Below are 144,179 nucleotides of genomic sequence, written 5' to 3' on the forward strand. Positions count from 1 at the left end.
CACTAAGGTGAGAATGCTAAAAAACTATGGTGAGAAATTTGGGAAAATTGTGGCAAAATGTCCTCTATAATAGGAGAAAGTCTCAACTCAAAGTAGAGCATAACATGCCAAAAAACACATAAACTAAACTCGCAGGAAAAATCCGGAAGTCTTCTCTGTACGGGGAGCAAAAACTCGAGCCAAAATGCGGATAAAATTGACCATAAACTAACAAGAAGGTAAACTACATAAATCAAGTCAAAACTAACCCAAATAGATTGCCAACATAGTGTCACATGTACCTTCACCTCTCTGTACATAACATATGGTGAAGCCTTATAAAAGGGGATCTCTAGCTACTTGTATCAGCGAAAGTATCTTAACATTTTACCCCAACTCAAAGAAAACCTCACCAACAACCCTCCAAAAGACTCTGGACGCACGACTATAGTCAAAAGCTCAGCAATGACTATCTTTTGACCAAGTCTTAAGAATGGTCAAGACTGCCAAAACACCAAAGAATGCCTCCACAATGATGTACGATAGTAGTGCTTGCAACTCAATGTACATGAGTGAACTACACACAAGTCGGTGCTAGATGAGATGCAAGCAATAAAGTCACAATTCCTATGGGAATATCACTCTCAAAAGAGAACAGAACACAAATCCATGTTTCTAAATTCATAAACCACACATAGAACTCCTGCAAGAACTAAAAATTGCTGCAGAATTTGTCGACAATAAAAGAGCAATCCATGAAACTTGTATTCAACAAAACCTATAAAACTATCTCTGTAACTAGCTAACAAGGTTGTATACATGAAAATTAGAGACCAAATCTCTCAACAAGTAGCCAAATGTGTATACATAGACATAAACATGGAAATCAGATGGCATAACCTATCTAAACCCACAAAAAAGCATTGCATAAACACCGATAAACTATGCCTATAGTATAGTCGTTGAAAAACTACACTTGAGTTGGAAAAAATGTCCTAGCTCATGATCAAACACTCTCCACCCGTATCGCTGATGTAGACTCTCTGCCTCCTGGCGGTGTGCTTGGAAAACCGATCTCTCAAGAGACTTCGAGGGGCACCATAGTACGCTCATTCCCACTACTTTCCCACTCTTTTTTGAAAAAGTGAGTGTGTGTGCACGTGGAGTAGTACACATACCTTCAATCCTTTCTCTTTCTTCATTGCCAAAGGATTTCCCAAGCTACCTTTTGCCTTTTATTGATTTAGGGCTACTTCTAGCAAATATGTCCGGTTTGAAATTTTTCGTAATTTTGTACAGAGCGTCAATTCTACCTTGTCTAGGTTACAATTGTGTTACTTCAAAATGAAAATATGAAAATTTTCCTTGTTTTATGACCCTTCATTTTAATAAGATCTACAACTTTGCAGAAGAAAGTTTCTTCAGATTCCTCTTTGTTTGGTATATAATCTACACAAATTGACTGTATGCAAAAAAACTGTAGATTTTTTCTTTCTCGAACTATATGAGTGTTAAGTGCTTTTGAAAGCACTACAAGCTCTAGAATGTGGGTGTGCAAGATGCAAGTTGAGCTTGTATAGAGACTAAGGAATGAGTTTTTAATGGATTTGAGCAGATAAGAAGCATGTAGAAACAAACTCATTTTTTACTTTTCAAGATCCAAGAATAGTTTTTATTGGTGATATCAAAATTTTGAACATTTACATAGATTCGTTGTAGCTATGATAATAACAAAGCGGCTACGTAGGAGCAATGACATGTAGATACCCATATTGTAGAGCATTGTCTATATTGAGGTTTTGGACATCCGCATGTGATTGCGGTGCACTTTGAGAGCTGATTAATCTTAAATTTTATACAAGTGCTGATTTTGGATGTGCACTTCGAGTTAAAAATGTTTTCTTATTACATGTACATGCTTAGTTTTGTATGCATGTTTGATATGTATGCTTTAATAGAGGCTCTATTATGAGAGGCTGCTTGGTCTACTTGGTATTTGACACACATATGATAGAATTTTAGTAGTGATTTTTTTGGTCAATCCTCTTTTGCATTGATTTGAGTAGCATCAATTTGGAGTGATTGTGGTTGCTTTTGGAGCATTTTTATGGAATAAAAAGAAAATGTGGAATTTTGGGCGACAACAAACCACAATTAGTAGCATGCTAGCATCTAGTGGGAAAGAGAAAAAAAGAAAGAATGTGGGAAAGTCCCGGCAAGTAGTGCCACGAGAATTCCTTCAGTTGAGGGGTACCACAAGCATCCCAATGGTCTTCAATATGAAGTGAAATGGTGCTTTCCAAATCCTATGACCCATTGCTATGTGGTGGATCAAAATATATATCCAGATCCCTAGCCTCTGCCAAGCATATGGCTAGTAAAAACAAATTTAATAGAGGATGAAGTGTCTTAATTTTTTCGGGCCAGGGGGACACTATGGAGACCCAAAAAGATAAAGGGTATACCAAGCACGCCTTCAATGCCCAAAGAACCCATCACAGCTCATGTTGAGGTGTTGGCAACCATGGAGGTTAAATGAGAGCGGCAATCATAGTGGATCAACCATAATTTAATCATAACTTAAACATTTCATTCAATCTGTAATGAAGCCAATAAAACATAATCAAAACAACTCATGGATTGTACAGAATCTCTCTACCTTGTGCCTAAAGGTAGGAGAGTTTATAGGCAAGAGAGGGTAGCTAGGGGTTCCATTGAGATTGGGGGATGGTTCCACCTAAAAGTATAGGGATTCAAGTGAAAATAAATCAAGCTTTATTTGACTACTCCATGAACTATACAATGGGCTTTGATGAGTAAGCATGGATGAGTCTTCCAAATAGCATTGAAATTCAAAAGCTCATGCCAAAGAAGATGAGTGTGAACTTCCATGGCTTAAAAAATATCCATTATCAAATTTAGAAGTATTGTATTTTCTCTATCCTTTAACACAACTTGATAATCATCTCTAGCATATGAACCACTTCTCTACCAAGCCTCCAACAAAGATGGATTGATCAAACAACCAAGAGTGACCAAGATTGTGTGGAGTCATGAAAAATAGATGCACAAATACAAGATGGACAATTAAGCATGCTATAATTGATGCTTTTATGTAAATAAAATTTACATGATTCCTTGAAGTGTCAAAAGTTGCAACCTTCAACAATCTTAAAGACGAACAAGTAGCAAAGCTCCACATATTAGATGTGAGGATGCTACAAAAATTTGCAAGTGGCCCTTAGAAAAGTCATATTTGGTTTTGAAACATGATAGCCCTTTGACTTCATGTCCTCAACATGTTTAACATCAACATGTTTAACAATAGGCATAGCAACAAACCCTGCTACCAGAACCTGTAAATCCTCAGAGCCTGTATCCACATAAGGCGAACATACATTAATGTCCTCCTGCACCACATTCCAAACACCCTTTCACACAAGAACATGTTGCATCATGTAAGCCCACATTGGTGGGTAGTTGTCCCCATCCAATTTATCCTTTGCAACAAATATCTTGCAAACATCTGTGTCGCTATTAACCATGGTGAGTGATTGCACCTAATCTGAAGAATGCATGGAAAGAGGTAAAACAAAGTAGGATCAACATGTGCCATATAGCACAAACCAAAGAAGCTGCAAGGAACGTGTTCCTACAAAAAATTACACTAAAAGAAATTTTGCACAAAAGAGAGAAATTGCCTACACAATACCACTTGCAGTGAAAACAAAGGCCAAAACGAGCCTGAATGAAAACTTTGTAGCAGACCAAGCTCTGCGAGCACTCCCGAAGAAAAATTGTAGATTATTTGTTAATGGCAAAACCTCATTGAAAGTTGCAAATTTCTCCTCTAAAAATGCTAGATTCATGCTCTAAATTTTTCATTATCTACGCAAAATTACCATCAAAAGGTATTACAATGCATTTATACGAGGTATGGTACCTTGCTTCAGAAGGCCAATCTCTATGTTGCTTCGAAAGTATGCACTCATAAGTTATTATGCCATGCATAGGACATTTCCTACCAAGAACTAGGCACCTTTTGTCTTTTATCTTGTAGTCAAGACAAACTCAAGTACAAACCAACCAATTAACTATAGCTGCCTTAAAGCTATGCTTGCCTACTTCAAAATGATTGCATTTTTTTAATCAACTTTCGCAATATATCCTATGGTGAAGACACTCGTGACATACATTAAGAGTTCTAGAATGCGTTTGTAGAGGGAGATTGATGCCATGCTAGACAAGATGTGCTTGCAAACCACACTTGGTAAGGGTGCTTACTCTTAGATAAGGTAGGTATAAGAGGCAAACAAAGGTGGTTGTGACTTCTGTTGACTTGCAAGAGGAGGATTAAATATTTTGATTTGATTTATATAATACTGAAAATCATAGAACCATCACTTGCAAATTCCCAAAAGTACATAATATAAGATACTAGTATTACCAAAACCCCTCTTTATAGGTTTCAATTGCAAAAAAGAATGATAAAAAAGTTCACACTTCTATGTATTTGTGTTATGATTTTGATTCTTTTCCTCTTGCTCTCAACTAGCAATATTCTCATCATGCATGATCACCATGAAGGGGCACAGGCAGAGTGCTCATCTCTAGAAAGGACCAAAGGCTATTGTGTAGTCTTCACAAAAAAACCAACCTTCACAAAGCTCTAGCTACAGTTCCAACCTCCCATAAATCAGCAAAAAATCACTTCAATGTTTCACAACAATAGTTGAGAAAAATCATTTGTGCAAAAGCACCAAGAGGAAAAATTATAGATACTACTGTTTCGACATGCTTCAAAATCTAGGCAAGATATTTTCTCCAACCAGATTTCTTGAATTTCGAAGTAGCATGAGCTTGGGCCATGTTTTCTTGCAGACAGTTGCAACTCACATAACTATTTGCAACCAGCAAAAGCTTCTATTGCATTCTCTCTGTCTATTATGAATACATGTTTAATGTCTTCCTTTATGTTAAAATTTGTGGAAATTCCCAAGACACCTCATATCTAGCCAAAATTCCCAAAATTCCCAAGACACACCTCATATCTAGCCAATATCATGAGTATTGCAACCCCTTTTAGCTCTCTATCTGAGAAGCATACGGTGGGTGGGTGGGTGGGTGGGTGGTGTGAAAGAGAGGATGAAACACAGGAAAAGCACGAATAAGTTTGTGTTAAGAGTCGTCAAGTGATATCGACATAGAAAACAGCATTGCTTGTAGCAAACAAAAGACACATTATAAAGTAATCCCGAGACCCATCACATTTTCCAGGCTCGCTAAAACGCATTTCATGGTGGCACTGATTCTTTATTAATATTATTAGATGAAAGAATTTGATGGTATTGTGGACTCCCCGAGATAAAATGGTTCATTATTTGGAGACGAAAATGCCTCAAACTGTAAGCTCATGGTGAAAATTTATGTCTGAAACACTTAAAAGATTGATCTCAATTGTCAAAAAGGACAATTCCATTCAAAATTGGTAGAAGGGTATTTTGGACATATGAAGGGTGTTTTGTGAATTTCCACAAACTTCAGGGGTATTTTAACATACACTGACTGCTAAAACATTTAACTTTTGACGATAAGCAACTTAATCAACAAGAGACCGCCAACCACTAGTTGACTGACAAAGAATAAGAGGCATGTAAAGAAATTAGTGGGGTTAAAATTCAACTTTTGACACTAAACAAGCTAATGAACAGGAGACCGGAAACCACTAGTTGATTTACAAAGACTATGTGCAAAAGAAAATTTAGTGGCTGAAAGGTGATGCTTGACAACTTTCTTCAATTGGCAGCAGACACCTGGCAAACACTGCAATTTGCGGAGACCCCTTCATGACATCTGAAAACTTTTGATTAACCAGAAGGAGAAAATCATCAGCAGGGATTTTCACGGCAAGAAAGATCGCCCCTCACTCCAACCTCTCTGATTTTGGAACCATTCTACTCTGACTCTCGTGCACCTTGAGTTTGTCATGTAATTGGATTAGATCCTGTTGTAGCCTCAATACCTTTGAGGACAAAAATATAACTGTGTTAGCCAGCATGGATGTGATCAAACCACTCAACCATTAAAAGACGTCAACCTTAAAAGCAGGCACATCTGCTCATGCTAATGGTCTCCCTCCAAACGCAGTGACACAACTTAATATTTCCACGATGTTAAAAGCTGTAACTGTTTCTTCTCTAGCCCACATGAAAAGACTCTGGTTCTTTTGGGTGTTTGTTTAGTGCAAAAATACCATAATTCATGAATGACTTGCTACGTGAGTGGTAAGTGCATTTACACGTGTTTTTTTTTATAAGATTTGATCCGTAGACCTGAATTCACTGAGCAATAATTTCCACTCAGCCTATCAAAGGCTAATCACCCTTATACCTGATGCACCTTCAATCATCAGTCATATCTCCACCCAGTACAGCCCTTGTGAAAATTTAATGAACTATTTATCACAAAAGTTGCTCCTACATCAATCAACGGTCCCAGGAGGGGACTGTTGCAGCAGAAGGCCCTATCATTCTTATGCTCTCTGCCCTCCAGTGTTCTGGTGCAAATTGATACAAAACATCTACCACAAGCAACTAGAGACCAAGAAATTACCTTCACTTCCAACTGCTGCTTTTCCCATAAATAATGTTTACACCTGCCAATATAAACAAAAGAACGCATCCCAGGCCAAATATTCATTGTCGACATCGAGTAAATATTAATCTCTTGAATTATATTTTATTTTTAAATCTCACCTTAGTCTTAACTGTTCAATGTCCTCTATACTATCGACAGCATCTGAGTTGCCATGAAGAGGAGGCCCACCATCTCCTAGACCTAAAATTCCACCCTGTTTACAAACCACAGCAACAAACACCATCTGTAAATACAGCCTATTACAAAAGGAAACCACTTTCTGGTCATCAAGGAGCATCGGACATACAATATTACCTCCATAGCTCGAGTAACAAGTCGCTTGGCGGCTGGATCCATGGCCTCCAAACTAGCTTCAGTTGCTAGCCTTTTGCGAGCAATTTCCTCTCGAGCAGCAATTTGCTGGTTAGCTCTGCCAAGTTTGGCTCCCGCATAAGCATTCAAGCTACTTTCAGAGCAATCACTTTGAAAAGAGCTGGCCAGATAGCTACATCCATCAGACACGGTGTCTGCATGCTTTGACACCATCTCAGTATCAGACTTTGGCTGTGGAGGAGTGGGGGGGCCTGATGTCCCAGGACATCTAGAGGTACTTCTTGAGTTTAACTCTGTCCGACCCTCCTTATACGTAGGTGGAAAGGCAGTCAATCCATCAACTACATTATCAATAGTCCCTAAAGATACTTGAGACTCCAGAGGATTCGGCCGCTGGAAATTACTTGGGTCAAACGAGAAGGGGGTAGCTACGCCAACCAGATGAGCTGGAATGCCAGTTGCAATAGCAGCTTGATGTGAATGGAGAATGGGTTGATTGGCTAAATTTTGAACTGAGGAAAACCCAGGAATTATATTAGATGTGTTGGTAGCATTTGCTGTGGTCTTGTTTACACGCTTCGGAGGCTGATAACCAACGAGATCACAGTGCAGGTTCCTGAAACGAAGTAAATGAATCATATAAAAGAATTATTGGGGAAATGCTGAAGTTTCAAATAATAACATTTATAGTCCTTGAAGTAATGTTTGACAGACCAAACAGAGGCGGTCTTCATTAGAAACAATGTAGGCTATAACCATGGAAATCACTCTAACAGTACTAACGTTTACGAGTTTAAGAGAGAAGAACAAGCAATCAGCGAAAACAATGATAACTAGTGTTCTTTCATAAATTCAGAACATAGTGCATCAAAAGACCTCTAATGAACTTAGGGATGGACTGAAGTGAAGCTTTATAAGAATCATGGCAAAATAACTTTCCAATGTGATCCGTGGATTTGGTTTGTTGCTTTAACAACAGGGTAAGAACCAAGTAGAAAGCAACCCATTACAGACAGAATTTTACTTCTTTTTTAATAATGGGTCCCTTACCAATACTCAATAGTCATTGACTTTAAGCGTCCTTCTAAGCGTTGTAATACAGGAGTCCTTTCAAAATCTTGTTTATCATGAGCAGGCTCCATGAAATTAGCTTCTAGCACCCCTGTCAGAACCATGACTAGAAGAATCAGATGTGTAAAAGATCTCAACAGATTTGAAGGTATTGAGTACAAGGCTAATGCAAAAACTGGGAAAAAAAAATCACCTACTACGCCTTTCCCACGACTGCTGTTCTCATGGAAGACTTTCCAGAAAGGCTGAAGAAAAACATAGAAACAGGTTTCAAACAGTTGTCTAGGCAAATTTAGAGGAGCCTGGAATTAAGAAACATTAAACTTTAATAAGAAATAAAGAGCAATCTTCAAAGTTGAGAAGCTTAACCATTATGAGCCGATTCTTGTGATAGACACTGAAACCATGAACATTGATCATAGGAGCTTCTTTGGCAAACCCTATGGTTGTTATCACTGAAACCTGGACAAATAAAAGGCACTCTTTTTATTTAACTTGCTATCAGTTAATGCTACTTTAAGAGCGACCAACCAGACTAAGAGGCAACACAGAATCCATCACTGAACATACTGAATATTCATGTCATAGCATCATCTTACATCACCAACAACGTTTGCAACTTGGGGCTTATACAAAATATGTTCTGGAAACTTGAGATCTGCTGCAATGCTAAAATGTTGAACAGGCTCTCCTCGTAAAATGATTTGAAACGTATCAGGCATTCGTAAATACAGAACAGATGCATAGGCCTGAAAAAACAAAAAAATCCAGATAACTTACAAGAAAACGTATAAATTGTGCAAGTTTATGTCAAAACACACCGATATTTATCATACTCTTAAGGAGTACCGAAGCCTATTTGAGATATGTTCATTCGTGAACTTTCTTTGTATAGAACCCGACTTGCTTGATCTAGCACCACCTCGCAACTGAATATCCTGCAAATATTCAAGTTTCTGTAAGCACAAAGTATCTCCAAAAAAAAAAGAAATCCTTACATATGCTAAGAATAACTATATGTTATAATTGAACGTTTGCAAACAGTCTGATTGCAGCTTTCCAGTCAGTCTCAAAAAACAGCAAAGAAATCGTAATGCAACAACCGAGACACACCCCTTAACACAATGCCGCGACAGCAAGAACATGGTTTTTGCACCAGAAAAGCGACAATTCCACCCCAAAAAAAACAAATGCAACTTCGCCCCAGGGAATGCGGCCCTGACAAGGAGACTCAAAATGCACAAAGGGCTGTATGCCGGCCTATCTTTCTTCACCCAATTTGCCAAGACTGCTGCAATGACACGATTCGTGAATGAAAAAAAAGACTCCGTGTCACTCGACTGGGAAATATTTCCTTTGCCAAGAACCAGTTTTGCAAAAGTCCTAGAAGCTTCTGAGCCACCAAGTACAGCATATTCAAGGAGTGTGGAGAAGGTGAGGAATGATCAATGGGAGTATTCAGAAAAGAGTCCCTTATCACCTTCTGCTCCAGCCTCTTTACTTGCTTCTCAAGCTTGGCCTTCTTCATCGTTATCTGTGTAAGCTTATCTTGCAAGCTCTCTATAATTACACCTTTTCACTGGATCTCTCGGTGAAAATTATTAATAATGGCTTCACAAGACACCAATGACTGCCCTTGCTTGGTATCAGCATCCATGTCCACTTCCAAAGCTTTGCCTTCTGACTCAAAGGAGCCTAATATAACTAGCCTTTCCGTCAAGGTCGGGAGTTGGGGGGGCAGGCGATCAGCGCCATCCATCCACTCGACATTCCTGAGCAGAATGGACCCATCCAGAGGTTAGATGCGCACCATGTCAGCATGTGGAATTCACTAAGTCTGCATGCAATGAAAAAGCTCCAGCAACTACAGCTTTGTCTGCAAGCTGAAGCTTATCTGCATTAGGGTCGAACTCCACTGGCTCCCCACCAAGGCATGTGGCCTCTAAGAAGAGCACTTGTGCTGAAGGGTTGTGGATTCCGATTCTCCTCTCTCCCTCTCTCTCTCTCTCTCTCTCTCTCTCTCTCTCAAGTGATCATTGAGTATGTACATATTTGTACTGAACCAATCTGGAATATATTGTCTTGTGCCAATCCAAAACACAACATATAATTGACAAATAAAATTACTTTATCGAGCTTGTGAATATGCCGTCCTCTGACCAGCATTGACCAGCATATCAACAATTTAACCATTGCTGATATTACATTCGTTTTGGATAAGGATTGCACTCAGTGGGTGTCTTATAAGTGAATCACTAATCAAACAAGCCACCAACAAGCTAAGGAAGGGAAAACATAGTATCAAGTTGATTGCAAGTTTATACAGTCATACCACATAACATCTTAAGTCGACAAGCATGAACTTCCACTTGCTGCCAGGTATACTCTGAGAATGGTCACATATGACCACCAACCCATCCGCCCTTAACTTCAGACTTGTTAAGAACCTCAATGAGATTTCGCTCAGTCCTGTAATCTCCAATAGCACTTAAATGAAAGACCTTCAAGGAACCAGTAACGTGCATGCTGAGAGATAAAAGCATTTCATCGTGGCTTCCAAGAGCAATTGCCTCAATCTCTGCAGTTACGTGAGAGAAAGATGCTCCAATTCCCCTCCATACCCCACGCAGACTGCTCACAAACGTTTGCCAAAATGGGGTCAGAACACGTTTCCGATTCTGCAAGGCTCTCTCCACTTCCACGGGCATGACGCCAGAACCAACATTCGAGAGTCGTCCTGGGCAGGGGCAGGTGACGACTTCGCCTATGACTTGTTGAATTCACGTGAACGCGAACGCTAGTGCTCACCTCTCCTTCAGCTGGAGAAAGAGAGAGAAATGAAATGAAATGTTATATTAACGTCTTCAAAAAGGCCAGGATGACCTATGAGACCAAACTGATACAAAAGTGGTGAATCTGTTACAATGTCTGGGTACCTTAGTACTAAAGTACTAAGTGTGAAAAGTGTGAAAGTGTGAAAATAAATGTGAAAACTAAATACAAAGTATTAAATAAACTTCTTAGGAGCATTCTGGGTGTCTGGCTAGAATGCTTCTAATCCTTTGTTGTAGTCTCCTCCGGTGAAGTGTGCTTCTGCATCTCGATCGTGGTCGTCTCGATTTCCTAAGCTCAATCGCCCTGTCAATGAGGGTGCCTTTGGTATGAATGTGGGTACTCCTTTGTGCTCGCTGCTGGCCTCTTGCTTCTCCTTCCATTCCTGCTTCTCTCGATCCGAAGAAATCTGTGATCTGCCTCTGAGGCTGTAGTGCTCTTTGTCTTCTCATTAGATTATCCCTGTGCCGATGTAGTTCCAGTAGGTACAGGCCTAAGCATCTTTGATCTTGGTATTGCATGACTCTATCTAGAGGTCCAAAGCCTTCTTTAAATAGGCAATGGAAACGCCCACGTATCTCATAGTATACGGTGCAATGGCATATGTAGTGTAATTCTGTCTCCGGCTCCATTCCGCATAACTTGCAAATTCTGCTCTCAGGTGGGATTCCCCTAAATCTGCCAAATTCAATTTCCAGCTGGTGTGAGGATGTACGAATCTGACCAATAGCACATCTCAAACCATGAGACAGGTGGGTATCCATGTAGCTCGGGCGAATCACAAAACCATCTTCAAATAGCTGTAGGAAGTTTTCTTTGTAGTCGGCCATCTTCGTGCCCAATTCTTGTGTAGGGTCTACCCATGTCCTCTTAGTGTCCAGCTGTATAAGATTCTTGCGGATGATTTTATTAATCTCCGTTCGTGTGATTGCCAGTGATGGAGCCTCAAGAGAGTATTGGAAGGGGGGTAATCTTTCCATACTGAACCCGTGTCTCTGAAACCACGAGGACAGTTGCGCATACCAGTATGATGTATCTCCTTTCATTGCTAATTGTCGAGAGGATTCGAGGGCCAATCTAGTATATCGGCAATTATTTGTATCCCACAAACCATGTATAAAGGACACTGATCTGGTAAGAGCTTCAATTTCTATCAGAGGGGCAGCTAGTTCCGCTCGGGTAATCGCGTGTGGTACTGAGGCCTTGGCTCTAATCATTCGGGAAATCATAGATACCAAAGGTCTCTCCATTGACTTCCAATTATCCTGATCCACAGATGGTCCCCAAATCTGGACCCCATAAAGCATAGCTGAAGCCACCACAGTATCAAAGAGCCAAAGTTTTGTTCGTGGTTCCTGAAACTGCACTTGTGAACACATCCTCTCCAACCCTCCCAAGGCCGCAAAGGCTCTGGACAATCTAGCATCCGCTGCTTTCTTAAGAGTAAACTTCGGTCCTGTAAATACCACACCAAGGTATGTGTATGCATCTGTGTAACTCTATTGTATCCTGGCCATATGCAAATGTAGGTGCCGATCTCCGAACCCACTGCGGTGTGGTATTAAACACCATAACTTTGGTTTTACCCAAATTTACCGACAGTCCGCTGTCCTTCGCAAATTTATGTAATGCATCTAACTGCCTCTGCATTCCATCTGGTGATTCTGCTATCAATACAATATCATCTGCATACAACAACAAAGGGATCCATGACCCTGCAAGTTGAGCACCTCTGTCACCCTCTCTATCAATGTAATCTGATACCTCATCTATATACATACCAAATAAAGTAGGGGACAGTGGGCATCCCTGCTTTACTCCAACGGTGGAATGAACAATATCGGAATCCCCTTCTGGAGTACGTACATAGCCAGTTACTGACCCGTATAAGGCCATGATCCCCCAGATAATCTCTTTGGGGATCCCTAACTCTTGCATTCTGCGCATCAATCTGGCCCTTGGTACTGTATCAAAAGCTTTCCAAAAATCCACAAAGCAACAATACATCCTTTTTCCGCTTGCTCTTCCTTCCTCAATAATGGCTCTGATCGTAAGAATATGATCTAAAGTGGAATAACCCCTCCTGAATCCAGCTTGTCCTGTTGCCCTTATGCCTTCATTCTCTGCCCATCTACTCAATTTCTGTTCCAAAATGGATGCGTACAGTTGGGTCAGTGTGTGACCCACCATAATGGTAAGGTAGTCCCCGGGTATCATAGGATCCCCCGACTTGAAAATAGGTACGATAGTAGATAATTTCCAAGATTCAGGTAATCCTTCACACATGACCCGATTAAACAGACGAGCAAGGACTTCCAAAAGTAGATCCCTTGCATGGATCAGATGTTCTGCTACTAAACCCTCATGATCATATGCTCTTCTTGTCTTCATCTTGTCAATGGCTTTTTTCACCATTTCCGTAGTAAAGAAAGTACTAGTAGCCGGGCATGGCTCTAGCAGATCTGGTAATGGAGGCTGTCCAGATACCATATATAATGATGTTACATATTGACCCCAAATCTCAGGGGAAGTAATTGTCGGAGGCGATGAGTGCTCGTGAAATAAACGCCAGGCCTAATGTGAGTTCTGACTCAAGAAGAGCTGATATAAATCCTTCTCCAGTTTGGCTAAAAATGCCCTTTTCTTGCGACGTACTATATGCCGAAGAGCAATCCGAGACTGCTTATATGTGATGATCCCAAGTGTAAGCTCTTTCTGGACCTGGGTTCTCGTCTCTCTGCATTCCTCGTCGTACCAACTGTTTTGAGGCATGTTCCCAGATCCTCTCTTTTGATCACGCTGAGTATGTGGGTATGCCTCTTGTGCTGCTCCATGTAGTATCTCTGTTAGCTGAGAAGTAATCTCCTCTACAGTATATACTGGCTCGGCTGCCCACATCCTATTATAGATCTTTTCCACATAGACTGAATCAGTCTCTAGCGTGAAAGTATATCTTGTGTGTGTCTTCTTCCTTTGTACTTGAGAGGCATTGTATTGGAAGGAGATTGATAAGGTCAAGAGAGCATGATCCACTGCAATTCCAACCGGTCTGGGTCCCACCTTAAAGTCCTCGATACTAGAAATAAAGCTTGGTGAAGTCATGACATAATCCACTGTACTGGCCCCATGCCTGTGCGGGAAGCATGTGAATCCTCCAGATAAAGGGAAATTCTCTAGACCATTAAGTATGGCCAAACCATGTGTAGTTGCCATCTCCATGAGATGTCTCCCATATTCAGTGTGTTCTTTATCCTGTGAGTTTCTAGTAAGCCCCTCCTGTGATAAATCCACTTCTCTGAGCATTTCCTCAGAAGTATCATAGAATACTGCTTGAGAGTTGGCCGTTCTGGCATTAAAGTCTCCTGAGAGAAGGATGTCTCCATCTCTAGAGAACTCCCATGTCATTATTCAATATGGAGAAAGGGGACTGTCCTTTAGGTGAGGAGTAGACTGATGTACTTGGAGGGAAGTAGCATATAGCGATATATAGAAATCTACCTGTCTCGGCTCTCATTCTCACCCACATATACCTTGCTTGTTCATCTTTCCTGATAATCTGTAGTAGTGGTTTCAGCTCCTCTTTAAACAAGACTGCTACTCCTCCTGAACCCCGGCTACCTCGTAGAGATCTCTTGTCTGGTCGACCCGCTGTTTCCCATAAATACCCCTTCACATGTGGCATAAGCTGTCCCGGTATCTGGTGTGTCTCTGAGTAGAAAACTATGTCTCTGTCCCTAAAGCTGTCTTCAAAGGCACCTACATCTAGCCTATATGATCCATTACAATTCCACGCCGCTATCCGGAGCATCGCCCCATAGGTCTTGCACCGTCATGATGAGCGCTTTTCAAGAACCACTACTTTCCCTCCTCTATAAAAGGCGATTTTCCCCTTTTCTCTTGCTGCCCTAATCTCTGGCATCAACTCTTGCATGTGTGCCACTTGTGCCAATGTAAGGTCATCTCCCAAGAAAATACCGGTTTTCTTAAGAGTTGGCCTCTTCTTTAGAAATTCTTTCCTTATTTCTATATTCGGGAAGCGGAGAATAAGTGCCCTATCCTTTACGTTTCCCTTCTCATCGACTCCTTTCTTGCCCACTCTCCATGCACTTGTGTGAGTAGGCTCTGTGATGCCCATGCGTTGTAGCAGTTCCCTCACCTCTTCATCTACATTCTCTTTGTCCTTGACTCCTGTGACCCGCACATGCAGAGCCCGAGTCTTCCTTTTCTGCTCTTCCTCAATGGTCATATTAATAATGGTGGAAGTAGGTGTGGTCTCAGGCATCTGGGCCTTCCCTTTCTTCGCATCCTCAATCCATTTCTCTGCTTCATCAACCTTTTCTTGTGTTTTAACAAGACGTTCCGCCCATGAAGATGCCGTTTTTGATTTCTGTTCATCTCCTTCCCGTAGAGCTTTCATCCGGTCCTTCATGTCCTCGAGCTCCTTCAGCACCGAAGGTTGGTCGTCTCCCTTCTCCTTAGTTGCGGGTTTGCAAGCCGCAAGTTCTCCTTTTAGCTCCTCGATTATTGCATCTTTTACCTCCATGTGCTTTTCCATATTTGTTCTCCATGCTTCAAAATTTGCTACTGCCTCATCGAGTTTCTTTTGCATAACGCATTCTGTTACATTTACTTCGGCCTTGCTTAGGTTTCGTAATTCCGTTTTCATGGTCTGAATTTCCTCATTCTGTATCCCCCGGATCTCTCTCCTTAGTTCTCTCATCATGTCTCCATACATGGAGTTCCTGCAGCTCTCAGCGCTCGCGTGCATTTCCTTCCTGATGTCATCTCTCATGTAGTTTAGCTCTGATTTGAGCATCACCTGGACCTTCTCCATCATTAGTTCATCATGTATCTTGGACGTTTTCCCCACTTGTAATGATCCTGGTGATAGTACAGTATCTCTAATTCTCCGCTTGAAAGTGGCCGTTGTTCTTTTTTGGGTGGTGTAGCTATCTACACCCGGCCCTTCCTCTTCGGTAGGCAGATCCATCGAACCCGGGCCCCAAATGTGGGGTAAGGTACTAGGGTGGGGGACTGAGAATAGGGCCTGCTCGCTCGACGCGTAGGAGGACCAGCTCGCGTATGGGAGAGAGAGAGAGAGAGACACGTGTGAACCCACTTCCCGGGCAATGAACCAAATTTACCTTAGGCTTAAGAGTTTCTTTAAAACTTGAGCTATTGACTTCCTACGCGTAGATGAAGGGACTTGCTACGCGTAGGATGTCGGGACCTGCTACGCGTAGTACTGCCGACCACCCTGCAGTCCTACGCGTGCTCTGCTGCCTCTGTTGTTCTGCGCGCCACCTCTGGTCTACTCTGCGCCACCTACTGCGCGCGATACGGCTCCAACGCCGTGTCCTGATCCCTTTGCACTCTGCACGAACTGTGTTCGGCCCCCGCTGGTCTGCCGCGCCCCCTACTTGCACCTATGCCCTGCATCAGAACTCCCTTGCCCCCTCTGCTGCTGGTTCCCCGTCAGTGCCATCGCCGAGCCCCCTGCTGTCGCGTAGGAGATGCACGCGTCACGAGAGAGAGAGAGAGAGAGAGAGAGAGAGAGAGAGAGAGAGAGAGAGAGAGAGAGAGAGAGAGAGAGAGAGAGAGAGAGAGAGAGAGAAATGAAATGAAATGTTATATTAACGTCTTCAAAAGGCCAAAGTGACCTATGAGACCAGAAAGTTACAATGTGGTGGATCTGATACAAAGTCAGAGTAACAAAAAATGACAAAATAAAATACTATGGAATCCCAAACTGCTAGGTGTGAGCTAAGCAGCTATGTGGGATGGCTAAATCACAAGAGATCTAGCGTCGATCGTTGGCTGGTCTCATTAATCTCCTCCATGGTCAATAGCTTGACCGGGCGTCGTGCATGTCGGGCCAAAGTGATCCGAATCCTCTGATGCAGCCTCCGTCGATGTTGTGTAGTCCTCAGTCGAGGGCGTCTGGATCTCCCTAGCTCAGTCTCTCGGTCGATCAGTGTGCCTCTGGTGTGAGGCCACGAGCTCTCCTGTGGTAGTAGCTCCTCCACGTCTGCTCTAAAGAAGTCTGTGATCCTTCTCTGAGACTGGCTAGCCTCTCCTCTCATCAAGCTCTCTTTGTGTCTGCGCAGCTCGAGCAAACACAGACCCAAGCATCTCTGATCCTCGTACGTATGACTCTGGAGAGTGGTCCGAAACCCTCTCTGAACAAGCAGCGGAAGCGACCACGTATCTCGTAGTAGACGGGGCAATGGCATGTGTAGTGCAACTCTGTCTCAAGCTTCATGTCACACAGGAGACATGTCCTGGCCTCGGCCGGTACTCCAGTGTATCTCCCAGTCTCGATCCGCAGCTGGTGTGAAGATGTGCGTATCTGGCCAATAGCACATCATATCCCATGAGACAAGTGGGTGTCCATGTATCTGGGCCTCGTCACAAAACCGTCTCTGTAAGCTTGAGAAGATGCTCTCTGTAGAAAGCCATCTTCGTGCCCAACTCCTGTGCTGGCTGTATCCATGTCCTCCTGGTGTCTAGCTAAGTCAGGTCCTGGCGGATGAGCCTGGTGATCTCGGACTATGTAAGAGTCTAGCAGAGTCAGGTCCTGGCGGATGAGCCTAGTGATCTCGGACTGTATAAGAGTCAGAGAGAGAGAGAGAGAGAGAGAGAGAGAGAGAGAGAGAGAGAGAGAGAGAGAGAGAGAATCTGATTGTTCCTTGAGTGGGTTGGAAAATCAAACCTCGTTAAAGGAGGACAAAATCCGCTTGGAAAATTTAAGAAAGGGAAAATTACCAAAATACCACTCTAATTTGTGGAAATTCCAAAAATACACCTTAAATTTCCAAAATTCTCAAAATATGCCCCATATTTTGTCATAAATTCCCAAAGTGCCTTTCAAATTTTCCATAATACCCCTGGTTGTGAGAGTAAATTTCTCCAAAGATAAAAAATATGTAGCTTTTCACAGGAGACTGATTGTTTGTCAATACAAGATACTAAAACTAGAATTTGAGCTTTGTTATGTAGGCTTTGGAGATGAATTGCTTCATTAATTACCTTTTTTGGGAGGTAATTTGTGACAAATTAATTGCTAAGCATTCAAATACGGATCTCAATTGTCAAAAAAGAATAAAGATTACGGAATCGTGAACAAATCGAACCCAAATAGATACAAGAGTATTTTGGAAATTTTTGAAATTTGAGGGGTATTTTAATAAATTTTCCTTTAAGAAAATAGAGTTAAATTGAAAAAATACCCTCAAACTATAGAAACGCCTCATGGGGCCAGAGTTCTGAAATATGGGAAGCGTAAAGTGTGGCTCGACCCTGTTGAGGTTAACGAAATTTATATCACCAATTCACGGCAAGACATCAAGAAGCTAGTCAAAGATGGTTTTGTGATTCAAAAGCCAACTAAGTGTAGCACAAATAGTGTGTCGTGCTCTCTACGGTGGTTGTCAAAATAGACCCTTTGAAAGCTTACGCAAGATTGCACAGTCTTTCAAGGAAAACTCTGTCTTTTGATAAGTACACGACGGCTTTCAAAGAAGCGCTCACCTTCTACAAGATGGATTCCACGCATGCTATGCACATGTATCTGCTGGGATTACATGAGGATTACCATTGGGCTTGATCAAAGATAAAGCCCTGATTGACGTCGAGGATATTGTGACAAAGGACGGGATGTTTCATTTAGTAATGGGGCAAATTATGAGAAGAAAAGAAGTTCAGATCACCAATCTGGCGAGGGCACTTTGAGGAAGCGACCTCAATTCCAACAAAGGTCCAAGTAGCCGTCAAGACCTTCTCAAGAGAAGAAGAAAGCCAGGATTACTGCTATTGTTGATGCAGTGAAGAAGGGGGCTTGCTTTGGGTGTGACCGGATGGGCCACTAAATTAAAGACTATCCCCAAAAGAAGTCCAAGAATGTCACAAACTGCTGACATGTCAAAGCCCTGCAGAAGGGAGTCAACTTGCAAATGTCGGCCGAGGGGCCTAAACCCTAAGAAGAACAAGTAGCAGAAGAAGAAGAAGTCCTACCAACTCATGGGGACCCGTCCGATGGGGCCCCAGTGACAAAGGAATTAAAATAAAACAGGACTCACATACACACTCACGCAAAGCTGATGACGTGGCAGTTGTATGGAAGTTCCAAAAATTACGCTGGCTGATGACGTGGCACGTTGTAAGGATTTTCGTATTGCTTTTGGGACCAGAAGCTTTTGAGTTTTGAAGGCTTTTCACTGTAACTGCTTTTCAGGCCAAGGGCCTTCAAATATGAGGTTAGGGCTCATTCTCTGGCATGCTTCCTGGAGAAGGTGCAGAGTCTAGAGTACCGGCTTGTACTGTGTTGATGCAATATAAAGAAATACCGAAAGGGGCGCCAAGGTTTGGGGCCAATACTCTCTGGGGTGGAATTCCGCCACTCCGTGTCACGTGTCGTCTCCCTCTCTCTCATTTCAATTGTTATTGAAGTGCTAAAAGTCTGTTCAGTCTGTTCTTTTCTATTGGCACGTGGTGCTAGTCTTGTGACAAAGAAACCGCAGGGACACCCTTCGGTTCAGATTCACGAGATCTCAAGTAACTCTAATGTTATTCAAATTGAATCCATCACTTAGCGCATAGTTCATGCACTAATTGTACTTTTAGCACCAAAGTGTTTGATAAGCACGATCTTCTCTGTTTCCTTGGGAAGATCAATGGTCACGACGTGACGTACTCATTGATAATGAAAGCTCACACAATTTTGTGGATGAAAAATTGGTACAGAAGCGACACCTGCATATGCTAAACAGTGGCTATGAGTATCGCATGAGATGGCTCGTGGCAAAGATACGGATGTATGGAATCAGTAGCGACACCTGCTTATGCTAAACAGTGGCTATGAGTATCGCGTGAGATGGCTCGTGGCAAAGATACGGATGATTCCTGACTTGACGCTTGAGCTAGCTAATTACAAAGAGAACCTGGATTTCCACATTATGTGCCTGAACAATGCAGATGTTCTATTCCATGGTTTTATGATAAACAAAACACGTTATATATAGACTATATACATCACTCTCTTGTTTTTGTTAAACAAGACATGCCTCATGTATCTGTTTTGCTTTGTAATCAGATTTTTGTAAAAAAAGGGTTTGCAATACCAATTGTTACTACTTTATAAATGTTTAAGAATACAAAGTCTTCTGATGTTGACTTTTATCAGTGTATACCATTTGTTTGGTTTGATTCATTAGTGCTTGGTACTTCAGTCACTGAATTTCATAAAAATGTTTCGTGTTCTTTTGTTGAACTTCGGGATCGAGAAATCATGACTGATTTCAAGGATGTTTTTCTTGACGATCTACCTCTTGGCTTGCCGCCTTCAAGAGAAATAGATCATGTCATTGAAGTGGTGGTTGGTAGCCAGCCTTCTTCGAAGCGACCCTATCGGTTTAATAAAACCGAGGAGGACGAGATTCAGCAACAGTTGAAAGATTATCTCGACAGAGGTTTTGTTCGGCCACGTAAGTCCTTGTGTGTGTTGCTTTCTCAAAAGAAGGATAACGCTTTGCGCTTTTGCGTGGATTACAAGGGGTTGGATAAGCTCTCTATCAATAATAAGTACCCGCTCCCACGTATGGACGATTTGATAGATAAACTCCATGATGAAGATAGACCTACGATCAGGCTATCATCAGATACGGATCAAACTCGAAGATGTTCCTAAAACAGGCTTCCATACGCGTTATGGTAACTACGAATTGAAAGCTCAATATCCCCACTTCATTGATTAGGACATCAATGGTTCTTAAGGGGGAAAGTATGTTATGTCCCGCTTACAGGAGAGGGGATTTGGCTAAGACACCGTCAGAATGGGCGCCCGATGTCCAGGTGGACAAAGTGTGAACCCGGCCAGTGTTATGTACCGCTTACAAGAGAGGGGATCTGGCTAACACACCGTCGGGATGGGCGTTCGTTGTTCGGGCGGATGTAGTGTGAACCTTGCTAGTGTGACCGGCCACATTTATAGAAAGGAGGCGAAGGCTTCATTTGTACTTATCGACCCCCACCTGCACAGTGCCAGTGGTTAGCCCCTGAGGCTAGGAGCACCTCAAGGAGGTGAGGACGGGTGGTATGGGACGCTCGGTCTTACAAGTGCACACATACGTCCTCGAACACTGGCCCCATGCATGGGGTTGCTGCCAGATGGTGGCTATGGTCGGGTGGTTCGTCCAACGCGTGTCTATAGGCGGTCCGTGTAGCCAGGAGATCCTCTCCGAGTGTTCGTTTCACCTTCCCTCTAGCTAGCATTAGGGGAAGGAGTGACATTTGCCTCAAGATCACGCGTGAATGAGTAGTCATAACTCTCCCCTCTGCAGATCATGTCAAAGCCTCGTATGTCGCAACTCATCTATTTAATAGCAATGGATTTCTCAACTTTACATGAATCATGAAGTTCTCTCTCCTGAAACACTTAATCTTCATGACTAGGTGTCCTTTGAACCCTTGCTCTTTGCTCTAGTTACTCATCCCATGCGTAATTCACCTACTCAATTTGGTAGAAGGGGGAGGTCATTGGGCTTCTCCTACCTCTTATGCATTTGGTGGGTCATGCATTGATTGATAATTCATTTTGGTTTTTTGACAAATCTAACATCAAGAATGCAATGGATGCTTGGTCTTTGTTGCTTGAGCAACACTCCTCGGTACACTTTGTTTATTAATTGTACCGATGGACCTTAGTTGGCATAATAAAGTGGTCTGTTGTACGTCATATGTGTTATCATATTCAGGTGAATTTTTTGACAAGCGACTTCTTGCCTGTACACTGGATTTCACGTGACATTGGGGATACGTTATGTATCAAAGTCTCAAGCCTGGCCCAGACAGGATTGAAGACTGCATACCTCATTACATTTGTGTGGAATTGAGAAGACTGATAGCTAGAGTCAACAACTTCGAAAATGCAATGTCTCATGAAAATAAAGCACATGAACAGCTAGGTGAACTGGGCCTTTCCATTTTGCTCTCTCATAGCACACGACCCTTGCGCTGAGCTTGGAGTTCACGGCAACATCCCAACTTCATGAAGATTAGCAAGCAAAGTACTACTGGATATATGGCTTACAGATGGACCTTTTTGAAGATTTGTGCTTTGACTCTGAACCACAAATTGATTTTTTTTATTGCGCATAACAAGACATGCTAAAGCCTCTCGGTGGGATGCTATGAATGCCATCCACCCAGTATGCATTTCTGCTTCTCCTTTATTGCATCAATTGATAAAATCATGGAACATTGTGCTTTGTCTTGGAAAGAATGTTGTCCAGAAGCCATCTCTCTTTGTGCTAAGTATTGAAGACCTTGCATGTCCTTCTTCAGCCAGTAGAAAAGAGAGGGCTTTTGCATGACTATTTTGTTCATATCCCTTTGGAATTTAGTTGTTGTTGTTTATGCATTATTTATGTAAGTTTCTACTTTCTAGGAATCTATGGGCCCATCTAGATTACAAATTGAAATATTTAAGCCAGATATATAATTAGGAAACACACAGTTCAAACCTTGTCAATACTTTAAACAATCCAACACCTCTATAACAGTTTTTGAAAAGTTTAATTTCCAAAAGGGGCTCAACTCCACTTCTCAAACGCACAAATGTAGCCATGATTTTAGATACATAGGCAGTGTGCACACAAGTGCATGTCTCAGTGTGAAAAATGCTCACCTTCCGGTCTGTGTCAAAATCTAGCTCCAATTCATCATCATCATTCAGCCAAAGATTGTAAACGATAATCTTTGTACCATGTGAACAAACATCAGCAAACTGTGTAAAAAAGGCAATCAAAAACCTGTCAAGGATAGTTTAGCATAGACGCAACAAAGTTCATATAAAATTGCAGACATAAAAGTATGTCTTCTGGCATGGAAGCACACACATGAAAGTGTTGTGTAAGCACATATTCCATAGACGGATGACTGCCATATGTACATGATCCCCTTTCCTTTTGGGAGGGGAGGGGAATATACATTTTCTCATAGTGTCTAAGATTGGATACATAATGTGTGCGTATATTGTACACACGCAAGCACGCACACACACACACACACATGCAAGCGCGTACGAGGCATGCATGTGTGTGTAAGGTAATAAACAATAACATTTCACTAACTTGACTAAGAAGCTCTCCCTCAGTTCTGAATGGGGACCACTCTAGAATCATTTTCAGGTTCTCTAACCAATCTTCGTTTGTGGTTCGCAGAAGGATGTTACGTGTTCCAGAGTTCAAGGGCAGTTGAAAGTCAATCTACACAGTCAACAATTTGAAAATACAAGATTGAGCCTTGAATCTGATATCCTAAAATAGCACATTCACTTTCAACTACCATAAACCTACCATGGGAACTATAATGTCCTCTTTATCCGTCTTGCGCAAGAAGGTGTAGGAAAGCAGCCCAATACTCTCTGTTTCATACCTGGATACCGACATGGAAAGACAATAATATTATGTTGGATTGGTCAACAGCAGCAAAACACTTTGCTTGTCATCAAATTTTTTTTGGAAAATTAAACGAAGCTTTACAAGAAGCAAGAGCTTTGCAAGGTTACCCATTTTGTATGCAGCGACTAAAGACGATCACATCTGCACCCAATCGCATTGTACTGGTCTTAAATCCATTGCCATCTACAACCACGTAGAGTATTCAAAACATAGCAAGGAGACCACAAGCAACAGTTAAAAGCAAAAACCCAAGAAAAAAAATATTGACACTTGAATGCTTACACTGGCCGATTGTGGTTTTCGTGATCTTCCGTGAATATCCTAAGCTCATACATTGCCTCAGACAATCTGGATCCATGCCGCATCCATCATCTTTGCGAGTAAAAAATCAGCAAAATCATTTAGACACAATAAATAATCTCAAAAATTAAAAATATAGATAAGACGATGCATCAAAACATGAAGCAAAACAATCCAGATGCATCCCCACCTTGTACGAGTAGCATAGGAGTTCCGTCAAGAGGACTGTGAATAACATCAACCCTTACAGAAGTTGCACCGTTTTGAACCTATGAAGGTAGAAAGAGAGTTTCAGCAATGCAATAGTTTTCCGTACAAAATGACTGTTGAAAAATATTAAAGGGTAATTATCACAACCGACATGGAACAAAGTCACACCTCATCAATAGCATTGTCGAGTAGCTCCGCAATTGCTGAAATTTAATGAAACAGCCGGCAGAAATCAACACACTATAATGGACACGCACGTATCACCTAGATATGATTCTCTTCCACACACACACACACACCCCCCCCTCCCCCGAGAAAAAAAGGTTGTGCACACAACAAACACAATATCTTTGCCTTGATGCAATAGAAAAACATGACTGAAATTTAATTTGAGAAGTACCACCCAGTGCCCATTTATGGGAGGTTGCGTTTGAGTGAAGAAACTTGGGGTGCACTCGAACATGGTCTATACCACCTGAGAAAAGCAACACAAAAACCTTTAACACCAACAAATGAAAAGAATAAAAGGCTCTTCACCAGGTGAGTCATTATATTCCCAAGCAAGCCAGGAAAGAAATTGTTTTCTTTGTGCACATGCACTCTTGCACATCTGCGTCAAGTTCCAATGATACTGAATACTATAGGTCTCAAATACTATAAGAACACTAAAAACTTGTTGGAGGTCTACTATTTCATATTGACACTAGTGAAGTTTACTCATTAGCATCCAAATCAGACAAGAGGAAACAGAACTCCTTTGCAATGGGTCTGGAAAGATACTGGAAACTGAAAGCATGAGATAAAATGAACACTGTAAATCAAGAGAGGGAAGAACAGATAAAACAAATAAAATACTATTTGCAAGCATGACTTGTTGCTAAACAGGGTAAAAGAATAAGAAATAAGTACGCTGCGACCTGTATTTCTCAACCGACATCCATGGAAGATGATAACTAATCAACAGACCATGTGTGTGACACGATCAAGCCAACAATGTCAAAACACCATGTTGGAATCTGCTTATTTGCTCTTTTCAAGAGTAAACCAAGTGCAAGAACATGTTCAAACTAACACAAATAGTGGGAACTTCAGTAGCTAACCTATAACAGCTAGAAAACTAGCTTCTCTTATTCAAAAGAACCATTTGGGTCAAAGTTACATACTTGCAGGGGCTCTATTATGGGAAACAATCGCATCGTAATCGCCCGCCTTCCAAAAGTTCCTTGAAATTTGCTTTTGTTGAGCATTGGTAGGCAGAGCTGTGCCTGTAAATGGGTTCTGAAAGTGAAACTGGGGAAATGATCGATCATGTGCATCATCCAAAACACAAGCTTCATCCTTGACCACAGGCCTGCTTTCATCTGGAATCCCAAACAGTGCGCATTGCTGAGCATTTAGCACTGCATGCGGAAGTAAAGAAGCCCTCTGAGTCTCAAAACTTGTTTGATAACCATAAATTTCTCTCTGCAGATTTAGACCTCCCTGCCTAGGACTGCCCAAGTGTCCAGCAATATCAGATGTGCCCTCGTTTAAAGGCTCAGCTTGAGGAAAATCTTCGTCATCACTGCTTAGATCTATAACATCTTCACATTTGACCTCCTTGTGCATCATCGCTGCAGTAAACAAATGGAAGCAAAATAAAAAAAACTTCTGTAACATTTGTGTTTTAGGCATATGTCAGGCTCATTGTCACAAAGGCAACAAAAAAGGAATAATTGCATGTCACAGCCATAACATTCCACAAAAGCTCCACAGAACTTGAGGCGAGCCTCCTAACATTGTTGAAAGTCACAGCTCCAAGTTGGAGACCAAGGTCTCAAGCACCCACAATGAATATCTTTTGAACATGCTTGCAATCTGCTTTATATGATAATTAAATGATCACATTAACTGAACCCCATGAAATGAAGATCTCTATATAAGTAGAATCAATGCAGTCTCAACCAGCTTGCTCCCACTTACAAGCATGCTCATGTGCAAAACATGCTTCATAAGGTCAGAAAAGTGTGCACAAAATGAGGAGTCAAAACTCTTGCACATAAACACAATATTGAATAAGGAAAAGAACAATGAAGCAAGACTAACTCAACAACATCGTATTTGTTGTTTTATTGGTGAAAAGTAGATAAAAACAAGACAACCGTTGCTTAGAAATGACTTGAATCAGACATGAAACACGACTTGAAAATTTTGGCTTTTCCAGCACTCCCAAATTATCATAGGGGATTATCTGCAACATGGGTATAGTGGTGGGGATCATCTGTGCCCCTTGGCCATTGACATTTTGGTTCCCTGGTGCCATACTTGCCTACTGATTCGAAAAACCAGCCATACCAAGGCCTGCGGCACCCCAAACTAGCCTTGTTTGCACTGAAACCCTTGCTGTAAGCCGATACTGCCATACATGGGGTTTGACATCATGCCCTCCATACCCCCAAAGACTGATCCTGGCATGTACTGTTGGTTTCCAAGCGCAAAACCAGCCATGTTTTGAAACACAGATTCACCCCTGAAATAACAAGGATGTACCGTGGGTGGTAGAAAAACCTGATGCATAACGTGGAAATTTGTTCCCTATCCATTTAAACCAACATTTGGACTCCGAAAGGTGGCTGGCTGAATTGGTATAGCCTGTGGAATTGGCCTCCTAGCCACCTGTTCGTGGACAGAAAAAAGTTGCCTTGAAGCCCCAGCTAGCTCTGCAACATGCGAGTGCTCCTTGCCCTGCTGGGACACATAAGGGGCCTCGGCTTGAGCCTCAATGGGCTCTCCTCCACGAGAAAGTTGCTTGTCTGCAATGACAATAGTGGTGCTTGCATAAATTCCATAAACCTAGGATTCTGCACCAACCGAGAAAACACATTCACAACACCAACCAACTGTCCTGAACGCATCCTTGTCTAGTTGCCCAGTCATAAACTCTTGGACTTGTGGAGCATTCACATCAACACAAGGCACAGACAGCGGTGGCCGTGAACTCTCGCCAACCTCGAACACTAGAGGTACACCTTGTGTGTACTGCGAAGGAAACCCTTTGCGTCATTTGTCATGCCAGCCATAGTGTAATTCCAAGTTCCTATGCTTTGTATCTTCGCAGAAACCAATTAAGGCTCACTTCTTGAGGAAAAAGTGATCTGTCTCGGCAACGGAACCATGAAACAGGCCCATAGGGCAGTAGACTTTAGATTTCACCCGATCTTTACATTGTTAAACTTTACTTGAACTTTACGACACAAGGGAACTTCACATATAAACCTGTGATTGAAATTCAACACTTCAAAACAAAACACAGCTTGGCAAATAGAGCGCTCCCAAGCAGACAACGACACCCTGTTGGCCCCAAGGACTGGCACCCCTTTCGGTATTTCTTTATTCTTATTACACTTGACAAAAAACTGTAAACTTCTACAAGCTGTCCCACTTTTATCGGGCTGAAATTCCCCTACTCTAACTCGATTTCGGCAGCATAACCACAATAGAAGTCTCCACGACAAAATCCCAAGTAAACAATGACTTTCCAAGTACTTAAAAGCACTTTATACCTGGCGAGAAATTACAGCACTCTCTGTTTTTGGCCTCCAAAATGCACTAAAACACTTGTTCGATGATTCCGTAGCTTCCCCGAAGATCCTCGGACCTATAGGCATCACAACTGGCCAAAACCCTAAACCTGCAATAAATTACAGCAAGCTGTAATTCTCTGTTTTGTGCTCCGATTCAAGTGCTGATCACTTCTCACGGTAACCCTCAAGCTCCCACACCTGTAGCGTCACTTGCCTTTTGAATTACACGAGATTCCTCGCGGGAAATCTCTCTAAATTGTCTTGTACAAGCACCCAAGGCTTGCCCGAGGCTCCCCTGGCATTACCTTGCAGTTTAGGTGTGAAATCCTAAACCTGCAAAAAAAACACAGCACGCTGTAATTCCCTCTTTCGCATCATTTTGTGCGGAGCAAACATGTCTACGCGTGTCTAAGGTGCTCGCTCACGCAATGGGATAGTTCCCTTCTGGATTGGACGAGTTTTCACGCAAGAAAACTCTCCGTTTTTTCATTCCATCGTGATCGAACTGTGCGTATCTAAAGGGGATTAGCAATTAGCTAATCCAGTTTCTGTACACAAGGCTCTTGCCTTGGCAAACTGCATAAAACCCCCATAACTGTACATGGTCATCTAAGAAGCCCAACTAGTGGGGCATTACCATATGTGCAAAGGGGGGACACGAGAGCAAATCCTCACGCTGCATGAGATAAGGGAAAAGACAAGCTTTCCATTAAAGACGCATGACTATAGACGAAGTTGAAGCATTGGAGGAGCCACATAAGACTTTGTGTCGCTTTCGGCACGGCCCAAAGAAGCAAGCGTTGCAAACCTTTATGAAGTTCCAAGTATCGCATGACCCACGCATCAGAGTGGGCCGGCGAAGAGTCCTTTCCAAGATTCAAGACTCTGTTGGCGATCTCGCTCGACGCCATACAGTTCGGTACCAGTACCTCACTTTGAAAAGGAGGGGATGTCACGTGACACATCCAACCCTATGTGTCCGTGGACAAGCTACAACATGACAAGGGTTCAGTTCAATCAAGTCAATCTAGAATAGGAAGTGATCTGGCATTTTTGTAAGTCTGTTCGCAGACCGTGCATGTCCAGACACTTAGAGTAGATGCATATCCTCTGGTTGCACACAGCATGATCATCAGCATTACCATCAGAATCCATTAGAATTCATCAGGAGCATTTTTACAGTGCATAGACCTATTTTCCCTATTTTTGACATTTTTCACTTATTATTTTTAAGTGACTTTTGTTGGAAAATTGGGTAGGGCAAATTCACTAAGATGATATATAAGAAAACCTAGCGCTAGCTTATCTGGCAGAAGAGGAGAAATGCACAGGCAATTCACGTTGCAGCAGGCATCTCCATCTCTATCTCAAGCATGACCCCTTGAAGCTCTGGCGTTTTTCAACCATTAAACCTCAGTGTCTTCAGCAAGAAAACCAATAAAATCTCCTGGTGTTTTTCAGCAAGCAAGACCAGCAGATTCAGACATCTTCGACAGTGATTCCCCCTCAGCAAATACAACAATTTTCAGCAGCCTTAAACCAGCGTTTTCATCCTACGTGATAGCGTTTTTGGACACCAGCAAGCCAGCGTTTTTCAAGAACTGCAGCCAGCGTTTTTCAAAGACAGCAAAGCAGCGTTGCAAGTCAGCAAGACCAACGTTTTAAGGATGGCAAGGACAGTGTTTTACGGCAGCAGATCAGCCCCGTCATCGTCGACAGTCGCAGATTCGCAAAGCATGTCCAAGCATTCAGTTTTCAGCCCTAGTCTCGTCATCGTCGGCACCATCGTCGTCCTCAACATAGCATCACTTCGATTTGCATCAGCATCTTGTACTAGATTGTGCAATCAATAGTAGACCACTCTCGCTGTGACAGACTTGGACACTCCAAGTCAAGAATCAATCGCGACAGCACCAAATAACCACTTCAAAACAATTCACAGATTACATTAGATTTGCACTGGCCCGGCGGAGTTCCGTGCCTAGAGATATTGGCCCCAAAGACTGACGCCCCCCTTTCGGTATTTCTTTTTGTATTAATCAGTTCAAAGTACAAGAGAGTGGCTCGGGTTTCACTCTCAGACTCTGCGTCCAGATGCCCTGAGAAGTGAGGCCCTCACCACTAATTCAAAGGTTACAAGGGATGCTGTCACAAAGTGATGACGTGGCTACGGACAACAGAAACCCTAATTTCTGCCAGAAACCTTGCAAACCCTAATTTTTGCCAAAAACCCTAATTTCCGGAAATCGCAGAGGCTTTTTTTTTTTCTTTTTTTTAAAAATGATGAGCGACCGCGAATCTTGCTTTTTCTCTACGCAATGAGAAAGAGAAAGAGAATGCTTTTGCTTTCAAGTTTGACTCTCTGTGAGAGAGAGAGAGAGCAGTTGCTTTTGATTTGAAGCTTTTGGGGCTCTGCTTTTGGGCATCCCTTGTAACCTTTAAATTAGTGGTGAGGGCCTCACTTCTCAGAGCATCTGGACACAGAGTCTGAGAGTGAATCCCGACCCACTCTCTTGTACTTTGAATTGATTAATACAAAAAGAAATACCGAAAGGGGCGCCAATCTTTGAGGCCAATATCTCTAGGCACGGAACTCCGCCGGGCCAATGCAAATCTATTGTGATCTGTGAATTTTTTGAAGTGGTTATTTGGTGCTGTCGCGATTGATTCTTGACTTGGAGTGTCCAAGTCTATTACAGTGGTATCAGAGCACGGCCGATTTCTCTTCTACGAGAAATCCGATCCCCATTTTTTTTTTCCCACGGCACCTATGGCTTCATGCAAGGATCAGTCGACTCCCTCTGCATCTGGAGATGCGGGCAGGGATCACAACGAAGATTCCGGCAGAGAGTATGGCCCACCTTGGCCTACTCAGGCAGAGCAGCGAGAGATGGAGCGTCGCCAGTTGATCGGCGATGCAACGAAGATGATGCTCAATATTGCGAAGGACCCAAAATTTGCAAAATATATGAGCGAGACTTCTTTTTAAGAAGTGCATGAGCAGTGGCAGAAAACCACTACACCACCCCGAAAATTTGCTTTCAAGAAACCTTCTGATCCCAAACAATATTCAGAGAAGGAACTAGAAGAGGTGGTTGATGCATGCTCAGCTTTTTGACGCACACAAGAAAGCCAAAAAGCATGGCAAAAAGCAAAAGAAAAGCACTGACTTTCCAGGTTATTTGGGTCGTCAATCGACTTTTGACAAGGCAATGAAACAGAAGAAGCCTGTTCGATTTGAAGGAGTACCCAGTTATTCTTCTTCTTCTTCTTCTGACAGTTCTTCTACCTTCTCGGATTCGAGCGAAGAAGACAGAAAAGGTAAAAAGCGAAACAAGAAGCAACGCTTCGGAAAGGGCAAGAGAAAGGCAAAGAAGGTTAAATCTCGCCCAGAGACTGACAGTTCTACTGAGGACTCGTCTACAGACAGCTCAGATTCCGATGACGGAAACTTTTATGCGAACAAGAAGAATTTTTACAAAGCCAACCAGTATGACTTTCTCGAAGATAAAAGCAAGAAAGTCCGAGAGTTTAAGGAAGGTGGCCACTCGATCAAGTTTGATACTTTTTCAGGATACTCAGATGCTTCGAAGGCTTTGTCTTTTATACAGCAGTTTGACATCGCTTTCGTGGGAGGACGCTATTCAGAGCACTCCAAGATTCGGAGAGCTGCCTCTTACTTTAAGGGGAATGCTCGTACTTGGTGGTCCACACTTCTTTTAAACAAGACTGCGCCAATTAAATGGCTAAAATTTAAGAAGCTTTTTATTTCTTCTTGGTTGACGAAAGAATATAAACGAGATATACGAGCTGCTTGGAACCATCTTCGGATGACTAAGAAAGATACAATCAATGCTTATTGTGAAAGATTCTGGAGCTCTTTTCTACCCGCCTCTTCATTCAAGAAGATCTTGTTCAGAGAACAGATTGAGCGGTTTACCTTGGGTCTACCTACAGAGATCCGAGATCACTGCTTGGAACAGAAGTCAGCTTCTATTCAGGAGTTGATGAGTCATGCAAAGCGGGGCTTTGCCATTCACTCTGGCAGTCTGACCTACCCCACAGATGAGGCCAGGACCCAACGAGCCAAACAGACTTCCAGGAATGAAAGTAGAACGAAAAAGAGCAACCCAGAGAAAAAGGATGCACGACCCAAGCTTCCTCCTGAGGAGAGAGCTCGCTTCATCAGGGAGGGGAAGTGCTTCGGATGCGGGGAACATGGAAATATCTCCGCGAAGTGCCCTAAAAAGGCGACAGAATGATAAAGACGACGATAGGCCTGAGAGTTCGAGCGCAGCTGAGGAACGTGGCAGAAAAGGCAGATAGAAAATCAGAACTGGTACCACATGGCGTGGGACGTGCACCGAATCAAATGAATGAAAGTACAAACTTTGCCGCTTTTGGGACAAAGTGAAGGGATCAGGAAGCTCTTTTGAAGGAGCCAAGGCCAAATTTTTTTCACTTGGAATTGGCGGCTCGATTTGGAATTACGCCCGACAAACTGATGCCACAGGCGGAGGTAGTTCGACTGGCACCCGGATGGGATGTTGCCATTACACTGAGCATTGGCAAACTTCGTTTGCAATGACAGGGGTGTTCAGGGCACGCGAGTGACGTTCTACTCAGAATCCCTTGGTACCACAAGAACTACGCCTTGGTTGACTACCAGGCCGAGAAAGCGACTTTGATAAATGAAGGGCTTAGAGATTGTACTTGATGAAGTTCAGTTTCTTACTCATTCTTTTGGGAGAGAACTGAATGATGGATAAAGGTTGAATATGTTTTGACCTGATCAAAAGAACGCCAAGATTTTCTCCACACTCATGCCGATTGCTTTTCAGAGGGCCTGAAGATCAAACCATTGATCTGATACCTGGAAGCATGCCACCGAATCGGCCACCTTACCGTGTGAGCTGAGTACAGAATGAAAAGATTATGAACCCAGTGAAAGACCTCTTGGAAAAGGGTCTTGTCCAGCCTAGTACTTCACCGTATTGCTCTCCAGTGTTGCTGGTTTTGAAGAAAGACGGATCTTGGAGAATGTGCATCGATTATAGCACTCTCAACGAAATCACCATCAAGAACAGATTTCTGATTCCTAGGATCGATGATATACTCCACAGGTTAAAGGGATCCTCGTGCTTTAGCAAGATTGACTTGAAGAGTGAATATCATCATATCAGGATAGCGCCAGGAGATGTCTACAAGACAGCCTTTCGGACGACTTTTGGGTTATTTAAGTTTTTGGTGATGCCTTTTGGCTTAACCAATGCTCCTGCCACATTTAACCGGATGATGGACAGGATTTTTCGAGAATACAAGCTATTTGTTGGCACTTTCTTTGACGACATCATTCTTTTCTCCAAGAATGAGGCAGAACACAGAGATCATCTGCTTCAAGTCTTTCAGGCATTACGAGATCACACGTTAGTGATTAATGCAAAGAAAAGTGAATTTTTCCTACCAGAGATACACTTTTTGGGACACATTGTATCAGCAGCAGGAGTGCAAATGGACCCGGCCAAGATAGAGACTATTCGTGATTGGCCCGATTTGAGGAATGTCCATGAAGTTAGAAGCTTCTTGGGACTGTGTTCGTACTACAGGCTACGAAAGTTTGCAGAGGTTGCTTCCCCTTTGCATATCTTGACACAGAAAGGAGTACCTTTCTCGTGGAAATCCACAGAGGTGACTGCCTTGCAGACATTGAAAGAGAAATTGACTACAGGACCAGATTTGACTTTGCCTGACTTGCAGAAGTCATTTGAAGTATTTTGTGATGGTTATGGTCGTAGTCTGGGTGTGGTCTTGATGCAAGAAGGCCATGTCATTGCTTACGAGAGCCGATTGTTCTCTAGGCCGGAGATGACAGCACAAATTTATGAGAAAAAGCTTTTGGTGGTTATCCATGCTCTTACTAAGTGGCAGCATTACCTACTCGGAGCGGATTTTACTGTCTTTACAGACCATCAGAGTTTGCGCTACTTCTTGCCACAAGCAACTTTCGGAAAAGCAGATGCGGTGGGGGAACATCTTGTCATAGTTTCACTTCCAGATTGTCCATGTGCAGGGACCGAAGAATAGGGTGACAGATGCTTTGTCTCGAAAGCCGTTGGTTCTGGCTATTTCCGCGATACATCATAGGAGCTTCGAGGATATGGTCGATCAATATGCCACAGATACAGATTTTGCAGATATTTTCACACGGATACGAGATGGGGAGACAGTAGCTGGATACGCCCTTCGGGAAGGCTACTTAATGAGAAAGACTATGTTGTGCGTTACACAGCCGTTGAGGGAAAAGGTTATGACTGAATGCCACTGTCCACCTTTTACGGGTCACCGCGGCATTGCTACCACCATGAAGGGGGTAGAGAGATACTTCTTTTGGCCGAGACTCAAGAAGGATGTGGAAGAATTTGTGCGCAATTGCTTGGTATGCCAGAAAGTCAAGTTTGACAGGCATAAGGCACAGGGATTGTTACAACCTTTACCCATACCCACCCACCCCTGGAAAAGTATTGAAATGGATTTCATTTTTGATCTCCCGAGAACATAGAAAGATCATGATGATTTTCCGATTACATGGCACGTCTGAGAGGATTGTCTCTGACAGAGACCCCAGATTTATGAGTTTGTTTTGGAAGGCAATTTGGGAGAACATTGGCACGCAGTTGTAGTTCTCGTCATCGTTCCACTTGCAGACTCACGGGCAATTTGAGATTGCCAATTCAGTGATTTTAGATTTATTGAAGTCTTGTATCTCGGATCAGAAGACTCAATGGGAAAAGAACTTACCTTTGGTGGAATTTGCCTACAATAACACGATACACTCTTCGACGGGGAAGAGGCCATTTGAGATTGTTGAAAGTGTTGCGAAGGTTCCATCCTTCCTGAGCACAAAAGATTAGATATTTGAAGCGGATGAATATTCACAAGATTTGGATACGGCTTTTGCCAAGGTTTGCGAGACTTTGCAGGAGTCTCAAGAACGACAGAAAAAGGAAGCGGAGCGCCATCGTCGCGACTTGAAATTGAAGGCGGATGATTGGGTGCTCTTACGTTTTGAGAAGGCACGCCTACGAAAGAAAAAGGGAAAGGAGAGGCTTTTTCCAAAGCTTAGTATGCGATACTACTGACCTTTCCAAATCACTCATAAGATAAATGATGTCTCCTTCCGATTGAAACTGCCAGATACTTGGAGGATTCACAATGCATTGCATGTGAGTCTCTTCAAGTTAAGGGTGATGTGCCTGATGATGGGGAGCCTGATGAGCAACCTGAAGTGGAAGAAGACGAGGAGATCCTTGTTCCTGAACAGATTTTGGCACATAACGATACGAAGAAAGGTAAAGTCCAAAGGCGGTTCTTGGTTAAGTTCAAGAACTTTCCTGCATTTGATGCGAAGTGGATGGAGGAGGAGGGCCTAGCAGATACTCCTCGGATTGTGAAACTTTACCTCAATGTTTTGGTTTAGCATAGTCTACTCCAAACGGAACCCAGAAATTTAGCTTGGCCGAATATCTGGTGCAGTGGGATGCACAAGAGGGGAGTTACTCCGCTCCTTTGTCAACAGATGCCTTGATTTTGATACTAAAGTCACTGATGTCTCTTTGAGCTTCAGGGATACTAAGAGCTGACAGTATTCTGCTGGATGACTTTATGAAATGGAATTCTTGATAATGATACTGATTTGTTCTCGACTTCTTTTGAGTGCAGGCACTGATAGCCGAAATGACTGCAGCATTTTGGTCTGATTGATCTCGAATAGACATGGTTGCAATAGGGGTTAGTCAATCGGACATCAATGAGGTCCCAATTGGACCTAGATGTGATTGTGACACCGGCCCGTAGGGCGGTAGGCGTTGGCTTTCACCCGAAATTCTTTACTTTATACACACACACACAGCACTTTGCAAAGAAAACCTGCGACGGGAGTTAACACTTGAATACACACACGGCTCGGAAGCTAGAATGCTCCGAGCAGACGCCGACAACCTGTAGGCCCCAAAATTGGCGCCCCTTTCGGTATTTCTTTATTCTTTAGGAGGGTAAATTACAAGGTAAGGTCCTGGGAATCCTTCACGTGTATCCACCTAGATACCATTTGATTTGGCCAAATTTCGGCAGCATAACAGTCCCAAAACTTGCGCGAAACCAATTCCCCTACTGGAACTCACTTGCACTGGCGTATACCCTCTGATTCCTGCCCAAAAACAGTAAATTCAGCACGCTGTATTTACTGGTTTTTGCCCTGTTTTCAGCCCCAAACAGTCCCCTAACTGTCCTCTGCCAGTGGGGCACGATTCCCAATGGTCCTGGCGTCCGTATGGCTGAAAAACAGTGAATTTACAGCGCATACACAGCGCTGATTTTGCACCTGTACGGTAAGGTTATGACCCTCACCAGTGCCTGCTTTGGAGCAGCAGTTAGCTACCCCTGTTCCTGCTCAAGGAGGCTCTTGCCTCAGCACAAAAGCATGAACCCACACAACTGTACATCAGTCAAATGAGTAGCCCTCTTGTGGGGCATCACATAACTGCACGTAGGGGAGAGAGAGAGAGCAGTGTGTAGTGTGCAGGGCATCACTCCTAGCACCACACTGTACATGAGAGGAAAAGGAAGCACTCCATAGCTCTTAACCTGTGACAAAAGCTGAAATGAGGCCTCTCCCAGCATAAAAATCAGCGCCCATTTTTCTGCAAGAGGAAAGTTCACGAAAATGTGACACTTGGCGCATTTTCAAGCATTTTCCCGTTTCGGGTTTGCCGCTTAAAAATATCCTGACCGGTTGCCCAGTTGACTTCCCGGCAGAGTTATAAAATGTTCCCCTAGTCATACCGGAGGTAATGACGCGAACACATTTCACGGCCCAAAATAGTAGTTCCCTAAATTTTAGGAGATGCTTCCGTTGGGCTCCCACTGGTCTTCTGACCATCTATCCTCATTGGAGCCGCATCCAAAAGTGCAATGTGGCCCAACTGTCGGATACTTTTTGTTGGTAGTCCCACCTTGACTTTACGCCTTAATTGAGTTCACTTCCTAGTATCCACCAACTTGCTAAGTGCGACGGGGGGACCTATATGATCTTGCTCTGAGCCTAGACATCCTCTTACCATACGAATTCCAGTGCCGACCACTTCCCGTCTGCAGGTGAATCTACCGTTCACATTGGCCATACAATGTCCGACCGTTTGCTACTTCAAAAAGAGGGTCTCAAAACAATTAAAATAAACCCCATTGGAAAGAAACCAACAACCAAGGTTAGCAGTTGCCACATCTCTGTGACATGGTTAATAACTGCCACGTCCTCGTGACATACCCCCCTCTTGAAATCGCGAACGTCCTCGATTGCATACCATAAATACACGCCACTGATGATCTTGTGCTATTAACACTCTTTTATCATCGCATGTATCCGCAAGAAAGGTCGTAACATACATAGATACAAATGACTTAATGAGGCCTTCATACTTTTGCCATTTCCATCTATGGCACTGAATTCATATGTACATCTGATGTACTAGCTCTATCATTACCCCTCCTTTGCACACGTTGGGTTGGGGCATAAGTAGGCTGTAACCCAAAGGCTTCAAGGTAAAGCTGCAATACATTTGGTGACTCTGACAGTTCATGCTCTTCCATCCACTTTGCATCCATAGGCGGATAGTTCTTGAACTTCACCAAATAGCGTCTTGCAACTTGTCCTTTAACTTTTCTGTCCTTATGTGCCAAAACTTGCTCAGGTACCAGGATCTCATCAAGTTCCTCAACTTCTGGCTGATCCTCAACTGGCATATATTCTGGCACATCACCCACGAAGGGTCTTAGAAGACTCACGTGAAACGCATTATGAATCTTCCACGCATCAGGTAGTTTCAGCCTGTAAGCCACATCGCTGATCTTGTCAAGCACTTGAAAAGGCCCATAGTAACGCATGCTGAGCTTAGGAAACAGCCGTTCCTTGCCCTTCATCTTCTTTAACCTTGCCTTTTCGAACCTTAAGAGAACCCAATCACCAGGTGATAGTAACAATTCACGACGGTGACGATCAGCAGCCTTTTTCTGTTTTGCTTGAGTCTTCTCCAAGGCAACTTTAATTTTCTTATACATCTCATCCATGTTCTCAACATATCGATTTGCCTCAAAGATCTTGTCCTTTGTATGCAAAATGGGAGGAACCTTTTTGCCGCCTTCAACAATTTCAAAAGGTGCTTTGCCAGTAGACGAATGCACCGTATTATTGTACGCATACTCAAGCATAGGCAAATACTGTTCCCACTTGCCTTTATTATCTAACACATAGCATTTCAGCAGATCTAAGACAGTAGAATTGGCCTCTTCTGACTGTCCATCAGTTTGTGGATGAAACGAAGACGAGAACTTGAGCGTAGTACCCATGTTCTCAAACAATCCTCTCCAGAACAAACTGGTCATGCGAGGATCACGATCACTGATAATCGATTGTGGCATACCATGGAGATTAAACACATTGTACATGAACAAGCGTGCCATCTGATCAGATTTTATCTTCTTCCTGACAGGGATAAAATGGGCTTGCTTGCTGAACCTGCAGATAATGGTCCATATACCATCATTCCCTGTTGGTGTCCTTGGAAGATCAAAGATAAAGTCCATAGCAATACTTTCCCATGGCTTATCCGGAATCGGGAGTGGTTGTAACAACCCTGGTGCCTTTTGCCTGTCAAACTTGACCTTTTGGCAAACTATGCATGCTCGCACAAAGGCATCCACATCTCTCCTCAAGGTAGGCCAATAGAAGAACGTCTCTACCGCTTTAACTGTTGCATCAATGCCACGATGCCCTGCATACGGTGGGACATGACTCTCTTCCATGACCTTATGTCGCAGTGGCCTAGTGACACAAAGTCTGCCATGCATCATCATAAAACCATCTCTGAGGAGGTAGTGCTCGTGATGTTGCCCCTCTTGTAACTGTTCAAAGATCCTTGCAAAATCTTCATCGACAGTATACTGTTCCTGCATGTCATCTAACTCATGATGATAAGGAATTGACACAGTTGAAATTTGTGGCTTTCTTGATAACGCATCAGCCACAACATTCTTCTTGCCTTCCACATGCATAATCTGGAAGTGGAACATGGAAAGAATGTTTGCCCATCGCATATGCTTTTCGGATAACTTTGACTGTGTCAAGAAGTATCGCAAGGTCTGATGATCTGTTTGGACAACAAAATCAGCACCTAAGAGGTAGTGCTTCCAGCTAGAAAGCGCATGAATCACGGCCAAGAGCTCTTTCTCATAGACTTGCATAGTCCTCTCTGGCCCTTGCAAAATTCGGCTTTCATAAGCTACTACCCGTCCATCTTGCATTAGCACTGCTCCGATGCTACTGCCACACGCGTCACACTGGACCACAAATGACTTCCTGAGATCTGGCAAAACAATAACTGGATCTGAAGTCAACTTTTCCTTTAAGAGACTAAAAGCTGAAATCTCTTTTTGGGTCCATCTGAAAGTGACCTCTTTCTTTTGCAATGCGTGAAGAGGCGATGCTATCTCTGCAAAATTTCTGATAAACCTTCTATAGTAGGAACACAATCCCAAGAAGCTTCTCACATCGTGCACAGTCTTCAAGTCTGGCCATGTCTTGATAGCTTCGACCTTTGCGGGATCCATTCTAACACCATCCTTTGAGACTATGTGGCCCAGAAAGTGGATCTCTTCGAGGAAGAATTCACTTTTCTTAGGATTGACAAGTAACCTGTGACTGCGCAGCTCTTCGAACACAATGGTCAAGTGATGCCTATGCTCCTCTTCATTCTTCGAATACACAATCATGTCATCGAAGAATGTTCCAACAAACTGTTGATGCGAGCGGAAAATCCGGTCCATCATTCTGTTGAACGTGGCAGGAGCATTTGTTAGCCCAAACGGCATCACTAGAAACTCATAAAGACCAAATGTCGTTCTAAACGCAGTCTTGTGCACATCCTCTGGGCTTATACGAATCTGATGGTACCCACTCTTAAGGTCTATCCTGCTGAAAATTGCAGCACCCTCTAAACGATCGAGAATATCATCAATGCGAGGAATAGGAAACCTATTCTTGATGGTATTCTTATTCAACGCACGGTAATCAATACACATGCGCCATGAGCCATCCTTCTTCTGCACTAGGAGCACTGGGGAGCAAAAAGGTGAAGACTAGGCTGGATAAGCCCCTTCTCTAATAACTCCTCAATTTGGCCCATAATCTCTTTCTGTTGCGCCGCACTAACCCTGTAGGGAGGTTTATTTGGTGGGCTACACCTTGGCACCAAATCTATCCGATGGTCCTCAGGTCTCTCTGGCGGCAATTGCGACGGTAATGAATCAGAAAAACAGTCACTAAACTTTTGCAAAAATGCTGACCTTTCTTTATCTAACACAGATAAATTTGATTGATCCCTATCTGAGACATCACGTGCAAAAATCAAGTACACAGAAAGATGATTCTTTATTACAGAAGTGATAGCAGAAGCAGATACAATAGAGACTGACTCTCCTTTAAGCTTTACATCCAAGATGTGAGTTTTGCCCCTATGCTGTACAGTGATCTTTTTGTTGTAGGCATCCAAGACTCCATGCACTCGGAACATCCACGGGATCCCCAACAAGGCGTCACAACCTTCCAGTGGCATGATGTAAAACTCTTCAGTGTCCACATACGACTGAATATGCAGACGCAGTTTTCCAATGACGGGAGTAACACACTCTGAGTGGCCAGGACATGCCAACCCTGTCTCTGCTGTGTACCCCATCTCTTCAGCTCTGATGCCCAGCTTCATAGCTAACTCTGGTGAGATAAAGTTGGCTTTGGCACCTGGATCAAAGAAGATGAGTGCCGTCTGATCCCTAACTTTACCCCATGCCCTGCATAACTCACTGGCATCTGTGCTGGGCTTGTCACCCACCATGTCTGGCACTAAACCTGCCGTGGGTTTAGGCTTCTTGCCTTTCTGGTCTTCTTTATCCTCTGAGTCAGCAAGCCTTTTCCTTTGTGGACAATTGATAGAAATATGACCAGGCTGCTCGCATATAAAGCATTTGTTCTCAGCCATTAGGACCTTCTTTTCCTCGAGCGACTTGCGCACAAAAGGCTTCCTTTTCTGTTTCTTTGCCTGCGCTCCAGAAGTCCCGGCTGAATCCTTGTCTTTGGTGGCCTTTTCTGACCCCTGTGACGCATCAGGAGTCGTCTTCACAAAGGGCTTCTTCGCTGAATTTTTCTTTTGCTGCCCTCCTTTATCACTGCTCCGAAATCCACTGTCCTCTCCTTTCAACAGGGCAAGACCAGTGTTCGCAACTTCCATGAGCTGAGTAAGGGTAGCCACTCTGTTCTTTGTACAGTAATCGCGAAGCCCTTTAGGCAGCCCACAACAATACTTCTCTATCTGCTCTGTCAATGGCACAAATCTGTAGGAGGTCACTGAGAGTAATGCTTTACAAAACCTCCTATTGTACTCCAGCAAGCTCTTGCACGAAGCTGCCGTAAGCTAGTGCCAATCTGTCAGGACATCGGCTTCAAATTCATTTGATAGCCAAGCAGATGCAAACATTTGCTTGAAGTAAACCCAAGTGGCGGGTGCCTGTCCTTGCATTAACAATGTCGTCCACCATGTAAGCACATTGTCCTTTAAGAAAGTGGCAGCTTTCCTGACCTTCGAGGCCTCTGTAAAATTCCCTCCCGCATAAGCTATATCAAACTGCTGGAGGAAAGTGAGCGCCTTTGTCTTGTCCTCGAAACCACTGAAGGTACTGAACTTTACTGCTGCACCACCCTCTTTGTAAGCCTTCGGCTTCTCTAGTGCCCCCAAGTTGTCATACGGGATGGTCTGCAACATGGGCACTGTACTAGGCATGATCGGCACGCCTTGGCCATTCACATTTTGCGTCAGAGGTGCGATATGTGGCTCCTGTCCAGAAAAACCAGCCATGCCAAAATGAGCCTGTGGCACCCCAAACTGACCCTGGTTGCAGTGGAAACCTTGCTGCATGTCGATACTACCATACATGGGGTTTGGCATGATGCCTTGCATACCCCCGAACACTGTTCCTGGCATGTACGGCTGACTTCCAGACGCATAACCAGCCATACTTTGGAACACTGATCCACCCCCGAAATACCCAGGATGTACCGTGGGTGGTGGAAAAACTGAGTGCATAGCCTGGTATCCAGCTCCCTGTCCATTCAAGACAGCATGCTGGCTCTGAAAGGTGGCGGGCTGAACTGGCATAACCTGTGGAATAGGCGTTCTAGCCACCTGTTCAAGCACGGGAGGAACCTACTTTGGAGCCCCCGACTCCGCAACATGCGAGTGTTCCCTTTCCTCCTGCGCCTCATGAAGTACCTGGGCTTGAGCTTCAACAAGCTCCGTACGTGGCGTAGGTTGCCTATTTTGATGTTGCACTGGTGGCGCTTGCAAGAATTCCATACACCTCGGATTCTGCACCAGCTGCGAAAAGACATTCACCGCGGCAACTAACTGAGTCTTAAACGCGTCATCCTCAAGTTGCCCTGTCATAAAGCCTTGTACTACTGAGGGACATTCACCTTGACAGGAGGTACAGACTGACGTGGCCGTGAGCTCTCGCCAATCTCAAAAACCATAGGAATCTCCTGCCTGTCCTTTGGAGAGGAACCCTCTTCCATAATTCCCTTCCCCTTGTCGGCCATAGTGTAATCCCCGCGTTCTTGCACTGTGTGTCTTTACCCTGAACAATCCAGGCTCACTCTTTGAGGAAAAAGTGATTGATGTCCCGGCAACGGAACCATGAAACCGGCCCGTAGAACAGTAGGCGTTGGCTTTCACCCGAAATTCTTTACTTTATACACACACAGCACTTTGCAAAGAAAACCTACAACGGGAGTTAACACTTGAATACACACACGGCTCGGAAGCTAGAATGCTCCGAGCAGACGCCGACAACCTGTAGGCCCCAAAATTGGCGCCCCTTTCGGTATTTCTTTATTCTTTAGGAGGGTAAATTACAAGGTAAGGTTCTGGGAATCCTTCACGTGTATCCACCTAGATACCATTTGATTTGGCCAAATTTCGGCAGTCAGCACGCTGTATTTACTGGTTTTTGCCCTGTTTTCAGCCCCAAACAGTCCCCTAACTGTCCTCTGCCAGTGGGGCACGATTCCCAATGGTCCTGGCGTCCGTATGGCTGAAAAACAGTGAATTTACAGCGCATACACAGCGCTGATTTTGCACCTGTACGGTGAGGTTATGACCCTCACCAGTGCCTGCTTTGGAGCAGCAGTTAGCTACCCCTGTTCCTGCTCAAGGAGGCTCTTGCCTCAGCACAAAAGCATGAACCCACACAACTGTACATCAGTCAAATGAGTAGCCCTCTTGTGGGGCATCACATAACTGCACGTAGGGGAGAGAGAGAGCAATGTGTAGTGTGCAGGGCATCACTCCTAGCACCACACTGTACATGAGAGGAAAAGGAAGCACTCCATAGCTCTTAACCTGTGACAAAAGCTGAAATGAGGCCTCTCCCAGCATAAAAATCAGCGCCCATTTTTCTGCAAGAGGAAAGTTCACGAAAATGTGACACTTGGCGCATTTTCAAGCATTTTCCCGTTTCGGGTTTGCCGCTTAAAAGTATCCTGACCGGTTGCCCAGTTGACTTCGCGGCAGAGTTATAAAATGTTCCCCTAGTCATACCGGAGGTAATGACGCGAACACATTTCACGGCCCAAAATAGCAGTTCCCTAAATTTTAGGAGATGCTTCCGTTGGGCTCCCACTGGTCTTCTGACCATCTATCCTCATTGGAGCCGCATCCAAAAGTGCAATGTGGCCCAACTGTCGGATACTTTTTGTTGGTAGTCCCACCTTGACTTTACGCCTTAATTGAGTTCACTTCCTAGTATCCACCAACTTGCTAAGTGCGACTGGGGGACCTATATGATCTTGCTCTGAGCCTAGACATCCTCTTACCATACGAATTCCAGTGCCGACCACTTCCCGTCTGCGGGTGAATCTACCGTTCACATTGGCCATACAATGTCCGACCGTTTGCTACTTCAAAAAGAGGGTCTCAAAACAATTAAAATAAACCCCATTGGAAAGAAACCAACAACCAAGGTTAGCAGTTGCCACATCTCTGTGACATGGTTAATAACTGCCACGTCCTCGTGACAGATTGCTAGCTATATTGCCGATAAATCATGGTCTAAGATCCGAATGAATGTTGAATGTCTGGTGATGTCCTGTGATGTCGTGTGATGTGACTGTCGATTTTGTACATGTGCTAGATGTGTGTTCCTAGTACGTAGGTACTAACAGTCAGTGTCTGCTAAGACGGTTTATGGCTTTTGTCGGTTTTGTAAGCGTAATCGCGGTCGATTACAATGCTTTCAAGAGGGGGGTATGTCACAAAGTGATGACGCGGCTACGGACAGCAGAAACCCTAATTTCTGACAAAAATCCTAAAATTCCTGCAAACCCTAATATACGAAAATCGCGGAGGCTTTTTTTTTAAATCTTTTTTTTTTATTTTTTTTAAATGATGAGCGACGCGAATCTTGCTTTTTCTCTACGCAATGAGAAAGAGAAAGAGAATGCTTTTGCTTTCAAGTTTTGACTCTCTGTGAGAGAGAGAGAGCAATTGCTTTTGATTTGAAGCTTTTGGGGCTTTGCTTTTGGGCATCCCTTGTAACCTTTAAATTAGTGGTGAGGGACTCACTTCTCAGAGCATCTGGACGCAGAGTCTAAGAGTGAATCCCGACCCACTCTCTTGTACTTTGAATTGATTAATACAGAAAGGGACGCCAGTCTTTGGGGCCAATATCTCTAGGCACGAAACTCCGCCGGGCCAGTGCAAATCTATTGTGATATGTGAATTGTTTTGAAGTGGTTATTTGGTGCTGTCGCGATTGATTCTTGACTTGGAGTGTCCAAGTCTGTTACAGATTCCCAAAAGCAGAGCCCCAAAAGCTTCAAATCAAAAACAATTGCTCTCTCTCTCTCTCTCTCTCTCTCTCTCTCTCTCTCTCTCTCTCTCTCTCTCTCTCTCACAGAGAGTCAAAACTTGAAAGCAAAAGCATTCTCTCTCTCTTTCTCATTTCATAGAGAAAAAGCAAAATTTGCGTAGCTCATCATTTTTATTTTTATTTTAAATTATTATTTTTGTTTCACCCTCCGCGATTTCCGAAAATTAGGGTTTTTGGCAAAAATTAGGGTTTTTGTTGTCCGCCACGTCATCACTTTGTGACATACCCCCCTCTTCAAAGCATTGTAATCGACCGCCATTACGCCTGCAAAACCGACAAAAGCGATAAACCGTCTTAGCAGACACTGACTGTTAGTACCTACGTACCAGGAACACACATCTAGCACATGTACAAAATCGACAGTCACATCACACGACATCACATGACATTCAACATTCATTCGGATCTTAGACCATGATTTATCGGCAATGTAGCTAGCAATCACATCTAGGTCCAATCGGGACCTCATTGATGTCCGATTGACTAACCCCTATTGCAACCATGTCTATTCGAGATCAATCAGACCAAAATGCTGCACTCATTTCGGCTATCAGTGCCTGCACTCAAAAGAAGTCGAGAACAAATTAGTATCATTATCAAGAATTCCATTTCATAAAGTCATCCAACAGAATACTGTCAGCTCTCAGTATCCCTGAAGCTCAAAGAGACATCAATGACTTTAGTATCAAAATCAAGGCATCTGTTGACAGAGGAGCAGAGTGACTCCCCTCTTGTCAATCCAACTGCACCAGATCTTCGGCCAAGCTGAATTTCTGGGTTCCGTTTGGAGTAGACTATGCTAAACCAAAACATCGAGGTAAAGTTTCACAATCCGAGGAGTATCTGCTAGGTCCTCCTCCTGCAGGAAAGTTCTTGAACTTAACCAAGAACCGCCTTCAGACTTTACCTTTCTTCGTATCCCTATGTGCCAAAATCTGTTCAGGAACAAGGGTCTCCTCGTTTTCTTCCACTGCGGGTTGCTCATCAGGCTCCCCATCATCACGCACATCACCCTTAACAGGTTTCAAGAGACTCACATGCAATGCATTGTGAATCCTCCAAGTATCTGGCAGTTTCAATCGGAAGGAGACATCATTTATCTTTTCAGTAATCTGGAAAGGTCCGTAGTATCGCATACTAAGCTTTGGAAAAAGCCTCTCCTTTCCCTTTCTCTTTCGTAGGCGTGCCTTCTCAAAACGTAAGAGCACCCAATCATCCTCCTTCAATTTCAAGTCGCAATGATGGCGATCCGCTGCCTTTTTCTGTCGGAATATTAATCCGCTTCAAATATCTAATCTTTCGTGCTCAGGAAGGATGGAACATTCGTAGCACTTTCAATAATCTCAAATGGCGTCTTCCCCGTCGAAGAGTGTATCGTGTTATTGTAGGCAAACTCCACCAAAGGTAAATATCTTTCCCATTGAGTCTTCTGATCTGAGATATAAGACTTCAATAAATCTAGAACCATTGAATTGGCAATCTCGGATTGCCCGTCAGTCTGCGTGTGGAAAGATGACGAGAACTGCAACCGCGTGCCAATGTTCTCCCAAATTGCCTTCCAAAACAAACTCGTAAATCTGGGGTCTCTGTCGGACACAATTGTCTCAGACGTGCCATGTAATCGGAAAATCATCGTGATCATTCTGTGCTCTCGGGAGATCAAAAAAGAAATCCATTGCAATACTTTCCCAGGGGTGGGTGGGTATGGGTAAAGGCTGTGCCTTATGCCTGTCAAACTTGACCTTCTGGCATACTGCCACACAAACTCTTCCACATCCTTCTTGAGTCTCGGCCAAAAGAAGTATCTCTCTACCTCTTCATGGTGGTAGTAATGCCGCGGTGACCCGTAAAAGGTGGACAGTGGCATTCAGTCATAACCTTTTCCCGCAACGGCTGTGTAACGCACAACATAGTCTTTCTCATCAAGTAGCCTTTCCGAAGGGAGTATCCAGCTACTGTCTCCCCATCCCATATCCGTGTGAAAATATCTGCAAAATTTGTATCTATGGCATACTGATCGACCTTATCCTCAACGCTCCTATGATGTATCGCGGAAATAGCCAAAACCAACGGCTTCCGAGACAAAGCATCTGCCACCACATTCTTCTGTCCCTGCACTGCACAAGGACAATCTGGAAGTGAAACTGTGACAAGAAGTTCGCCCACCGCATCTGCTTTTCCGAAAGCTGCTTCTGTGACAAGAAGTAGCGCAAACTCTGATGGTCTGTAAAGACAGTAAAATCCGCTCCGAGTAGGTAATACCACCACTGAGTAAGAGCATGGATAACCACCAAAAGATCTTTCTCATAAATCTGTGCTCTCATCTCCAACCTAGAGAACAATCGGCTCTCGTAAGCAATGACATGGCCTTCTTGCATCAAGACCGCACCCAGACTACGACCACAAGCATCACAAAATACTTCAAATGACTTTTGCAAGTCCGGCAAAGTCAAATCTGGTCCTGTACTCAATTTCTCTTTCAATGTCTGAAAGGCAGTCACCTCTGTGGATCCCCACGAGAAAGGGACTCCTTTCTGTATCAAGATATGCATAGGGGAAGCAACCTCTGCAAACCTTCGAATGAACCGTCTGTAGTACGAACACAGTCCCAAGAAGCTTTCAACTTCATGGACATTCTTCAAATCGGGCCAATCACGGATAGTGTCTATCTTGGCCGTATCCATTTGCACTCCTGCTGCTGCGACAAAGTGTCCCAAAAAAAATGTATCTCTGAAGCATATGATCTCTGTGTTCTGCTTCATTCTTGGAGAAAACAATGATATCATCAAAGAAAGTGCCAACAAATAGCCTCTCGAGTATATCATCGATCCTAGGAATCGGAAATCTGTTCTTGATGGTGATTTTGTTGAGAGCGCTATAATCGATGCACATTCTCCAAGATCAGTCTTTCTCCAAATCCAACAACAATGGAGAGCAATACGGTGAAGTACTATGCTGGACAAGACCCTTTTCCAAGAGGTTTTTCACTGGGTTCATAATCTTTTCATTCTGTACTCGGCTCACACGGTAAGGTTGCCGGTTCAGTGGCGTGCTTCCAAGTATCAGATCAATGGTTTGATCTTCAGGCCCTCTAAAAAGCAATCAGCATGAGTGTGGAGAAAAATCTTGGCGTTCTTTTGATCAGGTCAAAACATATTCAACCTTTATCCATCGTTCAGTTCTCTCCCAAAAGAATGAGTAAGAAACTGAGTTCATCAAGTACAATCTCTAAGCCCTTCATTTATCAAAGTCGCTTTCTCGGCCCGGTAGTCAACCATGGCGTAGTTGTTGTGGTACCAAGGGATCCTGAGTAGAACGTCACTCGCGTGCCCTGAACACCCCTGTCATTGCAAATGAAGTTTGCCAATGCTCGGTGTAATGGCAACATCCCATCCGGGTGCCAGTCGAACTACCTCCGCCTGTGGCGTCAGTCTGTCAGGTGTAATTTACAAATCGAGCCGCCAATTCCAAGTGAAAAGAAGTTGGCCTTGGCTCCTTCAAAAGAGCTTCCTGATCCTTCACTTTGCCCCAAAAGCGGCAAAGTTTGTACTTTCATTCATTAGATTTGGTGCAGGTCCCACGCCATGTGGTACCAGTTCTGCTTTTCTATCTGCCTTTTCTGCCACGTTCCTCAGCTGCTCTCGAACTCTCAGGCCTGTCGTCGTCTTTATCATTCTGTTCTTTCTGTGTCTTTTTAGGGCACTTCGCGGAGATATGTCCCTGTTCCCCGCATCCAAAGCACTTCCCCTCTCTGATGAAGCGAGCTCTCTCCTCAGTAGTAAGCTTGGGTCGTGCATCCTTTTTCTCTGGGTTGCTCTTTTTCTTTTTACTTTCATTTCCAGAAGTCTGTTCGTCTCGTTGTGTCATGGCCTCATCTGTGGGGTAGGACAGACTGCCAGAGTGAATGGCAAAGCCCCGCTTCGCATGACTCATCAACTCCTGAATAGAAGCTCGCTTTCTGTTCCAAGCAGTGATCTCGGATCTCTATAGATAGACCCAAGGTGAACCGCTCAATCTGTTCTCTGAACTAGATCTTCTTGAATGAAGAGGTGGGTAGAAAAGAGCTCCAGAATCTTTCACAATAAGCATTGATTGTATCTTTCTTGGTCATCCGAAGATGGTTCCAAGCAGCTCGTATATCTCATTCATATTCTTGCGTCAACCAAGAAGAAATAAAAAGCTTTTTAAATTTCAGCCATTTAACTGGCGCAGTCTTGTTTAAAAGAAGCGTGGACCACCAAGTACGAGCATTCCCCTTAAGGTAAGAGATAGCTCTCCGAATCTTGGGAGTGCTCTGAATAGCGTCCTCCCACGAAAGCGATGTCAAACTTCTGTATAAAAGACGAAGCCTTCGAAGAATCTAAGTATCCTAAAAAAGTATCAAACTTGATCGAGTGGCCACCTTCCTTAAACTCTCGGACTTTCTTGCTTTGATCTTCGAGAAAGTCATACTGGTTGGCTTTGTAAAAATTCTTCTTGTTCGCATAGAAGTTTCCATCATCAGAATCTGAGCTGTCTGTAGACGAGTCCTCAGTAGAACTGTCAGGCTCTAGGCGAGATTTAGCCTTCTTTGCCTTTTTCTTGCCCTTTTCGAAGCGTTGTTTCTTGCTTCGCTTTTTACCTTTTCTGTCTTCTTCGCTCAAATCTGAAGAGCTAGAAGAACTGTCAGAAGAAGAACTGGGTACTCCTTCAAATCGAACACGCTTCTTCTGTTTCATTGCCTTGTCAAATGTCGACTGACGACCCAAATATCCCGGGAAGTCAGTGCTTTTCTTCTGCTTTTTGCCGTGCTTTTTGGCTTTCTTTTGCGCGTCAAAAAGCTGAGCAATCCGTGCATTAACCACCTCTTGTAATTCCTTCTCGGAATACTGTTTGTGATCAGAAAGTTTCTTGAGAGCGGGTTTCAGTGGTGGTGTAGTGGTTTTCTGCCACTGTGCATGCACTTCCTGAAAAGAAGTCTCGCTCATATTTTGCAAATTTCGGATCCTTCGCAAAACTGAGCATCATCTTTGTTGCATCGCCGATCAATTGACGACGCTTCATCTCTCTTTGCTCCGCCTGAGTAGGCCGAGGCGGGCCCTACTCTCTGTCAGAATCTTCGTTGTGATCCCTGCCCGCATCTCCAAATGCAGAGGGAGTCGACTGATCCTTGCGTGAAGCCATAGGTGCCGCGGAAAAAAAAAACTGGGGATCGGATTTCCCTTAGAAGAGAAATCAGCCGTGCTCTGATACCACTGTAACAGACTTGGACACTCCAAGTCAAGAATCAATCGCGACAACACCAAATAACCACTTCAAACAATTCACAGATCACAAAAGATTTGCACTGGCCCGGCGGAGTTCCGTGCCTAGAGATATTGGCCCCAAAGACTGGCGCCCCTTTCGGTATTTCTTTTTGTATTAATCAGTTCAAAGTACAAGAGAGTGGGTCGGAATTTACTCTCAGACTCTGCGTCCAGATGCTCTGAGAAGTGAATGCCCAAAACCACTTATTTAAAGTTACAAGGGATGCCCAAAAGCAAAGCCCCAAAAGCTTTCAAATCAAAAGCAAAATCCCTCTCTCTCAGGCTCTCTTGGGCTTTAATAAAATAAAGCAAGTAATCCTTCTCTCTCTATCTCTTGCCAAGCGTAGAGAAAAAAGCCCCAAAAGCTGAAATTGCGTCCAGCTTTCCGTGTTTTGCGCTGCAGATCCCAGAAATCCGTACCTACTGCCACGTGGCATTCCCCGCCTGAAAATTAGGGTTTCCAATCAGCAGTTAGGGTTAGGGTTTCCAGAAATTAGGGTTCTGAAAATTAGGGTTTCTGGCAGATTTTAGGGTTTGCAGGAAATTAGGGCTTTCTGGCAGAAATTAGGGTTTCTGCACGTCATCACTCTGTGACACCAGACCTTGTTGGCGATATCTATCGACGCCATACAGTTCGGTACCAATACCTCACTTTGAAAAGGAGGGGATGTCACCTGATACATCCAACCCTATGTGTCCGCGGACAAGCTACAGCATGAACAGGGTTCAATTCAATCAAGTCAGTCTAAAATACGAAGTGATCTGGCACTTTCGTGAGTCTGTTCGCAGACCGTGCATGCCCAGACACTTAGATGCATATCCTTTGGTTGCACACAGCATGATCATCAGCATTCCCATTGGAATCCATCAGAATCCATCAAAGAAATTTTCCAGTGCATTAAACCTATTTTCCCTATTTTTGACATTTTTCACTTATTTATTAAGTGACTTTTGTTGGGAACTAGGTAGGGCAATTTTGCTAATGAAATATATAAGCAACCTAGCACTAGCACTATCTGGCAGAGGAGGAGAAAGGGCATGCAACAGGCTTCTCTCTCCCATTCTCAGCAAGAACAAGAACCCAGCAGCCTGGCGTTTTTCCACAAAGGGATTTTAGCCCTGACTTTGGCGTTTTCAGCAAGAGAAACTCAGCGATTTCAGCCCTGACCTTGGCGATCTCAGGCCAGCGTTTTCAGTCAGAAAATTCAGCAAGAAAAAGACCCTGCAATTAGCGTTTTTCAGCTTCTGCTGTTAGCGTTTTTCAGCTCCCTGCCTTGACGTTTCTACAGCAGTAAAACAGCCAGCAATACAGCGTTTTTAGGGCAGCTTTTCAGTACCATAAGACAGCGTTTTACAGGCAGCAGAACAGCGTTTGCACATGCAAATTCAGCGTTTCCAGCAGCATGACCTCAGCGTTTCTCAAGTAGCATGAACAGTAGCACATCAGCCCGTCATCGTCGACAGTAGCAGATTCGCAAGCATTCCCAAGCATTCAGTTTTCAGCCATAGTCTCGTCATCGTCGGTACCACCATCGCCCTCGACATAGCCCCATTAGATTTGCATCAGTCATTGTACCAGATTGTGCAATCAATATAGACCACTCTCGCCATCGAGAGTGGGGCCCATGGAGGAGGGTTTGACAACTTCCCAGTGTCGTATTCTCTTCTCTCTCTATCTCTCAGTCTCATGCACCTTCACACACAGTGTCCATTCACTTTGTTTGTGTCCATTGCACTCTCTCATTAAAGAACGAGAGGCTCTCCCTTCCCTAAGTAAAAGAAACCTTGAGCACAGTTCGGAGCACTCATCTTGAGCAAAGTTCAACATTCACTTCCGCTGCACCTTACAATGATCATCAGCATGACATTCAGTACCTATCATGAGCATTTTACAATGCACAAAACTCATTTTTCCAATTTATCCATTTTTAAGTTATTATTTAATGAGTGACTTCTGTTGGAAAATTGAGTAGGGCATATTTGTTAGGTCACTATATAAGAAACCTAGCGCTAGCACTTTCTGGCAGAAGAGGCAGAAGAAGTTCCAACAACTTGCAGTGCACCTTCTCAGCAAGACTGGCAGGAGGCCTAGCATTTCCAGCCAACAGAGCAGATAGCGTTTTTGGCTACAGATTCAACCTAGAGTTTCAGCTACAGACCAAGACCATCGTTTTTGCTACAGATCACCTGGCCTTTTTCAATTGCAGACCTTGCCTAGCGTTTTGCAGTTTCCAACGTCAAATCAATCCCAGTGCATCAGTGTTTTCAGTTTTCAGCACTTACGACACAGTAGATCAGCCCCTAGGCTCGCAGATCTTACCTAACCACAACAGATCCTCGCCATACCGTCAGATCAGTCAGCGTTTTCAGATTCAGCCCGCTATACACATATTTCAGTATCTACGTTTTCAGTGCATCATCGTCGCCTTGTCGTCCTCACTGACACAATATCAGAGATCAACAGAAAGTCAACGTTTTGTAGATTTCAGATTTCAGCCCCTAGCATTTTTAGATATCAGCCCGTCTGCCACAAAATGGTGACGCAGGAGCAAACCTCGGGACACCCGCAATGACATGTGGCAGGCTGACGTGGCCACAATACGGTTTTCCGGATTTTACGGCAGAAAACCCGCTGACAGGCTGACGTGGCGTCCGTACGGATTTCTCGCAAATCACGGAGCTGATGACGTGGCAGCGTACGGAAATCCTGGATCTTAAGCTGGCTGATTTTTACCAAAGCTTTTGGGCAGTTGCTTTATTTTTACAAGCTTTTAAAGTTGACAGCTTTTGGGGCTCTGCTTTTGGGCATCCCTTGTAACCAATAAATAAGTGGGCAGGGCCTCACTTCTCAAGGCATCTGGACGCAGAGTTTGAGAGTGAGCAGCCTCCCACTCTCTTGTACTTTGAACACAGATTAATACAAAAAGAAATACCGAAAGGGGAGCTTGTCTTTTGGGGCCAATATCTCTAGGCACGGAACTACGCCAGGCCATGTCGACTCAAGTGTGAATTGTGAATTGTTTTGAAGTGAATCTCTGCTGTGTCGCGGATGACTTGGAGTGTCCAAGTTTGTTACATTGGTATCAGAGCGCGGCTGATTTCTCTTCTACCAGGAAATCCAATCCTTTTCTCGCAACACTCATGGATTCCAACAAAGAACAGTCGACTTCTTCTGCATTTGGGGATGCGGAAAGAGATCACGAAGAAGATTCGCATGAAGAGTACGTCCCACCTGAGCCTACTCAGGCAGAGATTAAAGAGATGGACGTCGACAAGTGGTTGACGACGCAACAAAGATGATGATTAACATTGCGAAGGATCCGAAATTTGCAAATATTTTGACTCAGCAATCCTTCGAAGAAGTGCATACCCAGTGGCAGAAGGCCACAGATCCACCTATCAAACCAGCACTCAAGAAACCTCCTGCTCCAAGGATGTTTACAGAGCAAGAATTGGAAGAGGTGGTTGATACATGGATCAATCAGCTTTTGGACGCGAACAACAAAGCCAAAAAGCACGACAAAAAGTAGAAGAAAGGAACCGACTTCCCAGATTATTTGGGTCGTCCATCTACTTTTGCCTCGGTAAGAAAGCAAAAGAAGCGTGTATGATTTGAAGGACTACCCAGTTCTTCTTCTGACAATTCTTCTAACTCTTCTAACTCGAGCGAAGAAGACAGGAAAGGGAAAAAGCGAAGCAAAAAGCAAAGTTTCGAAAAGGGTAAGAAAAAGGCAAAGAAGCCTAAGTTTCGCCCAGTTTCTGACAGTTCTACAAAGGACTCATCCTCAGATAGTTTGGACTCCGACGATCATAGATTTTACGCAAAGAAAAAGCATTTCTATAAAGCCAACCAGTATGACTTCCTCGAAGACAAAAGCAAGAAAGTTAGAGAATTTAAAGAAGGTGGACAGTCAGTTAAGTTTGACACCTTTTCTAGATTCCGAGATGCTTCGAGGGCTTTGGCCTTCATACAGCAGTTTGATATAGCTTTCTCTGGAGGGCATTACTCAAAGCACTCCAAGATTCGGAGGGCTACCTCTTTCTTTAAGGGAAATGCTCGAACATGGTGGTCCACCCTTCTACTGAACAAGGAAGCTCCAGTTAAATGGTTGAAATTCAAAAGACTTTTTATTTCTTCTTAGCTGAATCGGGAGTACGAATGAGATATACGAACTACTTGGAATCATCTTCGGATGACCAAGAGAGATTCTCTGGACGCGTGTTGCGAGAGATTTTGGAGCTCTTTTCTACCAGCTTCTTCATTTAAGAAGATTTCGTTTAAAGAACAGATTGAGCGATTTTGCTGCGGACTTCTTACAGAGATCCGAGATCACTGCTTAGAACAAAAGTTAGATTCTATTCAAGAATTAATGGGTCATGCGAAACGGGGTTTTGCCATACATTTAGGCAATCTGACTTATCCCACAGATGAGATCTTGACTCAGAGAACCGAACAAACTTCTAATAATGAAAGTAGAAAGAAAAAGAGCCCCCAAGAAAAGAAAGATAAGGATTCACGACCCTGGCTCACTCTTCGAGAAAGGGCCAACTACATCAAAGAGGGGAAGTGTTTTGGATGCGGGCAATATAGGCACATCTCCGAGAAGTGCCCTAAAAAGGCACACCAAGAACAGAATGAAGACAGGCCAGAGAGTTCAAGAGTAGCTGAGGAACGTGGACGAAAAGGCAAGATGAAAGCAGGACTGGTTCCAGATTACATGGGTACTGACCCAAGCACGATTAATGAAAGTACAGAACTTTGCCGAGCTTGGGGCAAAGTGAAAGATCAAGAAGCCCTAATTTTCTTTGATGGAGGAGCCAAGACCAACTTCATTTCACCTGAATTGGCAACGCGGCTCGAGATAACACCCGATCGGATGGGACCACAAGCAGAGGCAGTTCTAGCAGCACCCGACACGGACGTGGCCATTACACATGTCATTGGCAAACTTCGTTTACATTGTCAGGGGTATTTGGGACACGAGGACTTCTACACAATGCCCTTGAAAGGTTGTGATATCCTCCTGAGAATCCCTTGGTACCATTAGAACAACACCGTGATCGATTATCGAGTGAAGAAAGCGACATTGACTACTGAAAAGGGCCGAAACATTGTACTTGATGTGACACTGAAGGGCGAGTCTGTCCCTATTGTATCGGCTTCGGGCGTTTCAAAATCAATGAAATCCAATCTGTTTGTTTACTCAATCTTTTTGAAAGAGTTGAATGATGAACATAGGTCAAATATGTCTGAACTTGATAAAGAACGCAAAGATTTTCTCCACAATTATGCCGATTGCTTTTTGAGGGCCTGCCAGGCGAGTTGCCACCAGCTCGTCTTGAGGATCATACCATTGATCTGATGCCTGGAAGCACACCACTGAACCGGCCACCTTACCGTGTCAGCCGAGCCCAAAATGAAGAGATTATGTCACAAAACGGGCACCACGTGCCAATAGAAAAGAACAGACTGGACAGACTTTTAGCACTTCAATAACAACTGAACTGAAAGAGAGAGAGAGGACACGCGACACGGAGTGGCGGAATTCCACCCTATAGAGTATTGGCCCCAAACCTTGGCACCCCTTTCGGTATTTCTTTATATTGCATCAACACAGTACAAGCCGGTACTCCAGACTCTGCACCTTCTCCAGGAAGCATGCTAGAGAATGAGCCGTAACCTCATATTTAAAGGCCCTTGGCTTGAAAAGCAGTTATAGTGAAAAGCCTTCAAAACTCAAAAGCTTCTGGTCCAAAAAGCAATGCCAAAAGCTGCCAACGTAATTTACGAAAATCCGTACAAGCTGCCACGTCATCAGCCAACGCAAAACGCGAAATTCCGTACAGCATGCCACGTCATCATGTCAACGCAATTTTTGAAAATCTACCACGTCATCAGTTTTTGTGTGTGCAGGTCCTGCTTTATTTTAATCCTTTGTGTCACTTGGGGCCCCATCGGACGGGTCCCCATAAGTTGGTAGGACTTCTTCTTCTATTACTTGTTCTTCTTAGGGTTTAGGCCCCTCGGCCAACATCTGTAAGTTGGCTCCATTCTTTAGGCTTTGACACGTCAGCAATTTGTTAGATCTCCCCTTCTTGAAAAAGAGTAATCGTCCGCGATTACAGCATATCTGCAAAACAACTCAAGTTAGCTCAAAAATATTTCCGAGGGACATTCCGAGGGACAATCAGTGTGCTCTTTTTATTAAGGAGTTAGCTTCTCCTTTCTGCTCTTTTGATCAAGGAGTTAGCTTCTCCTATCGGCTGTTTTGATTAAGGAGTTAGCTTCTCCTTTCGGCTGTTTTGATCAAGGAGTTAGCTTCTCCTTTTGGCTCTTTTGATCAAGGAGTTAGCTTCTCCTTTCGTCCAGATCGGAATTCTTGATATTCCGGCGTAGTAAAATTAGCTCTCACACCCAGACCGTACTGATCTTCCTCGGGTGTCTTGATGCACTAAAAAAAATTACATATCAGGCAATCTCATCCAATTAGGAATATTCAGTAATTGGCACATCACAATGCAACACAAATGCTTACATATGCATGTTACAAGACACAACAAACAGCGCCACTGAGCACTCCCCTAAGATAAACGGTCTTTGGTATGAAGCTACTCAACAACTACCTCGTCATTCCCCCCGCAAATAACCTAAAAAGATCCGGGCCATGAGCTCAGAGACTGCACAACCAAACGCTCCCCAGACCGCAGTCTGCGTCACTTGGAGGTTCAAGCATACAACCAAACGCTCCCCAGGCATCGGCCAGCGTCGTTCGGAGGTTTCATAGCATACAACAGAACGCTCCCCAAGCATCGGCTTGCGTCGTTCCAATGTTCAAACAATACCAAAACAGTATTTCTCACTTCTCCACCCGGGAGTAAAATCACCAATCATTGAAACCGGTATCAAACCAAAGTCAAACAATTCAAATCGGCACCAAAACAGGTTCAAAACAGATAGCAACCATTTCAAACAGGATCACCAAACAAGTTCTCAAACAGATTTCAAACTTAAAACGCAATCTCGACATCAGTCGAGCTCAAAAAGTCGACCGACTTTCCATCCTGAAACCTGCACCAAAAATTAGGGTTAGGTTCATTCCATAACGTCGTAGCCGAGCACAACATGGTCTGTCAGCTCTTGGACAAAGAGTGTTGCTTTGGCAGCGATGGTAGTCCCAAGATAGCAATCACAGTAAACCTCCAAGGTTATCAACTCGAGTAGAGACATCTACTGAGAGATGTTGAGAAATTTCAAGATATAATCTGCTAGGGTTTCCATGGCAAGCATTTCAGGATACCCCAATCTGCCAGAAGTTGCTGTAGCAGGGCTACAGTGTCACTTCACAAGACAGGCAGACAGTTGGACAGTTAGCTACAGTTGCTCTGGTTCACACTGGACGGACCCTTTGGGCTGGGAGTGACACGTGGCAAGGTACCTACAGTGGTCTACTGGACATCGTGGCCAGGTCACCACCACCACTCAGTTTGTAGATAGACTTAGCTGACTGGACATTTATGAGCCGTTGGTGACTCTTTATGGTTGTACATATGAGTAGTCGTTTTGGGCCAGTTCTATTATCTTATACGTAGTCGTCTAGAGCGAGTCTTACACAGAGCACTGCTTCACCATCCCTGCACATCTGAGCCTCGACACCCCCATTTGTACCTGTGAGTCCTGGGCTGGAGCTGAGTGTGCTGCCACGCCAGAGTCTGTACATGGTTCTTTGAGCTAGTCGAGTCCACATGTTCTGGTCCACTGTTGTGTCTCTGTTGTCACCATTGTTTCTGTGTTTCATTCTGTTTGAGAGAGTTTCCATTCAACCAGAGGAATTGTGTGGACTCCTAGCTCTGCTGGGATTCCTTCCAAATCGTGGTAAGACCAGGCAAACACATCCTTGAAAGAGCGCATGAAAGAGATTACCAGGTCGAGTAGAGCGGGGTGATCCCATAACCAAGCGGCTAACAAGATGGGCTGATGGTTGTCAGGGCCGCCTAGGTTGACCTCTCTGGCTGTGTCAGGCGGTGTCGTGGACAAGGCTGCGTCAAGGAGAGAAGATCGTGCCACCACTGTGAGCTTCTGGACATTATGAGCTGGCGTCTGATCAATGTTGAAATCAGCATACTCTTCCTGCAACCATCCTGATGGGAGCTCTACAAATGGTAAATCCTCAGATACCTCAGACTGCTCCGGCATGGGTGGAGAGTCAGATGGAGTAGAGGCTAAGGAAAGAGCTGGGGTGTTGGCCAACTCTTGCAAAGGAGACTTTTTCCCCCTTCTATGGTGGGTTATAGGCTCACCCAGCCCGACGGTTTCCACCAAGGGACCCTCTGAAGGATGGTCACCAGAGACCGGTCCACTTGGTTCTGGCGCACTTGGCTGACTGGGATTACTGGCTTCAGGTGTAGCTTCAGGTGTAGGATCAGGAGGAGAGGTTGAATCTGTTGGCAGAGGTTGAAGAGAGACTACATAGCATGGCATCGAAGAGGTAGCTTCTAACCACTGCAGTAAGTCTTCATCGGACCCATCAGGAGGGACCGGTTGCTCCAAGTCAGGGTTGGACTCTACTGACAAAGAGCTATGCTGAACAACCGGATCCATACCTCCTTCGAGACGAATTTGTTGCATTGGAGAGCCAAGACTCCACATGGCGTTGTTTCCCCAGTCGTGAAGTGCTTTCGTATGTCGCAACCATGGCCTACCAATCAGCAAGGGATAACCTCCCTCTACCTGGGGAAGATTAACTACCACAAAATCCAAGTTAAAAGTGAAATCTTGTACCTTCAGAGGCACCTTGTCAACTTTTCCCACTAGGTAGACTGTTCTCTGATCGGCCAATATAACAGTGAAAGGAGCAGGTAAGGTACGCTTTAGACCTAAGGCCATCATAGTGAATTCGGGCATCAAATTGATTCCAGATCCACCATCAACGATGACGTCCGATAGCTGGTGCCCAAAAATAGATACAGTGAGACGAGGACTTTTCTAATCGGTGAGCGGAGCAGTTGGATAGGAAATCAAATAAGACTCTGAGGGCTGTACAGGGAGGTGCCCGCCACTAGGCCCAGCCCCCGGGTACAGCGACTGAATGACTGACAGGTTGTCACTTCTAAGTGTTGCGTTGAGCCTTAGCATGTCGTATAGTGACACCTGCTGAGAAGTATTTTCCAAGATGGCTTCTGTTGTGGGCTTGTCGCCTTCGCACCGGGCTCCCTTTGGGACCTTAATCTGTTCCAAGTCAGCCACTCCTTCCAAGAAGGCTCCATCAATGTCAGATAACAAGGAAGTTGGTTTGCAATCGATTTGATGGCTCCACCTCCAGAGGCTGATACTTCAGATGCAATAGTGGCCACCACTCTTTCTCTTGGATGACAGATTCAAAAGCTCACCATTGTACATACTAGTAGTTTTCTTTCACAGTTTCAGTCTTCCTCTCACCGAGACGGTGAGCGGTCTTGTGGCGGGCAACCTGTAGCAGGGTTACAGTGTCACTTCATAGGACAGGCAGACAGTTGGACAGTTAGCTACAGTTGGTCTGGTTCACACTGGATGGACCCTTTGGGCTAGGAGTGACACGTGGCAGGGTACCTACGGTGGTCTAGTGGACATCGTGGCCAGGTCACCACCACCACTCAATTTGGAGATAGACTTAGCTGACTGGACATTTATGAGCCGTTGGTGACTCTTTATGGTTGTACACATGAGTAGTCGTTTTGGGCCAGATCTATTATCTTGTACGTAGTCGTCTAGAGCGAGTCTTACACAGAGCACTGCTTCACCATCCCTGCACATCTGAGCCTCGACACACCCATTTGTACCTGTGAGTCCTGGGCTGGAGCTGAGTGTGCTACCACGCCAGAGTCTGTACATGGTTCTTTGAGCTAGTCGAGTCCACATGTTCTGGTCCACTGTTGTGTCTCTGTTGTTATCCATTGTTTCTGTGTTTCATTCTGTTTGAGAGAGTTTCCATTCAACCAGAGGAATTGTGTGGACTCCTAGCTCTGCTTGGATTCCTTCCAAATCGTGGTAAGACCAGGCAAACACATCCTTGAAAGAGCGCATGAAAGAGATTACCAGGTCGAGTAGAGCGGAGTGATCCCATAACCAAGCGGCTAACAAGATGGACTGATGGTTGTCAGGGCCGCCTAGGTTGACCTCTCTGGCTGGGTCAGGGGATGCTGTGGGCAAGGCTGCGTCAGGGAGAGAAGACCGTGCCACCTCTGTGAGCTTCTGGACATTATGAGCTAGCGTCTGATCAATGTTGAAATCAGCATACTCTTCCTGCAACCATCCTGATGGAAGCTCTACGAATGGTAAATCCTCAGATACCTCAAAGTGCTCCGGCATGGGTGGAGAGTCAGATGGAGTAGAGGATAAGGAAGGAGCTGGGGTGTTGGCCAACTCTTGCAAGGGAGACTTTTTCCCCCTTCTATGGTGGGTTATAGGCTCACCCAGCCCGACGGTTTCCACCAAGGGACCCTCTGAAGGATGGTCACCAGAGACCGGTCCACTTGGTTCTGGCGCACTTGGCTGACTGGGATTACTGGCTTCAGGTGTAGCTTCAGGTGTAGGATCAGGAGGAGAGGTTGAATCTGTTGGCAAAGGTTGAAGAGAGACTACATAGCATGGCATCGAAGAGGTAGCTTCTAACCACTGCAGTAAGTCTTCATCGGACCCATCAGGAGGGACCGGCTGCTCCAAGTCAGGGTTGGACTCTACTGACAAAGAGCTATGCTGAACGACCGGATCCATACCTCCTTCGAGACGAATTTGTTGCATTGGAGAGCCAGGAGTATGTATCCACATGGCGTTGTTTCCCCAGTCGTGAAGTGCTTTCGTATGTCGCAACCATGGCCTACCAATCAGCAAGGGATAACCTCCCTCTACCTGGGGAAGATTAACTACCACAAAATCCAAGTTAAAAGTGAAATCTTGTACCTTCAGAGGCACCTTGTCGACTATGCCCACTGGGTAGACTGTTCTCTGATCGGCCAATGTAACTGTGAAAGGAGCAGGTCGGGTAGGCTTTAGACCTAAGGCCATCATAGTGGACAGTCCATCAGACCGCTTGACTTCTTTACGAAGGGAACTGGAAGCCCTAAAGTTACAACGGGCCCTTCAAGAAGAGAGATCCTTCTCTCTCAGACAGGAGAAGCCTCCACATCAAGAGGCTTATGATCAACTTAAAAGAGAGTTAGAGGAGCTCAGGTCTCAGCAGGGGACTAAGGCTATGGTATGGTGTAGTTCATGCCGCTCTCCAGGACACCCTCAGCAGGACTGTCCCCTTCGCTCTTATTGTCACTTCTACGAAAAATCGGGTCATGAAGATAAGGATTGCTACTATATAAAGGAATTGCACAAAATACAGCAAAGTCTTGGTCCTACTCTCCAACAGGGGTTAGCACCAGCATCCAACATGGTTTCCCACTACGGCCATCCCAACTACATGCCACCTTTGCTCAATACCCTTGCTGTCCAAGGTATGTCAAGTACTTTCCCGACTCAAAGTTTTTATAATGCTAATGCCACCTCAACCCCTCAGAGCTTCTACACTTCAGCCTCCAACTCCATGCAGCAACCACCTCGTCCCCCGTTTCGTCCTTCCAATCGGCCCATATTCTGATATAGATGCGGAGAATATGGGCATTATCAGAGCAAGTGTCCTTTACCTGAGGGGTCGGTCCCCTCCTTGTCGTCATTGTCCTGAATCGAAGGATCACTACAGTAAGAATTGTCCCACGCAAAGGGCATCCACGTCTTCAGGCTCGACTCAGAACCAGCAAGATTTCACCTTCCCAAAGATAAATTTGATTACTGTGAACACCGTGCCTCAACCATCACCTGCTACTCATGTGGTTAAACCACTGCAAGTGGAGGAGCCTGCTAGTGTCCTTACTCGGGCACAAAGAGCAGCTCTTGGTCTCAGTCTGCCCACAGGTCCACCTCGCCAGTTCCCACTTCCTCAATCTGGTCTACCTGACCCAAGGGACGAGTCCTTCAAAATTGCTCAAAGCAAACCAACTTCCCTGTTATCTGACATTGATGGAGCCTTCTTGGAAGCAGTGGCTGACTTGGAACAGATTAAGGTCCCAAAGGGTGCCCAGTTCGAAGGCGACAAGCCCACAGCAGAAGACATCTTGAAAAATACTTTTCAGCAGGTGTCACTATACGACATGCTAAGGCTCGATGCAACACTTAGAAGTGACACCCTGTCAGTCATTCAGTCTCTGTACCCGGGGGTTGGGCCTAGTGGCGGGCACCTCCCTGTACAGCCCTCAGAGTCTTATTTGATTTCCTATCCAACTGCTCCCCTCACCGATTATAAAAGTCCTCGTCTCACTGTATCTATTTTTGGGCACCAGCTATCCGGCGTCATCGTTGATGGCGGATCTGGAATCAATTTGATGCCCGAATTCACAATGATGCTTAGGTCTAAAGCCTACCCGACCTGCTCCTTTCACTGTTACAATGGCCGCTCAGAGAACAGTCTACCCAATGGGCATAGTCGACAAGGTGCCTCTGAAGGTACAAGATTTCACTTTTAACTTGGATTTTGTGGTAGTTAATCTTCCCCAGGTAGAGGGAGGTTATCCCTTGCTGATTGGTAGGCCATGGTTGCGACATACAAAAGCACTTCACGACTGGGGAAACAACGCCATGTGGATACATACTCCTGGCTCTCCAATGCAACAAATTCGTCTCGAAGGAGGTATGGATCCGGTCGTTCAGCATAGCTCTTTGTCAATAGAGTCCAACCCTGACTTGGAGCAGCCTGTCCCTCCTGATGGGTACGATGAAGACTTACTGCAGTGGTTAGAAGCTACCTCTTCGATGCCATGCTATGTAGTCTCTCTTCAACCTTTGCCAACAGATTCAACCTCTCCTCCTGAAGCTACACCTGAAGCCAGTAATCCCAGTCAGCCAAGTGCGCCAGAACCAAGTGGACCGGTCTCTGGTGACCATCCTTCAGAGGGTCCCTTGGTGGAAACCGTCGGGCTGGGTGAGCCTATAACCCACCATAGAAGGGGGAAAAAGTCTCCCTTGCAAGAGTTGGCCAACACCCCAGCTCCTTCCTTAGCCTCTACTCCATCTGGCTCTCCACCCATGCCGGAGCACTTTGAGGTATCTGAGGGGCAGTCATTTTGTCAATGACATGATCTCAACTTTGCTGGCCAATTACAAGATTTTTCATCGCGAGTCGTGCTCTTATTACCCTAGAGCCAATGGGCAAGCCGAGAGCACCAACAAGGTTCTGATCGCACTCCTGCGGAAAGCATGTCATCTCCATCCAGCATCGTGGGCTCAGGCTGTGCACGGCACTCTTTGGGCATACCGCACATCTTTCAAAGCAACAACGAATCACACGCCTTTTCAACTCGCTTTCGGTTTGGAAGCCATAGCTCCATTTGAGTTCAACTCCGAATCCCCTAGGGTGGGCAGTCTGCGTGCAAGTTGGGGCATGAAATCTGCTTCTATATCCCGTCTCACCTTATTCGATGAAAACCGCCGTTTAGCTTCACATGCTCTGCAAGCGTGGCATGATCGCCACCTCAGAAAGCCGAAAATAACGCAAGGCACACTGGTGCTACTCTATCAGGCAAAATATTTAAAAAAAGCAAAGAAGCTGGTTCCAGCTTGGCAAGGGCCCTTCGTGGTTGAAGAGATTTTACCACAGGGGGCAGTCCAGTTAGTCACTCTTGAAGGTGTCTCCCTACCACAGGCAAATGGATCCAGACTCAAGATTTACCATCACTAGAGCTGACTTGCCATCATCACTGGCCCTGGTGATAGTATACTTCATTGAATATGGTGGTATTATCCCTTCATCAGTAGCCTTATTATTGTTCCTCTTCATGATTTTCGTTTTTCTACTATTTTCCCTATCACCGAGTCTTCTCCATCCCATCTAAGTTGTAAGCAAAAATCAATCCTCTCTCTGATCTTCTAATTCGCTTTTTCTCATCTCGACTATACTCCCAGTAAGGATCTCGGATCTGCTCTCATTTCATTCAACAAGTCACTTGATTTTGCCTCAGGATTCAGCGTGTCTTTTGATTTATTTTAACTCGGAAACATCTCCTTTCCAATCCACGGTTATCCAGCTCTCTCATCTCCACTCTCAGAATCTTTGCTTCTCTGTATCAGTCTCTCTCTTCCCTGTGGAGTTCTTCAAAAGAGGCAATCCCATCTCCACTCTTTTCTTTGATAAGGCTGTTATTTTGGAATATTATCAGCTCTGTTCTGAGTAGGAACATTCACTTTCTATTGGGCTGATTTTTAAGTAAAACTCCTTAAATCTATGGAAGGATATGCTTTTTGAGTTCTCTTGGCTAACTCACTAACTCTCTGAGAGAGTTCTATACCTAAGATGTACGTCCCTCGCCTCCTCCCACTTTTGCCTGAGTTTCTGCCCTAGCCCCTAACTTTTGCCGAAGTGTCTGCCATCGCCCCTACCTTGTAAAACTTGCCTCAGCCCACCCTGCCTAGCATACCCATCTAACTCGCCCCTACCCAATTCAACCCCCTCGCCCCTACCCTCCCACTCTCGCCCCTACCCTCTACCCTTGCCCCTACCCTCTAACCACCCCTCGCCCCTACCCTCTACCCACCCACTCTCGCCCCTACCCTACACCCTCGCCCCTACCCTCTACCCACCCCCTCGCCCTAACTTACCCTCCCTCGCCCCTAACCTCTACCCTCGCCCATACCCTACCCTCCCTCGCCCCTAACCTCTAACCTCGCCCATACCCTACCCTACTCTCCATCGGCCCTACCCTCTACCCATGCCCTCGCCCATAACTACCCCTAGCCTCTACTTTCTGTACCTGGCCCCTACTCTGCACTTTCTGTACCTATCCACCCTCTCCCTTCCTTAGCACCTATCCACCCTCTCCCTTCTGTACTACCCACCCATCGCCTTACCTTTCTACCCCACCCATCGCCTTATTCCTTTGGCTAAAAAATCGTACCACAATTCTCAGTACCAGAAACCAGCGGGTCTAGAGAATCTACTGCTCCCTACATCAACCTCGTTCTACTGTTTGGATATCCTACCTACAAACTCTTTCAATCCTACTCACTATGGCAGGAGGTAGCAAGAAACAGACAGCAGAAGGTGGTAGCAGCAAAAAAGAATTGTTTCGAAAGAAGAAAGCTATGGCTGAGGAATCAGAGAGTGAAGAGATGTCAGCCAGCAGTAGCCACGGCTTGGATGACATAACTTCCAGCAATCCAATTGATGAAAGCTACAAAGCAGACTCTCCCTCTGAGTCAGAAGCACACTCAGAGTCGGATGCTTCGAGTGATCAAGAGGACCATACAAGAACAGCTCACAAGAAAGGGAAACAGCCAATCATGAGTCACATAATCAAGAGGCCTGCAACATCCAAAAATCACACCGCATTCTCTTTGGATTTTTATTTACAACACCCTCGACCATCTCTGAGCGAGGTATTTTCCAATGCTCAGCTGCACACTCTAGGTCTCACAACATTGGCTGATGCCAATCTACCTAACACTGTTCCTGTGGAGATGATACATCAAATGTTAAAGGACTTTCCCAAGGTAAGGGGCCACAAGTTGACAGCTGAGAGGCTTGGCCATGCCATGGGAATGACTAGCTTTCCATCTACCACTTACACGCACTTTTTCTAAGCTGTCCAAGGATGCCACAATTCAAGCATGTCAAGAACTGCTCAGTTCAAATCACCCAAACTATGAAAGGAACAAACGGATTCTGGCAATCTTCAGGTATTATTTTCTCGCTAGAGAAGCCAAAGAAGATAAAGAAAAAAGTGATCTTCCCACTATCTTCTCCCACTACGACGGCCTCTACTCTTTAATCCACACCATACCCTGTGGATTCCATCAGATTCTCTTCACCTCATTGCAGTCTAGGGCTAAAAGATTCCGAGCCCAAGTGCAATCTGTGCAGTTAAGTTTCAAATGTTTTGCAGCACCTCTTTTGGCATGGGTCATAAATATTGAAGATCCACAGGAACCCTCGAAAGGGAAAAGAAAATTTGTAAGCATTCAGGCTGACCCTTCGGTTACCAAGAGGAAGGAGATAAAGGCAAAAGTGGCGAAGGATACAGTGCAGTCTTTACTCTCCCTGCCAGTTTCGGAAAGCCAACAGCTTCGAGTGAAGCAACCTGTTTGACGTCCCTCGCAAACGGTCGCTACTGATTCGATGGTAAGTTCAGGTGGTGCAAATCACACTATGCATGTCACAGCTGTGGCTTCTAAAGTGTGTGTTCCTCTCTCTACTGCTGCTATTTTTACCCCTACCACAATGACTAGCTCCCATGTCCCAGAGGCAGTTGCTCCTTCTCCTATGCCTAGTCCTGCTGCATCCACTCCCACCATCTCTACTCCGACAGAGAGGCATGCGCCGAGCCCACCAAGAGCGGTCCCACCATCTGTACCACTGGCCAGCTCTCTTCACCCTGACACTGTTACAGGGCCTTCTACAGGTTCGGACTCTACATCATTTTTTCGGCTATCTGAGGATATATTGCAGGAGTCTAGGCAAGCCATTGCCACAATTGAGCTTGGAGCAGAGCGTTTAGCAGCCACACACCAGCGTCACGCAGCTACCTACGCAGCTATGGAAGGAGCTCCGAAGGTTGCTGAGAGCGCCATCGCCGATAGGGATGCCACTATTTTTGCACTCCAACAGGCCCTGAAGTTAAAGTCTCGAGTGATTAGTGACCATCAAAATCAAGTACAAGGATTTAGAGAATTGCTCTTACATGAAAATAGGACAACACAGCCTACGATGATGGGTATGGGATATGGGTGGACTGGAGCAGGTACACCAGTGCAGCATGCAACAACGGGTCCTTCTCAGCAGTTTATGGGACTTTACTCACAGACTCCAGTTCCCATTTAGTACTACAATCAACAACAACAACAGTATCCTCCTCCTCAGGGGTTTCAGTCTTCACCATTGCCTCAGATGCAAAATATGACTTGTTGTGATGGAGTTGCTGGAGCACATCGCCATGGCTGTGTTACTCGACGTCCTCAGTACACTACAGGACAGGTGCTACCATCTGCCCAACAGCAGATGGCTGGTCATTTCTCAGGAAACACACTTACTGACAAGAGAGCTCAAATACAGCAAGGCCCCACAATCGATTTGATGGCTCCACCTCCAAAGGCTAATACTTCGGATGCAACAGTGGCCACCACTCTTTCTCTTGGATGACAGATTCGAAAGCTCACCATTGTACATACTAGTAGTTTTCTTTCACAGTTTCAGTCTTCCTCTCACCAAGACGGTGAGCGGTCTTGTGGCGGGCAACCTGTAGCAGGGCTACAGTGTCACTTCACAGGACAGGCAGACAGTTGGACAATTAGCTACAGTTGGTCTGGTTCACACTGGACGGACCCTTTGGGTTGGGAGTGACACGTGGCAGGGTACCTACGGTGGTCTAGTGGACATCGTGGCCAGGTCACCACCACCACTCAGTTTGGAGATAGACTTAGCTGACTGGACATTTATGAGCCGTTGGTGACTCTTTATGGTTGTACATATGAGTAGTCGTTTTGGGCCAGTTCTATTATCTTGTACGTAGTCGTCTAGAGCGAGTCTTACACAGAGCACTGCTTCACCATCCCTGCACATCTGAGCCTCGACACCCCCATTTGTACCTGTGAGTCCTGGGCTGGAGCTGAGTGTGCTGCCACGCCAGAGTCTGTACATGGTTCTTTGAGCTAGTCGAGTCCACATGTTCTGGTCCATTGTTGTGTCTCTGTTGTTATCCATTGTTTCTATGTTTCATTCTGTTTGAGAGAGTTTCCATTTGTTTGAGTGAGATTGTCACGTACATTGCACTGAGGGGCACCCACACTGTAGAGAGCACGACACATTATCCGCGCTACAGTTGCACTCCGAAGGAAGATGTCAGAAACCATATAGCTTCGGATAAAAATTTTCTTGAAAGCTTGCCAAGTCCTTGGAGTGTGCTGCTTGGTAGCTGTAGCCATCAACATCTGCATGGTAGTGTCTCTGAGAAAAAAAAAACAACAGCTTGTAACAAATCTTCGATCCTTCTCTTGCAAGTGATCTTAATGGCTTATGCCCTGTAAGACATGAGCGGTGAAGACGGGAGCGCACCCGATGCGCGATGAAGTAAGGGTGGGAGTGGCTAATAAGTCCGGGTTGAAGGGCGAAGATACCTCGATTAAAGCTATGTCTGCTCTTTTGTGGGACCGGTATGCTTTCAGAAAAGCATACGCCTGATGCTCTGATACCACTGTCACAAAACGGGCACCACATGCCAATAGAAAAGAACATACTGGACAGACTTTTAGCACTTCAATAACAACCGAACTGAAAGAGAGAGAGACGACACACGACACGGAGTGGCGAAATTCCACCCCAGAGAGTATTGGTCCCAAACCTTGGCGCCCCTTTCGGTATTTCTTTATATTGCATCAACACAATACAAGCCGGTACTCCAGACTCTGCACCTTCTCCAGGAAGCATGCCAAAGAATGAGCCCTAACCTCATATATTTAAAGGCCCTTGGCCTGAAAAGCAGTTATAGTGAGAAGCCTTCAAAACTCAAAAGCTTCTGGTCCAAAACGCAATGCCAAAAGCTGCCAACGTAATTTACGAAAATCCGTACAGCCTGCCACGTCATCAGCCAGCGCAAAACGCAGAATTCCGTACAACATGCCACGTCATCATGTCAGCGCAATTTTCAAAAATCTACCATGTCATTAGTTTTTGTGTGTGTGCGGGTCCTGCTTTATTTTAATCCTTTGTGTCACTTGGGGCCCCATCGGACGGGGTCCCCATAAGTTGGTAGGACTTCTTCTTCTGTTACTTGTTCTTCTTAGGGTTTAGGCCCCTCGACCGGCATCTGTAAGTTGGCTCCATTCTTTAGGCTTTGACACGTCAACGGTTTGTTAGAGATTATGAACCAAGTGAAAGACCTTTTGGAAAAGGGTCTTATCCAGCCGAGTACTTTACCTTACTGCTCTCCGGTGTTACGGATCTTGGAGAATGTGCATTGATTATAGAGCTCTCAATAACGTCACCATCAAGAACAGAATTCCGATTCCAAGGATCGATGATATTCTTGACCGACTACAGGGATCCTCTTATTTCAACAGGATCGATTTGAAGAGCGGATATCATCAAATCCGAATCGCGCTGGGAGATGTCTACAAGACAACTTTTCGGATGACCTTCAATTTATTCGAATTTTTGATGATGCCTTTTGGCCTTATCAATGCTCCAGCGACCTTTAACCAAATGATGGACATGATTTTCAGAGAATACAGATCTTTTGTTGGCACTTTCTTTGATGACATTATTGTCTTCTTCAAGGATGAGGCTAAACATAGAGAACATCTGCTACAGGTCTTTCAGGCATTGAGAGATCACAAGTTGGTGATCAATGCAAAAAAAAGTGAATTTTTCTTATCAGAGACACTTTTTGGAACACATTGTCTCAGCAGCAGGAGTGCAGATGGACCCGGCCAAGATTGAGACTATTCGTGATTGGCCCGATTTGAAGAATGTCCATGAAGTCAGAAGCTTCTTGGGCTTATGTTGTTACTACCGGCGGTTCATTAGAAAGTTTGCAGAGGTTGCTTCCCCTTTGCATATCTTGAGAAAAGGAGTCCCTTTCTCATGGGGACTGTAACAGACTTGGACACTCCAAGTCAAGAATCAACCGCGAGAGCACCAAATAACCACTTCAAAACAATTCACAGATCACAATAGATTTGCACTGGCCCGGCGGAGTTCCGTGCCTAGAGATATTGGCCCCAAAGTCTGGCGCCCCTTTCGGTATTTCTTTTTAATTAATCAGTTCAAAGTACAAGAGAGTGGCTAGGGTTTCACTCTCAGACTCTGCGTCCAGATGCTCTGAGAAGTGAGGCCCTCACCACTAATTTAAAGGTTACAAGGGATGCCCAAAAGCAGAGCCCCAAAAGCTTTTAAAATAAAAAGCATCTGTTCTCTCTCTCTCTTAGAGAGTCTTTTCTCTTTTTTTTATAAAAAAAAGCAAAATTCGTGTCGCTCATCATTTCAATTTTTTTATTTTTATTTTTTCAAATTTTCAGCCTTCGCGATTTCTGGAAATTAGGGTTTTTGGCAAAAATTAGGGTTTTTGGCAAAAATTAGGGTTTGCAGGAATTTTAGGGTTTCTGGCAGAAATTAGAGTTTCTGCTGTCCGCCACGTCATCACTTTGTGACAGGGACCCACAGAGCTAACTGCCTTTTAGACATTGAAAGAGAAATTGACTACGGGACCAATTTTGACTTTGCCGGATTTGCAGAAGTCATTTGAAGTATATTGTGATGCTTGTGGTCGTAGTCTGGGTACGGTCCATGTCATTGCCTATGAGAGCCGATTGTTTTCAAGGCCGGAATTGACAGCACAGATATATGAGAGAGAGCTTTTGGCGGTGTTCCATGCTCTTACTCAGTGGCGACATTACCTACTCGGAACCGATTTTACGGTCTTCACTGATCATGAGAGTTTACGCTACTTCTTGTCACAGAAGCAGCTATCGGAAAAGCAGATGTGGTGGGCTAACATCTTGTCACAGTTTCACTTCCAGATTGTCCATGTCCACGGAGGACAGAAGAACTTGGTGGCAGATGTTTTGTCCCGGAAGCCGTTGGTCTTGGCTATTTCCGCAATACATCATAGAAGCTTTGAGGACATGGTCAATCAGTACGCCACAGATCCAGATTTTGCAAATGTATTCAGTCGAATACAGAATGGGGAGGTAGTAGCGGGATATTCCATTCGGGATGGCTACTTGATGAAGATAAGGATGTTGTGCGTTACACAGCCATTGAGAGAAAAGGTTCTAACCGAATGCCACTATCCACCATTTACGGGTCATCGCGGCATTGATACCACCTTGAAAAGTGTAGAGAGATACTTCTTTTGGCCGAGACTCAAGAAGGACGTGGACGATTTTGTACGCAGTTGCTTGGTATACCAGAAGGTCAAGTTTGACAGACATAAAGCATAGGGATTGTTACAGCCTTTATCCATTCCCACCCGCCCCCTAAGAAAGTGTTGCTATGGATTTCATTTTTGATCTCCCGAAGACACAGAGTGGGCACGATGGTATCTGGACTGTTATTGACGGATTTAGCAAGCAAGCTCATTTCATTCAAGTGAAGAAAACAGTCAAGCTGGATCATTTAGCAAGACTATTCATTGCCCATATATGCAGATTACATGGCATGCCTGAGACAATTGTCTCTGACACAGATCCCCGATTCACGAGTTTGTTTTGGAAGGCTATTTGGGACAACATTGGCACACGGTTGCAGCTCTCGTCATCTTTCCACCTGCAGAAAGATGGGCAATCTGAGATTGCAAATTCAGTCGTATTGGATTTATTGAAGTCATGCATTTCGGATCAGAAGACTCAATGGGAAAGGTTTTTACCTTTGGTGGAATTTGCCTACAATAACACGATTCACTCTTCGACGGTGAAGGCGCCATTTGAGATTATTGAAGGTGCTCCGAAAGTTCCACCCTTCTTAAGCACGAATTATAAGATTTTTGAAGCCGACCAGTACACGAGGGACTTGGACATTGCTTTTGCCAAGGTCCGGGAGGCTTTAGAGAAATCTCAGGAAAGACACAAAAAGGCAACAGATTGACACCGTCGCGATTTGAAATTAAAGGAGAACGATTGGGTGCTCTTATGTTTTGAGAAGGAACGCTTGAGAAAGAAAAAGAGAAAGGAGAGGCTTTTTCCAAAGCTTAGCATGAACTATTGTGGACCTTTCTAGACCTTTCCAAATAAAAGAAAAGATAAATGATGTCTCCTTTAGGTTGAAGCTGCTCGATATTTGGAGAATTCACAATGCTTTTTATGTGTCTCTTGAAGCCTTTTAAAGGCGATGTGCCCAATGATGGGGAGCCGGATGAGCAACCCAGAGTGGAGGAAAGCGAGGAGATACTCGTTCCAAAACAGATACTGGAACATAAGATAGAAAGATAAAAGGTAAAGTGATGAGGCGGTTCTTGGTTAAATTCAAGTACTATCCCACATTGGATGCAAAGTGGATGGAGGAGGAGGACCTAACAGATACTCCTCAAATTGTGAAACTTTACCTTGAAGCATTCAGTTTAGCACAGTCTACTTCGATAGAACTCCGATTGTCGCATGGACGAATCTAGTGCAATGGATATGCACAAGAGGGGAGTCACTCCGCTCCTTTGTCGACAGATTGCCTTGATATTTTGATTTGATAGAAAGTCACTGATGTCCCTTTGGGTTTCAGGGATACTCCTGAGCTGACAGTATTCTGTTGTATGACTTTATGAACTGGAATTCCCGATAATGAAAATGATACTGATTGATTTGTACTTAACTTGTTTAAGTGCACGAACTGATAGACGAAATGACTGCAGCATTTCAGTCTTATAAATCTCTATAGGCATGATTGCAATATGGATTAGTTAATCGGGCATCTGTGAGGTCCCGATTGGATCTAGATGCGATTACTAAATACGTTGCCGATTAATCATGGTCTGAAATTTGGAATGAAAATTCAATGTGATTTGTCATGTGATGTCCTATGATGTCAAGTGATGTCCTGTGATGTGACTGTTGATTGGTACATGTGCTAGATGTTTTGTTCCTAGTGCGTCGGTACTAAATCAGTGTGCTAAGACAGTTTATGGCCTCTGTCTGTTTTGCAAGCAAAATCGAGGGTGATTACAATGCTTTCAAGAGGGGGTATGTCACAAAATGGTGACGTCGCAATGACACGTGGCAGGCTGATGTGGCCACAGTACATATTTTTGGATTTTACGACGGAAAACCCGCTGACAGGCTGACGTGGCGTTCGTGCAGATTTTCCATAAATCACGGAGCTGATTACATGGCAGCATACGGAAATCCTGGATCTTATGCTGGCTGATTTTTACCAAAGCTTTTGGACTAGTTGCTTTACTTTTACAAGCTTTTAAAGTTGACAGCTTTTGGGGCTCTGCTTTTGGGCATCTCTTATAACCAATAAATAAGTGGACAGGGCCTCACTTCTCAGGGCATCTGAACGCAGAGTCTGAGAGTGAGCACCCTCCCACTCTCTTGTACTTTGAACACAGATTAATACAAAAAGAAATACCAAAAGGGACGTCAGTCTTTGGGGCCAATATCTCTAGGCACGGAACTGCGCCAAGCCGTGTCGACTCAAGTGTGAATTGTGAACTAGTTTGAAGTGAATCTTTGTTGTGTCGCGGTAGAATCTTGACTTGGAGTGTCAAGTTTGTTACACCGTCCTCGTCGTCGTCATCATTGTCGTCAACATCATCGGCAAGTCCATTGCATCTAGACCATTGTACCAGTTTTGTGCAATCAATAGCATAGACCTCTCTTGCCATAGAGAGAGGCCCTTGGAGGAGGGTTTGAGAACCATCTAGTGTCATATTCTTCTCTCTCTCTCAATCTCAGCACCTTCATTCATAGTAGCATTCACTTTGTTTGTGATCATTGCACTCTCTCACTAAAGGAACGGAAGGCTCTCCCTTCCGTAAGTAAGAGGAACCGTTTAGCACAGTTCAGAGCACTCATCTTGAGCAAAGTCAACATTCACTTCAGCTGCACCTTACAATTTTGCTACAATATTAGTTGGTGGTTTGATTGAAGGATGCGACATATTTTCTTCACTATCTTCGCTTCATTAATTACACCCAACAACAAGAAAAGTCAAAAAGTTATTGTTATTTACAAGTCTTTTAGAATAGCATGCATAAAGAGGACTACCTAAAAGCTGCACGCATGCAAGAATATACATCAAGAACATATCAATGCATTAAAAAACAAGGTGTAGGTTCGCTTTGGAATATTTAAAACAATAATATGAAAGGGAAGTCTATGGAGTGAAAGGCAGTGACAAGAAACTCAAGACCCATTGACAAACTAAAAACAAAAAGGAGATTTCAATTTCTTGATAGGTCCAATCAATGTAAGAAACCATACAATTTCGAATATCTTTTCCTCTTAAGGCGTGTTCCCTAAACTCTTTAAAAGGGTAGCTGTTAAGAGCATCAACATTTTTTTATCTGCGTTCTTGGTGTGTGTTATAGAGATGTTCTCATTGTGTGTCTAGTAGAAGCTAAAGTCATCAGCCTTCGCGTAATTTAATAATCATTGACGCATGAGCTAGGAAAATTTTTGATAGACCGGCAGGGTGTGATTTTTATCCTGTGAGCCAGTTCATGTTTACATGTATGCAACATACACGGTTAAAAGGTTCGGTTGCCTGAAATACCCACCTCTTTGAACACTCACAGGCAATTTATTGTGCCATCATCCTTTGCACTCACACACAAATGATTTGAGTTGCTTGCAATTTATTGTGGCATCAAAATCCCAGACCCATGAATTCCAAAGAGACTTTCTTGCACCCCTTCAAATCACAGACCCATGGATTCCAAAGAGACTTTCTTGCATCCCTTCGAACATGCACACGCGCATGCGCAGACTAAAAGACATAATCCATTGAAGAGTAATCAAGAGTTGTTTGAAGGAGAAACGCTGTTGCGATGCTTACCAGTTTGATGAAGAAATCCATAAACAGGACGGAACTGTGGCTGCGCAATAGGAGGAGCTTATACTCTTCGCTCTCTCTCTCTCTCTCTCTCTCTCTCTCTAGACTAGACTTTGCAAAGGGCTCTCTCTCGGACTCTCCCTCCCTCTCTCCCTCTCTCTCTCTCTCTCTTGCAAGGGCTTTCTGCTGCTCTGACAGTTTGAACTCCCAGAAGAATATAGTTTTATTTTAGGCTGCCATTCTATTTAAGGCTTGAACGCTGTACATATGCCACGTGTACCTCCTTAAAATAGAATGTCAAGAGATTTGATTCTTTTATTTTGGGTAGAAGTAAGAGCTCGGTCGCACCCAAGTGGGAGGAAAGAGGCTAGAGGTCGAAACATTGTCTTACAAATGGTTTTCGCGGTTGCTCAGCACAAGCATCTTTAGTAGAATTTCATCAATACACTCCACCTTCAACGTTTTCTTTTTTTTTCGGGGGGGGGGGGGGCTCAGGACTAAGTGGCACGAGCATGGGAGGGTGGGATCTACAGCGGGGGCATTGTGGGCCGTAGATCCCAGTGGCGGCGTCGAAAGTAAATAAGGGTACCCGATATTGCTTTTTATAATAAAAGCAATCTAAGGTACCCTAATTTACTTTCGGCGCCCGTCCCTAATTTACATGTTTTAAGTAAATTAGGGCCCCCACGTTTCACAACGCATGCATGGCGTAGTGGTTAGGGTAGGTGCCTCTCGTGCGTGAGGTCTCGGGTTCAAACCCGACGCCGCAAAATGGGGGTACGATTACTTTTTACCCTAGATTACTTTTAGGGGATTACAAAAGTAATCTAAGGTACCCGCATTTGGGATCTACGGCCCACAATGCCCCCGTCGTAGATCCCAGCCTCCCATGCCCGTGCCACTTAGTCCTGGGGGGGAGGGGGGGGACCGTACCTTGAGCCTTGTTTATTCTTCACAAAAGGTTTGTTTTACAAAGCCAAAAATCATAAGAGTCTAACCATTTTCTACTTAATGGTTCAATGCATATCTAGTTTTTGAAAAATCAATAACTCCTAGCCTCTATTCTTTCATTATCATAGACAACCTAGACATTAAGCACAGATCTAGAAGGATTTTTTAGTCATGTTGTTGGGAACTACTGAGTGACTCGCGCGTTGCTGTGGCCAAGAAAAGCATGGCCATTGGATCACACACGTACACACCCACACACCCAAATTTGTAGATGTGTGTGAGTGTCCATATGCACACAAGTGGAGAGGGTGGATTTAATCCTTGTAATCACTCCAAGAAGGTGACAATTCTCTCTCTCTCTCTCTCTCTCTCTCTCTCTCTCTCTCTCTCTCTCTCTCTCTCTCTCTCTCTCTCTCAAACACACATACACACACACCCTTTCTATCTCCCTTCATCAATCTTTCTTTTCTGATGGGAAAATGGAGGCCCATAAGGGGCTACAACTTCTCTCTCTCTCTCTCTCTCTCTCTCTCTCTCTCTCTCTCTCTCTCTCTCTCTCTCTCTCTCTCTCTCTCTCTCTCTCTCTCAAACTTAGGAAATTGTAATTGGAAGCATGCTTTGTAGAAATTGTCTCTACAAAATGTATCTGTAATACAATTCTAACAATTGATCCTTGTTGGTATCTTCTCTAGTAAAGATGTGCTCAGTTACATGGCCTTGATCTCTTTATGTGAAAGAGATTATCAAGATAAACAATCCTTCAAGCAATTGATGCCTCTATAAGGAAGAAATCTTTCGGAGTGTTGTTTGAAATAATATACATGTGAGGTTTCGTTTCATTTCATTTTGATTCTCAAAAAAGTGTAAGCCGTATATAAGTGAAAGGGAGCTTGTATAATCTCTTGAGTAAGCGTGTTTAAAACTTCCAAATGCAAACTTATGTTGCCCAAAAGATGGCAGTCCATTTGAAGATGGCGAGGATATTTTGGCACGGGGGATATTTCCAAGCAAGCAATTTTGGTGAGCACTTTTTAGGAATCAGGTGAGCAGATTCCTAAAAATATTCTCTCTTCCTCCTTGTCGACTCTTTCGTCTTTTTCATATCTCTATCTCTGAGAGAGAAATGAAATGAAATGAAATGAAATGTTATATTAACGTCTTCAAAAGGCCATAGTGACCTATGAGACCAGAAAGTTACAAGGTGGTGGATCTGATACAAAGTCAGAGTAACAAAATAACAACAGTACAAAACAAAGATATATACTATGGGATCCTAGATTGGTCGATGTGAACTAAGCAAAAAACTAAGCAAAAATGGGCGGCTTGCTGGGATAGCTGAATCACAAGAGATCTAGCATCGGGCGTTGGCGAATCTCATCAATCTCCTCCATGGTTAGTAGTCTGACCGGGCGTCGTGCATGCCTGGCCAGCGTGCTCTGAATCTTCTGACGTAGCCTCCGTCGATGATGTGTAGTCCTCCGCAATCGTGGGCGCCTAGATTTCCCCAGTTCAATCGCTTGGTCGATCAGTGTGCCTCTGGTGTGAGACGAGGGGGAGCTCTGCTGTGGGAGTGGCTCTTGCGACTGTCCCGTGTCTGCTATGAAGAAGTCTGTGATCCGTCTTCGAGACTAGCTAGCCTCGCCATTCATCAGGATATCTTTGTGTCTGCGCAGCTCGAGCAAGAACAAACCCAGGCATCTCTGATCTTCGTATCCCATGACTCTTGAGAGTGGTCCAAAACCCTCTCTGAACAAGCAATGGAAGCGGCCTCGTATCTCGTAGTAGACGGGGCAGCGGCATGTATAATGCAGCTCTGTCTCAGGCTCCATGCCACACAAGGGGCATGTCCTGGTCTCTGTTGGTATTCCGTTGTATCTCCGAGTCTCAATCCGCAGCTGGTGAGAAGATGTGTGTAACTGGCCAATAGCACATCGTATCCCATGAGACAAGTGGGTATCCATGTAGCTGGGTCTCGTCACAAAACCATCTTCTGTAAGCTGGAGAAGGTGGTCTCTGAAGAAATCCATCTTCGTGCCCAATTCTTGTGCTGGTTGTATCCATGTCCTCTTGGTGTCTAGCTGGGTCAAGTCTTGGCGGATGAGCTTGGCGATCTCTGACTGTGTAAGAGTGAGAGATGGTGCATCCAATGAGTACTGGAATGGTGGCAGCCTGTCTATGCTAAACCCATGCGCCTGAAACCATGATGTCATCTCCCCATACCAGCATGTTGTATCTCCTTGTATGGCTAACTGTCGAGAGTACTCAAGTGCTATGCGAGCATATCTGTCTCTAGGAAGTTCCCATGTGCGGTTTATGAAGGAGACTGATCTGGTGAGTGCCTCCACCACTAGTGGGGGGGCCGCTAGCTCTGCTCGGATAATGGCCCGTGGTACTGATGCCTTGGCTCTAATGAGCCGCGAGATCATAGAGACGAGAGGTTTCTCCATGTTCCCCCATCCATCTGTGCGACCCGGCCACCCGCGGTGATCCAATGAAGGTCCCCATATCTCAGCTCCATAGAGCAATGCTGAAGCCACCAAAGTGTCAAAGAGCCAGAGCTTCATCCGGGGCTCCTGAAACTGAACTTGCGAACACATATTCTCGAATCTACCCAATGCTACGTGGGCTCTAGTCAGTCTGGTCTCTACTGCTCTTCTGAGTGAGAATGCAGGTCCGCTAAAAACCACTCCAAGGTAAGTATAAGCATCTGTGTACTCCACAGTCTCCTGGCCGTATGTGAATGTAGGTGTTGACCTCCTAATCCACTGTGGGGTGGTATTAAACACCATAACCTTGGTTTTACCAAGGTTGACAGACAAACCACTTTCGTGGGCAAATGTATGCAAAGCATCCAATTGACGTTGCATTCCCTCTGGGTATTCGGAGATCAACACTATATCATCAGCATATAACAAAAGTGGAATCCATGTCCCTGCCAATTGTGCACCTCTATCCCCATCGCTCTCAATGTAGTCAGAAACCTCATCCACATACATACCGAAAAGAGTAGGAGAGAGCGGGCAGTCGTGCTTCACCCCAATAGTGGAGTGAACTGGTGTAGAAAGTCCCTCAGGGGTGCGTACATGCCCTACTACTGATCTATACAATGCCATGATCCCCCAAATGAGCTCTGTGGGTACTCCCATTTCTTGTAATCTGCGCATCAATCTAGCTCTGGGTACTGTGTCAAAAGCTTTGCAGAATTCCACAAAGCTACAATAGATCCATCTCCCATGAGATTTGCCTTCCTCGATGATGGCCCTGAGTGTCAAGATATGGTCAAGAGTAGAGAAGCCTCTCATGAACCCTGCCTGCCCAGTTGCACGCATTCCTTCCCTCTCTGCCCATCTACTCAGTTGTTGCTCAAGAATGGATGCATACAACCGTGCCAGTGTGTGTCCAATCATGATAGTGCGATAATTCCCAGGCTCCATGGGGTCTCCTAACTTGAAGATAGGTACGATCGTAGATAGGCTCCAAGTGTCTGGTAGGCCTTCACACATGGCACGGTTAAACATAACTGCTAGAAGCTCTGCTAGTAGGTCTTTGGCATGCATGAAATGCTCAGCGACTAAGCCATCATGATCATATGCTCTCCCAGTCCTCATCCTGTCAATAGCTTTCTTCACCATCTCAGCGGTGAAAAAAACACATGTGTGTGGGCATGGATCGGGGGGGTTGGGGAGGGGCGGCTGTCCAGGTACTGTGTACAAAGATGATGCATACTGACCCCAGGTCTCTGTGGAGGAAATAGCAGGGGGGGGAGATTGCTCATGAAAGAGCCGCCACGCCTCACGCGAGTCCTGACTCAAGAATAGTTGATATAGATCCTGCTCGAGTCGAGCCAAAAAAGCCCTCTTCTTCCATCGCACCAAGCGTCGGAAGTCAATCTGTGACTGTCTGTGAGTGATGTCCCCCAAAAGCACCTCCCTCTGAAGTCTGGATCTAGTCTGGCGGCACTCCTCATCTTACCAGCTCTTCTGAGGCATGCTCCCTGATCGGCGGCTTTGCTTAGGTTGGGTGTGTGGGTATGCTTCTGCTGCTGCATCATGTAATGTATGTGTCAGTATAGTAGTTAGCTCCGCCCCGGGTCCTTAGTGCATAGGCGTCTGTAGATCCCGTCCATGTATACAGAATCTGTCTCCCGTGTGAAGGTGTAGCGAGTAGGGGCTGCTACTCGTGGCCTGTGTGCTACACTGAACTGGAAGGAGATGGTCATCGACACTAGAGCATGATCCACTGCCACCCCGACCGTTCTGGGCCCAACTGTGAGATCCTGGATACTAGAGATGAGATTCGGCTGTGCCATGACATAGTCCACTGTGTTGGATCCATGTCTGTGTGGGAAGCATGTAAAACCTCCCGTAGCAGCAGGAAATCTCTGTAGGCCGTTCAAGATGGCCAATCCATGTGCGGTGCCCATGTCTATCAGGTGTCGCCCATACTCAGTATATTCCGCATCGTGTGATAGTCTGGACAGGCCCGTCTCTACAACATCTAGCTCTCTCAGCATCTCCTCTAAAGTATCATAAAACACTGCCTGGTGATGGGTAGTCCTAGCATTGAAGTCCCCTAGGATGATAATGTCACCATCCCTAGAGAACTCCCATATGTCATCATCCAAAATAGAGAAAGGGGACTGTCCTTTGGGTGATGCATAAACTGATGTACTCGGGGGAAAGTAGCAAATAGCAAGGTAGAGATATATGCATGTCTCTGTGTGTGTGTGTGTGTGTGTGTGTGTGTGTGTGTGTGTGTGTGTGTGTGTGTGTGTGTGTGTGTGAGAGAGAGAGAGAGAGAGAGAGAGAGAGAGGTATTAGGGAGGTTGAGACATAGACAAAGATATGTGAGCTAAGAGTACTTAAAACAATAACATCCATTAATAATAGGAAGTTACATTTTATTGCACTTGCATTACATAGGCAAGAAGCGTTCATCTTCTGGAAGGCCCGGTTTTAGGAGTAGATGTGTTGCCTTCGAGTGGCAAAAGAAGATTCACTACTTCCCTAGCTGCTGCATCATTTCCTCCTCTGTGATGAGCCCAATCTTCTTCCAGCAAGAGAAAGCGAGTTGTCCCTTCTCGACCAAGCTGAGTAAGGTCCGCATATTGAGTTCTGCACGGCAATGATAGAGGCGATACACATTGATTGTTGCCTTTAGAGCCTCCCTAAACCAGTCGGCTCCATACAACGCCTCTCCGTTGGGAATGGCTTCCATGGCATCCCACGCAGACTTGATTTTATTCTCAAGATCGTTGGTCATCGTGAAAAGTAATAGAGGTGTGCAACAGAAGCTACTGGACGCTTTCACAAAAATAGATTCAAGCAATGGTAATTTATAGCCACTGTGCAAATATTATATTACTTTATTCACGATTTGACAAATAAACAACCATTTTCCAAATTTGAAAAAAACTGCAAATCAATGTACCAAAATGTGGCCATCATAAGATAAAATTAGAAACTAGTACAGTTGTCCATTTTGTGAAGCATACAAACAAAAAGTGAGAAACGAAAAATGCTATGCATCCATGCCTGGATAGGTCCGGCTTCATCTCAATGCCCTGAAGATATCAGCATCTGCCAGAATTGGTTGATGGATAAACATGTTCTCATTTTGGCTTAACCCTAGCACACGCAGATAAATAAAATACAAATGTTTACATGCAAGATATGGTTTTTGCTTTGACACCCGTTCCATAAAGTCTGGACATGTGCACGATGGCTGGTTGCAAATACAAACTTTGTACATCCCGACATGACCATCTTCACTTTTGGTCTCTACTTTGAAGACCTCATTAACACCATCTGCTGCACATATCTCTTCTAAGACCTTTGCTCTCAGGGCTAGTGCTAAACTGATCTTGCGAGCAGCATCCTCGGAAATGGAAGTCCGATATCGTACAAGCACACCATCTCGCACTGTGGCTCTTGCACTGCCTTCAGGAGTGGATGTATCTTTTGACTTGAAAGGAGAGTTGGTCATATTTTGTGCAGGAACAACCGGCGTTACATTAGATATTCCTTCTTTGCTTAGCTCCACTTGATACCCCCCTTCATGCAATATTTGCACCTCATCCTCCGATAGGTTGGTGCCCACATGCACGGGCCAAGTGTGTGGTGGATGTTGAGGCTGCGGCTCAATGTTCTGGTCTACTATATGGCAATGCAAGACATAATCCGGACAAAACCAAAACCATTGACGCACCACACCATTTGGATGCTTTCGATATCCTTCAAAAGATGGGGCCGGTATACCAAGGCTAGAACCTGCAATACTGCATCCACACCTTTGTCCTCCTCTTGGTGTGCCCCTACATGTGACCCTACTACCTTGTGGAGTTCGGTGTATGGCCCACATTGCCTCATTGACCTTGTGCTCAACTACATACTGCCCACCAGAACCTATACTTCATTTTGGGGTTTGTGATCCCTTCTTCTGCAAAGTTGATCTTACATGGTCTTCCACACTTCTTGTGATCTTTGTTGACCGAGTTGTACTCAGGCCTATGCGATGCATCATCTTCCACGTTGATAACCTCATTTGGCTTGCGTTTTTGCCTTGATGTCTCCTTATCTCCTGTCAATGGAGTTGGTTGTTTATACATTGGAGTGCCCTCAGTATCCTCATTCACTGCTCTTATTACTTTGGCTGGGACGTTTTTCATGGCGTTCCGCAAGCTTTTGTATTGATGGACCCTTCCCAATGTGTTTTCCATGGCTGTATGAAATGGCCTTTGTGCTCTGTAAGGTGGAATTTGCAAGGTCGGTTGTACATGCATCATATAATGAAGTGCGTTTATGAAAACCCTCTCTTGCTAGCCAGCTGCCATGCTTGCTCTCCGCAAGGTTTGTGCATGGATTGTTTGGTCCATCAGAGCTATTTTCTACGCACGTCATAATGCCACCCCAATGTGCAATACGAATTTCCCACCAACTAAGCCATGAATCCATGTATAGAATGTTACGGTCTATGCAATGACCGTTACGCCACCATTGGCATATCAGACGAGCCTCTGCTGCTGCAGCCTCTTTTGTTGGTGCTTGCCTCCACTTCTCACACATTTCTTTGTGTGTGTGTTGAGAAGCTTGCACCACATACTTCATTGTGTGTTGATTCAAGCTTTGCTTCCGATGGAAAAGACAAGAACGCTCTCTAGCGCTCATTATATTAGTCTTGTCACCACCATTTAAAACAATTCGAACTGCATTCCAATTTGCTTGAGCTTCATCCACCATGAAGCCAAAGAAATGAGCTCTGTCACACCCACATGATATCATTACATCATTGAGGCACTCCCAAAACAAACATTGCGTTTCCATGTCTTCCTGTTTCATTTCACAAGTTGCAATAGTCAAAAGGTCCTGCATGCTGCAAACAAATTGTTTTAGAGAGAGTCAAAGGCAACCCACAAAGCTGTTAAGATGCACCATGTACCTTGGATCATAGACATGACAGGCCATAGTCACCCATTTGTTAATACGTCTGGTGTGATCAAATAAGATCCACTCACGTCGAAGATCGCCATCCCGATCTTGTCTCATTCGGTTCACCAGGTCCACACCGGATGCTGGACCAATCGTGGACATTTTGAAGACATAACATTTCTCCCCCTCCGTACCTTGACCAGGAAACCGGCTTCCATAGAAAAAGTCATATGTGCAGTCTCGCTTCAGCTTTAGGAGTGCATCAATGCGAAAGGTTCTTTGTCAACCCCTCTACGTAAAGTAGATACTGACCTTCGAAACCTAACAATGTTCAAAGTGTTTAGATAAAAAATAATTTAGCATAGAGTTTTGCATCGAAATAAGAATCCAGGAAATGCTCATACCAATTATCTTGCACCAATGGCCCCAACTCCTCAGCGATTGCAAATAGCTGTTGCTCGCCTAAAATTCCTTCGTTGGTGTTGTTGAAAAGAACTGTTGTACTTATAATTTCTTTTGCCAAACACAATTGAACCTTCCTGGCTCCTGCGTGTGGGTCAACAGTCAAAATCCTTTGCACCATCACCTTGGTGTTGTCCGTTAGTGTTTTGGATGTGCTGCTGCGCACATCGTGTTGATGTGTGCCACAATGAATCATGACTCTATTGGCAGTCTCATCGGATGGCATGACATAGTATACTACACAATCACATGTTGCAATACAGAAAGCAATTGCCTTACAAAAGTGGCATGTAAGGCTCTTATCTCCAATCTTTCAATATTGTTTGGGTGCAGTTGCCTTTTGTATGTACCCGTTGAAATGACTTGTATTGGGAATATGATAATTAACCAAGCGGACACATTGTTCATTCATGCACTTGAGAGATCCTGTGCAATGACTAAGACGCACTACAGCTGGAAAATCTATATTGGACGTTTGTGGCTTCAACCACAAATGAGAACATACTTATGCTCCATCGCATCCATATGGTGCAACTTTCCCATGGTAGGTGGAAATTCTAAAACAGGATCACGATTGTAAGACCTTGGAATCTCTGTAACTTGTTCCACTTGTTGTATTTGCATTAAAAGCTTTGTCAATGTGCCCTTCTTTTCGGCCTATAAGAGTTTTTGTCTTGTACTCCTTTTGAAGCTATTTGAGAGCAAAACTCGAGGTGGGGTGCATAGATCTATTAACTCCTTTTGAGCGAATTGCACCTGTGATGGACTATCCACAATGGCAATGGGAGTCGTGATAGGTGAGCCTGCATATTGTGTTTGATGGGATACGTTGACTTTGTATTTACATGAAAGCTCTTCATCTAGTACATAGATGAATTCACCCAAATTGTTGAGCGTCCTTTCAAGAGGCAAATTCATTTCAATATCACCAACTTCGATGACTGCATCTAAAGTTGTAAATTGCATTGGAGAAATTAATTTTAAAAGAAATGCTTCAGATATTATAAATTTATTATTGTAAAAAGGATAAGAAAACTCTTTACCCAGGAAAAATAAAGAGCAAGCCACAATAATATGCTAAACAAATAGTTAAGCACAAGATCACATTGTATAAACTAACAAATTGTTTATATACTCACGTCTAATAATATAGCCGTTATAAATTTAAATTTAATAATATTTTATTATTTTAATAAATTTATGTAAAAAATATACAAAATATTTAATTAAAAAATATTTGTTTGTGACTGTGTGACTGTGTGAGCACGTGAATATTAGTATAGTGCAATAGATAAAAGAAAAAATTTCGGACAAATAATTATTAAAATTTTTATTTTCAATGTTTGTGTGTAAGGGGGATGTGTGAGCGGTCGAGTGTGCTAATGGGAGGGGGACAAGAAGCTGTAAGTCGAAGGGTTGGGGAGGTGGACGGGCTACCGGGAAACGGGGACGTGCGATCGATAGTACCCCCCCCCCCCCCCCCCCCCATGTGGGCGGCGAGGAAGGGGGGGGACGTGTGCGCTAGCGCTACCGGGGGCGTGTGTGCGGGTGCGGGCGCTACCGAGGGCGGGGGCCTGTGTGAGGGGACCGATAAGGTGGGGGCGAGGCGGGGTTTTCCGATGGCCTTTACACAGGGGTGGGACTCCTGTGCGTGCGGGCTGCCAACGCGTTGGCCATGGGTGGCCACACGCCCCTGGCCAGCGCGTTGGCCATGGGCAGCCACACACCCCCACGCAGAGGCGTGTGTCCGTCCCCGGCCAATGCGTGGCCAACGGCAATCAACACACACACACGCACGCCAGCATGTATGTGTGTGTGTGTGTGGACACACACACGTGGCAATGCACGTGGCCACGGAGTTTCTATTGGTTTTGGGAATGATCAATAGGTAAGCCCAACCGGTTTTTGCGAATGTGAATGCATCTTATTTTTTTGACAATGTAAATTACAATCGAGTGTTAAACAGAGCCACAAGGGTTTCAGTGCCTCACACAACTGCTCATGATATTTTCATGATGAGAGAGCTAGGGTTGGCGGACCCTACTTCACTTTTGCAGAAATTTCCCGAAAGAGTGCGTTTGGCAGCAGAAAGGGCTTTGAATTTTAGGGGTCCAAACAAATCAAAGTGGTTAAAATTGCCAATGGCTGTCCTTGCGCAACTCATTTGGAAGGTATGCTTGAAACCAATGCTAGATGAGAATATGTTTTGATTGCGAAATCTTATTATGTGTATTTTGATTGAGTCCTTGGCAAATGATAGGAAGAGTTCGATGCTATGTATAGTAGTAAAATGGAAGGGCTGCCAATGGCAACGATTTTTTCCAGAAATGTATATCATTTACAGGTTGCGGCGAGAAGACCACCAAAATGACACCCTCGAGAGTGGCAGAGATTGTGCGTGCATGCATTAGCCCGAAAGAGTAAGTAAATGTCATTTAAATCATTCGATATCTTTCTCTTTTTATTACGTAGCAATGAAAAATAAGTCTCGCTTTTCCTTTGCTAGGAAGTGCCACTTGATTGATTTGCTCAAAGGTGGTGATGCGTCCTTGAAGGAGAATGGCATAGGGTTGACGGAGAAGGCCTGGATCTAGTGGCTTCGATATCGCGTGTATTGGTGGCAATTGGAAAGGTTAGATTTAGTGATTATGTGCACCAACTAGCAATTTGTTGATAATCTAACTTGTGATTTATTATTTGCTGCAGGAGAGTGCTTGAGATGACCGAGAAAATGGAGGGCGAGAATCATGATGTTGCTATCCAACATGAGAAGGCTGAAGGTAGGCATGGTTGCACACTTGCCCACACATTACTGACATACAGATGGAAGCACTTTGACAAGGCCTTCAAGAAGTGGAGTGCTTGGATCAAGTCCACACAGGATCCCAAAGAGCAACCCCACTTTGCTTGCACGGCACGACGCTTGTTGTAAAAGTTTGACATCTTTAATTGACAAATTAAGAATGTAGTAGGATACACTAATCTTGTTCTCGGTGGCTCAAAACATTGTGGTCTGTCTTGTAGATGGTGGAGAGATGCTCTTGTCTTCCCCATTCTCGAGCACCCCAGTGATGCATGGTGCATGTCGGAGAGAGAGGAGACGGGCTTATATCTTGACGAGTGGATAGACGACATGCGGCCAAAGGGAGCGTGGCTCAAGTGTCCTTGGTGGTTGGACTACCCGGACAAGGAGTACCCACCCAAAGAGGAGGCACTATACATATGTATCATACTATATAGTTTTTACCTTTGCCATGCAACAATACAACATGGGCTCAATAACTGTTCTTTTTTAATTAATAGTAGAGCATACTGCATCACGGAAGAAAGCCGTTGTGATAGAGGATGCTCTATCTCCAAACACATCAAAGAAACCGGACAAAAAGAAACAGGCCTCAAAGAAATACCCGCAAGCACCGTTGACTGACCGGCAACGTGGGAAGAGAAAGAAGAGGGCTGTTGTTTCCAGTGATAGTGAGAGCGAGCATGTGGTTGAGGAGTATTCTGTAGAAATTAGCGATAGTGCCCATAACCTTGGTGCTATGAGCCACAGTGTACCGACACTTTCCTTCACTCCAAGACTAGTAGTGGGCATCCAGGAGTCCCCTCCATGTTCACCATCACATGGCAAGCTGCAGAGGACCTATAAGACATGGCCAGAGTTGTGGGAGAAAACCCCCCAGGTACGTGAAAATGGTTAATGTTGTGTTGTTCTCTTTAGCATTTCTTGAAAGATATATTTGATCTTATGTTGCTACATACAGATATGCATGTAGAGCCACGCCACCTTGCAGTGCATGCTAGTGTCAAGTGCTTGGAAAAAGCTATTCCAGATGTGTTGTGCAATGATAGGTAAGCCACGCTAATTTACAATCAAAGTTATGTCCACAATTTTAGTGCTAAAAAAGATTGCATGCAGTTCTATGGAGTCACTGTGTAGATTCTTGGGCTCTCTATTAGGAACAGGACATGAACCCCAACTTGAGATCGGGTGGCGTACGTTTGATGTACATGGCCTTTCCCTTACACACTAGGCCACATGCAGCTAGCACGGGTGGGGTTCCTTTATGGAACCAATGGGATAGTGAGCTTGTGGATGCTGCATTCCTTCTGGAAACCGAGTTTCTTTTGGTTGATGGCATGGTTGTGGCGACATGTTGTGCAGAACAACTGTCCATTGTCACTTCGAAGGCAGAGGGAGCTCGTTTCCACTTGTTGAGGATATTGTACATACGGCTGCCGGAGTCTAGTTGCACGACTATTCAGGACTATGTAGAGGGGGTATGTTATTTTTTGTTTTGATATTGAATAGTAACTTCGATGTTTGCATTTCAAAATAACAACATTTTATTGTTATTTGTAGGTTGGTACTTTGTTGCTGGTCATTTTTTCACCCCCTAAAAGCGATGGGTGTCGGCTTTCGAGGTATGATCGAGCGGATGGAGAGATTGCAGCAAATGTACATGGCTTCTCTGCAGATGAAGACATGTTGTGGGAGAAGCTACCAGGTTTAGATTCCACACAGTGGACGCTTGATCATATGGGCAGGCCTTATCGTAGAGGTGCTGAGAGGAGTCCAGCGTTTGCTAGGTGGTAGAAACTTTTTGGAAGTTTTTCTTCATGTTCTTATAAAATTATAGGTATAACAAATCTAAAGATTACTTTTTTTTTGTAGATGGCTACTAGGTACCTTTACAGACATGGGAGCTGCTGTGTTGGATTGTTTTGTAGAAGTGGGGACATTGTACTACTACGCAGGCATTGCATTAGTTGTGAGAAGGATTGGTCAGTTTTCAGTGCTTGTTTAGAGCCAACTCAATGCCTACCTTTTGATTTAGGCTCGACATTGATGTTTCATAGGAGTGTCAGAGCTCAGGTAACTAAGCAACCGAGGCAGGTGACAGAGTAGCTTCATCCGTTGGAGCCACCTTTCTCGACACCACTCAACAGTCACGGCAGGGTAGTAGCAGCTCCGTATCCCACTTTCACGGCCCTAGTTTTGGCACGGCGTGCAATTGGACCATCTCCCAGTGCATTCATTGCCTCCACATCTGAGGCCCCGCCCAAAGTTGATCCATTGACTCTTTCACTACCTACAGCTCCCACCACATATAGTTCGTACCCTCTGCAATTTCGAGGAGTTCCCCCACCATTTGGTGCACTGCCCCTGTTGGCATGACCTTTGTTTCCTCCCAGAGCATATGGCCCCCCACCACCCTTCTTTCATCCACCTCACCCATGATATATCCCCCCCCATATGTATTTACTTTTGATGCAATGGAACACATAGATTTGGGGTTTGCTATATGAAATTGACCATAATTGTGTGTAAGGAACTTCTGTTTGTCTTCTTTATAGTGTGAATGCATCCATGGTGGTTTTTGTTTGAATGTAAGTTGGCCTTGAACGGACAATCAAATTTTAGTTGAGAAGAGAGAGAGAGAGAGAGAGAGAGAGAGAGAGAGAGAGAGAGAGATATGGGTAGATTATCCCTTCTTTTGGGAATCTGCTCGCCCGATTCTTTAAAAGTGCTCGCAAGAAATTGCTTGCCCAAAAATTGCGCCCTTTTGGCGCATGGCTTTACACACCACCATACTAACTATATGAGCATAAACGAGCGAGGTTGAATAGGCAAGAGTAGAAGAGTTGCAAGTGTCACCAAGTGCTCTAGTAGAAATGACTCTCATTTCTTCAGGAGGCAAAAGAGAAAGCAACTTGATTAAATATAACATGCCATGTTTCAATAGGCAAAGGGTGTTGTCTAATTTTTTTTTGAATTTTGATAGTGATTAGGTTTCTAGCTTGGATTGAAGTTAGCTTTAATTTTGGTAGTATTTAACTATTCTAGTGTGCAATTCCTTGTTGTCATCTTTTCATTGGATTTTAAGAGAGCAAATATTATGTGACACATTAGTGTCTAAGGGCCCTAAATTAAGGGCTGACACCTTGAAGTTATTAGCATGAGACTTGAAGTTTTGAGCTCCCATCTCATGTTTAGACCCATTCCCTCTTATTTCCCAAATTCCTATACATGATCACTATAATTTAGTGTATAAGGGCCCTAAATTAAGGGTTGACACCTTGAAGTTATTAGCATGAGACTTGAAGTTTTGAACTCTCATCTCATGTTTATAAAGGTTATCAACCCACTCCCACTTAATTTCCATAGTTTTGAAATCTTAGAGAGTAGTCTTTCCAAATGCATTGTTGATCACAAATAATTGCTAGGGGAGCCCGAAATGGCTTGGTATATCCTGTGAATATATTTGAGGTACAAGATGACATAATCTCGATTTTGTTGATGGCATGCGTTGAGCGAGAGATGAGACATGTCTCCTTTGCAGGTGAGCTCCAGAAGCTCACAAGACAAAGCATTTAGCTATGCAGGATCTGCCAATAGACTCTGTAGAGATAAAGGTAGAGTGGCAGTGCTCTAGTGAGACACAACAGGTGTTGCCAGAGCCTGTACGGATAGAGGTAGAGTGGGTATGCTCCCTAGAGACATACATAGAGATGATGGACATGGAGTTCTTTGATATTATCATGCTAGAGACTGATGAGGTGATGCCAGGACACAAAATTCTGCTTATGGGCGAGAGAGATGTAGCCATCCCCAATGTCGTTGATGACACTTCCATACGCGATGAGTAATCTTGATGATGCAGTGCATCCAGATAGCGTAGGGGAGGCCAAGACAACCAGGTTTATGCAATTTTTATCAGTGTAGGAGCATTTGCAGCAGCGATTGTGAGTCGCATGGTGACTGACACTAGCGTGATTCATTGTGGAGCTTTGCAGACTATACAGAGTTTTTTGTGGGATTTACATGCAGGCTTGAGCATGGATACACACACTCGCCTATCTCTAGAGTTGATATGGATACATGTACATTGACTATGTGAGCCAATGGGTGTAGGTTGAGAGAGTCTCTCACCAATTTCTTTGTGCATACTAGTAGTATAACTAGTAGCACTCGCTTATGGGAACATCGCCTTTAAGTGGGAGATTGTTGAAGTAAAGGCGTTGTGTCTTTGCTTGGGGCCAGATATCCAATGTCCAGTCGCCCATTGTGTATACATCTTCTCTACTTTCTCACACATACACACCACATCACACGCACACACATGTGCACACACAAGTGCACTTTCATGAGTCAAATGAGGCAATATATCAAAAGTTGTTTGGAGTTGAAAATTCCAGCCAAGGAAAGACTTGTTTCATTATTTCTTGAAGGTTTACTCAACAAAGAATTGCATGCCATTCATGATGGCCTCAAGAAGGCATCATTTTTTGCTGTAATAAATTCAGCGATTATTAGGACACATTTGACATGTTAATGGTTTGTGTTCGAAAAAAATGTGTCTCAGCTTAATGTCGTGTTGTTTTCAATTTGAAAAATGCCGGCTGAGAGCAAGGAAGAAAGGAGAAATTATGTCCCAAAATAGAGAAAACTAGTATAAAAACTTGAAAATAAATCCACTTTTTTATAATTTCCTCTAGAAAAGGAATTTAGGATGTCTGGAAAAATGAATTTTCCCCAACATTTTAATAGAGAGAGAGAGAGAGAGAGAGAGAGAGAGAGAGAGAGAGAGAGAGAGAGAGAGAGAGAGAGAGAGAGAGAGAGAGAGAGATGCATGTATACAGACACGCATACACACACTCAATTTCATAATGAAAATGTTCAAATGAGTATAGCAAGGCTTGAAATGACTTGAAATGTCACCAATCGAAGTTAATGTGATAGTGACCATTGGATGGTGAGAGGTGCAAAGAAGAATTGCACATTTTCTCTACCACTCCCCTACGGCCTTCTTGGCCAAAAAACAAGCTTTAGAAGGGAGTTAGCCTATTTTTGAATTTTGCCCAATGAAGCACTGAATGAATGACATCTTGTTTGGCATTGTAGTTCTTAAATAGGTCCTTTCATTTGAGAGCACAATCCCAAAATCAGTGGCACAAATTTGGGACCTTTTTATTTATTTATTAATTTATAATGTTAATGGGACTCTTCACCTTGTTGTTGGCGCAAAAAAAAAGATGCCTTTTTTAAATTTATAAATGGGTCCCTTCATTTAAGGGTCTCATGACTTCGTTTCCAATTTTTTATCTTAAGAAAAATTGTTTTAGTTTGCAAATGGTTCCTTCATTTAAAACCATCAAAACTTTTTTGATATACCAATGGCAACAACCTTAGTGTTTGGTTGGTCTTTTCAGCTTAACAATGATGGTTATATATGCAAAAACCTTCATATTGTTGTTTGTTCTTTAATGTTAAATTTTGATCGAAACAAGGTGAAGAATCACGAAGGCCTGTTGAAGTTAAGGGAGACAAAACTTATTGACAGGAATATGTCTTAAGAAGTGCCCACAATTACATATCATTTTTCTTATGTTTTAATATAAAATTGTATTGTCCAAATATACACATGATCACAGATGCCTTATATGTTATGACAACCCACTTAAACAGCAAGGGGAAAGGATCACATTGGCATTCTAAAACAAAATAAAATAAAAAAGAAGTAAAATAAAAACAATAAAATAAAGAGACTCATTGACAATGTAATGGAAATGGCCTATGAACTTTGAGAATAACGGAATTAAGAGAATTAGAGTGAACATTTTTGTGAGATTACTTTGAGAACATAGGGGGTGAACTTATTTGATGGTAGCAACATAAACATAGTACTTAATTAACTTGGCATGAACAATACTTTTGCAAGAGAAAGAGTATTAGAGAACATGACAATAGTTGAGGACCGGATTTACTTGGAGTCGGCCCCCCCTCCAAAAGGCGTTTGTATTATAGATTCTCTATCTAGAGAGACTTGTTCCAATACAATCTTTGTGTTTCTTATGACCTTGGTGATGCTATGAAGATGGAAAGCTTCATGCATCACGAGCATAACATAAAATTTGCAAAAAGCATTAACTATCCCAAGCCTCAGTCCCAAGGCCTCAAACACCTTCGAAGGTGGAGAGAGCTAGCGAGGAATGAGGTTAGGGAAGAGGAAGAAGAATCATCTTAGGAGAAAGAAATAGTTCTTCACTTATCATCACTCTTCTTGATTAGCATAACAGAATAGCATAGTAATGAAGATGAAGAAGATGACAAGCTTAAGCATTGAAGCATGGCTCTTGGTTGGATTTGCATTCCATAGCCAAGAGTATTGGTGTAGGTTCTCCACTTCTCAACAAGCTTGGAGAAGAAGATGGAGCTCTTGCACTTTGCACTCCACACAATGAGAGAATGTGTGTGTGTGGGAGAGTATATGTCCCTCTCATGCTTGGTCCACCTCTCTCTCTCTCTAGTAATATTTAATTATATCATTTGGGATATGTGTCCTCTTTTTCCTCTTTGAGAGAAAGAGCTGAATTATTTATTTTTATGTATTTAAATTCTCATTGGATCCCTTTAAAGCCTATCCAATAGGATTCAAGCACATAATGAGGGCCACATGTGGAGAATTTTACCATGTGTCTTTTATGCTTGTTAAGTCATTTGGTTTGAATTGAACACTTCAAACACTTCGTCAATCAAGCATGGAAACCGTTTATACCTCTTGAGCGTTTACCTTTGAATTGAACATTTCAAGAACCTTAATCATTTTAAGCATAAAAATCACCTCAAGCTTTGGACAAGGTTCCCACAAAAACTTTAAGCACTTCAGGTAGCAAGCCAACAAGCACCTCATGCTTGGGTAGGGTCCCCACCTCAAGGTCAGTCCTAGCTTGCCTAAGATCATTGCCTAAGATCAAATGAGTTTTTAACACTAACTTTTGGAGGTCTTTAATGAAGCTAAACTAAGGTCTTTAAGCTCCATTAGGTAGCATTGCTCTTTAACATACCATCTCTCATTTGGACCCCTTTAACCTTGGCCCCGTGTTGAGACAGATCCATAAGCACATGTCTATATTCTAACCCTTGTTCCCATTTATTCTTCCACATTAAATGATCAGTTTAATATGAGAAAATCATTTGGGTTGGTTAGATATTAGATTTTAGATTTTATGACATTATCTCTCTCTTGAAATCATAGTTATCCTTGACTATGAGGTAGAAGAGATAAAGTTTTAGTCATTAGTATATGTTTCTTAGCGGGTAGAGGATCCCTTTTCACCGTGCGACATCATTCCAGAATGGATGACTAGTCCATTTGGTGCTTGGGAGACATCGCTGCCGCAAGCATGTCTTCTCTTTAGTCCATATCATACTCCCAAAGTAGAGTGACAATTTCTACTTGGTGTTTGAGTGACTTCGGCATCACAAACATGATTCTAAGCATGCATACTATTTAAATTTGTGTACAAAAGAGGATTAGTCTTATAAGACAAAGACATCATTCATTTAGAAAGCATTTACATTTGCTTACCCTAGTGCAGCATTGTAAGCATTGTAAGGTCCCTCCCTAAACCCTAGAGCCATTCAGAATTTTTTCGGCGTAGAAAATAATTTAGAAAAAGTAAGATCGACAAAGAAGTTATATGGACAACGAGACTTTACTCCAAAATGAAAAGACAAGGATATTTCAGATAAGAAATTACATCATCCCTATATTTTTCCTTTAAGATTAAGATTATTTTTATACTTCTTCATCAAAAACCGCGTGGGAACTGATATAGATCGAGAACTAGGAGAAAAAGGGACTAACGTGAGGGATAAGAACTAAGAAGAAAATTAGGGTCCAATAGAAATTAAGAAGAGGATTGGGGTCCAATAGCATTTGAGAAGAGAATTTGGGGTCCAATAGCATTTGAGAAGAGGATTTGGGGTCCAATAAAAATTGAAAAGAGAATTGGGGTGCAATAGGAATTGAGAAGAGAAATTGGGATCCAATAGGAATTGAGAAGAGAATTTCACCCACCATTTCCTATATAAACACCCCTTCTCCTTTGTATTTTTACACACATATTTCTAAGCTACTTATATACTTGCCATGCTCAAGACTATGCTTAAGTAACTCAAGGTTTCCATTAAACCTTGCTCTTGCTCTCTCCCTCTCTTGAAGGCCAAACCCTCAACTCTCTTCCTCTCTTGAAGGCTAAACCCTTGAGGGTTTTGTGAAGAAGCTCCTCTCTCCTTCCTCTTCACCATAAATCCTTTCCTTCTTCCTTGAACCTCACATCTCTTCAAGAAGGACTCAACTCCATTTCCCTCTTGTTTAGATGAGGTAATCTTCATTTCTAGTAGGATTAATTAATCCATGTGTTTTAATACTAGGAAGGTTTATGTGCATCATTTTAAGTTTAAGCTTTAATGGTAACCTTGGAATTAGGGTTAAGTAGTAATGGTAGCTATGCATCATTAAGTTAAGTTTCAAAGAAAGATTTGCACTTTTAAGCTAAGCATTAATGGTAACTTTGCACTTAGGTGTAAGCTTTAGTGATTACCTTGTAATTTTAGATTTTAAGCTTTAATGAAAACCTTGCAATTAGGGTTGAGTGATAAGAGTATCTACGCATCATAAAGTTAAGCTTCAAAGGTAAATTTGCTCTCGTAAGCTAAGCTTTAATGGTAACTTTGCACTTAGATGTAAGCTTTAGTGATTACCTTGTATTTTTAGGTTTTAAGATTTAATGGAAACCTTGCAATTAGGGTTAAGTGATAAGAGTATCTACGCATCATAAAGTTAAGCTTCAAAGATAGATGTGCTCTCGTAAGCTAAGCTTTAATGGTAACTTTGCACTTATATGTAAGCTTTAGTGATTACCTTGTAGTTTTAGGTTTTAAGCTTTAATGGAAACCTTGCAATTAGGGTTAAGTGATAAGAGTATCTACGCATCATAAAGTTAAGCTTCAAAGGTAGATTTGATCTCATAAGCTAAACTTTAATGGTAACTTTGCACTTAGATGTAAGCTTTAGTGATCACCTTGTATTTTAGGTTTAAGCTTTAACGGAAAGCTCGAAAACTCATAAATTTTAGGATGACCTTCTAGCTTCCTAAAATGGAAAGCTAGGTACCATAAGAAAAGAGTAGTTGTCTAAGTTCGATAGAAGTAGTTCAATTTTTGGTATTGAAGAGTATTTCTAAAGTTTTCAATTTCAAGTTTGTTTGCAAATACGGGATGGGGGAGATAGGGGATAACTTCGCGGGATTGATCTCCGTGTTGTTTGAACCGAAAACTCTACAAGCTTCCATGGAGATGCCCCATGGATGGCAAAGGATTGCAAAAACCTGGGAATCGACAAAAACGGGGATTAAACTTAAAAAGTTGGCATTTTCGAAGAGACATTAACCATCAAATGCCTATGGCAAAAACTCGCTTGTATTTTCTAAATAAACTTGGCTGGTAGATAATTAATGAAAGTAGGAATTAAGGTTGATAAATGAATGAACCTGGAAATTACCAACTAAGAGTTAAAAGGAATCTCGAGAGGTGATAGGAATAGCCCATTGCAAAACATAGATTTAACTAGGAGTTTTGAAGATTGTCTGGAAATGACCGAGAACCAAGATGGATCTTCTTGGGGTCAATTTGATTGAAAGGCCGGCCCATTGAGAGGATTCTCTTGGGGAACTTGTCGGAGATTGCCCCTTTTCGGCTAGGACAGTGTAACCGGCAAGTTGTTATACCTAGGTCATTCATGCCCGAGGGATAAGGGATGAATGGGTTTGTTTTATTTTTGCCCGGCCGGGTGAAGTACCCGCGGTATCTTATTGGAAATCGGCCATAATCCGGGTATGGCCTGATGCCAATAGTTGGATGAGAAGGTTATACTCAGGGAGGATGATGTGAATTTAATTAAGGAAATTTGTTTGACTTGGTTGCTTAAAAAGGAACTGGAAAGGCTAGGAATATAGAGGCTATCATGTGCATCTGTCACCAGATGGTGCTATACCTCTCGAAATAAAATGCTTAGGAAGGAATGATTAAATTACTTGATGAGCCTTTCCCAAACACTTAATTCTGGGAAATATTGTGAAGGTGATGCCATTTTGATGGCTTGTAACCGATCATCTTAGCCTGAATGGAGAGGTAAGATGAATTGGTTGAAACTAAATGTGTTGCATGATTAGTTAGGAAACTAGTTACAAGTTAATTATAGCAGATAAAGGAAAGGAAATGAATTTAAAAGTTTCTAAATAAAGATCTGGTAGGAACAACCAGATGAATTTTCCTGAACGAGGGTATGCAACAGTTTGCATGCTGCTTGTTGTCTGACAATGTCTGATAGTCTGTCTTTCTTGATTTTGTAGTAGTTAAGTACTATCTCGGGAAGGGAATTTCATGAAATGGTTCGGTGGGTGGGCGGATCCAGAGGGTCAGATGGCCGGATGTTGATTTAAAACTTTTATGTTAAATGCTAGGACTATGTGGGATAAAAATGGGTAATCGGAAACGAATGAGACCAGGTAGGATTGCAAGATCCCTCTTCTTAGGGGAAAGTGATAACTGCCATGCCTGCTTGACAGGAAAAAGGGGTTATCGCCATGAACCAAGGGAGAACAAGAAAGCAAGAGAAGATCCTCAAGTTAAAGATCAAGAGAATCAAAACTAAGGACCACGATTTTGGGTGCGGAAAGCTGTCAAAGACAGAATGATTATGAGAAGCGGATAGAATCATTGAATGAAGGGATGTACCCCCTTGGGTTGGCATTCGAGATAGGTTGGAGTCCTGTCTGAGTGTCGGTCCCAAGTGAGAGGGATACCTGCAGATAGATCTACGTCATTCCCTGGAACGGTGTGGAGGACTGAGGGAGGTGAGTAGGGTTGAGTCTGGGTATGGCCCTCACAAGTGGTATCAGAGCGTACCCCCTTGGGTTGGCATTCGAGATAGGCCGAAGTCTTGTCTGAGTGTCGGTCCCAAGTGGGAGGGATACCTGCAGATAGATCTACGTCATTCCCTGGAACGGTCTGGAGGACTGAGGGAGGTGAGTAGGGTCAAGTCTGGGTATGGCCCTCACAAGTGGTATCAGAGCGTACCCCCTTGGGTTGGCATTCGAGATAGACCGGAGTCCTGTCTGAGTGTCGGTCCCAAGTGGGAGGGATACCTACAGATAGATCTACGTCATTCCCTGGAACGGTCTGGAGGACTGAGGGAGGTGAGTAGGGTCGAGTCTGGGTATGGCCCTCACAAGCATTGACAAGGTTCATACTATCCTTAAGTTGTATTCCTTGCATCCATCTAGCATCTTCAAAAGGATAATTTTTGAACTTAATAAGATACCATCGGATATTCTCACCATGCCGTAGTACCTTGTTTTCATGCCGAAGGATAGCTTCGAGTTGTAGCACCTCTTCTTGGTCTTCAATTTTTGGAGGGTCTTCAATAATTGGTTCCCTTGGTGGCTCTCTTATGTAGGGCTTAAGTAGGCTCACATGAAAAGCATTGTGTATGAGCCAATGGTTGGGAAATTTGAGTTGATAAGCCATGTCATTGATTGGCTTCAAGATTTGAAAAGGACCATAGTATCTTTTTGCTAATTTAGCATAATACTTTTGATGGCCCGTAGGATTTTTGCCTGTCGTTTGCCTCAATAGAGCCTTGGGAAACTTAAGTAAGAGCCAATCATTCTCTTTGAACGTTAAGGCCCTTCTATGCTTGTCAGCAGCAGATTTTTGCCTTTGTTGAGAGATGGATATAGCCTCCTTAACCTTTTGAAAAGATTCTTGTAGGTCACGGCTATACTCATCAGCAGCTAAGATCTTCCCATGTACTTTAATAGCAAGGGACTTTTAGGTCTTCCCTCTATTATCTCAAAAGTTGCTTTTCCTATAGTAGTATGGACAGTATTATTGTACGCATACTCTACAAGGGGTAAGTACTTCTCCCATTGTGAGTGTTTATCTACTTCTATAACATAAGTCTTTAGTAATTCGATTATTGCAAGATTGGCTATCTCACTTTGGCCATCCGTTTGTGGGTGATAGGCCGAAGACAAATTCAATCTTGTACCTGGATTTTCAAAGAGACCTTTCCCAAAATTACTGGTCATTCTAGGATCTCTATCTGACACGATGGATGTTGGTAATCCATGGTGTGTGAAAATCTGAGATATGAAGATGGTTGCCATTTGTTGTGCCTTAATAGTCTTTTTGACAGGAATAAAGTGTGCTTGCTTGCTAAACCTGTCGACTATTGTCCATATTCTCGAATGGGCCCATGGATAGATTTGGGTAATCCAAAGATAAATCCATGGATATACTCTCCCATGGTGAATTAGGGATTGGCAATGGCTGGAGTAATCCAAGTTTCTCCCCTCTATACTTTGTATTTTGGCATACCACACATTTTGAAACATACTCTTGTATCTCCACTTTCATGGTAGGCCAATAGAAGTATGTCTCTACTCCTCGAAGAGTAGGTTGATTGCCTCTATTCCCCGCATAGGGAGGAGCATGGGATTCATATATGACTTTCTCACGAAGGGAGTGGGTAACACATAGCCTATTGCCATGGAAAAGACAACCATCCTACAAGGTGAATGGTTCCTCTTTCTTCCCCAAAGCGAGCGCTAACATTACATCTTTTAAGTCAGGGTCAATAGCATACTCATCTATCATAGAGATAGATCATTGTGAGTTGCTATAGACACCGCATTGACTTTTGGTCATTGTGAAAGTGCATTGGCCACTTGATTGCGCTTACCAGCAATGTGAGCAATATGAAAATAAAATTGCGAAAGAAAATTTGCCCACCTCATTTGTTTGTCGAAAATCTTTGTTTGCGTCATGAAGTACTTGAGACTTTGGTGGTCTGTTCGTAAAATGAATGGAGTCCCCAATAAATAGTGCTTCCATGTGTCTAGGGCATGTACAACAACTAAAAGCTCTTCCTTATAAATGCCCAAGATTGTTCATCCGTATTGAGCCTTCAGCTCTCATATGCTATGGCATTCCCTTCTTGAAGCAAGACTACTTCAAGGCAATCACCACAAGCATCACATTGGACCTTAAATGGCTTTGAGAGATCCGAAAGCATGAGGACTGGTTGAGAGGTAAGCTTCTCTTTGAGTTTGTCAAAAGCTTTTTGCTCCTTAGCAATCCATGAATACTTAACGTTCTTTTTTTTGAAGTCATGTAATGGTCCTTCTCTTTGACAAAATTTCGCTATGAAGCGTCTATAATATATGCACGCATACCAATAAAGCTTCGTAGCTGATGTAGATTCCTTGGATTAGGCTATGCTTTTATTACCTCTAACTTTGATGGATCCATACAGATACCATCTTGAGAGATAATATGACCTAAGTATTGAATCTCTTGAAGGAAAAATTCGCTTTTCATTTGGTTGAGAAAAAGCTTGTTCTCCCTCAATGCTTGAAAAATCACTTGGAGATGTTGCTTGTGTTCCTCCAAGGACTTGGAGTAGATAATGATATCATCAAAGAAAACTCCAGTGAACTTGCGATAGGGTCTAAATATTTTCTCCATCAAACGATTGAATGTGGCTGGTGCATTGGTCAAGCCAAATGGCATGACTAGATACTCATAAAGACTAGACGTTGTACGAAACGCGGTCTTTAGGATATCTTCATCCACTATCCTTATTTGATGATAGCCACTTTTAAGGTCAATCCTATTGAAGTAGGTAGAGCCTTGTAGCTTATCAAACAGATCTTCTACTTGAGGCATGAGAAATAAGTTTTTGATAGTGATATGGTTTAGTGCTCGATAGTCCACACACATACGGTGTCGTGCTGTGACACGTACATAGTGGGAACGCATGCTACAAAATCTATCTTGTATTTTTTTTAGATACATAATTATATTTCCTATAATGTACATATGCATATGTAAGTATAAATATAAGCTTTCTATCTCATCTTATTATTTATCTCAAGGGTAATGTATTTTTACTTTACCATCAAAAAATACTATGGGAAAAGTGTCAATAGCTCCACCTCTTTAACTTGGGGCAAAAAGCATTGATTCTTTCTTTCTACCATCTCATTATTATCTCACATCCTATTTAGATCCTATATCTAGAGAAATTTCCAATCTATATATATTCTATGTATTTTTCTTATATTTCTTTTTAAATAGCTACTAGGAGGGAATCAAATCCTAGTGGGACACTAGGTGGCATGATTTCAAAGATACACTTATTTTAATGCATTATTGCAAGCATGATTACAAAACTTTGTCAAGGAGCAATGTCATGCTTTCATATGGCATGAGGTGTCCTTTGGAATCAAATGAAAGTCTAGGCTAAGGGGACCACATGAAGACTTTTGCTGCCAGAAATAGACCCTATTTTGATGAATTTTTTACACAAGGTTCCAATCCGAATTGGAAAATGATTTTAAAATGAAAATCGTAGCTAATGAGCTGAAGTTTCTGCCCATATTTTTACTTTTTTATTTGGAGCTACGGTTGAGGAGATATGATCAAAATACTGGACCCCAGTCTGCCCACATCATGCAGGGACAGCTCATTTCCAACTTTTCCAATTCCTGTTCACACTGGCTCCTCTCTTCTTGTGTAAACCCTTGGGGGTTCCCTTCACCTATAAAAGGGGACCTCTTCTTCCTTGGAAAGAACTCAAGCATTCAAGCCATTGATGAGAGGAATTCTTGAGGGAGTGAGTAGTAATGCCTAATTGTACTTAGCCCCATTAACATAAGCCCAAGCCTACACTTTCTCCTAGAGGAAAACTAGCCATTCTTGTACGCCATCCTTGGAGGATCAACTCTAATCAAAGAAGGTGTTGTACTTGGCGTATCAATCAACGTTGAATTCTCCCCTCTTCTTCTCTCTCCCATCAATAATGGTGCCGAAGGGTTTCAAGTAAGATGTGTTCTACATTGATGTTTTCTTGATTTCTTGTTGTTTTCATTTTCATCTCTAATCCAACATATATATATGTACCTAATCTCATCTCCTTAACCAAACCTATCTCTCTCATTCTTAGTAATTCATCCTCTCTAGGTTCTCTTTGCTACAGGTACATCTCTCCCCGCAGTATCCTTATTGCCTACGGGCAAGAATAGGGCTTGGGAGGGAAACTTCTCATCTCTTCACTTCTCTCGTATCTACATTTCTCACATACTATCCTAAATGAATAACCCACATGATGATCATTTCTATCGCTTTCACTCTGTACGATCTATTAGAATTAACGTATGGATTAGCCGTAAAATACACTTTCAACAACGTATAGTGTTTCTCTTCGGCCCTGAAAGGCTCAATGAAATACTTCTATCACCGGATCCCATCATACTACCTCTCATAGACTATAATTTTTCTTTTGATGTAAGCGTAGTTATCTTGCTATGAACCAAGAGGATTTGTACACACAATTAATCCCAATCACTAGGCAAAATATATATATTATGGTAAGCACAAAACTACAATTCCAAAGAACAATTCGTAGCCTATTTGGTCAGCCAAGATTGAATGCCATTAACTCATCCATTAACCCTTTCATATTACCCATGATACGATATGACCATAGCTTTGATGTTTTCATCTTCGTATTGTTTTGACATACTCTTTTGCGTTCTTTCTTTGTGTGTGTGTGAGTGCAAGAGAGAAAGAGTGAGTCTTCTTTGATTGCACTTCTTTCCAAACCCTAGTCTTCATGGCATCCATGGTTTAACTCCTTCATATAGTTTTTGTTGAGTTCTCTCACAAACTCTCACAGCCATAAGCCCGGTGCTTTCCTGGCAAGACCGCAAATTTCTCGACATATTTTTGGTGAACCCGACGCGAAACTGCTAGGGTGAGAGTTTGTGGGTAACCATGGGTGATCATGTTGAGCAACAGGGTATGCATTTTGACCCAGCAACAATGCAAATGTTTCGAGCATTTGCAATGTTCATGCAACAACAACATGCTACTGAAAGAAGGGAGATTTCAGCAACAAAGGCCATACAAGCGGTCGTCAACAGAATGGATCAGTTCAATGGCAAAGATGTAACCAAGTACTTACGCGAGTATGTGAAGGAGATGGAGCTGCATCGCGTGTCAGAAGGTGAGATGATTCAAAGCTTTGAGCTAGTTGTTGCTCCAGAAATTAGGGAGCATGTTAGAGCAATTAAAAATGGGCATGGGAGAAATTGGGAAGAACTCAAAGTAGCTTTAAAGGAGGAATATTTCATGGAGGACTCGGAGAGAGTGACCAAAAGGACATTCTTAGAATGGGTAGTCAAGCCAAAGCAAGGACTATCAATAACAGAGCTACTTAGGGAATTTGAGCGGCGCTATGCACAACTCACTAGGACAGAAAGGGCCACACTAGATGCAGAGAAGACAGATCTTTTCTTACAAGCTGCAGGTAAAGAGTTTCAAGAAAATTTGGAGCTTCTTCTTGAAGATAAAGATGCTGAGCAAGGACTAAAGACCGACTGGAATGAGGTTGAAGGTGCTGTCTCACTGCTTGCCAAACGACAAAGAAGAAGGGCAAGATGGTAGTAAACACTACAAGTCCTTCCACCTCAACTTCTGACAAAATGGTAAAGCCTACTTTTATCGCTCCTAAGTTTGATGAGTCCATGCTAGATGAGCTTGTGAAGGGAATGCGTGACTTGAAGGTGAAGTTTGCAAAGCTTGAAGAAAAAGGCCAACCATCAGGGCCACTTCCTAGGCAAAGACAACAACCCAAAGAAGGGTTTGTTAATAGATGTATTTGGTGTGATAGTACAAACCATGTAAGAAGGGATTGTGATGATTTTAGTGATGCTTTGTCAAAAGATGTTGTCTTTTTTAAGGATGGTAAAATCCACTTAAGAGAGACAGGTCTACCCTTGAGAACTAACTTTGGGAAGGGGGGAATGCAAACCTTAGTTGAAGATATGGCAACCAAGCATGCCACCTCTTCAGTTGAGGGAGCTACTTATGGAGTAAAAATTGAACATTTTTGTGATGAAGAGGTGAGTGACCATCATGGTCAAATTTGGCCAAATGTCATGCAATTAGCTAAAAAGGGAAAGCTTACAAAAGAGATTCTACATGAAGCAGGTGATTGCATACGTCTAGAAACGGGATGGAATGATCGAGTGGACTCATTGTCAGTGCATGCCTACATTACAAAATGCCAACAAAATGAGGCAATTGTAGAAGAGAAGCGCAGACGTGAGAATGCTGATGAAGGACCATCAAAAAGAGCTTCTAGAAGTGGGGGAAGAAGCGACTCAATGCCTTCTCAAACACCCTCAACACAAGGAGCATCTCCACCTGAAGTACTCATGGAGGAGTCTACAACAGGAAAGAAGAAAGAGCCAACGAAAGGTAAGACAAAAGGCCCAACTTATAAACTACAATCTGATATTGAGGTTGCTACAGATTTAAAGAAAGTCTTGGAGGAAAGGATCTTGAATAGCAAGATTGAGTTTACTTTGGGAGAAGTTCTTGGCATTGCAAAGCGTGAATTCCATGAGGAGATCATTGACATCATCAAGAGAAAGAGGCAAACCCTTGCTGAAGTTTCTCGTCCACAGGTTGAAGGGGAAACCTCAAAGACACAAGGGATGCAACTGCAAAATAAGGAGAATGATGGAGCTGTGGTAGGATGCTACCAATCTAGTGGGAGAGTGAAGCAAGTGTATTTCTCAAATGATGATGAAGAAGTTGAAGATATTCCTAGGAGTTACTATTCACGAAGTTATTGGGCAAGGGCTACTACAGAAACTTTGGTCAAGGTAGGTGATCTTGAAGAGCCATTTGTTGCCTTGATTGACCATGGTTCAGAAATAAACATAATGTCAAAGAGTCTCTACAACAAGTGCAAATGGCCGATGGACACAGATCATGGCTGGATGGTAAAAGTGGCAAACAATTCATCCGGTGAATTGTATGCAGCATGTCCAGGTGTGAAGGTAACAATAGGTGATGTAAAGATTGACCAAAACTTCTTTGTACAGGATACATCTTCATATCATCTCATCCTTGGACAGCCCTACATTGTGGGAGTTCGAATGGAAACAAAGGTAATGGACGATGGTTCAGCATATGCTAGGATACGTAGCAAAGATGGTAAACGTGCTGTCCAATTCCTCACAGTTTGTGTAAACCATGAAAGAAATCGTGACAACCTCAGAGAACATCCTCTACCAAAGGTGAGCAAAGAGTTTCATGATCATAGAGAAATGATGGGTTTTGGCCAAGTACCATTGTAAAGCGGGATTGCAGTGGTACAGAAAGAAAAAGGGTCTCGCCTGATCCAAAAATAGGTGAAGCATTTTCAACGAGCTCCTTGGTAACAAAGAATGGATCAGTATGTTTTACAAAACTTGAAGATTTGAAGAGATGCGAGAAGCAATATGTGCATAATGTACAAATAGGCATGAAAAAGAGTGGGTTGCTAGAGCCTACTGAAAATGTTTTGGGTTTGTGTGAACAAGTTTCTTTTGTAGATACTATGGGTGGCTTGATGCTATAATGAGGTCTAGTGTGCATCTTGAAAATGAAGTTGTGGAAGTTTGCTCTATGGAAATGTATCAAGTAATAGAAGCCTTTAAAGAAAGCCAAACAGTTGGCCCAGAAGTCCATGTTGAAACTAAATACAAGAGTGTAGCAAAGAAGGTGAAACCAGTAGCTTCACCCTTACCACCCAACAACAGGGAAAAGATTGAACAGGCTTCTTTACAACCAAGTTTGCGGAATCCTAAAAAGATCGGGCATACCTTCACAAAGGAGTCTTTTCAAGAGTTGCAGATTGGTTGCAAGGAGTTTCTAACACAGGAGGAGACAAAGTGCTTCAAAGAAATTCTTTCAAAGCATGGTAAGGCTTTTGCATTCGAGCCACATGAGATAGGATGTGTTGATCCTTATATTGTAGCTCCTATGGTAATTTTCACAATACCTCATGTGCCTTGGAATCTGCGGCCTATTCCGGTTCCAAAGGCTCATTTGCCAAAGTTAGTAGAGCTACTGAATGAGAAAATCAAAATGGGAATCTTGGAGCCTTCTTGTGCTCCATACTCAAACAGGTGGTTCACAGTTCCAAAGAAGAATGGTTCTCTACGCTTCATCCAAGATATGCAACCAGTGAACAAGGTGACAATTAGAAATGTAGGAACAGGTCCAATTGTGGATGAATTTACAGAGGCGTTTGCAGGGAGGGCAATCTACTCAATGGGGGATCTCTACTCAGGGTATGATCAATTTCAGCTTGCAATCGAAAGCAGAGACTTGACAACCATGAGGACACCTTTGGGTTTGGTAAGGATGTGTACCTTGCCACAGGGAGCAACCAACTCGGTTGCACATATGATGAATGGGATGAATAAGGTCTTACATGACTTTATTCCTCAAATCACAATGCCTTTCATTGATGATTTGCCTATCAAAGGATGTGAAGAAAGTGACAAAGATGAAGCTTTGGATCTCAAGGGATGTCGCAGGTTTGTGGTAAATCACATAAATGATTGTGATAAAATTTTGTCTAGGTTGGAAGAAGTGAATCTTACATTGTCGGGGAAAAAGTCTATGTTTGGTGTCAATGAAGTGCTCATTGTGGGGCACATGTGCGGGCCATATGGTAGGAAACCTTGTCCATCAAAGGTAGATGCCATGCAAAGAATGAAAGAAACATGTACTAGCATCACTGAGGTTAGAAGGTTTCTAGGAGCATGTGTCTTCTATGTTATTTGGATTCCACATTATGCACATGTAGCTGATCCTCTTTATCAGCTGCTTAGAAAGAATCAAAAGTTTAAATGGACAGAAGCACATGTAAAATCCATGAAAAAGCTAAAGGAGTTACTCCAGTCAGCAACGACTTTGAGAAAGGTAGACTATGAGTGTCAAAGGCCAGTGATTGTGACAGTAGATACCAGTCCTACAGGGATTGGATGGGCAATAGGGCAAGATGACAAAGAAGGACACAGGTATGTGGTAAGATTTGGAGCAAAGGTACTAAGTGCTCGCCAAAGAAACTATCCACAGATAAAGAGAGAGTTATGGGGTATGGTTACAGCCTTGAAAAGTGGAAAAGAGTACCTAATTGGTGCATGTGTGGTTGTAGAAACAGATTGTCTACCACTTCTTGGGATGATTACAAGCTGCTCAACACCAGACATTGCTATGTTGCGGTGGATTGCCTACATTAAGTCCTTAAATCCCGAGTTTAAGCACATTGCAGGTAAAAACAATACAGTGGCAGATATGCTATCAAGGGCAAGGTATGAAGATGAGTCACAAATGATTGATGAGGGAGATGATGTAGGCACAAAATTCTATTCTATCTCTCATGTCAAAGGTAACAATGTCTGCATGACTAATTCACTTGAATTGTTCTTGAAAGATCTTTATGAAGGTGATTGGCTTTCTATTGGAAGGTACTTGAGTACTCTAACAAAACAGGATGATTGGTCTGAACAAGAATTCAAGAGGATACGCAGGAAAGCATATGGGTACTTTTTAAGGGATGGTTACTTGTGGAAGCATCCTAAACAAAAGGGTGCTACACCACAACGGGTTACATGTAAAAAAGAGACTCAAGTAAAGCTCATGCAAGAGTTTCATGAGAGTCTATGGGCTGGACACAGGGGTGTGTGGACAACCTTCTCCAAGTTGAAAGAAAAATACTGGTGGAAGGGTATGTATAAAGATGTATCTCAGTTTGTAGAGTCATGTGTAACTTGTCAAATGTATTCGAATGTTCGACATCGTGATGGATTGCACCCTACATATCCACTAGCCATGCACTATAAATGGGTTGTGGATCTAGTCACGATGCCTTTAGGACTCTGGCAGATGAGATACTTGGTTCTTGCACGAGAGGACCTAACTAACCAGGTTGAAGGAAGAGCATTAAGAGCTAAGACCACAGAAGCTGTGTGCAAATTCCTTCTTGATGAGGTGATTTGCCGTTATGGTTGTGTGGGAAAAATCACTGCAGATCGAGGTGAACTGGATGCCGAAGAAGCAAGGGAGTTCTTTTCTAGATTAGGGATCAAGCTTTCTCTTACTACAGCTTACAACCCTGAAGGCAATGGAAAGAGTGAAAGAGGGCATCCTCCTATCATCAAAGCTTTGGCCAAGGCTTGCGAAGGAAGAATTGGTGAGTGGCCAAAACTGTGACCATATGCTTTATGGGCTGATCGTACAACACATAGCTCAGCAACTGGCTACATGCCTGCGGAGCTAATGTATGGTCAAAAGCCAGTGATGCCGATTGAAGATACAATTCCTACATGGAATGTACTACCTTGGCAAGAGGGGCTTAGTAGGGAAGATCTCCTTGCACTGCGTATAAGGCAGCTAGAGAGAAGACCTGGAGACATTGAAGCTGCAAAAGAACGACTCAAAAATGCAAGGTTGAAAAACAAGGACTATTTTGATAAGCGACATCGACTCAGGAGCAAAGCAATTGACAAAGGTGACTGGGTTTTAGTGTATGATTGTAGCCTTGATAACCAGCATACAGTCATGCGTAAGTTCTCAAAAAGATGGTTTGGACCGTATGTTGTAAAGCATGTGCATGAAAATGCTACTTACAGCTTGTCTGAACTAGATGGTACAGAAGTAAAGATTCCCATTGCAGGAAAAAGGATTAAAATGTTTAAGAGAAGAGGAGACAATGATCTCGAAGATATGGATGAGGAAGAAGAGAGAAACACAGGTGAAGATCAAAGTGAACATGAAGCCCTGGAATCATCCAGTGAAGAAGAAGACAAGGAAGATGTACAATCTTACAAAGAGACAATGTGGCACATACCGGAGGATGTGCAGGTTTAGAGGGGGTGGATGTCGTGCTGTGACACGTACATAGTGGGAACGCATGCTACAAAATCTATCTTGTATTTTTTTTAGATACATAATTATATTTCCTATAATGTACATATGCATATGTAAGTATAAATATAAGCTTTCTATCTCATCTTATTATTTATCTCAAGGGTAATGTATTCTTACTTTACCATCAAAAAATACTATGGGAAAAGTGTCAATAGCTCCACCTCTTTAACTTGGGGCAAAAAGCATTGATTCTTTCTTTCTACCATCTCATTATTATCTCACATCCTATTTAGATCCTATATCTAGAGAAATTTCCAATCTATATATATTCTATGTATTTTTTTTATATTTCTTTTTAAATAGCTACTAGGAGGGAATCAAATCCTAGTGGGACACTAGGTGGCATGATTTCAAAGATACACTTATTTTAATGCATTATTGCAAGCATGATTACAAAACTTTGTCAAGGAGCAATGTCATGCTTTCATATGGCATGAGGTGTCCTTTGGAATCAAATGAAAGTCTAGGCTAAGGGGACCACATGAAGACTTTTGCTGCCAGAAATGGACCCTATTTTGATGAATTTTTTACACAAGGTTCCAATCCGAATTGGAAAATGATTTTAAGATGAAAATCGTAGCTAATGAGCTGAAGTTTCTGCCCATATTTTTACTTTTTTATTTGGAGCTACGGTTGAGGAGATATGATCAAAATACTGGACCCCAGTCTGCCCACATCATGCAGGGACAGCTCATTTCCAACTTTTCCAATTCCTGTTCACACTGGCTCCTCTCTTCTTGTGTAAACCCTTGGGGGTTCCCTTCACCTATAAAAGGGGACCTCTTCTTCCTTGGAAAGAACTCAAGCATTCAAGCCATTGATGAGAGGAATTCTTGAGGGAGTGAGTAGTAATGCCTAATTGTACTTAGCCCCATTAACATAAGCCCAAGCCTACACTTTCTCCTAGAGGAAAACTAGCCATTCTTGTACGCCATCCTTGGAGGATCAACTCTAATCAAAGAAGGTGTTGTACTTGGCGTATCAATCAACGTTGAATTCTCCCCTCTTCTTCTCTCTCCCATCAATAATGGTGCCGAAGGGTTTCAAGTAAGATGTGTTCTACATTGATGTTTTCTTGATTTCTTGTTGTTTTCATTTTCATCTCTAATCCAACATATATATATGTACCTAATCTCATCTCCTTAACCAAACCTATCTCTCTCATTCTTAGTAATTCATCCTCTCTAGGTTCTCTTTGCTACAGATACATCTCTCCCCGCAGTATCCTTATTGCCTACGGGCAAGAATAGGGCTTGGGAGGGAAACTTCTCATCTCTTCACTTCTCTCGTATCTACATTTCTCACATACTATCCTAGATGAATAACCCACATGATGATCATTTCTATCGCTTTCACTCTGTACGATCTATTAGAATTAACGTATGGATTAGCCGTAAAATACACTTTCAACAACGTATAGTGTTTCTCTTCGGCCCTGAAAGGCTCAATGAAATACTTCTATCACCGGATCCCATCATACTACCTCTCATAGACTATAATTTTTCTTTTGATGTAAGCGTAGTTATCTTGCTATGAACCAAGAGGATTTGTACACACAATTAATCCCAATCACTAGGCAAAATATATATATTATGGTAAGCACAAAACTACAATTCCAAAGAACAATTCGTAGCCTATTTGGTCAGCCAAGATTGAATGCCATTAACTCATCCATTAACCCTTTCATATTACCCATGATACGATATGACCATAGCCTTGATGTTTTCATCTTCGTATTGTTTTGACATTCTCTTTTGCGTTCTTTCTTTGTGTGTGTGTGAGTGCAAGAGAGAAAGAGTGAGTCTTCTTTGATTGCACTTCTTTCCAAACCCTAGTCTTCATGGCATCCATGGTTTAACTCCTTCATATAGTTTTTGTTGAGTTCTCTCACAAACTCTCACAGCCATAAGCCCGGTGCTTTCCTGGCAAGACCGCAAATTTCTCGACAACGGTATGTACCATCTTTCTTTTGCACTAAAAGGACTGGAGAACAAAAGGGAGAGGAGCTAGGCCTTACCATCCCTTTATCTACCAATTCTTGTACTTGCCTCATGATCTCCTCTTGTTGAGCTTGGGAAACTCGATAAGGAGGTTTGTTAGACGGTGAGCTTTCTGGTAGGAGCTCAACTTGATGGTCATCATCCCCTCGTTTTGGAGGTAAGCTCATAGGGATATCATCGATGAAAACATCTTGGAACCCATTTCAAAAAGTAGACAAGTCTAACTCTTCTTGATTCCTACCATTTTCATTTGATAAATCATTAGCGTCATTAGTGGATTCTTTGACAAAAATCATGTACGCAAAAATTGAGCTTTTCATTGACTTATCAAAAGCTGGTGAATTTACAAGTGGTATAGTACAACCAGACTCATTAGCATCTATATACATGTTCTTTCCCCTGTAGGTGAAGTAGATTCTCCTTTCAGGGAACTTCATGTTGGCAGCCATGCAATCAAACCATGGTGCCCCTAGGATAGCATCGTCATGTTGGAGAGGAGAGATGAAAAAGTATTCTTTGTCGACATAGCTTTGGACATGAAGCCTCAATTTCCTAATCAAGGGAGTAACGGAGGCTTGCTTTCCCTTGAAAGTTGTGTCAGCCATTACAATATCTCCCATCTTGAAAACTTGAATGCCCAACTTGGTGGCCAACTCCGTTGATATGAAGTTGTGAGTAGAGCCAGGGTCAAACAAGATGAAGGCATCATGCTCCCTTACCTTTCCCCAAGCATAGAAGAGAGATGATCCTTTGCAATGAGCATCCTCTTTTGGAGCTTCGATGGTGAAAGCCCTAGGAGTTTCATTGCGAGCATTTTTCTTGGGGCAAGAACGATAGCCATGTCCTTGCTCCCCACACTTAGAACACTTATGGTCCTTGCGAAAAGCTTCAAGCTCTTCATGGGAGAGTTTGTTTTTACCTTTATAAACTCCATTATCCTTGGACCTATTTTTGTTGTAGGAAGTGCCTTGGGAAGAATTTTGGGCATTGGTTTTCCACTTTGCATCATTTTTGCCTTTGTACTTTTCCATGGGTTTGACATTCCGTCTAGCCCCTTGTTGGAAATTGATGCGGGAAGTAACCATGGTGTGGTGGATTAGAACCAAGCCGTTGGGAGTTGACATACTCAACCATTTCTTCAGGTAATCCCACACAAAATTGTTGCTTTTGCTCGATCAAGTCTATCTTTTGGAAGACAGTAGTCTTGAGATGTAAATCCCAAAACTTGTCCACATATTGTGAATAGACTCATGTGAGAGAATCTTCAAACTGCGCCATTCGATAAGTACTTTGTCCTAAGAATCACTTGCAAGAAATTGCTTCATGATGGAAACTCGTAGAGTTTTCCATGTCTTTGGGGCTTCACCATTTCCATGAAGGCTAGCTCACCATTGACAAACCCATTTTTGGAAGGGCATAGCTACATGGCATAGCTTGGAGGACTCCGTGAAGCCCTCGTCTCCAAAGGCCGCATCAAATTGTTGGATGAAGGCCAATACTTTGTCGATGGCACCAAAGGTGCCATCATAGGTGAGAAAAGAGATGCTCTTTTCTCCCTCTTTGAACTTCTTGAGCTTTTGTGATCTTCGCCATGCAGGGTATGATTTGCGATGTCCTCCCCTCTTGTATTCTCTAGGAGAATAGCCATAGCTTTCATCGGGAGAGGAGGAAGGTGAAGAAGAAGGAGAAGAGGGTGACCTCTTTCTTGACCTTTTATTCCTTTGTTTCCTCTCTTCCCTTTTGGAGTGACGAGGAGAAGGACCGTGTGTTGACCGTTTCCTCATTGGAGGAGTTGACGATCTTCTAGACCACCGTCTCCGTGGAGCCACATCTTCAGAGGAACTTAGGGATTCATTACTTTCAAGTTCTTTGGATTCCTCCTCTCGTATGGGAGAGATTCTTCTTTTGGGGTCTCATCAAGAGGCCTCATAAGCTCTCTCTCCTCTTGGAGAGGAAGGGAAATCCCATAAGCACGAAGTTGTTGAGTAACTTCGGCTTGCAAAGTAGGGTTGCCCATAGCTTGATGCAACCTAGTAATAAGATAATTGATAAACATGGGGGCATCATCATTAGCACCTTCATGTGCAAAATCAAAGTTATCAATGTTCATTCTACTCTCTTGGTTATTGTCAGCCATGCTAATTATACTCATGTGTTTACTTAGTGTCTTCTTTGTTGGCAATTCAAAACCTTAGTTGCTACTCCTCTTAGCCTTTGAAAATAAGCACTTAAGTATCTACACCCATGGCTCAAATTGGTTAATTATAAAGAGTAGTTGGGTGGGTCTAACATAGCAGAATTGCCGAGGGATAGTTCCTTTTGGACTTCTTATGGCTCAATAATGGTAAAGCTGTAGGCAAGTCTAAAAAGACCCCAAAGTTGTCTGACATAGCTGTCACTACGAATGAGATTGACTTTGGTTTTAAACGTGCTATGGGAGATAAAATTTTGTTTTCGGGTTTTGGTTTGTTTGAAATCTTGTTTTTTAAAGCTGAAGAGAAAATGGCTATCCTTTCTACCCCCACGGTGATTCTGTGTGGACAAGTGGTCCTCATTCTGCCCTAGCAACCTATAAAGCTTATCAAGGATGAAATGTTGTCAATCTCATCCTCTTACATAAGTCATTGTGACTTCTAAATTTGTTTAAACGATGAGGTATTCTTAATAGAACCATCAATAATATTGTAAATTTCCTCTTCTAGAAGGCCATGTTGGGTCCTCACCTTTTCTTTTCTATTTTTCTATTCTAGCTAGAAGGCAAAGAGACATGGGCTTTCAAGTTCCTCTCATTGAATTGCAAGCCAAATGTGCATTGTGCACCAAATTTTTGAAGTCTCTTGGGATTGTCCTTATATTGAAAATCCTTTTATGTGTTTGTGTGTGTGCATGCATGTATGTGTGTGTGTGTGTGTGTGTGTGTGTGTGTGTGTGTGAGAGAGAGAGAGAGAGAGAGAGAGAGAGAGAGAGAGAGGGAAAATGAAACAATATTTTGTTCACTTACATGTAGTGGATTGGTGATCCTAGTTCTCCCTTGAGTGCACGTTTTTCATTCAAGGATGATCTTTAAGTTCTCTTGGGATTGTTCCTACAAACTCACAATTTCTCACGTTTCTTTCTTCTTCTTCTTCTCTCTCTCTCTCTCTCTCTCTCTCTCTGTCTCTCTCTCTCTCTCTCTCTCTCTCTCTCTCTCTCTCTCTCTCTCTCTCTCTCTCTCTCTCCCTCCTTCCTTTGGCAACACTCTATGGACACCTCTCACCTCTCTCTCTCTCTCTCTCTCTCTCTCTCTCTCTCTCTCTCTCTCTCTCTCTCTCTCTCTCTCTCTCTCTCTCTCTCTCTCTCTCTCTCTCTCTCTCTCTCTCTCTCTCTCCTTCCTTTGGCAACACGCTGTGGACACCTCTTACCATCCATTTGTTGTATCTTATGACATCATGATGATACACCTTGCACATGGTTTTGTAGCATAGATGAGACAATAAATCATTGGTAAGGTTCACAACATGTTCTATGGCAATGATCTTGTTTTGATCTTTAAGACACAAGAGGGATTACGAACGTACTTACATGCATTGGAGCTTTTCTATGCAAACAAAGGACTAACAATGCATCGTAATAGAGCCAAGGTTATGACCTTTCACACTGTAGTATAGGCACACAGACGATTAGTCTTCACCTTTGAGGGCACATAGATGGAGGTCTTTGATGGCATTAGTGGGTTGTGTCCTATGTATTATCTCTTTGTTAGCCTAGCTGTATGAATCATCTCTTGTCTACATTGAGCCTAGTTGGAACCTTACCTTTTGTGCATCATGTGACTATCATGTGTAGCTGTTGAGGTGCATATGATTCCAAACGAGTTGCAAATGATGCCAAATGTGTTCACATCCTCCTAGGGACAATTCACCTTCTTATGGGCTGATTTAGGGTGCTTCTTGACCCCATTTATGGTGTACTACATGAGTTGTATCCCCATTCTCCTAGGGTCAACTCACCTTCTTAGGGGCTGATTTACGGTGCTTCTTGACCCCATTTATGGTGTACTTTACATGAGTTGTATCAACGCTACATGCCACCTCAACTTCTACTTAAGAAGCTTGACTTGTACATGTTTTGAGTTACTTTTTTGTGTTGGTTCATCTAATCAAGTTCAAGCTCTACTTTGTTTCACCTCGCCTACGTCCACTCAATACTTCTCTAATTATGGATGCTAGTCTGTTTATCCTTCCTAATCCTAACAATTGGTATTAGACCTTGAAGGAAAAGGGGTTATTTGCTTCTTATTCTAGTTACCTTAGTTAATCACTCTCTCTAATCAATTTCTTGATTGACCGTGTATGAGAAATCTCCAAGCAATACCAATGAGCAACTACACTGCATGCTTCATTAGCATTGGTTAGAAGGAGTTTCGGCTTGCTTTTGTGTATGTATATCTCGCTTTATCCTTCCCTAAACCCATTTCCTTTTAAATTAACTCTTGGAAAATTTCATAATCACACTCTAAACTAGACTATTGGTTGGATTAACATTCACTTACAATGGTTAATTAGTTTGTACTTGGGTACATTAACCAACTAAGCACTCACATTTGTGTAAACATTTCTTGTAGTAAGCTCAATTTTTGGATTAGATAATATCCATCTAATTTCCCTTTCTACATGTAGGTTTTTATGCGTATGGGATTCCTTCCCAAGGTAAAGTCAGAATCTTATTTGAGAGAGACTTGTTGATGGCTATCGAATCCTGTCTACTCCGCTTGTCAGGTTTGTAGTAGGCACTTACACACAAGTACATCTTTGCAACTCTAGATGGATGTGAGGAAATTATTTAATTTTGCTCATTCGCCCATAGGTTCATAAGCTGGCTGTCCATTAGTAAGAGGATGGGGTCTAGGAGGGCCTCTTTATTTGATAGTTTAAGGAATCCAAACCTTCATTATTAAGAAAGTAATCAAAGGACACTTTTGAATTCAAACAGGCAAAACGGCTAGTTTATTTGAATTCAAATTTCCCCCCCAAAATGAAATTTAAAATCTAGTCGGTAAAACCATATCATGTACCATATCTATGGAAAGAGCTCGATGCATAGATTTTGGATCTATGATCTCTGCTCAAATCGGAGATCATATGTGGGAGTTATGGAAGGCCAAAAATCATAAAATTGTCCATCTCCTTTTTGGGGTTGGGGGGGGGGGGGGTGCATCCTTTGACCACTCTTACACATCTCTTACACACCCACTAATGTTGTGGACTTCTTTTATCTTGACCAAGGCACCAAAAGTGCCATTTCCTATTAAGAGAATCCTCTACACTTGGTTGGTGCCATCTCTAGTGAAATGCATCCTATCTCACTAACATCGCAATTCCATATTTGAATGGGAGGTTAGTACCACCTGTGGTGTAGCAGTTTTAGAATTTCAAGGCTATTATGTATTCAAGGTTTTTGATACAAATCTCAAGGAACAAATTCTATCACAAGCAAGAAAGCTCAAGGATGATCAACATTTTGCTCTATAAAAGGAATTTCATCAGGAAATTTCGGAGGTCATTTGGAGGGCCATATGAAGGAGAGAGAAAAATAGAGCGCGTCCAATGAGCAGGAGGGCTCTGTTACATAGGAAAGTACGTGGAAAAACTCAAAAAATAGGAAAATACCCTAAAAACTTTCACGAATCTAGGATTGTGGCATCGTAACTTCCTTGCTTTTACCGAGCTGTTAGGTGCGTGTGTGGTCCGACTGCTGATATTCTCTTATTGTCATTAATGTACTGGAGGGTGACCATTAAGTCCGCACAAGATATTGGAATTCTAAAACACTTTCCCTCCATTAGAATGCTTTCAAAGTGAATCTCCCTCCACTAAAGATTTTCTCTGAGAGCTATGGCTTCCACGTCTTCTCGCCTAAGAAGCTCTAGGTGTTTATGGTCTCTCACACCAACTACCAACATCTACACTTTGCCTAGAAGGCCAAGTAGTAGCATATCCTCAATTACAATATCAACTTCAATAAGTGCAGAGAACCAATGGGTTGGACAAAGGATAAACAAAGGTTCGTGGGTCATCATGCAACCAAGAAGACCCAAGAGGTCTAGTGCTATCAATGTTTACCGCTCAGCATGGAAGGCCAGAGTGTTGGATTTCAAAGTTGAAATCGGCAAAAGATCTGTAAAGGAAGTTCTTGTTCAGCATGTGTTTACCCATCCATACGTGATAGCAAACGGTGAAAATGTGTCAGATATACATCAACCACGTTGCAATTGTAAGTATTCTTGACATTTGAACTGCATTTGATTTGTCATTTCACTTATTGATACTCTCATTATAACTTTTCTTATATATTTTGCAACGTTTATCCCTCTTCTTATGAGCAATGTCTCCATTCCACACATCTCAACTACATTAGATTTGTCATTTTGACTTATTGATACTCTTAGTTTAACTCTTGTTATATATTTTGCATATGTTTATCCCTCTTCTTATGAACAATGGGAGCCTGTGGAGTGCATAATAGGCCTCTTCCTTGTTGTTCATGCTCACATTGGTTCTCTACAGTATTCAGGGAGAAGCAGCAAAAGCCTGGCTGATGAAGGAATATTTTTCTATGACCACTTCTACCAACTCAGCCCAGGGAATAAGAATGGCATGTTGGTGAAAGTGCCTCTACCAACCGATTGGAACACTGTGGACTGGCAAGTTCCTGAGGAAACAATGGTGGAGGCAATGCGAAGTAAGCTCTACAAGGATATACAAAGGTCTCTACGTAGCTCTATTCCCACCAAACTGGTTAGAATTGCAAACTTTTGTCCTGCTGCACTGTTCATAGATTTGTTTCATAACTACAATATACGTGTTACGAAAACTATGTTCATGTGCAAGTCATTTCAGCAGTCATCCTGTGACAAACTTCTTGACAGAGGATGGTATGTAAAGGAAGATATTGGCATACGGTGCGAGGTCGCACTTGACACTCTAGTTGTCAAGTACATGATTGCAAGCCAATCACTGTTAGTCTCCTTTTGGTATATGCGATAAAAAATGCTTAGAGGTAAGTACATTCCTATGGACCAGGTTTCTGCAGGTTTGGAAGATAATCTTGCCGTGGATGTGGAAGTGATTGATAAAGAGCACGGCCTAATGTTGGTGGTTACAATAAGGGAGCTATGCAGTCTTCTACAGTTGCGGCACGACATAATTGAAGAGTCAAACAGGTACCTTTCAGATTTTTCCTTTTTCCTAGCTGGCCGTAAGCTGATGCGGCGTAGGGAAAAAGATATTTTGTGCAAAGAGTTGGATGGTCGGGTTGAAATAGTGTCAATGTAACAGATCTTCTTGTGAACCCAAGTGTATACAAATGATTTTCAATACATGAAGTTTTTTGAGCTCATTTGTCAATTGTGCTCTGTGAATATAAGTGTTCTTGAAATACATTTCTTTAGCATGTACAAATCTCTCTCTCTCTCTCTCTCTCTCTCTCTCTCAATGTTAGGCAAGACAAAGACATGATAGAAGAGTCATCTTAATTCATTAGAAAGTACAAACTCGTCCGTGAACAATGGACTGAGATACAATCTCTGTAAGTATGGAATCAAAATGTCTTCAAGGTAAAAATCAAAGGAATGCCCCTCGAAAGAGGGTGGTGAGATAGTTATTCCTGGTGGATTTAGTTCTCCCTTTTCAGGAGTATCATCAATCAGTAGTGTATTATTTGCATCAAAGGGTACATCGATTTGGCTAAACGGTCTGTACAAAAGAGGTAAATGTGGTTTTTTAGGGTGGTAGTGGCCCTCGACGGTAACCCATTTTCTTTGACCATACAAAAAGGCAAAATCTGACGTGTGAGTGTTGCATACACCGTAAACTATTGTAACTAGTGGCGACAAGTTTTGCCTTTGCATTGAAGACCATACGACAACTCTGAAGCGCGGAAGAAGAAACTGAATAAATTCTTTGGTTCCTGGACGAACCACGACTCGACAAGTTCCCATCCGAAATGTTTGCAAATCCTCGAAGGGGTCTTCTATACCCAAAGGCATGCGCATCAGCAGCAATCCATTGATGTCCAAGATAATCAACCTCTGTAAAATTTGACAAGTACATATAAGTAGTTAGAAGCTGAACATATTTTGCCATACTTGAATAGACATTATCGGAACAACCGTATCTACATGTAGCAAGGGTCCATACTGGGTCTCTATAGTGTTGTTGTCGTTGTTGCTATCCTCTGCTTTAGCTTCATCGTCATAGTCATCATTTACATCTTCATCAAGGGTCTCCCCCATGGCTCTTTCTGCCTCATTCAGGGTTTCCTCAAAGGTCTTTTCCTCTGCCTCTGTTGGCCGGCTTGCATCATCCATATCCTTTTGCTCGTCCGTATGCCTGCTTTCCTCATCCATCCTTGCCTCATCCATATCACTTTGCTCATCTGTAGGCCTGCTTTCCTCATCCATATCCTTTTTCTCATCCGTAGGCCTGCTTTCCTCATCCAGGGTTTCATCCATGGGCTCTTTTGGCTCCTCCACTGGCTTACTTGGCTCTTTCATTGTCTCCTCCATAAGCCCCTCTGGTTGTACACTAGCACCTTCCATATGCTCATTTGACCTTTCTTCATCCTCGGCTCTTTCATCTTCGGTTGATATGACCCCCTTGGCCCGTTGTGATTCCACTGTATCTGATGCAGGGGTTTGTCGTGGTGGCACGTCATGTATTGTCATATCAATTGTGCGCCACTATCTTCAGGTTCTCTAGGGCTCGACATAGTAAGAAGGTGTTGTATTAGACTTACCCGATATCTTTGCAAATAATCATATGTGTAGTTTTTTAAAGCACTTTGCAAAATTGAAAGACCACATGGTGAGAAGTCTTGTATAAAGAAAACCAAAACTGACTGAATGCATTGCCAAATGGTTACCTTAGTCATGAAAGGTTTTAATGCAAAGTAGCTTTGTAGGACATATTTCGCATGGAGAAGACATCTCCAACCGCAAGAATTTCCATCGGTTTGATTTGGTACAGGTACATCTTTGATTGGGGCCTTGTATAGTTCATACCTTCCACATAGCTTGCCATAGGCAAGCAACAACCTCTTTATACAACTGCACAAAGTAGTATCAAGATGTTAGCTCGAGGCTTCAAATTTATATGGATATCTATAAGAAACACTTTTTGATACATAACACTTACAGCCTAATTTTAGGGTGGGTTCCTTTTATTGAATTGAACACCCACACTGTTGGCTGGTCAACATCAATGCATATGAGACTCCAGTGATGGTTGTTCTCATATGGAAAGATGATGACAGTTACTTCCAGCATAGCACAGTGGAGAAACCAACTCTCAAATGTGCCAGATGGACTGTTCTTCTGTCTAATAATCACTGACATTTGTGGATCAAGAAGAAACACCTCCGTGTGGGTGTGCGGTGGAAGTTGACTTTTGATCAAGCTGTAGAGAGTGTACCTGAGTTAGTACACCTATGATTTGAGTTTTCAAAGTTAGCAAGATAGTAACACTTACTTAAGAAAAGCATAGATAATTGTGTCTGAGATCTGAGCATCTGGATTCAACAATAAATTAATGTTCACTTTTTCGAGAGCCAGCTTTCTGGCTCCATCTATAAATGGTATCTCTGCAAGAAAACCATCCTTCATTGAAAGTAGAGTTTCTTTGTTGCTTGCCTCTATGGACAGGGTCATTGCATTCTGTTTGCCTCTGGGACTCCACTGCTACGTTTGCTTTCTCCTTAAGCTCTGCTTCCCTCATGTCCTCTTTTTGGCGAGCAACCGTCTCTGACCTTGCCCTTGTATTCACATCATGTGTGACATCTACAACTGTGAGTTGTGGTAATAGCTCAAGGGGGTATAGCAAAATTTCCCTCATTTTCTTATCCCTGCAGACATTGGGGACCAGCAGTTTGTCATACCTCCACCTTATCCTTTTTAGTGTCTCACTATCTTTGTCCATTACAGTCACCCTGTGGGCATGGGATGCTACAATGGTCATGTCACTGAAGTACTCAAGCAGGAAGTCCTCTGCTGCTTCTTGTAGAGCCATCAATGCAACCACTTTCCACCTTTTAGTGCCCCAGGTAGCTTCTTCACATATGGACCTCACCATCCTCTGAAAGGGTAGCTTTGGTATGCACAAATCAACACATTTATGTGCCTTCCCGATTTCTCTGAAAAGTCCCATGCAGCTCTGTAACTTCTTCACCCTTGGACCTTTCAAAATTTTATTTGGTTTTCCAGGTCTCTTCTTTGGGGTTGCAGATCTGCTACTTGCCTTAGCTGCTAATCCTGGTCCCTTGCCTGCCTTCCTTGCAGTGGCCTTTGTTCTAGCCATTTCACTGTATAAAAATAGAGGACTCTCTCTCTCTCTCTCTCTCTCTCTCTCTCACACACACACACACACACACACGCACACGCACACGCACACGCACACGCACACGCACACGCACACGCACACGCACACGCACACGCACACACACACACACACACACACACACACACACACACACACACACACACACACACACACACACACACACACACACACACACACACACACACACCACAACTTATCCCATTACTAACGGCGCGCGTGAAAGATATTTTGACGCCAAAATACACCTCCGCGCGCCGTTAGTATAAGGGAACAGAAAGAATCTCTCTCTCTCTCTCTCTCCTTCTCCTGCCTTCCCCAGTCTCTACACTTTTTCTTCCTCTCTCTATAACACACACACACACACACACACACACACACAGACACACTCGAGGATACACTCCATCTCTCTCACTCGTTCTACTTGCGTTTGCACAGTACTAAAGGCGCGCAAAGAGACATCCAAACCGGAGGTGGCTGTCTCCGCGCGCCTTTAGTACACACACACACACACACACACACACACACACACAGAGAGAGAGAGAGAGAGAGAGAGAGAGAGAGAGAGAGAGAGAGAGAGAGAGAGAGAGAGAGAGAGAGAGAGAGAGAGAGAGAGAGAGAGAGAGAGAGAGAGAGAGAGAGAGAGAGGTTGTGTGTGTGTGTGTGTGTTTGTGTGTGTGTATGTGTTTGCGTATGTGTGTGTGTGTGTTGTATTTGTGTGTGTGTTGTGTGTGCGTGTGTAAGAGAGAGATAGATATGGAATTTACTGTGAGAGAAAGAGAGACAAAAAGAAACAGAGAGACACACACACACACACACACACACACACACACACACACACACACACACACACACACACACACACACACACACACACACACACACACACACAGAGGCAGAGAGAGAGAGAGAGAGAGAGAGAGAGAGAGAGAGAGAGAGAGAGAGAGAGAGAGAGAGAGAGAGAGAGAGAGAGAGAGGGACGTTTGAGAAACAGACATGCTGATAGACAAAAGAGAGAGAAGCACAGCCTAACCTTTTGGAAAGAGAGAGAGAGAGAGAGAGAGAGAGAGAGAGAGAGAGAGAGAGAGAGAGAGAGAGGGCCAAACCTTCTAAGGATGCAGACCTGTGTTCTGTTGGAGACGGGTCAACTCTATTTGGCACGTGCTTTCTGTCGGAGATGCAGACGAAGGCTCGACCTCTCTTTCTCTCACTCTCTTTGACGCGGGGTGTCACTTTCTCTCTCATCCCTTTTATATGTGACGTACGAAAGTATCCAGGCCCAATAAATGACCGCACAAGCGGCATCATGCAACTATATTCTATTTTTTAATAACACGTGGGGCGCCGCCGTGGGTATCCGTTATAAGTGTCATTTTGAGAGAGAGAGAGAGAGAGAGAGAGAGAGAGAGAGAGAGAGAGAGAGAGAGAGAGAGAGAGAGAGAGAGAGAACCATAGAAAGAGAGAGAGAGAGAGAGAGAGAGAGAGAGAGAGAGAGAGAGAGAGCAATGGAGAAGACAACTCCCATGGAGTTTCTGCAAACTCCACCAACAAAAGGTGATCTCTCACTCTATCTCTGTGTGTGTGTATGTGTGTGTATGTGTGTGTGTGTGTGTGTGTGTGTGTGTGGAAACAAAGAAAAACCCATATTGTTCAACACACACACACACACCTACACACACAGACACACACTCTCTCTCTCTCTCTCTCTCTCTCTCTCTCTCTCTCTCTCTCTCTCTCTCTCTCTCTTTGTGTGTCGGTGTACTAACGGCGCGCGGAGACAACCAAATACCGGTTGCAGCTCTCTCCGCGCGCCTTTAGTACATTCATGAGACCTGCCTCTCTCTCTCAACAGTAGTACAAGCGCGCATAGAGAGTTGCAAAGAGTCTGTTTTTGTCTCTGCGCGCCTTTAGTACAAAGAGAGAGAGAGAGAGAGAGAGAGAGAGAGAGAGAGAGAGAGAGAGAGAGAGAGAGAGAGAGAGAGAGAACAAAGACTTGTCATGTTTCCTGATGAATAGGATTAAGGTCCAGTAGCCAGAAGAGGCTAAAACCAGACCCAGAGCTTGTGCCAGGATTCCAGCCTTTGCAGGCTCAGTTGCTTAATGTTTTTGCCAAAAGAACTTTTGACTTTTGTCAGGACATTGATGAAGAAGAGTCAATTTGTGAAGATGAGACAGAGAGGTCAGCAGGCTAAGAGGATCCCTCACCCTACAAGGTTCCCTCACCCTCTACATTACTTGTCAAGAAAAATACAAGAAAGAGGAATATAGACTTCTCAGATGATGCAGATCTCCCAGAAAGCAGTCCCTGTGCAAGTAAAGGTAAAGCCAAAGAGGATGTGCCTTCTCTGGAAGTCCCAGCTGCAACTGATGAGAGGTTGTTCGATTTTGCATCATCTTGTGGTCCTGGAGACAAATATGATCTAGTTCATTCTATGTTTAACCCAAAATTTGATATTGAAGACCTTTTAGCTCAGCACAGTGAATTCTTGCAGTCCTACAGAGATAAATTTGAAGTGATGGTGCAGGTAGGGAGGGTTGTTCTGCCCAGTATGACTGTTGTGCATTTAAATGACTGCGATGGAAAGGGACAGGGACTGAAGAAGTATAGGGAATTACCACCTGCTTGCCGACATTCAGCCTGCCCTTTGCACCAAAAAGAGTGCAAACTTATTCAGGAATTCTTTGGCTTTATGATTTACCTGAACTGCCTGTTTGGGTTCCTCATGCAGAATCCTGTTAGAGGAGCAGGATGCAGCACCAGACGAAGAATGCGAGGAGACAACACATATACAAGAAGTCGAGGAGGTTGAAGATATAGTCGACCTTGAGGTTGAGGCAATTGAAGTACAAAGAAGTAAGATGCTCTCTGTGAAAAGCACAGAAATCAAACTACCCTTGGATGTCAGTAACTTCGCTGAGAAGCATGCTCAGATGATGCTGCCTGCTGTGCCTGACTTCAGGATTGGAGACAGGACCTATATCTTTTTACATGATGTGCAAAGCATCTTTTATTTAAGGGAGGACTTCTCCCTGGCTATCATTTCCAGAGTCCAAGAGGAGAGGAGTGGATTTGTTTCAGAGGATAGTAGTGATGATGAGGCAATGGAAACATCCAACAATCCAATGGAATGCCTTTGAAGATGCTTTTAGAAAGCTGAAAAATACAAGGAGACACTACCTGATGAAGCCACCTTCCAAGCAATAAGACAAAGCCTAAGACCATCAACAAGTCACAAAGAAGTGGAGGATTGGTTTAACCATTCACGTAAGGGGTCACTACATCTGTAGACCTGTGGCAGGAAAACCTCTTTCTGCAGGATGAGAGCTTCATGGTAACTCTGTGTGTGTGTGTGTGTGTGTGTGTGTGTGTGTGTGTGTCACTTACTCAGACATGATATGTGCAGTCTTGGATTGCTGACAAGAATGACTTCCTTCGACGGCGGACTCGAGAGTATCGTGGAAGGGATGCGGCCCTAGCACAGTACCTTTCAAAGCTTTACGAGTCGCCGATAGTAGTTTTTCACAATTCCATGTCACAAGAGGGTTCAATAGCAACTTACACATTAAAGACACTATCACGCTTCTTGGGTGGACCCGTGCTGCCCAAAAGTGCAGATAAAGTCATTCTTGTGGACAAAGTGTTTGCCAGAAATTGTTTTGGTTACTGCCCGGGCTATACAGGTGGTCGGGCAGCGTATTACTACACTTACACAGCAATGGCACTAGCTCTTGGCAGAGAAAACCCATATGAACTTTTAGAGTATGGCAAACATATCATGATTCGTTACAAGGGTGATGTGCCAAAAAACAAAATTGAACCTTCAAAATCTTGATACACTTCAAGTAGCAATTGTATAAGATCATGTATTACAGAAATTGTGTACAATGTCATCCACTCAGAGTATCTTTCTCCACTTGTGGTTCACATACACCATTGTCTCTCTCCACCTTCGTTGACTTTCACGAGCACCTGAGTTGTTGTATGCCATTGATCTTTTAACTTTTTGTTGTTGTAAATGTCTGATGGCTTGTGCTATTGTTGAAGAGGCCAAGATTTCTTTTGCCTGCATCCGATGAATGATTCTACGATAAAACCATTCAAATAGTTCTCTCAAATTGTTAGCCTTGATTCGAGAGCCACCATGTCGTGTGTGCCTGAAATAAGCATTTCTCGCCATGTAATGAGACTTTTCCATCCCTTGGGTATTCCATATTTCCGGGTTCCCATACTTTTGTATAAAATATGGTAAATGATTGAAAATGATGTGCTGGATATGAAAACAGATTACTTAGAATGTTTTACACTCACATAGTTACACATAAAAGAGAATCAAATACACAATAATACCATGTAGTGAGTAATCTGGGTGTCTGTCCATGCTGTCTTGAATGATTTTTTGAGAAGGTTGAGATTCTCCTTGAACTTGTTCATATCACCTGGTGACTAGTCATCTTTGTCGCACATCAAAAATAGGATGTCTATTGATCGCCAAACCTCAGCCTTCGCGTTACGAGTAGTTGGTTCTTGATCTTTGACTGCAATATGTAGCTTAAGTTCTAGCTATGATACTCTACCTTGCTAACCTAAGATGTGCTATATATTTTTCCATGTTTTGTTAGCTTCGGATCTCATATTCATTGGGGTTTAGATAAAAATCTCCGTGCCTCCACCCCACCGATGGATGGTTTGCATGGGACATCCTTCTCAGCAGTTGATCTCTTTTCATCCCGTTGGAGTTTCACATTGCCACCATGAAGCCCCATATCCGACAGTACCAATTCTAAGCACTGCAGAACCACTTGTCGCTCTGCCGAGTTCTTAATTTTAAAAGCAAACCCGATATATAAGTAGACCAGTTTCTCCACAATTCTACAAAGGGCATGCTTTGTACAGATGTGAACATTCACAAGTGGTATTTTCAAAACCGATCGAAAAGAAGGGTCCTCAATGTGACGTGTTGGAGCTTTTCTCCACCACTTTGGGTCCATGACCTTTGCAGGCTCCATGCGGAACAAACACGGTGACTTTGCCATTGCACCCATTCCACAATTATACATGCACTTTAATGTTTTGAGGTCACATGCAAGATGCCACTGAACTTGAAAGTCTCCCCTTCCATCTAGACGTAGTACCTCTCCCTGGTTAGTCTGTCGATCAATCACCTCCGGAATATTAGTTCGATGGAACACCCAATATAGAATCTCATGATCTTCTTTCTTTACCTGCAACACAAAATAAATGAGACTTAAGTAGATGTGAACATTTGAGCTTAGCTGAGAATCTCGCTTACCTCAAACACACCAAGCCACCATATGTTAGATTCTGATTGAACACTAAAATACAAAGGATCATCATTGGGACACTTTGAGAGGGCTCTATTTATTAAAGTAATAGTAACACGCTCTAGCTTTTTCTCTTTAACAAGCTCACACTCATCCAGTTTCAACACAAAATGTAATACCCCTTGTGACTCTTCAAATGTGATGTTGTAAAACTCCACCATTCTCTTTTGTAACATCTGCAGGTCCATAAAAATATTATTGAACTCATCATATGCCATGTTTGCTCCATGGCCACTGTAAGTTGCTTTAATATGAAAGGGCTGTCCAAGATAGTCTCCCTGTGCCTCGTTAAGCTGAAGCCTCTCTTTCTAAACACTTGAGGCTGATGGTAAAAGTTTGGATTTTATACCCTTCTTAACAAAGATGGATGAGACAGATTTTTGTATAGCCGAATATCCTCTTTTGCTTACACCAAGTGAATCAAGTGTGCCTTGTATCTCTTTTGCAGGCACCGAGTTCTCTGAAATAAAGCGGTCCACTACATTTCGTTGTAGGACCTTAAACTTCTTGTCATGTACTATATCTGCTGCCAGGATTCTACTTATAAGTGGCTTCAATCTCTTTCCTATATTGGCTTTGGGGTCAATGTTTTCCTTGTCAGGATAGATTGAATCTCTACATGAAGACAATGCATAAGTAAATAACAGAAAATTTAGTTCACTAACACTATTTAGGCACATGAAAACAATGCATAACAAGAAAAAACAAAAAAATTACTTAACTAAGACAATTTAGCCAACCAAGAAGCATCACCTTAATGCTTGGATTCTTTTCTTGAGACCTCCGGATGCAACCTGCAATGTTTTAAGATTGCGCAATTTCTTCTTTCGGATACGACCACCCAAGATGGTGTCCTTCATTTGACAACTTTGTACCTTTCCTTTCAGTTCCTGTACCTTTGTTTTGTGTTGCAAAATGGTAACCTGATCTGTAGAATGTAAATGTGAAAGACGAACAATCTCACATTCTTGAGCTTGGAGAATGCCCTTATAAGTTTCAGCTTCCCTTGTAAGAGATTTACAATAACCCAGAAGGCCCTTTTCTCCATCACCAGCAAAGGTCAATAAGCTTGTAGGATTGACAAACGATGGAGACGCATTAGTCATTGGATTCTTAGGATAGAGAGAGCCTCTCGTTCAGATATCTATGTGTTTAGCTCCCTGAGCTCTGAGCGTGTCTATGGATGCGGGAGGTATATGTGTGTTTGCTTTACTACGCTTAATCAATGGTTGGTACTCATTGTCCAAATCAATGTGAAGGTGATATTTGGCTCGTTTCTACGTAACATTTGTGCCATTTGAGGAGTGCGCCATTAGCCAGTGTAGATTTGTTCTCTTAAATTGGACTTATGTAGCAATTCTCTCCTTAATTGGGGATGACATCTTTGCTCCTAGATTGGAATGTGTTCATTCTTTGGATTAGAGTGTGTTTCTTGGTTGTCTTCAATGTCATATTCCAAATCCTAAGAGGGAGGGAGGGGTGTTGGGAATTGTGATATCCTTTGTAGCATCTCTTAGTTAGCTTAGGTGTGTGAACCATCTCTTTTCTACATGGAGCCTTGGTGGCACTTACCTTATATGTTTCATGTGACTATCATGTGTAGGTGTTAAGGTGGATATGAGTCCAAACAAGTTGTACATCATGACAAAAGTGTCTCCATACTTTTAGGGGATCAACTCACCTTCTTAGGGACCAATTTGGACTGCATCTTAACTTCATTTATGGTGTACTACATGAGTTGCTTTTAAGGGATCAACTCACCTTCTTAGGGACTGATTTGGAGTACATATTAACTTCATTTATGTTGTACTAAATGAGTTGCTTGACTTCTACTAAAGGAGCTTGACTTGTACACACTTTTAGTGTTTTGTGGTAATTCATCTAATCATGTTCAATCTCTACTTTGTTTCACCTCTCTTATGACCATTCAATAAATTATATAGTCATGAATGTTAGTCCTAGTTATCCTTGCTGCAAAAAGAAGAGGCGTAATGAGCCTGCCACATATGCATAATTAGCCTAGAAATGAGCAATAGAACGAAACATGCATACCTTTGATGACACGATGATGTAAGAGATAGTGAGAAGGAGTATAGTGCTATGGATGCCACCACGAGAGAGAAAAGGAGAGAGAGGAGAAGATCAATAGTAAACAACCTGGCAAAAGCTACTTCCTCCACATGGACCCCTCAACGAACCCATGTGCCTATTTAAAAATTTATGAAATCTTACAGAAATAGAGAGAGAGAGAGAGAGAGAGAGAGAGAGAGAGAGAGAGAGAGAGAGAGAGAGAGAGAGAGAGAGAGAGAGAGAGAGAGAGAGAGAGAGAGAGAGAGAGAGAGAGTTCAATTATCATCCTCAAAGGTCAAATATGATCTATGGGACCAAATGAACATGTCACGTGGCGTGAGTGGAGGTCATAAGTGACTCTTGATGCTCAAAAATGGCTGAAATGAGCATCGCAATAGAGAGTCCACATCGTGGTTGGGAGAGGAAGGTATGTAGGGAGAGCTCATGGCCGAATATATGCGGAAACGAGGACCTAATGTGGTCAAAAGCTGAGCACTCAAGTAGTGTGTGGTACTCACTCTCTCGCACTTGATGAGGGCATAAGGTGCAAAGTCAATGAGACTCCTCGCCAGTGCCCCAACGTCCTGTCTCGCAGCGTAGAGAATGGGAGCTAAGACGAATGGAGGCAATGGTGCGGATCGCACTCAACGGGATGGGCTCAAGGATGTAGGAATGGATTCGGTTACCTCGTTTGGAGAAGAAGAGAGTTTTGTAGTTTGGGGCAATGTGTGTGGTGTAATGGCTGAAGCGAGAACCTCCGGATTTCTCCCAAGTCGTGATACATTGGTGTTGTAAGAAGGCCTCATTAACTTGGGAGTCGATCAATTCATCCTTGACCAAGTGACATGCATCCCATCTTCCAAACCATTTCTTGATGTCAAGCATCCACCCCGAACTTAGTATTTTTCTCTTGCATGTCTTTTGGACCTTTTGACTTGCTTCATATGTTATTCTAGGAAGTCGATACAAAGGGCTACGTTGTGTCTTAAGCATGTACTCTACAACCCTTTGCATGCCCAAGACCTCAACGGGAAGCGATCCGGACTCAAGAAGTAAGAGCATGTAGGGTGTTTGTGTCTTGACTTGGAGAAAGTTGGTGAGAAAACGCTCTTGGACATTCTCAAACTCTTTCCACGTAGACTTCCCGATACTACCACCCCACATCTCCACTTCATAAAGAAGCACCAGTGTCACCAATGTGTCAAAGAGTGTGCGCATATGTCGCATGTGTCAATGCAAGGAACTTGCTGATACATTGTGTACAAGCCACAAATGGCTCCAAGCACACAACAAGCCTAAACTAGTAAGGTCAAAGAAGGCGATGGTGTGTCACTCACCGCTCTACGCTTGCTTCGTGGAGGATTCCTCGCCGCGAAGAAGAAGGAGCCGCCACTTCGCCGCGCTCAACCGCTTCGCTGCCGCTGTGCTGTCGTCGCAATGCTCAATCGCACTCTCTCTCTCTCTCACGCACACACACACACACACACACACACACACACACACACACACACACACACACACACACACAAGGAGATGAAGAAGAAGAAGATGGAGATGGAGCAAGAGCACTCTTCTATTGCACAAATGAGAGAATGAGTGAATTTTAGGTTTAGTTGACTTTTATATGAGCTCACCCCATTCACACTTGGGCGCCCATGCTTAGCCAACTAATCCATTGAATGTTCCAGTTAGAGTGCGCCTCTCATCGGCGATCACTCTTACCCTTTTCCTATTGGACCGACAAGCTCGATACCTGACTCTACAAGTAAATAATACAACGTCCATCGTAGGTGATAGGGTGTCCGTGAGCCGTGAGGGTTAACATGCCCCCCTTCCTGATGTAGATTTCGTCCTCGGAAGCTATTGAGTTGAAGCTCGTTTGTCGAGGTGCAAGAGCATTTGAGATGAATGTCCTTAGCCTTCTTCAGTCACTGCAAAACAAACATCATTGGCACAGTAATTGCATTCTCATAAGCAATTAAAAAGCATATGTAGTTGTAGTCAAAAAATTTGATTGGTAACATAATTTTAAACCATTTGTCAGCAATAAACATTAAATTGCAATATAATCAAATGCATAAATAGTTGTAAAGGTAAAAAATTAAACAAGTATGGGGTCGCTAATTTAATGGTCGAAAGGCACTAGAAATCGACTATTAATACCATGGGTAAGCTTCTTAATTTTCTCTGGTCAATTAAGTTGTTTAATCGCGAGAGCCAAGTATTTCATGTTCGAGGGCTGACTAGAGGCTATACCTAGAAGACCTTGTAGTTAAGCTACGATAAAAGGAATTTCTCATGAAATCATCGCCTGATTGATTACCTTTTCTTTGACCCCCCAAAGTCTTTTCACAGTGATTCAATTTTGATGTGTGTGCTTATTTTGTATGCCTTGGGTTTTTTGCTTTTCAAGGAAAAGCGCCCACACTGGGAACCTCCAGGGCTCTAGTACCATAGGCGATACATGTGAGTGAAGTACCCAATCAAGCTAAGATTTCTCTTCCAGCTTAAGATCTTACATTGTGGCACTTTGATTTTTCGTTTGTTCATTTTCAGCATTTTAACTTTGTAACTGTGGGGGGTCATATAACACTGTTACACCTCCCCAGGCTCATCACACTAGTAAACTCCCTTTATAATACTTAAGCTAAAGGTCAATATGGTCAAGCCCACTAGAAAGCCCTAGTACATTTCACACAATGCTGCTTAAATCGGATTAAGAACCTAAGTAACCATTGATTATTAGGAAGGCATTCCCCATGGTATTAAGAGAAGATCTGTAACACCTAGCTTGGTCAAACTAGCTTAGTCGGACTGCTTGATTTTTAAACCTAGACAAGTGCTTATGACAAAAAATTACATTGAATTTAATGTTTGGTACTAAGCAAATGTGTTGAATATTATGCTACCAATCACAATCAAGGTAGACAAACATGAATGCAAAAAGATAAGGGGCAATGCTAATGGACAAGAAACACGTGTTTGTGTTGATGGTCGTGCTTGATCTGAAGTGTGAACGAGAAAAAGATTCCATGAAGGTCCAAATCCTAACCACAACAACACGTTCCTGTACACACTAAGAAACACAAAGAATACCTCTAAGAGGCACATCAGTAGGAAAAAGGAACTTTGCTAATCACTCAACTCTAAAACAGAAACACTCCTATCGTACTAATTCTACCTACCCTCCATCACTCGAGTGACGAGGATCAAAGGTGTTTTATGACATAGGTTTTTGTTTCAGTGTACCGGATGTGAATGTGTAGGTCTGGGTCAATGTTTTGACTTTTGTTGTGCATACTTGTTTGCTAATTGCTCTTGCTCTTTATTATTTTTGTTTTTTGTGAGTATAAGGCTTTATATGTACATTCCCTAAGATTGGTGATTGAGAGGTCAAGGAAACAAGGTTGAGAGGGGAGTGAATGAATGATGACTGTCAGCAAACACTCCCCCCTTCCTTGGGTAGATCATATCGTTTGAAATGTGCTCGTCACCCTTTGAAACCAATTGGTCCAGTCGGTGACATGTGAGGATTTTTTCCAGTAGTTTTCTATTACCTTAGGTGCCTCATCGAGTTGCAAGGGTGGTAAGGTACTCTCCCAGGATTGAACTTGAAGTGGTTCATCAGGTGATTCTTGAACACTGGGAAGTGTGGATTCCTTTGTAGCTTCATGGAGGTCCACTATTGTAGGTGGAGGTTGTGGAGAAGCTTTTACCTCTATGGATGCATTACATGAGGAGTTAGAAGCTTTATGGGACTGCCCCCTTCCTGAGCTAGGTGGAATAAATCGTTCTTTCTTCGGTACCCAAACTAGCTCTGGAGTGGGTGTGTAGCATTCTGTGATTTTTTTCTTTCCACGATCGCCAATTTGTTTTGGAGCTACAGGATTGGGCTCACATGGGTCAGGTGACAAGTAAGAGCACAATTTACGTTTTGACACCCAGATTTGATCATTTCATTCATAGTAGCCTTGGGCTTCCAATAATCTTTTAGGAATCCATCGCAACATTTTCTTACTTTTCTTGGAGCGAGTGGTACGTTTCTTATAAGGCTTCTGTTTTTTAGCACTAGCTATGGTCGCTAAAGAAGCTTTAGGGACCCACTTGTATGTTCTTTTTGTTATATAAGGATGAGTCTTGTCAGAAGCTATATACATTGCTTGTAGCAAATTTAAGGGTACGGGCATTTCATCCCCCTCAGGTGTTACCCAGGTCGTCCCCCTATTTCCCCAAGTCTCTATGGTTGCTGCTAGGTGGACCCAATCCACATTGTCCGACTCAGTCATCCCAGGTAGTACATCCATATAAGGAGAATCTTCCCCAACATCAGTGTCCGCTTTACACGTGTAACAATACTGCAATGGGACCGAGTGAACTGTGGTGTCAGATCTATGATCAATTATAAAACTATTTCCTAGAGGATGTGCTCGACCCGTCACAAGATCCACTCGAATGACAGAATCTTGGAACTGCAAGTAGACATGGTTTTTAGACCAGTCATGCACCATTTTTGCTTCCCTCATGAAAGGACGTCCTAAGATCATCTCCGATGCCATAGTGTGTTTGGAGAAATCCATAACAATGAAGGTAACTCTTATTTTATGTCCAAAGACCTTGATCTTGAGATCTTCTAGCATCCCAATAGGTTTAACAATAGACCCACTGGCTGTAAGGTCCCCGTCCTAAAAGATCGGGGCGACATGGAAGATAGCCTTCTCTATCCTCTAAGTCCGTTGACGACACCCTACTCCGATAATGCGAAGCAAGGATACGAGCAACGGAAGAGAAGAAGATTTCCACCTATTGTGTTCGTAGTTGCAAGACCCTACGCCACAAGCCAGGTCGATGAGATTAAAAGTTCTATGGACTCTAGATCTTACATTATAAGAGAAGAAATCCCTTTCACATATTAAGGATCCAAAAACAACGCCTTTTTCCCCGCGTTTAAGAGGCACGGCCGCCATCCTTAAATCCGAAATATGACAAGAGATAAATCTCTAACTAACGAAGACAAAGTGAAAAGTACTCGACTAATCGAGTCCACCCATCCTCGACTGGCAACCTGAGCCAGTCCCCACTTTCCACACCACACACACACTTTTTCCCACACTGTTTTACATATACAAACAGTGTTCCTTAATTAATTCCAAACACAGGTTCTTTTATACAGCCCTTCAAACAACACCAAAACAAATTAAACAACGCTAATGAAGGCAACCCTATTATTCAACAAAAACAACTTTTCCAATTTCTCATCATTTGTCGCTACCCCCGGACTTTCTCTGTCTAACCAACAGAGCCTTTGCAAAGGATTTATTCGCTAACCGCGAATTGCGCAACCTTCCCATCTCGCTAACCGCGAGGCATCCCGCTACCCGCGAGGCATCTTGCTAACCGCCAGGCATCCCGCTACCCGCGAGGCATCTCGCTAACCGCGAGGCATCTCGCTAACCGCGAGGCATCTTGCTAACCGCCAGGCATCTCGCTAACCGCGAGGAACAAAAGAGAGCCGATAACCTCAGCTTTAATCTCCGCTATCCACGGAATCATCTCGCTATCCGCGAGAACAAAATATATTCTTTCAATAATTCATCTCATTAATGATTCATCAAACATGATCAACCAATTCTTCATATCAATCAGAAACCGCTTATCAACAATAACAATTGATTAAACAATAACAATCCAACAAACAGTAACAATTTATCAAACAGTCCTTTCACTAGTCTACGAAAACATATGCTTGTTTCATGTGATAGAATCACGTTTTTCGGACGGTTTAAGGGGTTCTCTATGCTTCGCTTCCCAAGTCAACATGAATAGCAATGCATAATTATAAATTTGTCTTACTGGATTTAGAGCGCGTGCGGCTAACTCCTGTGTTGGTGGTTCGACGGCTTCGACTTCTTCATCGATTGATGCTTCTGCATGTGGTACGTTCGGAGTTGACACCCTTCTTCCCACCTTCTTTGGTGGTGCAACGGCAGGGGCATCCTTGGAACTTCGCGTTACACGCTTCAGAGCCATAGCTTCGGAATGGAGAAAAGAAAAGCGCGTTGATGGAGAGAGAGAGAGTGTGTTCACAAATCGGGTGAAGGCACGTCGAAGATTGGAGATGGAGATGGCTTGAAGATGAGAGGTTAAGGGAGAGAGGCTTCCTCCGGCGTGTCGTTGCAAGAGAGCTTCCGCTTCTGTAGATGTGTGTGTTAAAAGTGAGAGGAGAAGGGTCCTTTATATAGGCTCTAGGGGGGTGCTAAGAATACTGAGAGGTTTCAAGAATAGGAGAAGAAAAAAGCTCGTGCGTCGTCGCGGACTTTTTTTTTTTTTGCGTTCGCGAATCCTATGCGCGATTTTAAAAAACTCTATACTTACAAGTTCTCATTCTATTTTGAAAGAGAGAAAGAAAGAAGTATCCTAATTTTGACTCACCTCTCTTTCCTTCCTAAAAATACTATCTCCAAGTTTTTTCTTCACACATAGATTAGGTTCCCACATAAACCTATAGTTCCACCTAAAGAAATATCATAAATAAATGGATTCAGAACCCGATTTTCAATCCGATTGCTCTGATAAACTCATGATGACTCACAAAATTGAGAATATCAATTACTTTGCAAAATATCTGAAATGATTTATAAGGGCAAATGTTGGGTACATTACAATCTCCCCAACTTAGAGATTCGAGATGTCCTCATCTCGAGAAAAAGTGAGGATACTTCTACTTTAATTACTAGTGACCATCCTTATCTCTAAAAGGGTAACATTCTTAGTCTGCTTCACTTACTACGGCTGCTCCGTTATTCAGTCGTGGGCAAGAGTTTCGATAATGTCCCAACTCTCCACATTCAAAGCATCGAACATTTAAGCGTCGAGAATCTGTCGCATTAGCAGCATAAGCCCTTTGTGGTTGTCTATCGTTGATTCTTTGATTCTGTTCAATTCTTCTCGTAATCTCTTGTTCCTTCATTAAAGTTTTGGCCCGTAGTAAAGGATCTTGTACAGTGGTAGGTTTCAAGGCTTCCAATCGCGAGCAAATGGGTTCTCTTAATCCTTGACAAAAGCGAGCTACCTGTTGCTCTATGGTCATTGATGGTGCGTAACGTCTAAGCCTTACAAACTTTGAGTAGTACTCTTCCAAAGATAAACTGTATTGTTTCAAGCTAAAGAACTCATTCATCTTTATCACTTCATGGACAGGAGGTAAGTATCTTTCCTTCACCGCTTGTTTGATCTCCCACCAACTCTGAGAGTTCTCCAACACTCCCATGTCACGACAATGCTGTTTCCACCATAATTTCGCTTCCCCTGAGAGGCGAAACATCCCTAACATTGCTTGATTTGCAGGTGTGGTCCTTGCAGCAGATAAGTAATCATCCATAGCTTCAATCCATACTTCTGCTTCTTTCTCAATATCATCACCCTCTCCTTTAAAAGAAGGTGGTTGCATTTGTTTGAGCAACAACTTCTTCTCCTGAATCTCCGTATAAAGAGCATCGTTCTCCAACGTAGAAGTGATTTGAGGATTCCCCTGAGTCTACATCAATGTTTGTAATAACTCAAATCAATAGGGTACTTTCGAAACTTAGACTTATCCAGTCCACTAAAAGCTCAATCGTATGACTTAATCAATCCTTACTTATCCGATTCATTAAAACCCAATCACATGACCTAACCAATCTTGACTTAACCAGTCCATCAAAACTTATTCATATGACTTAACCAGTCATGAGTTATCCAATTCGTCAAAACTCAATCCTATGACTTAACCAGTCATGATTATCTCAATCACACGACTTAACCAGTCAGGGGTCATCCAATCACATGACTTAACCAGTCATGGCTTATTCAATCTACACAAAAACTCACTTACATGACTTAACCAGTCAAACAATATCTGTGTAGAATTAACTCAATCTTTTAATCATAAAGTCATCAAAATTTCATATAGGAGCTTACAAAAGATCTCTCCAAAAGTAACCATAATAGAGGTTTCAACCATAACTATGATATACATCAATCGGCATATTGTAATATCCTTGTGAGTCTCATAATGGGAATAGAAAACCATACACATGAAGAAGCTTGAAGTAGCCAACTAAATCTTTTTAACCTAAGCTCTGATACCAACTGTAAGGTCCCCGTCCTAAAAGATCGGGGCGACATGGAAGATAGCCTTCTCTATCCTCTAAATCGGTTGACGATACCCTACTCCGATAATGTGAAGCAAGGATACGAGCAACGGAAGAGAAGAAGACTTCCACCTATTGTGTTCGTAGTTGCAAGACCCTACGCCACAAGCCAAGTCGATGAGATTAAAGGTTCTATGGACTCTAGATCTTACATTATAAGAGAAGAAATCCCTTTCACATATTAAGGATCCAAAAACAACGCCTTTTTCCCCGCGTTTAAGAGGCACGGCCGCCATCCTTAAATCCGAAATATGACAAGAGATAAATCTCTAACTAACGAAGACAAAGTGAAAAGTACTCGACTAATCGAGTCCACCCATCCTCGACTGGCAACTTGAGCCAGTCCCCACTTTCCACACCACACGCACACTTTTTCCCACACTGTTTTACATATACAAACAGTGTTCCTTAATTAATTCCAAACATAGGTTCTTTCATACAGCCCTTCAAACAACACCAAAACAATTCAAACAACGCGAATGAAGGCAACCCTATTATTCAACAAAAACAACTTTTCCAATTTCTCATCATTTTGCCGCTACCCCCGGACTTTCTCTGTCTAACCAACAGAGCCTTTGCAAAGGATTTATTCGCTAACCGCGAATTGCGCAACCTTCCCATCTCGCTAACCGCGAGGCATCCCGCTACCCGCGAGGCATCTTACTAACCGCCAGGCATCTCGCTACCCGCGAGGCATCTTGCTAACCGCCAGGCATCCCGCTACCCGCGAGGCATCTCGCTAACTGCGAGGAACAAAAGAGAGCCGATAACCTCAGCTTTAATCTCCGCTATCCACGGAATCATCTCGCTATCCGCGAGAACAAAATATATTCTTTCAATAATTCATTTCATTAATGATTCATCAAACATGATCAACCAATTCTTTATATCAATCAAAAACCGCTTATCAACAATAACAATTGATTAAACAATAACAATCCAACAAACAGTAACAATTTATCAAACAGTCCTTTCACTAGTCTATGAAAACATATTCTTGTTTCATGTGATAGAATCACGTTTTTCGGACGGTTTAAGGGGTTCTCTATGCTTAGCTTCCCAAGTCAACATGAATAGCAATACATAATTATAAATTTGTCTTACCGGATTTAGAGCACGTGCGGATAACTCCTGTGTTGGCGGTTGGACGGCTTCGACTTCTTCATTGATTGATGCTTCCGCATGAGGTACGTTCGGAGTTGACACCCTTCTTCCCATCTTCTTTGGTGGTGCAATGGCAGGGGCGTCCTTGGAACTTCGCGTTACACGCTTCGGAGCCATAGCTTCGGAATGGAGAAAAGGAAAGCGCGTTGATGGAGAGAGAGAGAGTGTGTTCACAAATCGGGTGAAGGCACGTCGAAGATTGGAGATGGAGATGGCTTGAAGATGAGAGGTTAAGGGAGAGAGGCTTCCTCCGGTGTGTCATTGCAAGAGAGCTTCCGCTTCTGTAGATGTGTGTGTTAAAAGTGAGAGGAGAAGGGTCCTTTATATAGGCCCTAGGGGGGTGCTAAGAATACTGAGAGGTTTCAAGAATAGGAGAAGAAAAAAGCTCGTGCATCGTCGTGGCCTTTTTTTTTTTTGCGTTCGCGAATCCTATGCGCGATTTTAAAAAACTCTATACTTACAAGTTCTCATTCTATTTTGAAAGAGAGAAAGAAAGAAGTATCCTAATTTTGACTCACCTCTCTTTCCTTCGTAAAAATACTATCTCCAAGTTTTTTCTTCACACATAGATTAGGTTCCCACATAAACCTATAGTTCCACCTAAAGAAATATCATAAATAAATGGATTCGGAACCCGATTTTCAATCCAATTGCTCTGATAAACTCATGATGACTCACAAAATTGAGAATCTCAATTACTTTGCAAAATATCTTAAATGATTTATAAGGGTAAATGTTGGGTACATTACATTGACCATCTTCACTACTATGGTTGTGGTCGCAAGGAGAGGTCTTCCCATAGTTTCCCAGCAATTTTTAGTCACAATGCTAACTCCAATGCCACCATCAAGGATTCCCTTCACAATTAATCCCTTAGTAGTGATTGGTATGGTCGCATTGGATTCATCACCCTCAAAGTATTGTCCCAACTTGTTAACAGGTATTTCTATAACAAGGTTCTCATCTAGGTTGGGTTGTGGATCTATGTATTCCTCCTCTATTGGCATCTCCCCATCTCCATCCATCTGTGCAAATTGTTGTAGCCCAAACTTTAGTTCTCCATTGAGGAAGGCTCGAAGAGCTGAGACTAGCTCAGGTTCTTTATATAGTTTGAACATGATGGTGGTTCTAACTTCTGAAGACATGAAATCTATCAATTTGGAAATGTTTAACGGCACCTTTTGGCCTTGAGTCCCTTGATGTGGGGAAGATGGGATCTCCATTTCTTCGATAGGATCAAGTAGTCCCTCTGTAAACATTCTTTCCATCAAGAAGTGAGTACGCCCACTTTCCCATGACTTTAAGTCACTTTCTTCTTGGATGACACTAGGTATGGCTAAGGGTCTATGGTCTTGGTGAGGTTGTTGTTGCGTAGGGAACACGGTGTCTGTAATCTGGATCTTCCTAGGTGCTGGTTCTAGATCCCTTTGGGTATCTTCTACCAAACTCCTTAATTGCTTTACTCGCTCGATCTCCTCTGTAGGGTTTGGATAAGTTCCTACCTTCTTCTTGGATCCTGGCCATTGTGGCTCATGAAGATCTTCCTTGTTGGTTTCTATCTTAGTGGTTGTTTTGGTCTCCATGGTTTCTCCTGAATCAGAATATTCTTCAGCGTCGTTCATATATACAGGGTCGTCACCAGTCCTTATGTTGGTCTTTGAACTGGGGTCTGACTTCGCTGATTTTTGCGATCTCTTTCGTCGTGTTTTCTTCTTTTTCTGAGATTGGGCAATTGATGCCGTGTCTCTTTCCTCAAGAATATAATTTTGTTTTTGGAGCATCGATCGTGTGAGTACGTTTACCGATACCACGGGTGTACTTGGTGATGGCTCCTTGGTAACTTCAATCAAGTTTAATGGCGTGATCTTCGGTGCATTTGGATTATTTGGACATTGGGCAATCAAATGATCTATGCCACATCGATTACACATGAGTATCGGCATTGTAGACGTGCTCGCTTGATTGGTTTGCATTAGTGTGGCGTTCTTTTGTAGCCTAATAGGACACTCGGCTACACGATGTGGACCTCCACACTCATAGCATTGAAGAGGTGGTCTCTTAGCAGTGTAATTGATATTTTGGCCTCTTGCCGCAAGAGTAGCTACTTGATAAACAGGTTTGACTTGTCCCCAATAGTCCTCCATGTAGTATTGTGGAATTTCTTCAAGCACATCCATCCCATAGGCGATATTAGGATCTATATCTTCCTCACAGCCTTCCAAACAAGAAATAGATGACTCACAACCCACTTGATTGACAAAAGTGATTCTCGGATGTGGTGGTTGCGGTCCTAGCACTGGAGGTGGTAAGGGTGTTGTTTGAACAACATTTTGGGCCCTAGGGACCATGTGTTTGTGCTATTTGTTCAAGAGGTGGGGCCGGCATCAATGCAGGCACTCGAGGTGTGTCTGTCCATGCTAAGGTTGGTCTCTTGGCCATCGCACACTTAAATACTATGCAATCCTTAGCTTGATGACCATACCTTCCACATGCATTGCAGTTCCCATTGAATTTTACTCTAAAAGTAGGGCATTCACTGGTACTATGCGGTCCATAGCATACTGAGCACCATTGCTGCTTTCTTCTTGGATACATATGATTGTTTTGCAGAGCACGATTGTCTCTAAGACTCTCTTGAATAGCCTTGGTGAGATCTGTTAAAGTCATCTCAGATATCTTTGGCTCCTTAGCAACAGGCTTGAGGGTCATTGGCTGATGCCCTGATGCTTGCGAGCTAATAGATTTAGTCTCAACAGACACTCTTTCTCCTTGAATCATTAAATTATACTCCAATTGGATCACATTGGTGGTGACTGCTTCCCAAGTGGTGATACCTCTAATGACTAGGCCATTGTAGATATCCTCATGTCGTAATCCCCTAATGAATCTATCAAGCAATTGGTTATTGTTGAAGCGCTCATTTGGATTACAACGAGAATTCAAATGCTTCAAGCGACTTATAAAGTCTCTCACCGACTCTCCTTCCTCTCGTTGGGCTTTCTGGAGCTGAGAGGCTACACCCCAAAGTACTCCCTCTCGTATGTATTCTTTCAAGAACAGTCTCCTAAGAGTAGGGTAAATCGTTTTTTCTTCCACCCTTAAGGTTCTATACCAATCCCCAGCCTTTCCACTTAAGGTTAGGCTTAAAGCATTGCTCTTATGTAGGTCATTGTGTTCTCCTAGAGAATCGCATATTTGTTCAAACACTTCGATATGCTTTCTCACATCCCCGTCTCCACTAAATTTTTGTGTGAGCTTGGCTATTTGTACTGCCTTACTTCTAGGCTCTCTATCAGGCGTGTTACGCATATTGTCAGCAATAGATCGACCAATAGCTTGAGAAAATGTTGCCAAGTTACCTAAGTGAGCAGGCACTGTGGGTGGAGGTGCTCCAGAGACTACATGTGGAGTAGGTATTGGCATTGGGTTTGGCGCATACGAAGCCCTTGGGTCCCATGTTGGGTACGATGTTGTGCCATGTGGTGGTCCATAGTTCATATGTGTGGCCCTAGGCATAGCAGGCGTCGGATGTGACATGCTAATGCTAGCCGGTATAGTCCCATGGAAATAAGAATCTGCGTATTGTGGTTGTGGAGCATAGGTAGTTGAAACAATGGGAGGGCTAGAGACTACATGAGTACGAGGACCCATAGGTGCATACGATTGGTACACACTTGTAGGTACTGTTGCAGGCATTGAGCTACCATGTATCGGTGCTTTACTAACAAATGAGGTCCATGGCATGTTTCTTGGCATGCCCATCATTGGGGTAGGCATGGTAGCCGTGGTGTCATCAAGGGAAAGATGAGCTAGACTTGGAAAGGTGAAGCTATCACTTGTGGGCTCAGATTGCACTGAGACCCCTGGAGAAACAACATATGGGGGATCCATCGGATTTATCGAGGGAGTCTCCATTTGCGATAAGGTCGGTTGTTTAGCCTTCCCTGTATCCAAGAATCTCATGAGACCCGTTGAAGGCTTGTTGATCCCCTTGTTCTGTCTCTCTAACTCAATGACCCTATGGATGACCTCACAAACTCTTTGTTGTTGATCCTCCACACTAGTAGCAGCCATTGTGGATTGTAGGACATCTAACCAACCCACATGATAGGTGTGACCTGTGTATAGGTCGGTCAGAGTCTCTGTTTGTAATTCGTACTCCCATTTCTCATTTAAGAACACCCCATCTAGGATTGAGGTGCTAGGGGTGTCCTTTCAGCTATATGCAATGTTGCTTTCTAGGAGTTGGCCCTTAGCGGTTGCTAAATCAGGAGCACTTGATTGCTCTCTTAGCAAGGATATTGACATAGGAGATTTCGCTTTTAACTCTCTTCGTTGCTCCGCCTTACGTAAGCTCTCGAATTCCTTTTCCCTCGCTGCAAGGATATATCGCTCAACCTCTTGCACTTCGGCAAGGATTCTACCATCGGGTAATATGACCTCAGAGGGAAATAACTCTGAAGAGTCAGGAGGTGCAATGAATGAAGTATTCACGTGCAAATTCTCTAACGGTATAGGGTCTATGTTTGTCACGAATGGAGAATTTACTTCCCCACCCTCCTCATTTACATCATTAGCTCCATGTTTGGAGCGAGCGGCTCTACTCAAGGTTTCCTTCAGGCGGCTAAGCACGCTCGGCCCGGACCGCGGGCCCATGGCATGCATGTCTTGGCTTGAGCTATCGGCATTAGGCATTGGAAAACCCTCCATGACGTCGTAGTCAGAGGAAGAGTCACTAGTCGCTATGTTCGGGTCTTGTTTTGTACTACCTTGGGTCCCCGCCGAGGGTCCAGAACCTAAAGTAGGTGGATATTGAGAACTCGCGTAAGTCGAAATTCTCTTTAGTTACTCCATCTCTAGCACACGACCAGAGCGCAGATGCATGTGCCTTTGGCACCCTACAAACGTCGGCGAATAACCTTGAAGGTTAATCGCTTACCTTTTTTAAGCGTTCGTTTTCACTCGTGTTTTTTACGTTTTAATGTTTTTTAATGTTTGATTTTTTTGATTAAAGTGTGTGATAGCTCGAAACGAGCGTATCACTTAGAGGGTCGATGCGTGCTTTACAACACAATTTTTGGGCATATGAAATTCCGCCGGTCCTCAAAAAATCGATTTTTAGCTACGTGTGAAGCTCAAATTCGTTTTTTTTAAAAGGCGACTGAGGCCTAGGCCTGAGCGTGAGCTTGGGCTTGGGTCTGGCCTTGGGTCTGGGAGATATTCCTGATCCCGGTCCTACCTTTAAAATTTTCATTTAAAAAAAATAAAATAAAAAGGATAAGGTCGCCGCGGCCTGCACGAGAGCACACACACACACACACACACACACTCTATCTACCTACTTCTAACTAATACACCTATTGTTACACACTAACACACTCTATTAACTCTCACAAATCTACTTCCTACTTACTGTACACAGAAAACTAACAACCTTAGTACACAGAGAATAAACACAATACCTTTGAAAACTCCATTAACAAAGAAAACTAACAACCTTAATACATAGAGTATAAACACAGTACCTTTGAAAACTCCATTAACAAAAACACACACAGTATAATACCAAATCCCTCTTCTTAACACACACACCCTCCTTCCTTACCTTTCCTACAATAGAAATTGCACCACGGAGAAGCACAGAGTGCTACTCGAGCTTAATGTATGGCATTCCCCGGCAATGGCGCCAAAAATTTGCGCGTATGTCGCACGTGTCAATGCAAGGAACTTGCCGATACATCGTGTGCGAGCCACAAATGGCTCCAAGCACACAACAAGCCTAAACTAGTAAGCTCAAAGAAGGTGATGGTGTGTCACTCACCGCTCTACGCTTGCTTCGTGGAGGATTCCTCGCCGCGAAGAAGAAGGAGCCGCCGCTTCGCCGCGCTCAACCGCTTCGTCACCGCCGTGCCGTCGTCGCAATGCTCGATCGCACTCTCTCTCTCTCTCTCACGCATATACACACACACAAGGAGATGAAGAAGAAGAAGATGGAGATGGAGCAAGAGCACTCTTCTATTGCACAAATGAGAGAATGAGTGAATTTTAGGTTTAGTTTACTTTTATATGAGCTCACTCCATTCACACTTGGCCGCCCATGCTTAGCCAACTAATCCATTGAATGTTCCAGTTAGAGTGCGCCTCTCATCGGCGATCACTCTTACCCTTTTCCTATTGGACCGACAAGCCCGGTACTTGGCTCTACAAGTAAATAATACAACGTCCATCGTAGGTGATAGGGTGTTCGTGAGCCGTGAGGGTTAACAAAGAGGTACTTTTTGAGAGTCCAACACTTGATCTCTCCAGCAGTGCACATTTTATCAAATGTATAATAAGCCCTCTTTCCGGCTTCCAAGCGACACATTGCGCAATCCTTCCATTTATGATTGGATGGAACCTCAAGGCCAAGGTACTTGAAGCTATCTACCACTTCAAGTTGCTCATTGTTGTATACAATGCATGGATTTTCATCATTGAGGGTCTTTACAAGCATAACCTTGGTTTTGGATCCATTCACAATCAACCCGCTATGTAGGAAAAAGCGTTCCAAGAAACTCATAAGCTTTTGTGCATCTTCTAAGGTATGTGCCAAGAGCACTACATCATTGGCATAGAGCAAAAGCATGTTCACCGCATTTTCGATCTTAACCTCTTCTATGCCTTCTTGTTGCATAAAATCAAGAACCATACATTTCAATTCATCAATGAGTAGCCCAAAGAGGGTTGGGGAAAGTGGGCATCCTTGTTTGACACCAATGGTGCTTGCGAAATTTTTTGAAATTCCATCTCCCATACGTAGGCGACATATCACTTTTTGGTAGATGCGAAAGACTGCATGCATAAATTTTCTCGGCACTTGAAGGCTTTGCATACGTCTCCAAAGATTTCATCGGGGTACCATGTCAAAAGCTTTCTTGAAATCTACAAAGTAACAATACAACTTTTTTCCTTTCAATCGAGATGCTTCCATAAGAACTCAAAGAGTGACAAGGTGATCAATAGTGCTATGATGCTTTCAAAAATCTACTTGGCCAAGCGCACGTTTGCCGTTCTTTTCAGCCCATTCACTTATCTTCATCTCCGTGATACATCCAAATAACTTTGCCATCAAAGAACCAACCATTATAGTGCGATAGTAGTTCACATTGTTTACATCTCCTCCTTTGTGCAAAGGTTTGATCCAATTTGCACTCCAATCATGAGGCATGACATACTAAAGTGCAAGGTTAAACATATCGCGTATCCAATAGCGTGTTGTCTTGCTTTTCCATT

The 144,179-nt window shown here is 43.3% G+C and overlaps 1 protein-coding gene across 1 annotated transcript; it reads right to left on the reverse strand.

Moving 5' to 3' along the window:
- Positions 1-5,591: 5,591 nt before the first annotated feature.
- On the reverse strand, positions 5,592-74,451 carry LOC147436489 (protein MICRORCHIDIA 2-like). The gene is made up of 19 exons (XM_086489365.1): positions 74,247-74,451; positions 24,983-25,432; positions 24,220-24,294; positions 23,988-24,022; positions 23,800-23,878; positions 23,592-23,681; positions 23,417-23,492; positions 23,205-23,283; positions 22,980-23,114; positions 22,535-22,633; positions 8,856-8,957; positions 8,619-8,768; positions 8,389-8,481; positions 8,213-8,264; positions 7,999-8,110; positions 6,931-7,564; positions 6,735-6,829; positions 6,592-6,634; positions 5,592-6,001 (listed from the first exon to the last, which is right to left on the reverse strand). Exons 2-19 carry the CDS (start codon positions 25,428-25,430, stop codon positions 5,903-5,905), a joined length of 2,496 nt encoding a protein of 831 aa, XP_086345491.1. The 5' UTR covers positions 25,431-25,432; positions 74,247-74,451; the 3' UTR covers positions 5,592-5,902.
- Positions 74,452-144,179: the final 69,728 nt, after the last annotated feature.

This window comes from Adiantum capillus-veneris, chromosome 18, assembly GCF_014529385.1.
Source record: "Adiantum capillus-veneris isolate H3 chromosome 18, ASM1452938v2, whole genome shotgun sequence".
NCBI lineage: Eukaryota > Viridiplantae > Streptophyta > Polypodiopsida > Polypodiales > Pteridaceae > Adiantum > Adiantum capillus-veneris.

Bases quoted from the DNA above. Each gene is read 5' to 3' on its own strand.
- LOC147436489 (XM_086489365.1), bottom strand. From the start codon at position 25,430: ATGATGCACAAGGAGGTCAAATGTGAAGATGTTATAGATCTAAGCAGT. The intron at 8,265-8,388 runs GTTAAGCTTCTC...GTTTTTCTTCAG, and splicing joins ACAAGAATCGGCTCATAATG to CCTTTCTGGAAAGTCTTCCA. The intron at 6,635-6,734 runs GTGAGATTTAAA...TTATATTGGCAG, and splicing joins ATTGAACAGTTAAGACTAAG to GTGTAAACATTATTTATGGG.